The 133,236-nt window shown below is 38.9% G+C and overlaps 2 protein-coding genes and 1 long non-coding RNA gene across 4 annotated transcripts; 2 read left to right on the top strand and 1 right to left on the bottom strand.

Moving 5' to 3' along the window:
* The first annotated feature begins 13,056 nt into the window (after positions 1 to 13,056).
* LOC121510400 (LHFPL tetraspan subfamily member 2a protein-like) lies at positions 13,057 to 37,073 on the top strand. Its single transcript, XM_041788427.1, has 3 exons — positions 13,057 to 13,206; positions 31,983 to 32,709; positions 35,514 to 37,073. Exons 2-3 carry the CDS (start codon positions 32,298 to 32,300, stop codon positions 35,768 to 35,770), a joined length of 669 nt encoding a protein of 222 aa, XP_041644361.1. The 5' UTR covers positions 13,057 to 13,206; positions 31,983 to 32,297; the 3' UTR covers positions 35,771 to 37,073.
* A 3,025-nt stretch (positions 37,074 to 40,098) lies between these two features.
* LOC121510155 (secretory carrier-associated membrane protein 1-like) lies at positions 40,099 to 49,084 on the bottom strand. 2 transcript variants are annotated; one of them, XM_041788090.1, is made up of 10 exons: positions 48,921 to 49,084; positions 46,742 to 46,822; positions 46,401 to 46,511; positions 46,203 to 46,214; positions 45,805 to 45,916; positions 45,169 to 45,297; positions 43,958 to 44,117; positions 43,538 to 43,639; positions 43,343 to 43,460; positions 40,099 to 42,988 (listed from the first exon to the last, which is right to left on the bottom strand). In XM_041788090.1, exons 1-10 carry the CDS (start codon positions 48,975 to 48,977, stop codon positions 42,827 to 42,829), a joined length of 1,044 nt encoding a protein of 347 aa, XP_041644024.1. In that variant the 5' UTR covers positions 48,978 to 49,084; the 3' UTR covers positions 40,099 to 42,826. The 2 variants fall into 2 exon arrangements, with proteins under 2 accessions (XP_041644024.1, XP_041644026.1); XM_041788092.1 differs by lacking the exon at positions 46,203 to 46,214.
* On the top strand, positions 48,126 to 75,154 carry LOC121510156. The gene is made up of 4 exons (XR_005991918.1): positions 48,126 to 48,193; positions 49,080 to 49,222; positions 67,929 to 68,055; positions 75,063 to 75,154. It is a non-coding gene; the product is annotated as an uncharacterized LOC121510156 (long non-coding RNA).
* Positions 75,155 to 133,236: the final 58,082 nt, after the last annotated feature.

Below are 133,236 nucleotides of genomic sequence, written 5' to 3'. Positions count from 1 at the left end.
AGGGTGTTTCAGGTCTTAGATCACCGTACAACCTCACCTGGGTGACCCAGCATGGAACAGACCCCGGCTTGTGTCCTAGTAGCCATGTGCCATGACCAGCCTCTCCTTGAAGCTTTCTCTGTGGCTTTTTGGCCTCTCTCTTGTGCCCGATGTTACGTGTGGCCTTATTCTCTCTCCTTGGCCCCCAGGTGGCCTGCTACCTCTGCATGCAGCGCACCTGAGTTCACTCTGCAATCATAGTGAAGGTTGGGTATAGAGGAGCAGGGGGAGCATGGCAGGGACACACACTCTGGACATGGCAGCTTGGTGTGCTTGAGGTTTGCTTTCCTGTTTTAACCCTTTAAAGCCTGATACGTCTAATGATAGCTAGACAATTCTCAGTTTTGGAACTCAGATGTTATTCTAACTTCTACTGAAATACAAAAAAAAAAAAAAAAAGGAAAATTGCCATAAAATGTCACTTTTTTGTATCACATTTAATGTATTAGGCATTTTTTTGCAACTGATTATCCACTGGAGGGTGATTTTATTATTTATTTGATTGTATACAGACGGTTTTTAAGGAAATTATTGATCATGTTGAATTGATAAAGCTCTCACAAAATTGTGTATCAAATATGATACAATTGGCTGTAAAGGGTTAACCTGTAGTTTTTTTCATTACCCAAGCTTTTTTAAATTCTTTCATCAGCATGTTTAGATTGCTGGGTGTTGTTGTTTTAGTTTGGGCTGTAGTTTGCCAGTCCTGTTTTCAGTTTTTTTTCCCACTTTTAATAAGTTAGCTTTTTGGTTAGGCAGCCTTAGTAGGAGGTGGGGTGCTTTGACAGCCCATTGCAGGTTTGGCCACGCCTGTCTCCCTCTTTTGTTCATTTTGGCCGGCGCCCACAGCCACTTTTAGTTCTTTAAGTTTATTTGATTAATTGACCCCATTTTTCATTAATAAAGCTTGGAATTTTGTTAAACCTTAAAGTTTGTGTTGGTGTCCGTTTATATGTTACTGGTCTCTTTGTGTGTTTGAGCCTTTGTTGTTTAAAGCTAATCGAAGAGGCCGTAACAACTGATTAGGACTGGCCTACGAAGCCTCTACAACCCACCTGCTTGGGGTACAATGCGCCTTCCATTCTTGGGCTCTGCGCTCGATATTTTGCCCTCGCCTGCAACTGTGCTAATCTCTTCACCAGCCACCATTGTTTACTGGTGGCTTAACCTAACTGAAACTTGATATTATAAGTTACCTTAGTTCTAGCAGGATCTGTCTCTACAAGGCTGAGACAGACATTTTAGGGCATTATGGATTTTATAAAGACGAGACTATTTAACAACAAGTAAAAATACAGTGTAAGCTCAACACTAAGTTTACTGGATGCTCATGAGGCCCCTGGTAGTCAGCTGCTTACCTTTGCCTTATAGTTAAGTCTGTTGCTGTCTAACAATTAAAAAAAATGTTCAGCTTCGACCACTTAAAAATGTTATGTAGGGAACGTTTTTTGCTAAAATACCAAGTTAGCCAGCTTATGAATCATGCATGGGCATAGACCATGTAACTCTGATAACTTAGCATTTGCTGATGACTCACCGCTCTCTACATCCACCCTGTCTCCACACTTGGTCACTCTTGCCTCAGAAAACCCACAAAGCGAGGCCACACTGCCAAACAAGAGGCTTCAGATTTGCAGTCTGCTAGCAAATGAGTGATGCCATAGTGGCTAAGTCCACTTTTACATACAGTCTGTAGTTTTGGCTTCAGGTTAACTCTTTACTGTCTACATTTATGTAATACTTTAACATTTCAGCTTCCTTTAATTCTACCCATCAACCCCAAATCTGAACTAGTGTAACAATTCTCTGTAAGATGCTAAAACTATGAAGCACATTATGTGTAAAACATGCATGTTAGTGTAATTGTTGCTGCTGGAGTGTTGTGACACATTAAAGAAAGAAGATGCATGTTGAACTAACTCTTCTGTAGTTCTCTATAATAAAGCAGATTCCTGCCTTTTCATTACTCTCTGCTCTCTTAGAAGACCCCATAAAGGCCCTGAACTCCACAGAGGATTTACAGGAACCTATGTTAAACTTTTTTATCTCACATTTTGAGTGTATGGTTAAGTGAACAGCTACATCCTGCTAAACTTGTGTGTACATCAAAGAAAATCAGTGCAGAGAAGTGTATAATCTTATGTTGACCAGCTTGGTCCAATGAAATCCTTGACTTGTATATATCCCATGATGACTAATTATACACAGCATCCTTGATCCACAAAACATTGCTGTCTAATTGTGTCATTTTTTAAAATCACAAAATAAACAGCAGAATGCCTGAGGAATGAGTTTCTTCAAGCATCACACTGAGTTAGCCTGTGAATTGAGTCTCTATTGTTTGTTAGCAACCACAGAGGTGTTGTCCAAACACTGTTCATGAAGTCACATGCATCCCAGGGCCATGTTTATTTTGGCGAAACACAAAGTACCGAAACACTGAAGGATCAGGTTTGGTATAATTGCTCAACGTGAGTTAATGCTGCAGCTTATGAGTTCATTCCTCATGTCTGCAGGTTGATTAATGTTGAGATTAGTCCGTGAAGGTTCGGCCGATAAATTAAATATGCAGAGAGTCCAAGAATTTATGGTGAGCCACAGTATGCTTTCTTCAAAATCCCCTATGATTTTGAAATCACGTGTCTTTTAGTTGTTCTGCGAGATAAAACATTAGTTTTAATTTCATTATTAAATGATGGCTGTGCTCATGCTTGGCTCATCACAGCAGGTCAAGTGTGCTCTCTTTTAGTGACCTAACTCCTCTGTTATGTTCCTTTGTGCCATGTTTTTGTGGTCCAAAGCATTGTGTCACCTTTACGTCTTACCTTATTTCCATCATATGTGTGCAACCTCATTTCCAAGATCAGCCTGCTGGGAAATTCCTAAAATACAGGAAAAGAAAAGATGGTGTCTCCTTACTCAGACCACAATGCTGCCAACTTGGTGTTCATGTTTACCTCACTGGGCCGAGGCATTTTTACTCCTATTACCTGGAAGCTTTACTCAAGGACTGGCAGTACAAAAGTTTGTGAGAGAAACACAAGCTAAGGGAAGATATAGGCTAAAGGGACAATAATTTGCTTAGCCAGTTTGTCAATTCTCTATGTTAATATTAAAGATGAGGGGGATGTTTGGGGGATTTTTGTACACTCTGACAATTTTGGCTGGAAACCTATGCTGTATCTGGCAACACTGCCCATACCAAATCAGTGCAGTACAAATATGCGGACCTTTACACCCACTCTTGACGTACGCCACTCTTGTTAGCACTTTATCTGAAGGATTCTTGAAGGGATTCTCTTCAAACTTTGTGCAGATTTCCACTCCGAAAAGATTCTCTTCTGCGCTTATGCACAGATATCCACAGTCAGTCAAGGAATGTGTAAAGTTTTGGAGGTAAAAAGCAAAGGTTATCCATCCCTTGTTAACCCTCTGACCCAAATTTGTTATAGTTAACTAAAACTAACTAAATAACTAAAAATAAAATTCAAAAATCTATGAAGTTAACTGAAACTATATAAAAACTAAACTTTACCAAAAAAAAACAGAAACTAATTTAAACTCTATAGTGTGCTTACAAAACTAAATAAAATAAAATTAAAATGGAGACAAAATATCCTTAGTTTTAGTCTTTGACACAACCATACTGACTGGCACCGACACCAGAGTCTGGGGAATGTAAAATTGCCTGATCTGATTGGTTAAGACTTCACACAGTGGTAGTTTTATGTCTGGAGTTGTATTCAAACATCATCATTAAATAAATAAATGGTAAGTGAAGAATAGCCTGTTTGTATATGTTTTTAAAAATGTATGACGCTCACTCAGCCCTGATATCTATCCCTAAAAATGTCTGTTTGAAGGGGCATTGCACACTGACATCTATGGAGGATAATGCCACTACTATCCCCTAAGTCCTTGGTTCCCAACCTGGGGTCCGGGATCCCCTTAGGGGGGCACCAGAGATCTCGGGAGCTCTGTCTGCATGGTGGTTGTTAAATTAGATTTGCACATACAAACAGAAATCAAGGTATAACACTTAAAAATAATTCAAACACTGGTTGTTGGGCAGAAGAATTGTGTTTAGGGCTACTTTGTTTGGATCTACACAAGAAGTAATAAGAACTTACCTCAAATTTTGCCCCAAAGTATCACTTCTTTTTGTTGTGTTGGTCTGAGGGGTTTGGGTTTCCTTAGATACAAGTAGGGGGGCTCAAAAGAAAAAGCTTGGGAACCACTGCCCTAAGTACCTCATAAAACCCAGCTTCAAAAGTATCAAAATATCGATTTAAAGTCAAACTAACGCCTTGATAATATAGGTGGAGATTGATTTTCTATGTATACACATCAGGACCTGACTGATCTTGGTGTTCTGTGCATGCTACATAGACACAGGGCTGGGCTTGACCTGCAATATAACACCTTTAAGTGTTTAATCATAGCAGAAACTGCATTGCCATCTGCCTTCAGATATTACCTTAAACTAGGGGGATAACTTTGATCATATTAGTATGGAATGTAATTTGGGGCAAAGTTGTTTATGTTTTTGCTGATTGACTTACATCCAGGTTGGTTGGTAACTTGTTTTCAAGATAAATCAGAAGAAGGTCCAAAGTAACTAAACTTAAAACAAAAAGTAAGGAAATTTGTGTTCGGTACATTATTTCTTTGTTGTAACAATGCTTCTTGGCAATAAATTTTATACCATTGGAAAGCCTGTTTATTACCCTTTTCAATGGTGCCATGTTTGTAAGGAACATGCTTTTGTGGGATGAGCAGCAGAGCTGAGTATGTGGGTTGTGTCCATGAAAAATGTGCCAAATCTTCGCTGCCAATGCCAAACAGCTTATTTTGCTGTTGACTCTTGTTTGGTGTTTGGTGGATTGGATGACTGAAGTTTGAAGAAACAAGACATAATGGCAATTTAACAATTTATTCATTTAGCAAACAGGAGCCTCAGTAGTGTGTGGAAGAACCATACACAGCCACAACAGCCTAGCACCTCCTCCTCATGCTGGTAACCAGCCTGGTCACACACTGCTGTGGGATGGCATCCCATTCTTCAACCAGCATTTGCCACAAGTCAGCCAGTGTGGTTGTGTTGGTCACTCTGGCACGAACAGCACACCCAAGCTGATCCCATAAGTGTTCCATGGGGTTAAGGTCAGGACTGCTGGCAGGCCATTCCAACCTCTCCACTCCCAAATTCTGGAGGTTGTCTATGTTAAACCCCAGTCTGTGGGGGTGAGTGTTGTCATCTTAGAGGATAGAGTTCTTGCTGACAGGGTGAGAAAACAGTATTCTTGGGGTGTCGTCTTCTTGGGATGCCCACTTTGCCGCCTGTCTCTGACATTCCCCGTTATATGGAACTTGGCCTTCAGTTTGGAGATGGTACAAACAATGCCGCAACTTGGTTTTGCAGAACACCAGCTTGAAGTTGCCCAACCGACGGGCCCTATACAGATCAGTCAAATGTGGCATGCCGATTCTTGAAGCAGACATCTACTGACCACTGTAGCAGGGCCCATGCTCACAGGTGCTGCCAATTGGCAGCACATGGGGGTACCAGAAGCTCAAAACAAGAGTCAATAGCAACAGCAAAATAAGCTGTTTGGCATTGGCAGAGAAGATGTGGCACATTTTTTATGGCCGCAACCCACATACTCAGCTCTGCTGCTCATCCCACAAAAGCATGTTCCTTACAAATGTGGCACCATTTAAAAAGGGTAATAAACAGGCTTTACAACGGTACAAGATTTATTACCAAGAAGCATTGTTACAACAAAGAAATAATGCACCAAAAACGAATTGCCTTGATTTTTGTTTTAAGTTTAATTGAAAGGGGATTATGGATTGGACATGCTCCCATCAACAATTGATTCACCCTGTGAGTATGTATGCTTGGACAAGGCCCCAATGCCTGTAGTCCTGATAGATGTACAACTGCAGCCCAACTTAAACTTATAAAGCCGATGGATTGGCCAGATCCCCTGTCTGTTATTAGATGGATCCATTTTGCAAAGCCTCAAGCTGAAACACTTGTTCCTTGTCACAACATGACCTGACCAGTCAGGGTCATTGAGGAAAAAGAGGTGCGGTTTAGATGTACTGCAAGCCTCTAAACAATGGCTGCCAGTAAAGAGATTAGTTTAGATACAGCTATAGCACAATTTAATCAGATTTGCTCAACACTTATTAATTAAACAAAGGTTTAAAAAAAATTGTCAAAAATATGTTCTTGCCTTTCTTTCGACTGAATTTGGTAAGACCTGAATTCGTCAATATGCTTCACTGACAGTGAGGAACAATAACAGCTGCCAGCTGAGCTTGCATTATATACCTCAGAAAGATGTGTTGCGTTTTGTTGCTCTGATTGGCCTGTAGTGTTTGTGAAAGACAAAATCTTTGTCCAATGACACATTGGGATTTTTCTGAAGGTTCAGTACTCCCAAAGTACCATCTTTAGGCTGCTGCCCAGTTGAATGTGAAATATATCCCATGCCATTGATATGTAAAACAGCCACCCTGGTGTTTCAGTTAACTATGCATGTAGGTAAATGAACTGACTGTTATTGCACTGCCTTTGCAGTGCAGTAATGCATCCTGAAACAACACACTGGGACGCTAACATTATTTTGTTGCAGTTTCAATGTGTAAGAACAAAGACAGTGTGAAAGGGAAAACCTTGTAATGACACTTGCAGGTTTGCAATCTGTAAAGGGCTTATTAAAGCCCAATGAATGAAGCAAATAAGTAAAAATACAAAGATCCTTTTTAGGAACAAAAATAACAATTTTTAAACTTAAACACCACTCACAAAGGGTAGTTTTAAGGCTAACCACTCCACTTAGCCCAATTATACCAACCCTTGTTTTCACACACACATATCTAAGCTTATCTTGGCTATTGCACAATCGTGGCATCATTTCTGCACAGAGTGCAACTTCTTCCCCATAGCCACTAACCATTAAACCCAATCATCATCATCCCAGTGTCTCTTAGGCCGTTGTGTTTCCCATGGAGCTACCCTCCTGCCTTTGAGCCCAGAGCGCTGCCCCAACCACACTTATCTATTTACAGACTCTTGCTGCCTCCCACGGTGTTCTCACCAGGATGACACACACTGACTGGTCTGGTGTGGAAAGAGGAAGTCTTGGAGGCTGGGCTTGACCAAATGACATAGTGGAGAAGTGAGGCGCCGTGTGAGCGAAGAGACAAACTGTGGAGCATGAGGTCTGAGGCTGTGAAGAATGTCAGGAGGGCGGCGTGAAGGCCTGCACTTAGCAAACTCCCAATGCAGCATCCTAGAGAGGAAATGAGAGCAGCTGTTAACGGGTTGGGAAGAGGAGTTAATGTTTTTTAATGTGTGGTTTGTATAGAAAAATAACAGAAGCAGCATGCAGAAGGAATGCAGCAGTAAATACCAGTGTGGTGGAACTAGGAATATGTAGGTTGCATGGTAACAGACACTGCAAACAAAGATTGTTGTGAAAAAATGTAGGGGATTAGTGGTCATATGTAGACCACTGGTGCTGATTCTATATGGGAGCTTTGCTTAGCATCACTTATGATTGTCGCAACAAAATGTAAATATTAAAAAACTTCCTGAAACCCTTATTAATTCATGAATGTTAGTGAATTCTGTTATATTGTTCTTGCATGTAAATCACGTGTAGTTAATGAACTGGTCCATATGAAAACTTTGCCTAAGAAGGAGAGAGACATCCAAAAAGCTGCTTAGCTAATGATATTTTTGTAAATTTTGCTGAAAAGAGACAACATTTTGACAGTAAGGAAAGACTTTTACCTGGCAGAGAGAATCTGCTTTTGCTGGACAGTTTGCTTTCTCAGCGTAACAGCCTCTCGACTGCCTGCAGCACATTTATTGGGTTTGGATGTCAAAACTTCTGAATAAAGATACATGAAGCTGAACATTTGCAAGACGTCACAGGGCAAGGCTTGGGTACTTTCTATTCCCATAACAATTCTCAGTTAAAAAAACATGAACTTAATACTGAAGGGGAGCGTAATAGTGAACAAGTCAAAGAGTTGAGTCAAAAATGTAAACTGCAAAGCACTAAACTAAATAGTCTTTAAATGCAGCACGTAATATGATAATTGAAACAGAGTTACAAGAGGCTGTGAGCAAATAAAAAAAATCTTGTTAGGAATCAAAAGGACCACAACAATCAGCGTCATTTGAGGAGAATGAGGCAGTTGCTACAGATGGGGTTATGTCAACCTGTGAGCTATTAGCAATGGCTGCCTTCAATGTAGCAGTTAGCTTTGATGTAGCTATAACGGTAGTTTTATCAGAACTGTATACACCTGCTTAAAGTACAACTCAAACCCACCTGTAACAGTTGCAAACTCAGGGCGAAACTGGTCAGCAGAAGAGTGAAAACATCTTTTTCGTCATGCAAAAACTTTCCTTGTGGCTCTTGTTTAAGAGAGAAATGTGGTCCAGTTCTGATAAAACTGCCGCTGTGGCTACATCAAGTGGCTACAAGAGTGAAAACATCTTTATCATCATGAAAGCTTTCAGTATTGTGATAAAATGGCTACTGCCATGGTAGCGGTTAGCTTGGATGTACAGTGCTTCACAAATTTTTTAGACCACCTGTCATAAAAACGAGAAACATAAATATTTTAGAAATCTTTCAAAAACTTGTTTAAACTAAATGGCTATTCTTCCCTTTAAGCCTTGTTCTGTCAGTCGTCTGCTTATGGTCATTCTGGAGACTTTCTCAGACTCTGATCTAGAAGCATTCATCTCTGCCTGAAGATCAGCAGTGGTCTTCCTTCTGTCTCTAGTACTTAAAACCTTGAGGTGTCTGACATCTGCTTCAGTTAACTTTGGTTTCTTGCCTCTTCCTTGGTGCGTTTTGAGTACCAGTCTCAGCAACTGACTCCAAAGCATACTTGACCACACTGTGAGAACACTTTATGTCTTTCCCTATTTGTCTCAGAGACCATCCAGCATCATTAAGTGCTTTAATGCGGACTCTTTCATTTTCACTGAGCTCTTCACGTTTTACCATTTTGAACAGGAATGAGGAATTTCAAACTGAATTCACCTTTTTATACCCAAATTTGAGCCGGCTCACTGGGCTTCTCTGAGAAGTCAGAAATTAATCAAGCATAACATTCAACCACCAAAACTCATTTTTCTGTTCAGGAATACAAGTAAAGAACTATAATTTGACATATTAATCAAGAAATGATAATGCGCTCAACTATTTTTCATTTTTTTTGTAAATCAGTTAATTTGAAAATCCATGGATAACAATAATAATTCTATTTAAGCATTACAAATATCATTTGGGTTAAAGAGCTTCTACATATTGGTGTATTAACCATTGCAGAAACATAAAAAACGGTTTTGGTAATTACCAATGCTGTTAATATAGGGCAGCTGTGGCATAAACCTTACTTTGGGTGGTGGTCTAATAAATTTGTTAAGCACTGTAGCTGTACAAAAGTGGCAGTTTAACCAGACCTTGACCACAATTCTTTATTAAAACAAGAGCAAAGAGCCACATGGTTCAAATACTACAGTAGCACTAGCCTGTATACTGTCTCTCTGTTTAGCACTGGAGCTGTGGATGTCTGCTACCTCATTTTGTCTTTTCGTTCTGATTGGCCCATCATCATGAATGTGAAAGACAGATTGTCCAAACACTTTCTGGGAGGTTTTTGAAAAGTCCTGCTTTCCTCAAACACTTTGTAAGAATGTGAACTACAGTATATCCATGCAATAGATATATGAAACAGTCTGTCTGCTGGTCAGGTTACTCCACCCTACCCCTCCAACAAGAATCGGGACCCTACTGACCTTGCAAAGCAGATGGATACACCCCTTTCCTTGTCTTTCACTGGCGAATCCATCTTGCAAAGCTCCCATCTGAACCATTTGGGCCCGGTTAGAAAGTGACAGGACCAATCAGTGACGAGGGGCAGTACTTTCAGACGCGGCAGGGTCGTGACATAAACAAGCAGCAGCAAGAGGCCGGTGCAGTTATGGTGGAAGATTTTAGCGTGGGTGCTGCTAAAGCCCCAGTTTTATCAGAACTTGATGACATTTCTTCGTTAAAAGAAAAACAAAGAACAGCAGTGAGTTGTTTTCTTTTCAAAAACGTGCCGCTCCATAGTGGCCACGTCACATGTTTTGTTGCTCTGATTGTCCTGAGTTGGATCTGAGTTTTTTTCAAAGCCTCTGCCTTTTCCCAAACATTTCCTATTGAAGCTTTCCCAAATGGATGTGTGAAACAAATCCATCTGGTGTGTCATGTTAGGACCCTACACCTTGACCCATAAAACACAGGGGGCAACTAAGTTGTAGGGGCAAGGGATTAAGATTTAGCCTATGTATTGGTTGTTATTTAACAGACTAAAAGGAGTAACTAGATCTAAAAGTTTTTCTTTCTCTGCATCATAAAAGTCTGCCAGCTCAATAATACTGATGCACAATGTATCTCTGTTTGGCTATCAACAAAGCGATGGACTATTAAAGGCTGGGGAAACTGGATGCATTTGTTGTCTACATTTGAAGAAGCTTTAGAGATGGGACAGCTGTCAGCCTGGCACTGTTTTGTAATCTAAAGGATGCAAACTCTGAAAGGAAAAAGAGTTTAATTTAGTGTCAGCCTTTCAACATGTAGGGGTTTAATTAAACCAGATGATTTCTTTAAATCACCCCAGAAATATATGCACCAGTAATGAAATGGGCTACTGATACCAAAATCTGGACCATGTTGTAAAAATGTTTTTTTCTGCTCTCTAAATAGGCATTTTAACATGGGTTTCAATGGGACTTCTGGGGCTTTTGCAACCAGCCCCAAGTGGACAATTGAAGAACTTCAACACCAAAGGTTGCTGGTTGTTGTAATTATGATATGCAGCCCATTTATGCAGGAACATTTTTTTTCTGTGACACACTATAAATCATTGCAGTAACTGGAGGAAAACAAGGCCAACATGTTAACAGAACAAAAAAAAAAAAAGGTTTTCTTAGTTTGTAATTTCTGATATCTGCTCGACTCAAGTGACTTCAACTATGTTATTAAAGTCATACATATCTATAAGATCTCCCTCCAACTATGTACTGTATCACCATAACAATTTTTCATAGCTTACAAACCACACAATCCTTCTACAAATCCAGTTGGCTGCTGGTGTCATACGTTATTCCCTGCTGCAGTGTCTTGGACCTTTCTAAAGTTTCATATGGTCCCAGTGTGACAGTCTCCTCTGAGTTGTCAAAGTTCCACAGACCGCAGTGTAATAACTTTTAAGTGTGGTTTAAGTCTCTTGCTCAGCTCCCTGGTCTAGGAAGAGTGAAAACAGCAGGAGACTCAGGGGACAGGAAAGTCTAAGATCTGAACTCTTTTCTGGAGTTGTCATGAAGAAAACAACTATAGGACTACCAAACAAATACCAGAGCTGTCAAGTTCAAATTTAATAAAAGGCATAAAAAACATTTCAAGTCAGCACTTTATTCAGTTCCACATTAAGGTAGCTATATACAATAATACACTGGAATGATGTACAATTAGCCTAGTTTCAGTAATTAATGACAAATTGTCCACAAGCTCTACAAGTTACTCATAAACTTCATGTCTCCTGTTTTTTTGGTTCTGCACAAAAGCCAAAGAATAAAAGTGACACTTTGTGTGAATATTTCTTGACAGACTCCTGTTTGCTTTAAACCGAACAGGCTGGTTTTGCCTCCTTATCTCCTGGCTTTGCACTAAGCTAAGCTAAGCTGAGGGTAAGCTAAGCTATCTCCTTTAGCTTCAAAATACATGTTGATGTAGCCTTTTTGACTGAAAAGGCTGTTAATATTATGCTTAGTCATAAGAGTTTGGCTCGACACAGGCTACAGCTAGAATAAGTAGGACACAGCAAGCTAACTAACTCCTGCAGTAACCTCAGGGGACAGCATAGGGTCAGTTCAGTTTTTGCTCCAGAGCTAGCTCGCAGGAAGGATGATATGCCTCTTTTAAGACAACACCAGGCTCTGAAATAGTGGCTTGCATATACCACAGCTTATATCCAGTAAAAAGAAAAACTGGGCTGACTTCAGGCCATAGGCTACTCCAAATTAAAACATTTGACTTTGCTACAGACAACTGTTAGAGTTAGCAGCCTCTTCCTAGCTAACATTATCATTATCTTTAATGCCTCTTGTAGCCTCTTTGTGCGAATTTTAGCAAACTGCATGCATGATAGCAGGGTTATAAGGTAGGGTAGTGTTTATTTTATTGATTTACCTTGAAAATGGCTGCTAGAGTTGGTTACAAGCTCAGTTCTGGAGATAAATTCATCATGGGGCCTACAGTTGGTAAAGTATCTAGTGTAGCCTACAGCTAGCTGCCAATTTTAGCCCAAAGACACGCTGTTAAGTTCAATTCAAACACTGGCCTTATTCGAAGCAGGAAAAAATCAGTGTTTTACTGTATGTGAAGTTACACCAGCACTTTTTTTGGCTAATTTATCATTAGCATGCATGGTACAGAAGGCTATTGCTACATAGCCTCCCTATTGTAAGAAAAGATTTTGGCCCCTAAAGGACTCAAATCCTCTAGTTTACAGTTATTTCCTATAGGCTTAAACTGTAGCCTATAGTTCTTTAAACTATTCATAGCAGTTATTTTTGAGTTTTTGTGCCTTATGTGCAAGAAAATAAGTGGTTGCTACCTTTTAAATAAAAAATTAGGATGTTTAATTTACTGAGACACCATAAGATTTATTTGTAATATACACTGACTAATGGAAAGCTTAAAGGAAACTTGTGATAACTCATTTCAAAGGCGTTTATTTGAGAAGTTTATGGGAAGAGAAGTAGCTGAATCCAAGAACTCGTCATGTTTCTCATCATCCCTGTAACTTTTCTTCACTTTTCCTCTCTCTAACAAACACAGTGGGGGAAGGGTAAGAGGGGGAGGGAGGAGAGAAAAGAGGAGAAATCACGACGTCAGATGTTGGTGGGATGGCTTTAAAGAGTGAGGGAGAGAGTGGAAGAGTAACGTCCTGAAGAAAAGAGAGTTCAGTGAATGAGTTTTTAAGAGCAAAGCTGGGCTAACCCTGGATGAGAAGCAGCGTTTGAACAACAAAGGACAGCTTCTTCAAACTGCGCCTGCGACATCTCTACACTCTTGACTGCACGTAAGTAGGAGACGATGCAGACAACGCAGCTGTTTTAAGTACCAATTTTACACATTTTTGTGGCTCATACATATGATTACTGTAGCTGAAATCTTGAATGAAACAGACCTTGAATTGATTAATATGCAATAAGTCTTTAAGCTACCCTTCCTTAGTGTGTCTGCACAGCTCCATCATTAAGCTTATTTCGTTGAACTTTAAAGTGAATATGAGTGGTTAGCCTACTGCCAGCTGTCAGTGAAGAGTGACATTCCTCATCCATAGAGATTATATGAGGCAGGCACCTTAAAGGTCGGCTACCTGAATGTTTAACCTACATTTGTTTAAGATGGAAATTTGGAGAAGGAGCGGCATTTTTAGAGTGGAACTAGGATACTGTAGTATCAGATACTTCACCTGTGCTCAGGTACATCTGAACCAGAGTCCTTGTCAATGACCAGACAAATACAGGGAAAATTACTTAAGTTTTAGATTACTGTCAGAGCACTTTAAAATCATCATCTTTTTTTGCAGTGATTGCTGTAAAACAGGGGTGTCCAAACTATGGCCCTGGGGCCAAATGCAAGCCGTGGTACAATTTTGATTGGCCCGCAACAAATTCAAGAAATAAAATGAGACATGGCCCACATTTGAATATTGGCTTTCAAAATGATAATATCTTGTTTTCTAACTCCCTGGTGAGTTTCATCAGCAAATAACAGTACCAAAAAATTTCCAGTGGCAGCTAAGGGCAAACAGCGTCCCTGAAATCTGATTGATATCTCCAAAAACCTGAAAATGATTGTCTATCTTCCTTGTCAGACATTAAATCTATTTAGTGTTAGTTCAGGCAGGACACAGAGTCAAGCTCTGCCCAAGTCAGCTGATTTCACACAAGCCATCATCAACTGGCGGCGAGCTGGTTTGCTGTAATTACACTATTGGCCAATTGCTCTCTAATGCTGCCTTGTTTAGACTTCTCTTGCCTGGCCACACTCTGCTGCTCTCTTTGCAAGCTGCCCTTGCAACGCTCCTCCACCCCAGCTCCTCCTTTATTCTGCTTCTGACTTAATCAATGTCATATACCTCATCTTGTGGACATTAAAGTGGCCCAAACATCCTTATATATTTCTATATGTGGCCCTCAGTGGAAAAAAGTTTTGACACCCCTGCTGTAAACAAAGTACTACTACATATTTATCAGCTATCAACGCAACTTGAAAGTTACTCTGGGGTACAGATAAGAACAAAAAGTTTTACTAAGAACATAAAACATAAAGCTGTCTGACATGGGAATCTATTTAATTATGCAGAATTTAAAAGTTGACATTTATAACAAAACAATTGGCTTCATATAAATTTGCATATAAAATGCAGTAGTTTTAAATGACAGTATATAATGACTGTATATTTCAGCAATAACAGTCGATAAAAATGATAACATCTGGTAGCAGTTTCACAACACAGCCCCTCCACACCTCCACGTCAAATCTAGCCTAACCAAACCGCTTATTATTATTGTTTTATTTCTCTGTCGTTACACATGTCCACACAGTGGCTTTGTCTTCCCCTTCTCCCTCCACCACAGCCTCATGTCCTTGAAGTCTGGTTAGGAGGAGGTCCATCTGTGTGAGAGAGCCACCCATGGAGCTCTGTGCCTGATACGCAGTGGACAAAGAGGGGGAAGTAGCACTACATCATAAACTAAACAAAACCAGGGAAACGCTCAGTGTTTATTCAAGCTGAATTCAAGGACAAACTGTTGTGAAGTGATGAGTGGAAGAAATCCCTACTACTGTCTTTCAACAAAACTTTAAGTGCTACCAGTCACCAGTTAGTAGTGTTCAACAGGTTATAGGACTTGTTTTATAAAAGCACTCTAGACTCTAGAGAAATTGACTTAATATATATACTCTTAGGTTGACAACCTGAACTTAACGAGTGCAAACATGTTATGTGTCAGCAGATGGAGTGACATGAAGATGAGAGCAAAGTGAAACATGCTCAGATCAGTCATGGTCAATAAAAAATTTGTGTTGACAAAAAAACTCTTTAATGTCAAAGTGACAACAATCCACAAAGTAATTTCAACTAAACCAAAATATTAAAGGTTTAATAAGTGACTGCATAAATATCCATCCCATTTAAAGAAAATGACTTAATTCAACAGATGCCAGCCAGTTTGTACAAGTAGTTTCACAATTGTCTAGAACCTGTGTCTGGAAGATCCATTCACTGGTTAACCAGTATTTCTGGCTATCGTGACACCATAAAAGCAAAAGAACACTCCAAGCAACTCAGAGGAAAGGTTAGTGAAATGTATAAGTCAGGGTATAGATTCAAAGACATTTTCAAGGCACTAAACATTCCCAAAGTTCAGTTAAATTCATTGTCAAGAAATGAAAGGAATATGGCACATGTGTAAATCTGCATGCAACAACTTTTGCCGGGGTTCTTCACCAGTCAAAGCTTTATGGGAGAGTGGCAAAGAGAAAGGCACTGATGAAGAAAACTAATAAAATCTCAACAAGAGTTTGTCAGAAGGAATGTAGGACTCCATGGTTAAGTGAAAGAAAGTTCTTTGGTCAGATGAGACCAAAATGGTGATTTTTGGCCATCAGACAAGATGCTATGTTTGGCGGACACCAAACACTGCACATCACCACAAACACCCCCCACTGTGAAGCAGAGTGGTGGCAGCATCATGCTGTAGGGATGCTTCTTGGCAGCTTTTTAAATGTAGAGGGTAAAATGAATGTTGCAAAATGTAGGATAAACCTGGAGGATAATCTTATTTGGTTTGCAAGAGGTCTACCGCTTGGGAGAAGATTTATTTTCCAGCAAGACAGCAACCTGAGGCATACAGTGAAATATACACAGAAATGGTTTAAAGACAACAAGGTAAATGTTCTGCAAGAGAGTTTAGTTAAAATGAGGGATTACCCAATGGTAGGAAATACTGGTGTTGCTCAGGATATCTATTTGATTGGTTTGGTGTTGAAATAGGTGGTGATATTGTGGCTGGTAACTGAAAGGTGGGGGGTTCAGTCCTCAGCTCTTGCAGTACATTTTGATGAATACTTGGGCAAGACACTCAAAATAGTTCCTACTGATGCGTCACTACATATAGATTTGTATGAATGGGATTTTCAATACTAGGTCTTGATTATCAGGAAAAAGTTTCTGAAAGTTCTCATGTTGTATTTAAATCAATAGAAACCCGTAGCTCCCTTGAATGTAGAAATCTAAACCACTCTAAGAACATGTGTTGTACATCAAGTAATACTGTGAGGTCCTTAGAACCTCACAGTAGAGGAAGCAGTGTAGAGTTGTTTAGAAAAAGAAGGCAGGAAAAGTTTGTTTGTGCATCCATCATCTTTTTTAGAAACAAACGAGACAGCTGAAGTAGTGAGGAGGGAGCGGAGCAAAGCCGTATCATTCCTGTCTTTGTGCGAGTGAAATGTGAGGGTCACTGAGGGGCTTTGTGCGTCAGTAACTGAGGGGCCACCTCAGAGTCAGTGTGGGGAGTGAGGGGCCGGGTTGCTGCACAGATTGAATAGGTTAGGGGCCACAACGGCCTGTCTTGGAGAATGAGGGAGTGATTTCTGGGCCAACGGTGGCATGTCTTTGAGAGCTAAAGAGTGAGTGAAGGGGGCTGCTGTCGGCATGTCTTTGTGCTGCCTTTGTTGAGTTGAGTCACAGCAGATGAAGAGGGCCGAGCTCCTTTATTCAGGGATTTTTTGGCGCACACACAAACGCATACACACAAACGAGCTTGTCTGATACTTCTCTCTTGGGAAGTCATGCGTTTTGATGCAGTTACACCGCGGACGAGTGAGCACAGGCTGGCACCTTTCATGGTTTTTAGGTGTGCATTTGTTTTCATTGTGTAAGTGTCACTAAAGTATTGTTTCTGAACACTGTTGGAGGCTTCTAATTGTGGACTTTTTGTTTACCTTTCTGGGGCCTCTCATGCTCTTTAAGGTTGTCAAAATTTTTGAGACTTCCAACCTTTGGATACCATATTTTTATATAATACAATCTCAGTTACATTAATATTGATACAACTGAAAAGTACCAAACTTGAAAATACATTCATATCATTTATTTAAGCTAAAGCTGCCTAGAGACAGAGAGAGAGAGAGAGGAGAATACTGCCTATATTTAACAGAAACACTGGCAAGAAGCAGGTATCAGTATTGTTTGATTTAGTAATGAAGGGTAGATGCTTTCAGGTCTGTACTTCAAAATCAGTACGTAACAGAAGCAGTGGGGAAATGGCAGTCCAGGGGCCACATGTGGCCCCTCTCCTCACTTAGTGCCTGTAAGTCAATTTGAAATATATAAAGATTGTAGAAATTTAAAAATATGAAACAATCTGCCATGGTAGCATGACAAATATGAACATTTTCTATAATGATCTTTAATCACAAAAATATACGTTTACTTCTTTGCATGAAATTAGAGACATCATCCTTCTACTATAATTGGCTCTGTGTCTGTCTGTGTGTGTGTCTTGATTTGCACGCCAAAAAGTGCTCCAATTGTCCCCAAACTACTGCTCCTTTCACTTTAGTTTGGAAAATAACTGGACTTTGTTGAAACACGCCCACAAGGAAAAGCATTTGACACGCCTGGATGTGATGTAACTGCTCCATGATTAAAGTAAGATCTCTCTAAAACTTGTACATGCTCATATTGAACAGAATAATACAGGAGATGTGCCACACACTGGTGTTATAAATCATAGTTTAATTGGTGTTCTTTGTCTGTTGTAGTTGGCGGTGCTGTGTAAACATGTTTGAATATGTATCTATCTCAGTGCAGTCAAACAGTGTGATGCTTTGTTAAAACAGAGTGTGCACACTAAAACTTTGTAAATAAGTCAAAAGGCACAGCTCTAATGCTCCCCTTATTATGTTGTAGGCCTCTTACCACAAAAACGCACCGGTGTCACAGATTTACTGGTGGTAGTGAAGGCAGATGTTTTGGAGGTGTGGCTTCTGCTCGTGTTTACCATCCAAATAATGCTAAAAATGCAAGTACAACCCCCATTTTCTATTATAAACATTCATTGATGCGTCCAGGGAGAGTTACGTCATGAGATAAGTGTTTGAGGTGTCAAAAAATAAGTTTATAGACTTAAACATTTGGAAAGAAAATACATGTGACGGTGCCTGTTAAAAGGTGACATGCTGGGAAAACTTCTTGTTGGCTTCAGTTGTAACTTCAAATCTCTTTTACATGCATCAGTGATTGCAATTGTAAAAGAAACAAATTAGATGTGAATTTAACGTACTAAAATAACCAGTATGAGTATTGCTCAATGCATTAAAAAGTATTTTTAATTGGTTTTAACTCGGTTTAGCTCAGTGAATAAAGCATTGCTGTTTGGATTTTGGTGTAAAATATAACATTTTATTTAATAAGTCTTTATTAAAACTCATTGTTTTCTTAAATTTTGTTAAATTATGAAAAATAAGGCGATTCCCATGTAAGTTCCTCCAAAATATAAGCAGCAAAGCCTGCAACCATGCCATCTGTTGTTGCTGTATGTAGTTTGCACATCTACTATCTATATTACGGTAGTTGAGTTCTTAGCCTGTAGTGATTGTCGTGACAGCCTGCGAGTTGCTCTGCGCTCCACTTTTTGTCCTTACTGTGTTTCCACACAAACCAGCACTCAATAACACTGTAGTTTACCTCCTGTTTTCTTTAAATTCACAATTATGACCTAACAAGGAAGAAAAGTGGTTAAAAATGGACTCCAAACTCTGCCGGTCTAGTCTATGTTACATATTCCAGCAGGTTCTGAGCAATGAAGCGGCCATGTCTGTGTTAAAAGCAGAGAAAAAAACGTACTGAAAGCTTGTCTTGGTGGAAAAGTTGTTTTTCTTTTCTTCTCATGACTAACTTTGACAAGGCTTTGATTTACCAACTGGCTCCACTGATAGTAAACAACTCTACCAGCTGCCTGTCAAGCTCATGCTATGACTCCCCAGGATAGCGCCTGCCTACATCATGTGTTTAGTTGCTCTTATTGGCCCATAATAAATGTGACAGACAAAATCTTTGTCCAATCACTCTCTGAGATTTTGTTTAGAAGTGGCTGCCCTTCCTGTACACATATATGGGCTGTTGCCTATGTGAAACAGTAGCCCTCTGGTTGTTAGAAGTGAATTAAATGATGCTGTTGGTAACAAAGCTGCTCATATCAGACTGACAGGCTTTTCTTTACTTTTTTTTAACCCTGTAAGGGAGCTAAACTTTATAGCTTTTTAAAGCTAGAATGACTTTACAATGTTAAATCTGGGTCTGTAAAATAAATTTAATCCAACATTGGAGGCGTAAAAATTCATTCTAAGGCAGCCTCTCTCTCTCGCTGAAGTTACAAGCTGTGGTAAATGCCAATCCATGGGAAAGTTTTCTCAGTTTGCAGCTCCTTCATTCCCTGTTTATGGAGGGCAACAAAAGTGTTGGCTCACATGGTTACGGTTAGTGAGATGAGGTTCTTGAAGACAGAAGCTTGAGTTGTTTTGTAATATCTGTTAGGGCTGAGAAAACCTCATGTAAACCAAAGAGACTGAACTCTCCTTTGTGCTTGTTCTGTCTGACTCACTCTTTTACTATCTCTCCTCTATTGGAAGCATGAAGCGTGCTGTGAAAGCAGGTGAAAAAGTGCCTCCCTAAGGCTACAAGTTTAGGTGTGACAACCAAAGAGAGGCATTATGTACAACTCATTAGTTTTTGTGTATGTTTTCTCATACCTTTTCTTTCTGCAGGGCCTTCTTCTCGCCCAACCACTGATGGAGGACTTGGTTTGGGTTTCACACACTCCCAAATCTGCTTTTGAACTCTGCCTGAGGGCAAAAAGAGCTCAGTGCTGATCTGTAGCTGTTGTTGAGTTAATAAAAATGAAAAGTGAGGAAGATTTGTGAGTTAACGCTGCAAGGAATGGTGTCTGTTTCTACAGCTAATGTTATGGCTGCAGTCTACTCTTACACTACTCTCTACCATGTCACATGTAAAGCTTTAACACTGGAGCTTTTCCCTAATAATCATCAGGAAATTGATTGGGAAATGGATGACTGAAAGCATGATGTGTTCTTAGAATTTGGGCGTTTTCAGCTTCATTGCTTCACTCTCCCTCACTTCCCAAAGAGCTCCTCTGCTTGCATTCTTTTATGAATGAGGGATATGTTTGGTCCTGCCCAGCTCACACTGCTATCATACTAGTTTCATATCTCCTGGGGTTTCTTATTTCCTGATTCCTGGAAACACAGAGGGAAGTTAGAGCGTCATAAGCAGCTGTGATTGTCCACATCTTGTTTGGGTAGCTGTGTAGCCCTGGCGATGGTGCCTCTCTTGTGGTTTATGGTTTCAGGGCCTTCCTACTCGCTGGTCCAAATGCATGGCAACCCCAGAGCAGGGCAGGCTCGGCAGCTTAGGGAACAGTTAGCCTTGGTTTGAGGTTTCTGGTCCAGGATGTGTGACTTCAGAAAAAATGAACTAGTGCAGTCCTCCAAACCCAGATCAGCGTGTGGAATCATCTGATCTGGGTGGGTGATAAACCCTCTCAAATGCCCCTTCAAAACAGAGAAAAGCTTATACCTTTTAAAAGACCCTTTTTCACATAAAGTCTGGAAACATTCCAGATAATTTCCAGCTGTCAGGTCCTGACATTTTCCAGACTGGTCCTTTCACACATGTACCACACAGCAAGAGATTCTCTTGGCTGGAGGCCTTAACTACTGGAAATAGTTTGGATTTGACGAGGAACACATCCGATGTATCCAAAATACAAACAGTAGTAGAAAGCCTTATACTTAGAGGAGCAGTTAAGAGTTTAAGCAGCAGAACTCGACTCTGCATGAATAAGTTTTCATCATACCATAATTTTAAACTTCACTGTGACAATGAAACCCATTTCAGTGCTACGGCAACAAAAGTTAAAGTTCACAGAATCCAATATTAGATCATTTTTTGTTTTTAAATAAGAAAAATTGTAAGCTACCTGTCTACATTGCAAAAACCATCGAAAATGCTCTTTGCCCAATTTAGTGTCTTCTGCTCTCTGTCACTGTTACTATTTCTGAAAGAGACATAAACGTTACTCTTGAATTTATGATTGAAGAAGGAACTGAAAATATATCATTATTTCATGACGTGTGAATTTAAATGGACCACTTAAGACCACTCCATTTTTGCTGCAGCTTTTGTTAAAGAATGATTTGAGATTAAGGATGTGTGTAATATGCCAACGAAACGATCAAACATCTGATCCCTTAGTAGTTGGTGCCAGAAATACTAGTCAATTAAACTTATTCTAAATGCCTTTTATACATTCAGACCTACAATCTTTGTAAGAGCCAAAATTTATGGTATTTAGTGGTATTTCAAGTGTAGTTTTTTATATGGTCAACAGGTGTTGCTGCATGGCTGCAGCTTGGTTATTAATACTAAGGATTTGTATGTCCGTGTTAGGTGTGTGATCCTGGAAGGGCTAAGGGTTTTTGACATTAAGAGGTGTGTTTCACCTTTGAATGGAAGTTTAGGTTGTTGTTTGCTATTATGGACATTGTTTATGTCATTGCTTTGGAAGATTAATAGAAAAGAACTTGTTTTAAATGCTAAAAATAGCACCTCAAACAACTTAGTGAAAGGGCAATGAAAAGTATAAGTCAGGGAATGGTTCCAAAAATTGTTTCAAGGCCCTGAACATCCCTCAGAGTTCAGCTAAATCTATTGTCAAGGAATAAAAGGAATATGGCACGTGTATAAATCTGCTTCGATCAAACTGAGTGACCGTGCAAGTAGGAGACTAATGAGAGAGTCCACCAAGACACCTATGACTATTCTGAAGGAGTTTTAAGCTTCAGCAGCTGAAATGGGAGCGACTCTGCAAACAACAACTGTTGCACATCTTCTTCACCAATCAAAGAGAAAGCCACTGTTGAAAAATCTTGACTGGATTTTACAAAAAGGCATGTGAGAGACTCTGTGGTTAAGTGTAAGAAAGTTCTTTGGTTTGATGAGACCATAATGGTGCTTTTTGGCCATCAGACAAGACGCTATTTTCGGCGGACACCAAACAATGGACATCACCACAAACACATCATCCCCACTGTGAAGCAGAGTGGTGGCAGCATCGTGATGTGGGGATGTTTCTTGGCAGCCGTGAAAGGCTCACAGGGTGAAAATGAATGTAGGAAATATGGGAAAATCCTAGAGGACAATCTTATTCAGTCTGAAAGAGAGCTCTGGATCGGGAAAGGATTTATTTTCCAGCAAGGCGATGACCCAAAGCATACAGCAAAAGTTACACAGAAATGGTTCTAAGAGAACAAGGTGAAATTATCTTCTGATAAATTCGTTCTCTGACTCAGTCCACCTTGTTAATATCCAGAGAATTTTACGTGTGTGATGCATGGACGTTTAGAGAAATAGAATCTTCATCTTTCTAAGTATTTAAACTCCTGCCTTGAGTGGATTTGTTTCTAAAAGCAGCTCTTATCGTCAGTGTCTAACCTCCCTTTTGTCGATTGATCTGGGTCAACTGTGCTTTGGATCTCTAAGCCACCCACCCTCAGTCCTCATTCACTTTCACCCTCTACAACAGACTACAGTGGTCAGGACTCATTACCTCAGCACCTTGGCATGCAACCAAAGCCCTTTGCTGATATCTCAGAGCAATTACTCCAGATTTACTACCCGGCCGCCTCCTCTAGTTAACGGCCAAACTGACTGACCCACATATGCCTCATTTTTATTTTGCACTGTCTGAGGCAGTGAAAGGTCTTGGCTATAACTGATGTTCTGCTTCCTGAGTAGAAATTTTATTGAGCTTAGAGGCTGCGTGGCCAACATGTTTTCACAGCCAAACATGCCGTCCACATGGCTGGATGTCAGCCCATGAGTTCCACTTTCTTTAAACTCCATTAACCAAAGTTTGTCTCATCGCAGAGAGGAGACTGTTCATGTTGGCTGGCTGAATGAAGGGTTAGAAAACTGTGTGTAAGTTGGCTTCAGGCCCTCACTGCATGCATGTAATCCTGCGTGGCAGGCTTGGTTTCTATCAGGACAGGAGAGCAGTGTGGGAAGGAGCAGGTCCAGATCAGATGCAAGAATTGCTGCTTTCATCTTGTAGCATATCTAATGTAACATCGGTCAAACTCAGCGTCACGCTGCACTCATGAAAGAATCATAAGACCTGTCAGTGTTGGTGATGATGCATATCTATGACGGTCACTCCACAGGCACACAGAGAGCTGCAGTAACAAAGATCCGTCAGTTTGAAGATACATATCTACCAAAAGAACAGGGGAGGCAGAGACCTCTCACCTTGATCACTGGGTTATGAATAAGTCATAATTCTCAGTGTTTCATGTGCAGTGAAGTGTGAAATACTTCTCATCAACACAGAAAAGCTTGACCCTGCCACGGAAGTGCTGCTCAAGCACTTTCCCAGAAGTCTGCTGAAAAAGCAGCAAACAAGCGGAAAGTATTCATCAGTTTCAGGATGTAGTGACCTTTATGCACAGTAGCACTCACATGCACAAAGAATCATAGACTGTCCTTCAGGGGCTGCCCTTTAACTACTCATTTATCTTTTTGATTTAGTTGTTTTAACAGTGGAAGGGTCATTGTATGCTCATAATGGGTGTTTGAGTTCCTGGGACAAGAAATAATATAAATAAAATAATAAAACATTTGTAAATGCACTTAACAAACTCATATATAGAGTGGTGCCTGTTCAAGACAATGATGATATACTGAATACTGTATATCCTGAATAAACAGCTGATATTATTTGAATACAGTTTGGATGTTTTCACAAATGCAAAAACTCATGAAAATTGTCTCAAATTTTCAGGGTTGCATGCGTGAATGTTACTAGTCAGTGCACACCCATACTTTTTCCTGTCAGCCCCTTGAGGCAGTGCAATCTCTGCATGAAGTCAGGGTGAGCATACATGAGCATATGTAAGCATGCTGCAGGAAATGCTCAGGAAAATATGCTCAGTGAGGGGGTAGGTGTGATGATGTTGATCACTTTGTGCTAGTGATAAGGCAGCTTCATTTTTCCTCACCACTATATTTATTTCCACTCAGTTGTTAATACTGTGAATGCATTCAGCAACATATAGCATTGATAGAAAGGCAAGAACTGTGGTTATGTGTCTTAAACTATGTGCTGCCTCCTCACATCCCAGAATTCAGGGAAGGTTTCCCGAAAATTTTCAGGAGTGCATGTGTGAAAATAGCTTATAACATTGTAACAAGTTTTTTAACTGCAGCTAGGAGAATGTCAGTGCGAATAGCTTGAGTAAGTTAACTTTAGCTTGGGCTTGTAGCTGCTAACTAACTGTTTTGGTGATAAGCTTCTATTCCATTAAACAAGGGATTTATTTCCTAAGTGCATTGAAAACATTATTTAAAAAAATGTTCCCAACTTGATACACTATCACATTATGAAAATTCCCATTAAGGGCTAATACATTGAGCGTTGCATTGCAATAATTTAAACATTTATCAACTCTGTATTTTACTCTGTGAAACAAATGGTATCATTAATAGGTTACTTGACAGTGTCAAGTTAAGTGGAACACAGTTTTTTTTAGCATCCCTGCAGTCTCTGAGGCCATAGCTATCATTACAGTAATGGTTTCCTCTTCTTTATAGAGGTGGAAAAAGTACACGACTGTTGTACTGAAGTAAAAGTACAGTAACTCGGGTAAACAGCTACTTAAGTAAGTAAAAGTAAGTATAAGTACTGATCTGTAAAATCTACTCAAGTAAAAGATATTTCATTTAAAGTTTACTTTGATTTAGGGGTGACGATTTGGGAAAATAATGTAATTGTGATTTTTTTTTTCCCCAATATTGCAATTACGATTATTTCTTGAGTTCCTCATGTTATGTATTCTCCAATAAACACAAACACTAGATCATTCGATATTACAACAACATAATATTAGACTTAAATAGGATTTAACAATTTTTGAAAAAAATCTGTAATTGTGATTATTCTGACTCCTATTGCAAATTAAGTGTGAACTGTTTTATTAAAGGGAGTGATCATTTTTATATCCTTCTTATATTCATTAAGAAAAACATACAGAAATGAAACATAATATGTAATGCATAACCTCTCTGCTGCAAAAGAGTTTTAAACCAGTATCTTGACACAAATTTCAGGTTTAAGAAATATTGTACCATCTGTGATTTGGAAATTGCAGCAGGCCATATTGCGATTTAATCTAGTTTGGGATTAATTGCTGAGCCCTACTTTGAGTACTGAGAAGCTTCTGAGGAGTTATACAGTAAAATGTAATCTTTCCTTATTGGCAAGAACAACAAGAGAGTAGATCTCCAACCAGGTTGTTCAGGTAATGTTACACCTCTATAATAAACTAAAATACATGGTAAAATTGACAGTGTTGATTTAACAATTATAAAGTTAAATTTGATGCTTTAAAAGTGTCTATATTGGTCCACAGTAAATATTGTTAAACTACACTTTTTAAAGTGTTAACAATTTCCAATATGACAGAGATACAGTAAGTCTTTGAACTGTGGTAAAGTGTGTCTCCTCTGTCAAGAATGAAGCAGATGAATGAATGAAGCAGAGATTTAATCTCATAGCTCATAGCTATGCCCACTGATGAAGAATATATTTTATGTGTCCTTTAGGAACACCCAAAGTCACAGACGGTGATAACTCGATGGGTAACTTCAACCATGGTGCAGATGTGTCTCATACAAAAAAAACAATTCACCAGAAGCATGACAAAAAGAACTTCAGCAGGGATCACTGCAACAGGCAACATCTCAACACAACTCAACACATATAACACACGTCTAAACAGTCTCCCCAAGGGCATGATCGGGACCTCTGCCTTCACATCCCCCAGATTTGAAATGGATGAGATATCAAACACTTTTTTTGCTCTGTACAACAGCTGTTTTGGGATTATGTGGAATCAGTCTCTCGCTATATGCTACTGTGTTGCCAACAGAGGATAAAAAAAGAACAAGAGTATAGTACTCAAGTAAAAGTACAATTACTGTGGTCATTAGCTTAAGGCAGGCATACACTGTGTGATTATCAGCTGATTCAGATGGCAGTGTATGGGGGATGTAAGAACATAAATCTTGCTGTGGTTGTGTGTCATTAACCACAACTGTTATAGAGCCGCCTAGAAATCGCACAATATACACCAGACTTTAGGGACTGTTTTTCAACACTGACCTGTGTCACATACGTTAGGCACTCTAAAAAGATGATAATGATAACACCAAAGATACATCTAACTGTGGTGCACATGACAGACAACACTCAACACCTGGATACAGTACATTTTAGATTGACCGCATTTTCCCATGATACCTGAAAACTTGGTAGACTTAAACTCCACATGTTCAACTTTAAATTATAAGAACTATGACAAAACATCAGTCATCTTTTGCTTATTAAATGTTTTTACATTTAAAGTCTTTGCACAACAGTGATTTTATTATTTTAACACTAAAAACAATGATTAATAGTGTTTATTGTTTTTGCTAGAGTTAGTAACACTTTGTTTCATGCATGATAAAACTCTGCAAGCAAACCCATCCGTAATTTTAATGCCATCATCAGAAAAAGGAAAAGGACAATAGCACCTCTGCACACTTCCTCAAACTACTCTCCTCTTCACCCAACTAGAAAAAAGTCCCTTCCTGTTTTCATCATCCTCTCAGTGCCGTCTTTAGTGGGACTACAGACAGCCGTGATGAGGTATGAGTGAAGAGATTTCCAGTAAGAACTGGAGGAGATCACACAAGGTGCCTGCTGACTGCCTCAACAAGGTATGTTTAGACTCCCTCCCTGTGGTTTAAGAGGCAGAGCTGCTAATTTGAGGGTATTGTAGTCTTAAACTGACAGCAGTATGCCTGACCTGGGTGGACTGTAATCAGCTGCCAACAGAAGACTCCAAATCACCACAGGGGAACCAACACTGTAGCCTGGGCAGCTCAAACTCATGCAAACAAACATGTACACACAAACAATGCTTAACAGATCTGCAATTACACATGTATATTTGTCCAGGATGCATCCTCACTGCACTGTACAGTAATAAGTGCTATAAATGGAGCTAAAACACCGTTTGTGTGGTAAGTCAGGCTGGATGAGTGGTGTTGTGTGAAAGCATTTTAAATACTGCAGAATGGAAACTTTGATAACAAGGAGAGCAATGGTTTAAAAGGATGCCTCTGGAATAACAAGCAGCAACCTCCAATGTTGAAAAAGGAAGACAATGCAGAAGTGCAAAAACACTGCAGTTCCTCATGTGTCCACTTGAGGCTGGCTCCAAAAACAAAGAAATCCACATTACATGCTACTTAAAACAGTTTAATAAAGTAGGAATAATCATGTTTACAGCCTGGTTCAAAAACACTTTGGGTCTTAACTTTCTTAAATTGTAAAAAAATGTATGGAATTTTTTACAACTCATCCATTTGATACACAAGGAGTTCAGCATTATATTGTAAATTTGAGATTGTAGCCAAGTTTACTGATAGTTAGATTTTAAGTTTACTGAAGTTTACTGCCTCTCTTTCCTCAAGACTGTTTTGGCTTTACTGCTCATCCGTGTCACATGACTTTGGAGACCAATCCGACATGTCGATCCTGCCGTACCGTGCGACTTTGGGGAGCAATCACTAATGAGTAACCGATTTTAGCAACTCCACTGGCTTGGATATGAATTCATTTTACAGTCTGTGATGTGAACCCAGCTGTCTTTTTCACTCAATGTGATCCCTAAATTTCAAAATTGTAGGAAAACATAAAAAATACTGAGACCACATGCCAACACCATAAAATGTATGAAGACCAAGTTATAGAAACATAACAAGATAAGTGTTTCTATGAAAATCTTTGATGACTTGTATTTCTTACATTTTTGCTTGAAACTTGTGGCCTCCCTAAATGAATTTCTGAATGACCTGCATACAGCTTTTTTATTTGCCTGAAATGTGTACCTTTTGAAAGTTTGCGAGTTAAATATTTTATTCTTTCTTCAAAAGTATCGGTATCAGTATCGATAAAATTTCATCAAAAAGTATCTGTATCGAATTTAAAAACATTGGTATTGCCCATCTCTACCTCTTGCGTCCTCTCTCAATGGCGAAGTTGTTTTTACTGCTGCTACTCTGTAGTCAAACATTTATTCAGCCGTAGATCAGTCACAGTGCTGAAGTATTCTGCAACTGCTTATTCCCTTTTAAGGATAAATAGCTTTCATGTTTGCATAGTGCACACTAAAGCTTGCTGGTACATACCTGGCCAGTACCTTGAAATTTCTAAATGTACTATTTAGCTGAAACCAGAAAACTTCCCATGCTGAAAATCCATGTAGACTTTATGTCAAATCTCTAGTGATTAGGGACATTATTACCAGCATGGCAAACACTTTTGGGGACCAATTGATGAAGCCTCTAGTACTATGCCCTTGTTATAAAGTCAATGAGATATATTTCTGGATATCAGATGGATAGCATGTTTCTCTCCTCAGACACTTCAAATTATAACTATGTAAATCTCAGCCTCTTTGATTCATTTTGCCCCTGGAAGTTGAATCACAGACTCAAACCTGATGATACACTGGCACAAATTAAAATGACAGTTTAGATTAAGGACTGATAGGCTGACAGCGCACATCCGTGCTTCAAATCGGTTTCACAGACACTGATGCTTCCTGTTTGCTTCCTGTTTATATCTGTTACTTCCTTTTTGGGCTGATAATGAATAGTAACCTCTTTATTCTGTTTCTAAATTTTCTCTACGCTCAGTTGTAACTGTATTTCTCTCCCTCAGTTTATCTCCAGGCTGGGTAATTATATGTAGACAGTGTATTTTGGCTGAGGGTTTGTGTAATCTGTAATTAGGATGAAGTTGTAGTAAGAGAATACTAAAACTTTTAAGGAGATGTCTTAACTATATATCTGCTCAGACACAAGAGTAATCTGTACTAGGGAGTTTGAGAGATAAGCATCATCGTCAGACACAAGACAAAGCAAAGCTGTGCACAAACTAAAGCAGATTTTTTTCATGCTGATGAAAAACTTCTTAAGAACACAACCATGAAAACACGATTGAATCCTACTGAACTGAATCACACCCACATGTAAAGTTTTTCAAATCTCATACCTTCTCCTTAGATGTCGTCATGCTTGTGACTTTGTTATTGTGACCCAGTTCTCCCCACACTTAGAATCAGCCAGCCTTTTTAGATGCATGAGAAAATGCTCTTATTATGCAACTCAGCATATGGGGAGTGCTTTGAGCTGAATCATATCATATCAGATGATACACCACTTTAGTGTTCATTCTCTACGATGTGGTGAGATGATTTAGCGTCCCAAATGAAGGCTGGTGCAGAGGTTATGACCTAATAGCACATGTATTCCCCCCGGGACACCAGAGTGACTTACAGCTTTTAATAAATGTCTGTGGGCTGAACTTTTCATCACTAACAAAGTGACACATTCAGCAAGAATTAGAGCCTTAACATGAATAAACAGTCTCATCTTAGAATATCAACAAGACTTCCTTCCCTTTTATGTCTAAGTTATGAGGACTGAGCTTAAGCATGATTTATAGTTTGTCTCATGAGACTGGGAAAACTTAGAGTTGCCTCACCCAAATTACTCCAAGTGTAAGTGACATCATGTCGTGCACAGAAATGTTTTAAGATGCAATGTTTTGAGATTTTAAGTGACAAGTCTCCCTTTTCCTCTTTTTTTCTGAAGTTCATCTGCTGATGGCACTTACACATTTGAGGAATTAGATTCCAAAACATTATCAGGGCCTGACTTTCCAGGGAAATCTAATCCAGGTACTTGTCAATCTTGTCAGTGGTTTATTTGTAGTATATGTGTTGATACCTTTACAGTACATAATTTATAGGATGTCCTCAACGTAGGGGGTCAACATGTAGCTGTGTGAAACTGCTGTGATGTCAAACAAAACAGTGGAAGACATTGAAGCCATAGGTTTTCCTGGTTCTCAGACAAAGGACTATTAAAAGAAGAGAAGAGTTTTGAAAGGTATACTGCAGAACAAAACCAACATCCAGAGGGGTTTGATTCCTGTGTCAGACATCCCACTAATGACGCTCTCAGTGACGTCTCATTTTAGTATCGGCTCAGCTCACCTGGATCCTTGCTGGATGTGATACCAAAAAATATGTATTGTCCATATTCTTATACAGTCAAGGGTTCAGAGGGACATTTTTAAAAGTATAAAGGAGTGACTGTATAAAGTAAGAAAAATGTATTTCATGAGACAGATTTCTTAAAATCTAAGCTAAATGTCCAGCATTGAAACTTGTTTCAGTTTCTTGAGCTTAATAAATACCAACAAAACTTTCATCAGAAGCTCCACTTGTTAAATTTTGGCCTAAAGAAATTGTTGTAATAATGCTTCTTTGTAATAAATCTTATGCCATTGGAAAGCCTGTTTTTCTTCCACATTTGTAAGGGACATGCATTTGTGGGATGAGCAGCAGAGCTGAGTATGTGGGTTGTGCCCATAAAAAAATTATCAGATTTTCTCTTGCAATGCCAAACAGCTAATTCTGCCATTGTCTCTTGTTCATGTTCATGTGGTGCAACTTAACCTCAAGGCCATCTGCACCCCTGCCTGGTGCTTTCTTAATTTTAAGATGAGGACAAATCTGCAGTACAAAATGTTTTATTACCACATCCTCAATAAAAAAAAAAAAGATTCAAACCAAAGTCTAGATAATAAAAGACTACAAGCATAGCTGCTTACCACTAGAGATAAGTAAACTGGCATTTTTTATGTGACATGTTTAGGATGTGGGCATAGATTATAAAATGTTGGCCATGTTGTATTTAAACCCAATCCTGAATATTTTCCTGTATGTATCATGAAACTGGATCATGACATCAGAGGACTTCTAAGAAACTGCAGATCTCCCATGTGACCATGGCGATGTTTAGGCCAGTGCAGTTACTGTAACAACATCATAACATAGCAACAGGATCACAATGGCTCTGACTGGGACCTACACATGTTCACTCAAACATGCACTAAAACAGTGACTTTCACATGCACCAACTCTTGTGCACAGCCACAGAAGACATGGAGGATTACTCTGAAAAAGTCATCTGTTAAATGTTAGAAGTTATGTTCTGCTGATTTCTGTTGAATCAGGAGCAAGGAATTAGAATTTTTTAACACTGCAGCATCCAAATAACATAATGAAAAGCTAGAAAAAAGCCAATAACCCCTCAATCTAAAGCATCACTCTTATTTTGACTGTTGAAAGTGATGGTGCTTCAGCCAATTTCATGTGTGTGCTTGCTACAGCAGAAAGGAATCAGGCGTGTTTCTCTGTGCGTTGCTGTCAGATGTGGCATGCTATAACAGAGTGCTTCAGCAATGTGTGCTGACAGCTGCTGAGTGGTGAGACACATGAGGCTCCAGTCATTTTATAGATAAAATCAAACTCACAAAGGAGCAGTAATCACAAATCAAATGACGACAGTAACACTCAGATCTGTTGTTTCTAGCAGATGTGTGTGTGTCTGACTCATCCTGACTGCTCCATTAGACATCTGGATGTGCTGCTCATGGCATACACAGCTGGCTGATAGTGAACCTGAAGAACTGTTTTGTGGGAGGCTTAACTTCATGAGTCACAGTGGATGGGAAATCAGTCTTCTTAAACTCTGTCCCTCACCTACTCCCACTAAATGTAGATTCTGTGTGTCTGTTTCTGCAGGTTCACTGCTCAGACGACATCATGGCAGAGGGAAGCTGTTTCGGAGCATTGTAGCTGACTGCTTAGAATGACCAGAGTCTTGGAAAGAAAAGGGGGAAAACGAAGAAGAAAGGAGGGTTGACATCTGCTCAGAGAGGATAAGATCAGCAGCACATCTGGATCTAAACAGAAACTTCATGGACCTTTCTCTTTGTAAGGAAAGGAATTTAAACTCCTGAATATCTGTGCTCTGTCACTCTGAGGAGCTTCAAATTTCTTCAACATTGCTTTTATTGTTTGAATTAGCGTGTTGCTATCCCAGGAAGACAAAACGCCATGTGCCATGTCATTGTAACATGCCGTTCCATGCTCTGGACGCTCCTCAGCATCATAGTAGCCTTTGCTGAGCTCATTGCCTTCATGAGCCCCGATTGGCTACTGGGATACCCTCGCATAGACCCTAGTGCGAGTGGGGCAGGGGTGGACTCGGAGGAGTACCGGCCGTCTTTGGGTCTCTACAGCCGCTGCCTTCGCATAGGGAGCCGGGGAGTCGGGGTCAGCTGCGGGCCCTATGCTGGAACGTTTGGAGAAGTGGCCAGTGGCTTCTGGCAGGCGGCCATGTTGTTTCTGGCAGCTGGGACATTAGTGCTCGGGGTAGTGGCCTGTATCTCCATCTTCAGCCTGTGCTTCCAGAGCATCATGAAGAAGAGCTTGTTCAACATCTGTGGACTGCTGCAGGCCATCGCAGGTCAGACTTCTTTGTTTACATTTTTGTGTGTGTGGATAAGGAGGCACTTTTGAGTTATGTTGATTTTGGTGTCCTCTGTGGCCAAAGCAGGAGGGTTCTCTTTGCTGATCTCTTCCTGTGTATGTTAACATTGTTTACAGACAAAAAAAATCTGTCTTTATTTGTATTGCTAAAATGCGATAATTCTTTGTCATGGAAGGATATATTTAAAAAGTCTGTATTTGCAGTGAGCTGCCATGTATTACAGGTAACCCGTGGCAACAGTGAGGGGAATGTAAAATAGCTATAAAGAAATAATCTGTTTTCTCTCTGATGGCCTGAGTTGCTTATATAGCTCAAATAGAGGCATTGGTTTCAGTCTGCAAATGAAATAACTGACATTTGCAGGGATTTATTCCGTTTTTTGGGAAGATCAAAATTACTGTTACTTAAAATTACATTAACTTCCTACAAAAGTAATGCGAGAATCAAAAATAAAAGTCGTGGTCCTTGTTTGTTTTAGCCTTTGTACAGCTGCCAGTGGGTTCAAGTCAGCTAATAAAGCTCAAGTCACATCAAGAAAATGAAGTCTTTGCAATTTTTCTGCTCGCCATTAAACAGGAAGTTTTTACAAGACTCTTAAAACATGGGTGTCATAGCACAAAAGCTAGGAATGAAAAGAGGAGAGAGCTGATATCAGCTTTGGAAAATGCTGCAAAATCCAAAGCACTCTTCTTGAATGAAACCCTCAGAGGGGGTTCATCTGATCCAAATATAGTAATTTTACAATGCAGAGAGCTGACAAAAGTTCTTGCATACGAACAAAACTCACAGGACAAGGCTGTGCTGGCTTGTCAAAGTTTGATGTCCCTCCCTATTAAAGCAAGTTACTGTGTCTTAAACTTACGGGGTACAAACTTCCTGAAATTTAAACCTAATGAGAGGAGAATTTAAGTTAATGTAAAAAAAAACAAAACTGCCTGTGTAAACAACGTTTTCTGTATGTTATTTGTGATTTCCTTAAAGTGCTGGTTTGACACACTTTAATCCACTGTGCTGAGATTCGCTGTAAAACTTCTTCCTGTTTCATGGTGAACGAAAAATTACCATGACAACTTTTTTTGATGTGTCATGATCTTAAGCTGACTTGAACCCACTGGCAGTTGTTAAAAGGCTAATACAAACAACAATGACCCCAAACATTAAGAATGTTCATATTACATTAATGAGGAATAACAACTTTTAAGCCATGGATTCTACCTTTTAATGTAATGTAACAAATCCCTGCAAATGTAAAAGTTATGGCCTTTGTGGGATTTGTCATTACATGTGCTGTGGGCAACTGCTGTAACATTTGTGCATAGTCTCTTATGTTTGTTGGAGTTTAATGTTGAAACTACAGATTTTTATTATGTTTGTGGTTTATTACGTTTGCAGGTGTAACATTGTAACTGATATATTCAGCATAAAAACTGAATGCTTCTTCTGACTTAAGGTCTGCTGTCCTATTTTCTAGTGTTTTATTACACACTGAATGTTTGTTTCTAGCTCAATAAAGGCAGATTAAGTTTAGGGGAATGAAACCAATGCAAAACTCAGTTATTCCATTTCTTGCTTGTATCTCTAATAAAAAATCTGATTTTAGTTCTTAAGAAATTCAAAGCTGCCATCCCTCTAAATTAAGCAAAATAACTTGAATCCTTACCAGAAAAATGCAGATGGAGGTATGGAATGAGATAAAGCAGAACTTTTGTGTTGAATTTGCAAAAGTTTTCATAACGAAATGTTGAATTCTAATTATTATGAAATGCATGATTACTTATTCACAAAGTATTTCCAATGATTTCAACCAAATGGTGTTCCACTTATAAGCTTCTGCGAGGACCTGTTTGTGTGTTGCAATTTTGGTGTGGCTTTTGGCAAAGCAACCTCCCATTCATGAATTAGGTTTTTTTTTTGTTTTTTTGTTTGTTTTTTTTTTACAAACCCTTGCCCTTATTTTACTGGCCAAACTTACTACATATCCAGAATTTTTGCTGTTGAAAATAAAAACAAAAGTTGGTTCATCACTGTGCTTGATAACTTCATCCAACACCTAGCCCTCAGCAGCCATTTCAGGCATTAAAGGTAGTCATTAAAAATAATCAGTCTTTATGCTGATGATACTGTTTTTTAGTAGGTTGTAAAGAAAGATCAATACAAATTTTTGTCTATTTCATAGCCAGCTTAAAACCCCTCATACATACAAACATAAGTTTTAATTAGCAAGGAAAGAGGACATTGCTAAAACAGCTCCATTCCTCAAAATCTGTGCTCTTTTGATAAGCTAGGTAAAAGCAGGATATGTCATAGACAAATTCACAAAGTTATATGATGTTTCATTTGCAGCTGAAGCTTATGCTTGGATCTGTTAGAAATAATCTAAGAGGTTACATGTCTATGCAAGCATATTTCATGTTGTGGATTTCATAATCATGCCGTAGCCTTCAGGGATGTTCTGTAGTGAGTTAACAAGTTGAAACATCTAAGTTTATAAATTGGTAGAACTATTAGTGCTTTGAGTTTTAGGTTCATCCCAGTCATTATGTACACATCTTTCAACGAAGGGCTCCCAGAGGTATGTTCAGCTGGACATACCTGTGGACTAGGTAATCAGTCAAAGGGGCTCTTTCCTCCTGTCCTGTCATCTGCAGAGAAAGATGGTTTCTCCACCAGAGCTGAGTCACAAAGTTCCCACTCCACTGGAATCTGCTTTTCCTCTCAGCCCTGTTGTTTACCTGTTTGTGACTCAACCCTCTGTCTCATGGTGCCCTCTCATCCTCCAGGTCTGCTGTTGATGGTGGGCCTCATGCTGTACCCGGGTGGTTGGGGTTCAGAGAAGGTGAAGAGTTACTGCGGCTCCGAGGCCTTGCCCTTCAGACCGGCTATGTGTTCGCTTGGGTGGGCGTTCTACGCAGCGATAGGAGGACTGCTGGCGACCTTCCTGTGTTCTGTTCTGTCTGCTCAGGCTGAAATTGCCACCTCCAGCGACAAAGTCCAGGAAGAGATTGAGGAGGGGAAGAATCTAATCTGCTTGCTCTGAAACTTCTGGTCATTTTTGACTCATTGTTTGTGAAATGTATCTCATATAGACACCTGAACATCTCAGAAGAGGGGCAGTTCTTTGAGTAACTGGGCACTCTGCCTTGTCAAAATCAGCTGATTTTAAAAGATAATAGTTCTGACATTGTTAGGAAGTTCTTTTTTTAATGGATGTCGGTACAGCAGCTGGCTTTTTAAAGTTTCCTGTACACTTTTCTAGTGCTTTGACCAAGATACTGTTTTTGTAATGAATCTTGCCTTTAACAAACCACTGTATTATTATAGTAGGAGAAATGTTTAAAAAGGTAGTGCATATGTTAGTGTTACTGTGGGCAACTTGAACACTGCCAGTAAAACAGTGTGAAGGTTTGTAACATCATTATAATGTTCATTCAAACGGTTCACCTGCAAACCTCAACAAACCTCTGAATACAAACAGATGTGTGCACTTAAACAGCTGACAACAGCTTGCACATGTGTTGTGATGTGTGTGAAAGACATAGACTGTTGTGGTTTTGAAATGTCCATACGATCTGAATCTGCTGCACAGCAGGACAGTAAGACTCTACCTACCTGTTTAAATGTGCAATGCATGGAATTGTTCACTTTAAAGGGAGCTACTTCTGTTAAATGGATTATATGTGGGTTTATCACAGCTTATTAAGCAGCAGAGTACGTGCAGAAAAAGAGCAGAGACTGACCAGATGTCTCACTGTGGTGATCTTTCATGTCGGGGTGTTTGCTCACTGTGAGATAAAGCAGACAGAAACTTAACTTGAAAGGGTCTGGCTCTGTAAAGATGTACAAATCAGCTAATGTGGTTAGAATGAAACTCAAGTTGTTGTTGAAACTTCTCTAGACAAATAGGTAATCTTTTAACTTTTTAAAGCAATTTTATAGAATTCCTTTAGTTTATTTGGTACTTTTGGATGATCAGCTGATACTATATTTTGCACTTGGTCTTTCATTTCACATTGTGTCGTATTTTTTTTCCAATAATACTCCCTTACATTGCTGTAAATGTAACATAATGTGGATGCTTGTATTCTTTGTAGATGTGCAATAATTCTGTAAGAATGAGTGGGTTGAGAGGATGTAAAGCAGGATAATAGTGTGGATATTTTTCTTTAAAAACAAAGCGTTTATGGTCTTTTTATGCCTTATAACAATGTTTACTGTTTTTGTTATATTAACAAAAGAGTAATGGCATTGGTGGCACATTGGTTGATGCCGCATGTATGAGAGGATGGTATGTGTGAGGAGAAATACAGCCTGGAATTTTTACTCAATAAACTCAACTTTCTTTAGTAGATCTGTGATAAGTTTGTCAATTTTTTTTTTCAAAATGAACATGATATTCATGCCTGCTTCCTTTTGAACTGAAACTTTCTTAGGGTACACTGACACCTAGAGGCAAGAAGGAGAAAATACAGAATGCTGGCTTGAAACTGGCTTGATGCTCCCAAATGCAGGTCATATGACAGGATTGTGTATTCTTTTACTAACACTGGGAAGTTTAGCACCCCCAAAAACTTTTAGTTTCTATTTAGTTTTTATCGTGAAGATTTGCAAAATTATGTACATAATTTCAAAAAATCTAAAAAAATTTGAATATCATGAAGAAGTTCAATATTTTTTGTCACTCATTTCAGAAAGTGAAACCCATATATTATATAGACTTGTTACACATAGAGTGAAATATTTCACGTCTTTATTTCTTGAAATGTTGTTGATCATGGATTACAGATAATGAAAACCCAAAATTCAGGGTCTCAGAAAATTAGAATATTACATAAGATCAATAAAAAAAATGCTATTTTAAACAGAAATGTCAGGCTTCTGAAAAGTATGTTAATTTCTATTGGGCCTCCTTTTGCATGTATTACTGCATCGATGCGGCGTGGCATGGAGGCAATCAGCCTGTGGCACTGCTCAGGTGTAATGGAAGCCCAGGTTGCTTTGATAGCAGCCTTCAGGTCATCTGCATTGTTGGGTCTGGTGCCTTTCATCTTCCTCTTGACAATACCCCAAAGATTCTCTATGGGGTTCAGGTCAGGCCAGTTTGCTTGCCAGTCAAGCACAGTAACACCATGGTCATTGAACCTGCTATTGGTACCTTTGGCAGTGTGGGCAGGTGCCAGGTCCTGTTGGAAAATGAAATCAGCATCTCCATAAAGCTTGTCAGCAGAAGGAAGCATGAAGTGCTCTAAAATGTCCTGGTAGATGGCTGCGTTGACTGTGGACTTCAGAAAACACAGTGGACCAACACCAGCAGATTCCATGACAGCCCAAATCATCACTGACTGTGGAAACTTCACACTGGACTTCAAGCAACGTGAATTCTGGGACCTTGATTTCCAAATGACATGCAAAATTTACTTTCATCTGAAAAGAGGACTTTGGACCACTGAACAACAGTCCAGTTCTTTTTCTCCACAGCTCAGGTAAGATGCTTCTGACGTTGTCTCTGGTTCAGGAGTGGCTTGACACGAGGAATGCCACATTTGTAGCCCATGTCTAGGATTCGTCTGTGCATAGTGGCTCTTGATGTACTGACTCCAGCCTCGGTCCACTCCTTGTGAAGCTCCCCCACATTCTTAAAAGGATTTTGCTTGACAATCCTCTCAAGGCTGCGGTTCTCCCTTATGCTGGTGCACCTTTTCCTGCCACACTTTTTCCTTCCACTCATCTTTATATGAATATGCTTGGATACAGCACTCTGTGAACAACCAGCTTCTTTAGCAATGACCTTTTGTGGCTTACCCTCCTTGTGGAGGTTGTCAATGGCTGTCTTCTGGACATCTGTCTGCAGTCTTCCCCATTATTGTGTAGCCTACTGACCCAGACTGAGAGACAATTCAAAGGCTCACCTTTGCAGGTGTTTGGAGTTAATTAGCTGATTAGGGTGGGACACCATGACTTTCCAATATTGAACTTTTTCACAATATTCAAATTTTCTGAGACACTGAATTCTGGGTTTTCATTTCTGTAAGCCATAATCATCAACATTTCAAGAAATAAAGGCTTGAAATATTTCATTCTATGTGTAATGAGTCTATATAATATATGGGTTTCACTTTCAGAAAAGAGCAACAAAAAAATATTGAACTTTTTCATAATATTTAAATTTTTCGAGATGTACCTGTGTTTTTGGCCAATCATCTCTCTCTTTTTTTTATTTTTATTTTTTATTTTTTTACAAAACACTTAACACACACAGGTTGCCTTTTTGAATGGTGTGTCCAACATAGAGAAATATCTTAAATGCTAAATACTGCCATTTAAAAAAACACTCAATTAGCCATCAACTGAATTCAGAAAGCAAATATGAAAACACATGTAAATCAGTGTCTGAACACAGGATGCAGATTTCCTCTCTGGTTTGCACAACAATGGAGAAAGAGTTTGACAAGACCCTTTGCAAAAACACTTGAAATTTAGCTTAGGGTTGGATTGTTGCTGAGATGTTTCTACGCCTTAAGTGGAGTCCACTTGTGGTAAATTAAATTTATCGGACATGATTTGGACACACCTCTATAGAAGGCCTTACAGCTGATGATAAATAAACCAAGGCAACAACCAGGTTATGATGTCAAAGGAACTGCCTGCAGAGCTCAGAGACAGGATTGTTGCAAGGCAACAATTTGGGGAGGGCTATGAAAAAATCCACTGCACTAAAGGTTTCCAAGAGTACAGTGGCCTCCATTATTCTCAAACGGAAGAAGTTTGGCAAAACCAGGACGCTTCCAAGAACTGGTCGCCTGGTCAGAGCCCTGACCTTAACTCTATTGAACATCTCTGGGAATACCTAAAATGGCAGTCCACTACACTCCGAGTAAATGGTCTGGATACTTATGTCAACGCGATACTTCATTTTTTTAAATCATTTTGATTGATTGGAAATTAGCGCAGCCATGTGTAGTTAGAGGTGTAAGGATCTATTCATTTGGTATTGTGTGTAAATTTTTTTAAGTGAAAGGTTTATTTTTAGAAGGGTTTGTATGTTCCTGAATGTTTTTGGTGGAGATATAGGCTGTTTTGTGCATATAGTTGTGAAAAACAGGACCTTAGTTTTAATGAACTGTGTTGACCCAGTAGTGACAAACTTAGAGAACAACCAGTTATTATAAACTTAAGGTATTTCTACAACATACTCATGTGTTCTCAAGAATATTACAAAGCTGCTTTTAGGGATCTCAATTTGAAAAAGATGGCACCCACTGATGAACACTGCTGAACCCATGCAAAAATGCACAGTATTACACAATAAATCACAGATAAAAGTAGAAGAGTATTGGATTATAGAAACGGTTTCTCAACACCCACAGATATTTCTTTCAAATTTTATTTCATGTTAATACCATAAATATACAAAACTCAAACTATTTCACATGCAACAAAGGCCAGACAAGAGTGCATTACATTTTTCTTTTTACATGTGATTGATAATGGGGATCAAACTTTACAAAATATACAAGTGTCCCTTTTTTGAATGAGTTTCTTCTCTGATTCAATGAAATATCATGGTCACAGGTCAAAAACACACTTAAGTGTCAGCAAACTTCAGATACGTAGTTCTGTTCTGCAGAGCAGCTCGCCAAATACATCACGGAGTCACCAACTGTGGCATGGCTTCATTTAGCAACAGTTCAAACTATGGATGTATGAGAAACATGTGGGTGTTTGCAGCAAAGAAATGTTGTGTATTATCCTAAAGTAAAACGTGGCAAGGGAACACATCACAAACCAAGATTTTAAAATCTAGATGGAAATTTGGTAGATTTCTCACAGCTTTTCAGGACATAGAATAACACTTGAGGGATTTTTTTTAATCCTTTCATACTGATCATACACACATCCTCGTCCACACAAACACTCCTCCCGCAGGATCAAATTTTTTTAACACTTTTCAATCTAGCTGTTGCTATGATCATGTCATTACAAAACCACACAAACATAATACAGAATGTCAAATCAAACCCCAAAAATTGAAATGCAAACAAACTTAAATTACATCATAAATAAAAACATGTTTGTCTTTTGCACTAAGGTCAACATAAAACAAGAAATGTGCAATGAATTTCAAACAAAATACTTCCAAACAAAAAGAATACTGCCAAGATGTCAGCTTATCATTCCAGTATGAATCAATGACCTTTACATTTGTAACACTCTCCGGAGTATTTAGTCCTCTATAATGTTCATACATTTGTAATAAAGCAGTACCAGTTATCAGTCCTCTATCATGCACAGCTTCACTCACTCACCACCACAATGAGGTGCTAAAGCATGACACAAATGGAACCCACATCCATTATTCACTTCTGTGACAGTAGTCTGTACAACTTAGTGCTGAACAACACTGTTATTATGGTTTATAAATTAAAGTATATTAATATCACTGCATGTGCATGAAGTCAAATTCCTCTGTTATCTTAATGCTCATGTAGGCTTTGAAACTTCTGAATCCAGTAATGTGACACTGAAAGAGTAGTGATTTTCTGTTGTAAAAATGCAGACTCTTTAGTCTTTGTCGCGTCCATATGTATATACAGTATCAACGTTTTACTGTTGTATGTCTGCAGATTAATCTTAAGATAAATCATAGCTTAATCACTGTCCATATGTTCTTCTATGAGAAAAAGGCAGATAACTTCTCCCCCTTGTATGGTGCTGTACGTGTCTTTAAACATGAGAGCAGGAGGCCACAACTTACCCACTCTCATTCATAGCAGCGTTAGTTTAAGGAGAGAGCCACATAGTAGTCTGTTAGTGTCATACATACACAAAAGAAAAAATGCAATCATATCTTTACTTTGTCTTTCATTTTAGTGCACCAAGATGGCAATGCAAGTGACTGATCCTTTTTGTGGTGGTGACCTACTGGCCTGGGTGGTTTCAGTGTGTCTACTCAAATAAATCCAAAACTTTAATCAATCAATCAGACAGCCACTGGAACATGCAGTCACTTTACAGCTCACTTTTCACAGAAACCGAGGGATACAAGTAGGCAGACGTTACCCCAAAACCAGCCACCGTCTGTAGCCAGAGAAAAGGCTAACAGTGAACAGAATAACTTTGCCAAACAAATAGCTACCAGAAGTGTGCTAAACATGCATGTTCTTGTCATGCTGTCAAGTTTTAGTAAGCCACAAAGATGCCCACATTGCCGATCAAAGTAGCACACAAGTGTGAATAATTGTTCAACTGACAGTTGAGCTCTACTGGGGCTGTGAGCAGGTTCTTACATAAGAACATATTCCTATTTATATGAATCACCAGAATGATAATTTGTCTCAGAATAGAAGCACAGATATGGGACAAGGTATAATTTACCTTTCAGATCTCAGTTACCAAGCTCTGGATAACAAAAGAATCAGAGCTTTCTTAAAGTGAGGTTTGCATACACGCACAGGCCCAGCCACTCAAACACACACAGTACCTTCAGTATCGGACAAAGAAAACAGAACTAGTATGTGCAAAACATCATGATCCAATTATCACTCTTCATGACTGTAGTATAACCAGGCAGGAGGCTGTTTGGAGGTCATCACCATGACAAAAATAAGGTATGCTAGAAATGCGACCTCTGCCTGACCTAGGATCACCTCAAGGTGACAAAAGTAGAGGGAAAGCACAGAACTGAGCGACAAAGTTTGAGATGAAGTCTCACTCACTCAGAGCAGACCACCAGGTCAAACATACACTAAGTCACTTAGTGGATGTTTCAAAGGTTGTGAGCAGACAGTCATCTGACTGAAAAGCAGACGGGGAGAATGTAGGAGAGTTTTTTACTGAAACTTCATTTCACTGAAGAAACACAACTCTGGCCATTTAATTTGATTAATTTCTTTCTCATCAATGCTTCATAAAATAATTTGCACATTTTCAACAAGGTATGCAGGGCAACCTTATAATAACAACATTCATAAAAAAATTAAATGGATCTGATTGCTCCAGGGCCAGAGTTATGCACCTTCAACTTAGTGTGTTCATTAGCTTGTATATGTGACATAGCATGTGTGTATGTGTATGTGTGTTGTGTTTATACGCGTGTTTATGGCTGAGCCTTAAAGGCTCCACGAGCAGCGTTGGTTGCAGCATTAGCAGCAGCGTTGGCAGCTGCAGTCTGAACGGTCTTGTTAGACATGACCCCAGTGGCAAACTCCTGCTGAGCCTTCTCAAAACTAGCACCAGTGGTGCGGTACAGTGCGTGCACCTGGAGGGAGACGAAGAGAGAATGAGCTGGAATCAGGTCAGTTATACCAAAAAGTCTAAAACTCAGCAGCCAATGATTAAGTTATTCAGAAGTTTAATTCTGGCTGATCTTATTGAGTTCAGCTCTAGTTAAAAATAATGGCACACAGCATTCAGTTAATCTTACAGATTAAGTCATAGTACATATGTCTATTCACCCATACTCTTTTCTCTGCCTTACTACTCTCTTAACAACCATGGCCTGTCTCTCATAATAAGTTTGCTTCCTAATGCCGTCATTTGCTGCACCTCATGAGTAGTCTATTAAACATAGTAACCAATGCTGTCATGTTGAGGCACTTGGTCAATGTCTTACCTTCTTGAACATAATAAGTGAACCCACAGACAGTGCAGTGAACAGAGCTGCGATCAGTAACATGATGATACCCACTGGGATGCTGGTGTTTAGACCAGTTAGAGCAGCGATCCAGCCACTGGAAATAATATCATCACAATGTTAGTGAACTTACACTCATAGAGGTAAAGAATTACCAAAACACAAACTATTCACCATGTTCCCCAGCCAGTGATGCCGATACTTTGTAGAACATGAACTCCAAACTGGCAGATATAGACGAAGAAGAAGACAAAGAAGCGGAATGAGCTGTCACTTCTGCAGAAGAAAACAGAAGATGAAAACAGAGGATGTTAGTAAAAGAGCAATGTGGGGGAAATAAAACAGCAAAAAGAAATGTCATCAACTCTGCCCTAATCCTACAGTGAACTTTTATTCCTCCCTACTTTTCTTAGCCACTTTAACAGCAAAAAAATCATTTTAATAAAGAAGTACATGGTTAGAAAGAACAGGATGGATGAACTTCAATAATCTGAAGAAATGGTCACAATCGCTGTAATCATAGTTGAGATAGAGACATTCTGCTGCACTTTTACTGTTTCAAAAGTTAGTTTAATTGTCCTTGTATCTTCATACCTGAAAGCCCCGTAAAGTGGTCTGTACCAGCAGACAAAAGAACACGGAGTAAACAGCAGAAACCAGAGCATGGCCAGGCCGAAATCTACACCACGAGATGCATCCACACAGAACCAAGCAAGACAGCCGAACATATTCACAAAGAGTGTGCCTGTATGAACTGGTAGAGAAACAAAATGACAATAAAGGGACATTTTTGAGCAAGAAGACAATAATAGATGGATAATCTAGGGCAAAATAAATACAAACACTTTTGTTAAGATGAGCTATAATAAAACAGGCATGTGTATTGTATTGTAAAACAATCTTTGATAAGAACCACTAGGTGAATTAATATTAAAGATGATATTTTCCTTGGGCATTGGAGGCAAACACAACATACAAAATAGACTATTTCACATATCCATAGCAATGGATATATTTCACACCCATCTAGGAAACATCCCATACACAGTGTTGGGGAAAAGATGAGCCTTTAAAAAAAACTCAGGGTCTTTGTACAAACATTCTATCACATATATTATAGGCCAATCAGAGTGACAAAATATACGCTGTCATCGGTGTGCTCCATTGTGAAGGGTTGTAACTACTTAACATGAGTGCAATGACCAGCTGTTGTCATGTCAATACACAACTCTACACTATCAGCGGTGATATTAAGTCTTGTTGAAGCTGGTTAGGGGGAGACCAAAAACATCTTTTTAACCAATAAAACAGGGTACATAGAGCAAATCTGACATTAAATTTAAGACTTTTTAAGACCCTCCAAATATACCTAAGACCCCATTGCATCTTCAATTTCTAATCAGATACATTGGTGACAGTTATGTGCATGTTTTCTGTAGATTTTAAGATAAAAATGTGACAACATAGTCAAGAAAATTCAGATACTATTTGTTTTTGTAGTAGGCAAAATAAAGCTTTCTCTGAGATGCTCGGGTGCTTACAATAACAGGCTCTGAGCTACTATTCAATGAGCAAAAGCTTCAGTGCAAAGTTGCTTTTTATTTGCTGTCCTGTATCCTGGAAAATATTAAAAACAAACAAATTGGTCTAATCATTCTCTGACCATGAGTAAAAGTTCTAGCTTGAAGCTTTGCAAGATGGATCTGCCTGATGACAAATGTGGAATTTGGCCAATCAATCTACCTCACAAGGTTTATTGGAGAAAGTACTGCCAGTTAAAGTGCTGAATCAGATGATTCACTTACACATCCAAAGATTGTACATGATCTTGACGGTCTTTTGGAACTCTACGGGAATGTCCACTGCGATATCGTGGTAGAAACAGGGACCAACAGGGAACTTCTCTGGCAGAGGAGGCCAGTTATTCTTACGACCTGTGTGGAGAGAGGATGTGTTTTTGATAAGTGGAAGGGAATCATATAAGATATTTGTACTCAAAGTCAATACACAGTACTACGATGCATACTAAAAAATAGCTATATAGTTAAATCTAAAGGCATACTATCTCTTTATTTGATTAATTATGGGAAGAATGTATGTAAGGGAACTGAGAAATGTTTGTGACAATTTCTTGTCACTTAGAAATAGCTGAAATAGCTTTGAAACTGGCCAGAACATTTGTATATTATGGCAAAAAGAAAAAAACATTATAGCTGACCCTAGCATACCATTTTCAAACAGAGGATCTCTCAGTTATAGTGTTCTTTTTTCTCTAGCAAGAACTCACATTTCTTAAAGCTGGTGTTTGTAAATTGTGCATAGTAGTCCATTAATTTTCAGAGTTTCATCGACATGCATCCTTGATTGATAATGACCACGTAGATTCTGGGGTTAATGCTTTAAGAGTGCATATAACACGGCTTAATGATGGATCAACTAACCTCCCGCGGCTCCGTGGGACTGTAACTCTCTCTCCCGGCGATCAAGTTCTGCTGCTTTCTTCTCTAACTCCTCTTGCCTTCTCAACAGCTCAGCCTGGGCACGTGCTTGGTCCTAACATGGACAGGGCAAACCCTTTCAAATTCACAGTCCATCATTTGACAGGAATTATAGTAAGTAATAATGTGAGGGTATTTTTCCACTCAGGTGAACTTTGGTATGTTAGTTTGAGAAAAAAAAAAGAGGTTAGGATTGAAAAACCAATAAGCTACTACTGATCTAGCTTTGAAGGTAAACTGAAAAGGGGAAGGTCAAAGCTAGAAAAGGGTATTAAATGTAGTCAAACTTATCTAGACAGAGGCACAAAGATGTATGGAAAACATCAGATGATAGACAGTACCTCATTACGCCGCTGTGGGCCGGTAGAAAACAGAACACAAATGAGTTTATGAGGGACAAGAAGAAATATGAAACCAAAGCAAAGAAACAGAGTTGAAAGACAAGTGTGTCCCATGAACTTTGACAAGGTAAAAGAAAACTTCATGAGTGTTCAGTTAACATGTTTGTTTTTTTTTTTTTTTTAATTTGCATGCAGTACCTGAGTCTGTTGCTGTGAGTAAGCCGGCGGCTCTTCTGTGGGCTTCATGATGGCGGGTTGTGTGTTCTGGGCAGGGGTAGGAGCAGATTTGGGGGCATTTCCAGGTGCTGCCTGTAAACCAGCATAGACCAGCTGTGTTAATATTTATGCAATCAAAGAGGCAGACCCTGAATCACAACTTTAATTAGGCCACAGTCATAATTTGTCAGTGAAATCCTCTGTGACTGAGTGATGGAGGAAAAGATAAAAGAGGGAATTGGATGAAAATGAGGTCACTAACTCCAAAGCAGACAAACACATGCACCCACACACTCATCAATAGCTTTGCTAGAAAAGCTGACCGTTCTGGCGTCTGTGAAGGGGTTATACTCCTCCAGACCACCAGGAGGGGCAGACTGGGTCACCTGCGTCACCGAAGGATCCTATGGGACATAAAGGGTTTAAAGGGGTTATAACTACAGCCACAAAATCAATTTTATGATTTTGTTACATCTAAATGTGCCACACACCTACTAAGTCTATTACTCCTGTGTTATGAACAGTTATCAATGAGCTGATAACATGCTGGGTGCTAACACAGAACAGGAGCTACTTTAAGGGTGTAAAATTGTTAATTTGAAGTTAACTAAGCGGAAAACCTGATTGAGATTAAAAATCTCATGTATAAGAGTTAATGCTACTACTTTCTGATTTAAATGGCCCTTCTTAGTAATTAGTAGTCCTTCCAGTTCCCTCTACACCAGATACCTTCAGTAGTTTAAGTTGCCCTATGATTGAGTTAGTCAAATTTAACTATTGGATGATGTGGGCTTGTGGGCGGAATGAGCTGAAGCCACATTACTGTTTTCTAGTACAAATCTCTCTATAATGATACTTTTAATGACCTGTAGGTTACAGTGGCTAATGGATTTTGGCAAATACCTCACAATGAACAAAAACATAGGATGTAGCTGGCTGTTAACTTCCAATGAAGGCTGTGACATCGACTAACAACAGACTGTATTGAAATGAACTGCTTTGTGATTTTATGTCATTGTTGAGTTATGGGGGCAAGAGTTATTCCCCATCAAAACAGTGATGTCATGGGCTTATGTATTTGCTCAACTCAAATAAAACCAAGCCAGGAAAAAGGTGAACGGTCTAAATCCAAAATTCAGTCATACATAGATCTCAGTGTTTTCACGTTTGCGGTGACCTTATTCCAACGTATCTAGTGTGTTAAGACACAAAGTTTGCATTTCACTTTACAAGGACTAAAACAACACTTATTTCATAAGTCAGGTGTGAAGATAAAGAATGAATCCTTCAGAATTGCAAAGACACTCCTGCACACTGTCTAAACTACACAATACACTCACGGTATTTAGCAATTGAGACATCGACATGATGTTTATGCAATTTAGACATAAGCAGGAGTTTAAATGAGATTTTTTTAAATCATTATGATGAGAAATTACTCAGTATTTGGTGCCTGTACCTCTATTTTTTTACTACCTTGATATTGATCAGGTATCATTATACTTTGATTATAACTGATAACAAAGTGTAAGATTCTACTATCATGACAAGCCTGGTAATTACCGGTTAATGCTTGCATGACAGAACACACAGTTGAAGTGTATCGAAGCCCGTCAGGTATAATGAACAGCCATGTTTTCATTCCAACCCAGACTCCACCCAACGAATAACACCTACCAGGGGAGGGGGCTCAACATTTAAACGTGCACCTGGATAGGCGCTCAGTTCGAATGAACAGCAGCAAAGTGACGACAGACCTTTATCTATGGCAAAAGGTAGGCTGGTTTACGAGGGGAATAAAATCTACTATCCACAACTGTAACATAAAACTACATAACAACACTAAATTGAAAAAGAAAGAACCATATCACGTTTACTCTTAACTTATACACAACTGGATTTCAAAATGAACGGCTTCTTAAATTTCGTGCATCAACGGTTAATAGCAGTTAACGGCAGTTTTAGTATTAATTTTGTTAACAATATTGTTTTAAATTTATACCGAGCTGAGTGTCGGTCTAATAGCGCTGCTGAGCCAATATACACCCACAATAAGAGGTTTAACTCTTAATAGACTTGATTGTTGGCACACAATGCACCTAACTTCACCGATGCTAACCAACCGGTTGGCTCCTCACCAAGCTAGCAGGTGCCAATGTTTACTGTCAGTGGGCAGAGCTAGCCAGCTAACATCATGTGTCTTTGTTCAGAGTTGCAGTTACAGCAACTTTGAAATACAAACGTCCTCCACAGTAGCGCACCAGATGGCCCTTTCTAGCTTCTTTTACAACATAAGCAGCCATTTAATGTGCAAAGATGGAGCTCATTAACGTGAGCCACGATTAGCTCGCTCTGCTACCTAGCTGCATACCAAGAAAAAAAAACCCATGCTAGCTGACAGGCTGCTAGCTAAGACAGTTAGCAGGGATGCTAAAGTAAGACTGGCCTCAATGAGCTTTAAAGCGTACGCTACAGAGTGAGCTAGCTAGCTTAGTTAGCTACCTGAAAGGGATTGCTGAAGTCCGGGTCTGCAAACGGGTTGCTGTCAAAGTCGGACATTGTACAGCCTTTCTAAAACCAGTTTCCTGTGTGGAAGAGCTCCCCGATTCTCCTGGGAAGGTTCAGTCTCGTGATTTGACTGCTTCTCTCTGCTGCTCACAGGCTTCTCCGCCTCCTCCTGATGGAGACCCCTGGCTTAGCAAGTTAGCCTGTAGCACAAAAATGGCAGGAGAGGAGGATGCGTGATGAACGGCGTCGTCCAGCGTCACTGTTTCAGCACCGCGGAGAGCATGACGTCTGCCCAGGTACGAACCAACACAGCTGACTACTGTGATGAAGAGCATCTGCCCTACATCTCAGCTTTACAGCAACTGGGGGGCTGTATCATTTCTGATTTTAGTTTTAATATTAAAAACTTGAACATTTGTCTTCCGTAAATGTGCATTTCAATCACAGAAACAGCCATTTGTCACTCTGTTATCCCACTCTTCACTTTTACTTCAGATAGTCCAAGTTTTGGATAGTAGGATTACCTGTGGTTTAAAAAGGTCCTATTTAAAAACTAACTCAATATCCCGCTTAAGTTTTGAACCGACAACCCCTTCAAATGTTCATAAAGTGGCACACTTGACATCTCAAGAGTCACACAACTGTGCAAAAACCAACTGACCTGACCTGATTTTGGTGTACCTTTGGGTCTGTGACTCAGTTTTGGTCCCAGTCTTGATATCAGGATTTCCCCCCTAAAGTTACATTGAAATGTATTGAAATAGTGTTACACTTATTCAAGGACTGCAAATTAGCCATGGCTAGAAGTCCTGTACACACTGCATCGGTTGCACTGTAATTAAATGCAACAATGCCTATGTATTGTCCCTGAAAAACTGATAAATAAGTAAGTACCCATCTGAGTTAAGTGTTGAGCTGTTTGTACCATTCTTATTTTGTACATTTTCATTGACATATTTTGTAAAAAAACAAAACAAAACATACAAACCAAACAAAAAGAAGAAGCACATAACCCAACCAAAGTGCAGACAAGTTTGTAACTTGTAATTTACATTTGTAAATTTATTATTATTTTTTTTTACAAACAAAATACATTTTACTTTATTTAAGAGTTGTATATTTCCCTGAACAACCTGGCTAGAGGTCTATTCCATTTTTGTTATTGCCAGTAATGAAAAATCATGGTTTACTGTACAACTGCTCACTCAGAATATTTTTTCATTTACTTTAGTAGATTTGTAGAACAGTACCTTTATTGACTTTACTAAGTAAATGTAGTTTTACTTGAGTACAATAGTTGCTTACTTTTGCCACCTCCGTTTAGTTTAAAATTTTTCCTTTTGCATAAGCAAAACCATGCAAAAGTTTTCTGAAGCATGGTGGAGTTGGTGTCATCCAGACTTTTAGAAACAATTGTTTTATTATTGCCAATTAGCATAGTCTTCAGCAGCAGCAGCAGAGCTGTTTGAATGTGTGAGGAACTAAAGAGCCCTCTGTAGCCTTCTTAGTATTTTCACCCCGCTGTCATTATCACACCATTACAGAGGAGGATTAGGATTGTTTTTTTTTTTTTTTTTTTTGTGAATTTGACTTTAATTTTGAAGTGTGCAGCATCATTGTTTCTTTCACCTCTGCCCCTAATCCTTTCTCAGACATCATGAAGTATTTTCCATTGACTAATTTTGATTACTTGCCTCTTTGACTTTAATATACCCGGCATTATAATGTACAGTAGCTTAAATTTGTAGACTTCAAAACATACACATTCATACAATCGCTTTATAGCAGGAGGCCATCAACTACATTTGTACAAGGCCCAGATTTGATCTTGACAGGGCTTGTGGGGGCAGACCTCTAAATAAACTAAAAAAAACAAATATCTTGGTCTTATTAACATGTTATGGTATCAAAGTATGTGTTATCTTTGAAATTGCACAGCATTTTTAGGCATCAACAGGGAGACCTGTCTCTATAAGCTACAGGAACATCTCAAAAAATTACAATATCATGAAAAAGTTCAATATTTTTTGTCTCTTATTTCAGAAAGTGAAACCCATATATCATATAGACTCATTACACATAGAGTGAAATATTTCATGCCTGTAGGCCTATTTCTTGAAATGTTGATGATTAATGAAAACCCAAAATTCAGTTTCTCAGAAAATTAGAATATTACTTAAGATCAATAAAAAAGGAGGTTTTAAACAGAAATGTCAGGCTTATGAAAAGTATGTTCATTTCTATGCACTCAATACTTGGTTGGGCCTCCTTTTTTTTAAATTACTGCATCAATGCAGCATGGCATGGAGGTGATAAGCCTGTGGCTGCGTTGACTGTGGACTTCAGAAAACACAGTGGACCAACACCAGCAGATGCCATGGCAGCTCAAATCAACACTGTGGAAACTTCACACTGAACTTCAAGCAATGGGATTCTGTGGCTCTCCACTCTTCCACTCTTCCTCCAGACTCTGGGACCTGGATTTCCAAATGATGTGCAAAATTTACTTTTATCTGAAAAGAGGACTTTGGACCACTGAGCAACAGTCTAGTTCTTTTTCTCCACAGCCCAGGAAAGACGCTTCTGACGTTGTCTCTGGTTCAGGAGTGGCTTGACATGAGGAATGCCACATTTGTAGCCCATGTCTAGGATTCATCTGTGCATAGTGGCTCTTGATGCGCTGACTCCAGCCTCAGTCCACTCCTTGTGAAGCTCCCCCAAATTCTTGAATGGATTTTGCTTGACAATCCTCTCAAGGCTGCGGTTCTCCCTTATGCTGGTGCACCTTTTCCTACGACACTTTTTCCTTCCACTCATCTTTATATGAATATGCTTGGATACAGCACTCTGTGAACAACCAGCTTCTTTAGCAATGACCTTTTGTGGCTTACCCTCCTTGTGGAGGTTGTCAATGGCTGTCTTCTGGACATCTGTCTGCAGTCTTCCCCATTATTGTGTAGCCTACTGACCCAGACTGAGAGACAATTCAAAGGCTCACCTTTGCAGGTGTTTGGAGTTAATTAGCTGATTAGGGTGGGACACCATGACTTTCCAATATTGAACTTTTTCACAATATTCAAATTTTCTGAGACACTGAATTCTGGGTTTTCATTTCTGTAAGCCATAATCATCAACATTTCAAGAAATAAAGGCTTGAAATATTTCATTCTATGTGTAATGAGTCTATATGATATATATATATATATATATATATATATATATAGATAGATAGATAGATAGATAGATAGATAGATAGATAGATAGATAGATGTTCCTGTACACTGGCAATTGAGATATTTTAGCTACATATTTTTGTGGTCTGTCATGTGGCCCATCACTGGTTTTGACACTTAAATGGTGTGTCCTGATTGGTGAAAACATGCAGAAAACGTTTTTTTGTTTCTCAGGCAGGAAAAATTTCCCCCATTAAGGGCTTTAAGTGGAAAGTTGACAACACTTTTTCCCCTTAAAACCACATATTCTTTTCTTCTACATATTTTCTGTGATTATGTGATCAAAGCAGGTTAACTGCATGTATGAAAACTTATTGTTGATGAGGTAGGGCATTGCTACTATCAAACCTGAGTGCAGGAGTACAGGATGATATCAGCATTAACAACGACAACAACAAAAAAGAAATGGTTGGACATATACTTAAGTGGCTGTAAAAATACCTGGATGGCCCACCCAAGTATATGTGGAAAACACTCATCCGTTTTTTTGTACCCAAAGATCTCATCCAAATGAATTTTTCCATTTACTTGTTTGTTTCTCTGCAAGATGTTAAAACTTTGCATCATAATTCTTATTCATTACCTCCTCAAATATCTTGTTTCAAGAGATGATGATGATGATGGTGATGCTGATGATGAAGATAGCACAGTCGGTTGCTCTGTTTATCTTTTAGGGCTGCGAGGAAGTTGGTGAGAGGAGAACCCACACTGCTCATTTCACAGCACATGATCCTAGGTAGCGATTACAGACAATTTTCTGGAAACCATTTTATTTCATGTGCCCCATAAGAAATCTCAGAGCTCATACAGGCTCCTGTGGTATGTGGGCTTTCTCTGTTAGTTACCCAAAAAGACCACTTGGGGGAGCTATGATCCAATATGTCACCTCAACCAGTTTTGCAGAATCCTTTCTCATTTGCCGTCAATTTATTTTCATTCAAACAAAGGGTGACCATGTGAAGAACATCACATCAGTTGACAGCCTGTAAATGTGATTTAAACATTTAAGCACCATTTACTCAGATTAAGTTTCAATTGAAGAACAAATGCTATTAGGTGGAAATCTTAGAGTATGCGGTGAATGATGGAGGTTAAAATATTCCCGTTTATTTCCAATTCTTGAACCAAGGCTGCGCGCTACTCTGTTTTACTGTAGCCTAACATCTCATACTATCCTTAACCTTCACTAATGGGCTTTGTTAATAAGAAACTAAACACCTTTATAGCCTTCTAATGTGCTCCTCTTAATGGTATTTACTCAACCTATATGTTTTGTTTTGATAGACTGCACATAATCACAATCTGTAGATTCATTGCAATTCAACTGCTGTCCACAAACACACACATGCACAAACACACACACAAAATGAGCATCGGTTCCTTCCCTAATCTTGTATTAATGGACCCAATCACAGACTCTATGAATAATCAATGGGCAGTGGTCTGCATCCACAGTGCTGAGACCTTGAGTGAAACTGAATTTTCCTAATAAGACACTCACACATCCACATGCACACCTTGAGGCCCTAATAAGCACTAATGCTCTGTGGGTAGAGAATACGTCACATGGTTTGTTTGCTGCAGAATGTGAAAGATAAACACGCAGGGCCATGTGTGTATATGTACTGTATTTATACGTTTGTGTTTACGGAGGGAGAGAGCATTAAAACCTGTCCGTCCTTGTCGTCTCTCCTACCCTGCCGCTTTCTCTCTCTCTCTCTCTCTCTCTCTCTCTCTGGAAACAACCGCTTTAGCTAATAGCTGCTACATTAGTCTCTTAACCAGCTGGTCATCGCCATTTAGAAATGTTCATTAGGTCGCCGACCAGAGTGGATAGGTGTGATAGTTCACTCCCCGCTGTTGACTGTAGAGAGGCAGGAAAAGATAAAGTAAGACAGACGGACAGATGGAGAGGGAGAGAAGAGCAATTTCCCAGCCAACATGACGACCAAGTGTTAAAAGCCGCCGATGCAATTATCCTCACATTGCCCTGAATAAGAACCTTGTGCATAATTAGATCTCATTAAGGTCTATGAGTGTTATTTTAGGGCTCTGAAAAGGTTGGATAAGCAGGACTTGATATTATGGGTTATTAATGCAGCAACATCTGGTGCCATTCTGCTGATCATCTAATAGTCTTCTGAGTGGGCTGGGACACTCAGTATGAACAGATGTTATGAGCGTATAGTAAAATACAGTTCAGAAATATTATTCTTATGCTCTTTTATGGATGGGCAAACTGTTTATAACTCATATCTATTTATATGGTACCTTTCATACATAAAAGCATGCAGTGAAAGTGCTACACAGAGGATCGACAGATGTGAAATAAAATCAGACATTGACAGTGTGGCTGTGGATCATGGGTAGGGTCGGTCATGCAGTCAGACACCTGGGGTTTTAATCCTGCAGCCGTATTTTTATGTTCACTTTGGCAATACATTTAACCCCAAGTTGCTCAAACTACTGGTGTGTGAATGTGTATGAAAAGAAAGAGTTAATACTGATGGAGACTTTACATAGCAGCTGTCAGTGTGTGAAGGGTGTGACTTGTGGTATAAAAGCACTAAACAAGCAGGGCTTTCCACGAGCATCTGCAGTTGGTCAAACAGCCAACTAGTCACCAAAGTACAGCTGACAATTTTTGCCTACTATTGACTGAATAAATAGCTTGGCCAACATGCTGCTACTCACTTTAGACACACACTCTAACAGTTTAGATATTTTTTCAGGCTATATTTTCTGGGGAATTTTTATTCCTTTATTTTAGAGATTAGAGATTCACTTCTGTTTTTTATGTTGTTGCAATGCACTTAAATGAAATAAACATGTGTATACCAAAAACATTTGTAGTTGCAACAATTTCTGGGAGAAATGGTGTTTTTTCTGGAAAAATTCCAGGGAGTGCCAGTACTTTCATCCATGCCTGCATTTTAGTGAAATGACTGTTTCCAGTCATTTCAATGACATGTAGACCAGACTTGTGTGGGCCACCCAGGTATATTTGCAGGAATTCAAGAGTATTTATTGTCCATTATTTCTTCTATTTTAAATCCACATGTCTGTGCTCAAGAGGGATCCACTCGTGCATCCCTCCAGTCAAAATATGGATGATAGAATATCTCATGTTAAAAATTAAGCTACTGATACTGCCACTTTCACATTATTCTGCAGCTGCTTTCTGTCGATATTATCCTGTTTGCCTGCCCTCTATGATGATATTTGCTGTATTCTTCCTCATCAACACTAAGAGAATATGGAAAGCTTGCCTGCAGTAATCACAGAATATCAGGTAAAACACTTGAAATTGTGAATGATGTTTTTTGAGGTCTTTATACAAAGTCATGCTTATAAATACTGTCAAAAGAGCAGAAAAACGCTAATAAACCTACTAAATGAGGCTGGATGGGATTGACCCTTTGCCACCCCTCCCTTCCAGGTATAGTGTTACTCTTTTGACTTAGGTTCTCAAAGTCTTCAAGTGTTTTAAGCAGTAATTCTGCCATTAAATTGGTCTTGTGCATTAAACTATTTCTTGAAATGACCACTTGAAAAATATCAAATCTCTCAGCAAAGTGAGCTTCATGCATTAAGTAGCTTGTGTTTTTCTTTGTTCATAATCAGTTAAGAACTTATTTTTACCCTTTTACATCACTAAATTCCAACCACAAATTTTTGTTTGAATATTCAAAAAATTGCAGAGAATTGGGTGTTGGATGCTTGAAATCTCCTGGGGTAGGACCCTCACAGACATCTTCTTATTTATGCCCCATTGTGTTTGTGGAAACCCTGTTAAAGCTCAAGTCCGTTGACCATTTACAGCAGTGCTTCCCAACCTTTTTCCTGTGGACCACTCTTGAATGTATCTAAGAAAAGCTGAGCCCCAGACACAGAGACAAATAAATCTGAAGTAAATTTAACTTAATTTAATATGTGATAACAAGTTTCTAGCTTTACATTAATGCACCCAATTTTGAAGTCAGTTCTTTTTAGTTAAAAACACGACATTAGCTGGGGTTACATGAGCAATTTTTTCGTGATCTGAATAAAATTTAATCTGATTGGAGATTTAAACTTCTCTGTTCACATGGATGCTAAAAGATGCGATCCAATTCAGATGAGCATGCTCATGTATCATACAAATGATCTGAATGAAACTGCAGTGTCATCCCGGCCATCATTATACACCGACAGATCGCTCGTGTTTTCAGCTCCTCATGTGAAAATACTGGATTGTTCTAATCTCTCATGTCTGTGCTTTATAGTATCTGATCAACAATTCTGAGCTCCTTTTAACTTTTGAGTTAAAAAGTTGTCTCAGCAAGCGGAAAGATGTCGTGTCGCATTTGGCAGACAAGCGCAGTAAGACAACATCACCCCAAACAGGGAGAGACGATCAGGTCGAGGGATTTCACTGATCTGAACAACTATTGGCATATACCACCCCTCTCAATCGGAATGGAATTTCTTTCCAAACGAGCCGGATCATAGAATTTTATTCTGAATGAAGTGTTTATATGAAGCAGGCATTTATTCCAATTATAGGTGGTTCATTTAAAATTAACTGATGTGAATCTTGTCCTGAACAAGAATAATTTACATAACATACTCCTCCTAAGTTCATTCACATAACAAAACCTGATCTATCTTTACTTGTTCCGTTAGGTATTTCAAAACACAAAATACTGTGTTACCCATGAACTGTGTCATCCCCTGTGGTGCATTGTGGGTATTTCCAAATTAGCACTAAAGAGCTTTTCAAACCATCAGGAATAGCTGAACTGTTGACTGAGGACATGACAGGGATTGGGGATAAGGTTGGAGGATTTCAAATCGGGGATATGTTGACAGAATTTTCCCATAATGCCCTTGGGCAGAGTGTTTGTATCTGTTTAACTGTGTTCAGGTGAGTTTTGATGTAGCTTAATGTACAAAGATCACTTCTGAGATTCCTTTGTTCATGATTCTGATGGATTATAGTTTTTGATCAACACTTTTTGACACTGACTGGCTCATTTTTACAATTAGAAAAAAACATAAGGCTGAATCAACAAAGTGTTAAAAGTTAATTTAGGTGCATCTTTATTAAATTGCATTTCAAATGATTCTTCTTGTGTGCAGGCTCCAAAATTAGTTTGAAAAAAATATAGTTTTGTTTAATCTACACAGTAAAACTAAGTTGAATTTACAAGTTGGTATACCTTAAAATTACATTTATTTTGAAGAAAAAATAAGTAATTTAAACAAAGACCAGCTTTGTTCATGAACAAAACTAAATGAGTAGTTTAAACAAAGATTGATCTGGTTAGTTTACGTCTGAAAAAATATGCAAAAAAGTTGCAAAGTTTTTTTTTTTAAACTAGATCTTAACTAGATATTTCAGTGTAGGACCCATACACAACACAAATGATGCATCACTGTCAAAAACTGATAGCTACTTTCAGTGTTTTCATCAATAAAATCTCAACAGAATACACACTTGTTTCATCAAGAGATGACAGTATAAAATATCTAGTGAGTACTTTATTATGATCTTCTCATGTGCCCCAACCCTCAAGATCTTTGGTACCCATAGCCTGGTTGGGAACTAGGGATTTACAGCAATAGGTACGATTTTTAAAGACCATAATAAAGAGAAAGAATGGGGACAACATAGTCGTGTGATAAATCTAGTCCAATAAAGAAATATAAAAAAGAAAATTTGGACAGTACAACTCAATAAATGTGGGAGTCATTAAAAACATTGAAATCAGTTCTTGTTGGTTAAAACAAATTCTAGAGATAAACCTAATGTAAAAAGCAATAATAATGCTGACCAATGGTAAGAAATGACTCCAAATTAAAAGCTGGATTAAAAGAAATATCCTAAATTGACTTTGAAAAACACCCAGAGAGGTCATCTGCTCTTCTAAATGAATTTGTGGTTCTATAGCTTTATATATGGTGAGTGTATGCATGAGAGTTTGTTTCTGCTGTTGACCAGTCAGAGCACATTACAAACCGCAGAGGGAAACAGCGCTCTGTCGCCGGAAAAAAGCGATTGATTCTCCATTTCCATATTAATGAGCAGATTTGTTAAGAGCCTGCAGGAGAGGGGAGAAAATAACAGGGTCTTCATAGGGCACGACATTTATAAATAAAGCTGATGCAGAGAAAAATGGAAATTAAACCTTTTAGTTTAATAAATTTGAGGCGTCCGCAGCAAAGCGAGCGATTTGCATTTCCATTTGTGGCCAAATAATGAGAGTGCGGGTCCATGATGAGCCTGCGAGTGCTGCTTTTGGGTCTCAAACAGTCAGACAATCACTCCAGCGTGCAGCCCTCCACGTCAGTGTCATTAGCTCGGCCCTGTTAACTCTGCTACTTGGCTTTCTGAGATTATTTGGCCAACTAGAGACTCCTATTGTCACTCTGAAGAAGGAAAAGGATTCTCCTCAAAGTAAATTCACTTGTGTATTTTCCAACCTGGATGTGTCTGTTTTTTACCTTAAATATTCACCATCCTGTATGCATGCAGGTGTCACTTTAAAATGATCCTTTTGTTGCTCTGAAACAACTCTGTCAGAAAGAGTCTGTGTCTTTCTTCCCACCTCTCTCATAAACACCTACACTTGGACACACTCTGCACACAACTCACACACGCACACAAAGCATCACTGATTGAATTTATTGGGGAATGGATGTTGACTAGACCACTCCAAGTAGGCTAGATTGTTGTTGTTCCCAGATTGACAGACAGACCCAGAGCGGCTGATTGAAAGTGCCTTTTAGCTTGCTCTCACTGTATATTTGATTTGGCAAAATGGAAGGGGAGTCCAGTCTTTTCCCAGGATGCAAACACAAGCCCCGGTGTTTGTGTGGGAGTTGTGTGTGTGTGTGTGTATTTATGCGTGCCATGCGTACATTGCCGAGTGGATGCTTTAGCAAATTCTGCATAAAATGTACCCCCTTTCAGGTATTAATTGAATAATGCAAGCACTTCTCTTGTCAGCCATCAAGTGGGCCACTTTCTCAGTGGCCCGCGCTGCTTTCCTCGCCTGCGAATTGACGAGATTTATCTGTGTTGTTCCAGCCAATGGATGCCATTTGTTCCAAATGTTTGACATAAACATGCAAAGAGCAGAGGCGTGCACTCATAAAATAAGCTTCCAGACTGTTGTTTTACAGCCCAAAGGGACCGATGGGAGGTGGTGTTGGGGAGGAGGGGGGGCTTTCATCCTATCAAATCATGCGTAGCTCTTGCTGAGCCAACGGTGTGTTAAAGTTCCCTTTCAAGCAATGATGTGATGGAAAGGAACAAATGCTGCCATAAAGAAAAGAAGGAAAGAGAGGAGGGAAAGAGAAGGAGCATGGAGGAGAGAGATGTGCAGCGTTCTGCTCAATATGAACACTTATTTTCCATGCCTGTAATGGGACACATCTCATTGGGTGCCTCATGCCTTCTTCTAACTGTAAGATATTTAGCACTATACCTGCAGAAAATGCCCCATACTTGAGACAATATTGGCATATGATGACTCTACTGAATCTTCTGCATGCTTCTTTCAAGACTATCGTAAAATCATCACTTTAGCCTGGAAGTTTTGGAATCATAAAACTACACCAGTGTCATTAAGTTTAAATTTCTGGTGTCAAGAGAACTCTAGTCCTGGTCAGAGGAATGATAAAATCGTCATAATATCGGGATGGGCAGATATTACATCAAAAACCAACCATTGGTATTCGCAGATACAATGTTTTTTGCAGACATTTGCAGCCAATTGTTACATATCTGCAAAAATTCTTAACAAGTTTGTGCAGTGTAAAGCAGGATCGATGGACCTACCTGAGCTGAAACAGTTTTCTTTTTCATCCTCATTCCTTCAGCTATAGAATCTGCAAATTTGCTGTTTATAAATGAAAATCCATTTCAACAGTCGGACAGATACAGGAAAAACTTTTTTTTTTTCAATAAAAAAAGTTGTGTATATATTTGGTATCAATATTGGTTTCAGACAAACATAGTCTGGAAATACTGGCATATTGCATGCCATTAAAAATCCAATACCGTGCATACCTAGTTACTAGTTAAAATGTAACAGTATTGAAGCCTATTTTGATACCACAGCAGCAATAGTAGAGGCCCAGGGTGACCAATACTGGGATTTTTCATGTTTTCAGTTTTAAAAATATTTGGCAACTACACAATCTAAATGTCACAACAACATAAGAAACATTTCAGTGCATAATCAACATGTTCATTAGAGACAGAGTGTGTGAAATATACTTTCTGAAGAGAAAAAATTAAGTGAAAATCACAACCAAAGATATGAAAATAGTAATTTTTTTACTCTTGACTTTTTTGCTTCTTAAAGTAAAAAATTTGTCATTTTTACCCTTTCGAGTTTTGGCCTCATAAAACAATAAAAATACTTTGACATTAATTAGCTATAAATTAAAAATTTAAATGTTTAAAAGTAATTTATGCTTTATCAAAACTTTAAAAATACCTTTAATTGTAGTAGAGGAATTCTAAAGATGGGAGGGGATTATTCACTTTGATATTGATACTCCTTAACAATCCAAGTACTTATCAATTCCATTTTATAATTTGGTGGGACTTTAAAGTATTTTAGGTTTATTACTACAGGCCACTGTGTTATGAGTCACCAGGCCAAATTTCAGTCATGACAAACATTGCTAAAGTTTTAAAATGAAGCTTCAAAATCATGACAAATGCTCTAGGATGGTGTGGGTACGTCAGTTGAATGTGCTGAAACCACACCTACTCAGAAAAAAACAATCCTCTCAAATAAAATAAAAATGCTACTGATCAGAGTCCAGCTGCCAAGCTCTGTGCCAGAGCAGAGAGTCAGGCAGCTGGATATGCCGGTGTAGCTTGACGACTGTGGCTTGATCCCGTGTTGTTGTTAGCGTCTTTACATTAGCAAAGACATGCTTTGCCAAAAGGGACTTAAGACTCATTGTGCTTTGGTGCAAAGACAGTTAATCACTGCAGTATGTACTGATGATTTTGGTATTATCTGAACTTCTATTTGCCAGCGCTTTAAAAAGAAAATTGCCATTAAGCAGACCTGGGTTTGTCTCCTCACTCATCACTGCTAGCTGTGTCTGACTTGCCTCTCACCTCCTCACCCCCAGGCACCTAAACATTTGCGCTGAAGGACTATGGGGGAAGTTGTGGTCAAACTTAGTCATATGATTAACTTGTGTTACTATTTTTAAGCACGTTAAGGTTTCAAGATTAATCACGAGCATTAACACGTTAATATTAACAGCCCTAGTTAAAATTCGCCACATGACTGCTGTTATATCATCACACATTGCACAACCAGCCAATGTGTTTACAAAGCAGTGCAACCGAAGTTACGGTTAAAAACCAGTTATAGTAGCTAGTAGGGATGGATATGAGTATTTGAGCACAGTGCTACTCGCAACAATTATTACTCCAGTAATGTTTCATTTGCACACAGTGCACACGATATTTTCAGCAGCAATAATTTAACTGATTTTGTGTGGATCGTCTGACTGACTATAATCTGTAAAAAATATTTTCAAAAGTAAGAAAATCATTAACAGTACACAGTGGTGAACCCTCTCCACTTAGCCTCTGGCTTTTTTAGCACAGGGAGTCAAACTACAGCATCAAAAACTGCTTTTCAACAGCTACAGTCACTCTTAGGAGACATACAAGCAATTAGCATCAGTTAGCACATGCCATATGTGATACCAGGTGATACTGGTGAAGATAAGCTTAGAAATAACAAAATGTATAATCATTTATGAAAATGCTAGCATGTATGCGCTTCCTTCGTAGTTTGCTGTGTCATTTTGCCAAAGAACATAGTGCATGGTAGGAAATTCATCATACCCCTTGGTTTCAAGTGTGATCCTTAGAAATCTTAACCTTGCAAAGGAGATGGATACACCCATTTCCATGTTTCTCCCTGGCGAATCCATCTTGCAAAGCTCCCATCTGAACCGTTTGGGCATGGTTAGAAAGTGACAGGACCAATCAGCGACGAGGGGCAGTACTTTCGGGTGTGGCGGATTCGTGACGTAAGCAAGCGGCAACAAGAGGCTGGTGCCGTTATGGCGGAAGACATTAGCATGGATGCTGCTAAAGCGCCAGATTATCAGAACGACATTTCTTCGTTAACGGAAGAACAAAGAACAGCAGTGAGTTGTTTTCTTTTCAAAAATGACAAAAGTTGTGTACTGACATGCCAATAGCCACCGTGGTTTGCATTATACAGTTCTACATGGAGTTTATTCCTTGGTAGCTGCGCATGAGCACCTCAGTAGCAACGACGTCACATGTTTTGTTGCTCTGATTGGTCCGTAAAGTCTTGTCTTGTAATGGAAGAAAGGTTATAGATGAACATTTTCAGTCATATTTTAGTTGGTACTGGAAGTATAGGGAACATACTCCAAAGTGATGAAGGAATAACATATCACTGATGGTATTTAACTTCCTTCTGAGTAAGTCATTATACAAGAATTTTAATTTTAGTTTGATTCTAGTAAATAAAAAATACATTTTTTTGCCACGGTCCTAGAGTTCTAACATTGGTTAAATTCTTGTTTGTAATTAAAAAATTAAAAACTTCTGCACACATTTGATTTGCACAATAACAATGCCAACATTTGATAGATTCACATCGTATGAAAAATATCAGGATTGAAAATTCTGACAACTTTACCAGGATATTCCTCATAACTTTTGCAACTGATTTGGGGAGTTGATATGTAACTGCAATAAAATCCAACAATATTAGTACAAATATCTGGCAATCTGGGGAAAATGATTGTTTTAATTGCCAAAATCTGCAAACTTCTGCACACCATCTAGACTGCACAAAAACAATGGCAACATTTCCATACATTGAAATAAATGTAATTTTTTTTAACTTGTTGACAGTTAACTTCAAATTAGAGATAAATTAATTCCTCTTTTTAGCACCTATCGGAGAAATTGGTGCCATCTTTTTTTCAAAGATACGCTTATGGATCAAAATTAAAAATTTTGAAATAAAACCAGGGTTATAAATCTGCTAAAGCTCTGGTTGTACGTCGTCTATGTTGTGCATATGGATTAGTCAGGTGTATATGCAGTGGTTTGTGTGTGTGTGTTGTGCACATTCAGGTTCGATTTGCTGATTTAGCACCTCTCTAATTTTCCACAGGGTAATATTTGCTTCACCTGCTGCCATCTGTTTATATTATGCGGGTGAATATGTTTGTCTAAGGATATCAATAATCATAAACAAAGCCATGACTCTTTCACCTCTCCTTCTGCAAAGCTCTCCGGCTCTCCCTCACACACAACACTGCTCTCAGCTCGCTCTCTGATTGCACACAGTCGACATATTTCAGAGTGTAATTGGTGAAAAGCAAACATTATCAACCCCTAGTTTCAGTCAAAGTATACACACACATATGCAGTACATAACCACACACAGAGGCATGAATTTACACAGACTGTGCGGTGGCTCATGCCTTGACTGAGCGTGTGCTCTCCTATTACAGACAGTAATTACCGTCAGTCACCCTGTGTGTCCATAACAAGCCAGCATAATGCCCTAATCAGGCTTGGATTAATCTAACCCTCTCTCTAATCACTCTAAAAGTGATTTATATTGTTTTTCCTGTTCGGAACAAATGAAATCTGTAGCCTAAATTAATACTGGCTTTTCATCACTGGGAAGTTAAAAAGCCAGTAACCGTCACATTCTTGTCATTAAGGCTGAGTCTTAGGACACACACACACACAGACACACACGCTACCATGCTTGAGAATGCATTTAAGAAGTAAGGAGAAAATATGTAATATAATATTCCATTAACTTTGCAAACTAATAACATTAGTCTTCTGCTGAGAAAGGCTTTCACACCAGGCAAATGGGGTCATCAGAGGAACAAGTAAAATTTTATTGCTACTTTTTCATTTTACATATCCCGCTTTGATTTAATAATTACAATCTGAAAAAAAGGTGCTGATAAATTACTTTTACAATTCCAAGAACTTTCTGCGCTGTAAATGAAATGGGCTGCGAGTTTATTGGCCTGCCTTGCTGGCGTGTATGTCAGCAGCACAGGAATATTTCTGCTCTGTAATAGACACAAAATCATTTTTTTTAGCCATCTACCAATTATTGTGATGAAAAATGCTCTATATCATTCTCTACAAGTCATTTGTCAAATTGTATCAGGCACAATCTTGCAATTTCTTGGTCCCCAACTTTCATTTAAGATAGCATGCCTCCTATTTTTGGTCCATGCCTCCTACTTTGTTTCATTTCCATTGTTAAACAAATCAATTCCAACCCTGGCTCACTTCCCATTGTTTTTCATTATGAAGAACGGAGGCCGGACACGAATCATAACAGAACCCTGAAATTTCCTGCTCACTACTTGGTTTGTGCTCAGAATACAAACTGACTCACAAGACGCACATTTAACAAATGCAAATTGTGAGCCAATCTGGTGGAGCTATCTTGGCTCCCTGGTTCCATATTCATTTCCTCCGCCCCGCTGTTCACAAACTCCAGAAAACAATCCCAGGGTTAACCTCGGAGGGATCAGAAACGGAGGCCTGACGCTGTCCACTGTGTCGCTCTCTCTTCTCTTCCTTTATCTCTTCCCCTTCCACATGCTCTCTCACCTTTTGCTCCCCTCTGCTTCCTCCCCTAACCCCCCCTCTTTGGTCCCCTCTCCCCTGTTCTCTTCATGCTGTGTAATTCTCATCTTACACACTCTGTTGCTCCGGACTATGAATAATGCATGGTGTGTGAGAAATCCTCAATCTCATGCTTGGCTCCCAGCGAGCATTACGGAGCTTGCATCTCTATTACAGAGATGAATAGGAGAGAGAGAGAGAGAGAGAGAGAGGGAATATCACATATGATACACTCTAACTTCATTGTTTTAACGTTAGAGCTCCAATCTGGGATTTTTATTCCAGTGTATATGAATTATGTCTATGAAAACAAAAAGAGAGAAATATAACATCATCAAAGCTTTCATAATCCACCATGTCATCACTTGCGCGCCATTTTTCTCCTGTGTGGCAGCACAAATCTCAACAAGAGAAGTACTCGCTGTTTGCGAGAACATAATTCCTGTGCTTTTATGCTGTAGGCCCTTGAAAAACAATTTATGTTCAGTTAATACATTTTTATACAAATCTGCTTTGAATTCAATCAAATAATGCCATAAAAAGCAGTGCTATTACATTTTTTTATTCAATTCTGCAGGGTTTTCTTCGTAACCTTCTCTGTTATTTGATGTTTCAGGAAATGATACGATGGTAACTGGGGATGACACAAATCAAAACACTGGAGTCTGTGTGAGTGCCACTAGTGGAAATTTATTTTTAGATGAAATAGTATGAAGGTAAAAGGTTATTTAGGACAAAAAAAAATTAAACAATCAGACTGTCGTTCACAGCAAAAGGAAAAAAAAATGTGTGAGAATAGGTCAGTTATGTTCAATCTCATCACACTAGGAACTGAGGTTGTTGAAAATTTACTACTTTTCCGTACAGTGTGTTTCTAAACACTCAGTCTCTGTTATTGAAATGCACAACAGCATCGAAAAGTGATGAATCTTTAAAAAAACTGCATCTATTTCCAAAGACAGGAACTTAAGAGAGGAATGAATCCATTTAAACAATGTAGACAGACTTCTAAACCCTGACTACATTGCAAAAAATTTGGTAGGAGCATGCAGTCTAGACCAGGAGTTCCCAAACTTTTCAGCCCACCACCCCCAAAATAACAATGCCAGAGACCTGGGACCCCCGCTGCTGTACACATTCAAGAATAGTCATGTGCAGACAAACATTTTAAAGATTTTTTTTAACTTTACTTTGATATCAGCATAAATCTCACCAAATCAACATGTTCTTCTTTAAAATGTAACTAATTTTATGCATACATTTCTACAAAACAATGGGGAAATGTACAATTTAAATCCATTTGAAATATCCTTTTTTTTTTTTTTTTCTTTTGGTAGGCATCTCACGACCCCCTCTTTTTGGATCCACTGGTCTAGACAGTGGCTGTGTTCAAAACCACCTTTGTATAATATGAGATATGCAGTATGCACTGTATACTGTTCAACAGTAGTAGGTAGTAGTGCTGAACGATTTTGGAAAATAATCCACCCCCCCCCCACCTATAAATGAATTGTGAATTTATGTCTGCCTCATCTGAAATTAGACAAACATACAGAAACAAGGAGGAAAGCAAATTATTTGAGGAAAAAATAGTGCTGCCACGACCTACGTCGACTAGCTAACCAATAGGAATGCAGCAAGGAATGACATAACGATAAACATGGCAATAAAGCACTAGAGTGGAGACAATGCGCGCTGCATGTGACGCCACATGCAATGCTTCATTATTTACCATGGCACTGGGGGCATTGATGGATGACACACAATGAGAAGGTTAAGGTCTTGTGTATTGGCGTATGTTGTAGCATGCGATTCAGCGGCGTTTAGAGGGAGTTGTCATGGTACAGTCTGCTCACATCAAACTTGATGTCGTATTCATTTTGCACAGTGTAGCATGTCAGAAACTTGTGAGATTGCTAAAAATGCACAGTCTGTTGGAGGCATTAGGTTGAAGAAATATTACACCATCTGGGATTTGAAAATAACTGTGGGATATATTGGGATATATTTGATATAAATTATGATTAAATGCCCAGCTCTAGTGTGTAGTACAACTGCTGGATGGTGGTTATTTTTGCAGTATGCTAAACCTGGCTAAGCTGGATTTCAGTCTTGGACAATGCAAGTAAACAATAGCTCAGTAAAATGCTAATGCCACTCCAGTGTAACAACCACTCAAAAACACAACAAAACAAGTCTCACAAGTGAGTCATTTTGATTTTGGGCTGTGTATTTAACAGCCAATAGATTTTTATTTTAAATGAGAAATCCAAAAATCAAGAAACAAACTACTTCCCACCAAAAGCAAAACATGGAAAAAATATCCTTAACCCTTTCAGGCAGTTTGATGATTAATAAAAAAAATGAACAAATGCTAAATAAATAAAGCAACCTTTCATTGTTTATTCTCCATTCATTTTTCAATATCCAACAAGATATGATAAATGAAAAATGGCTCCTTTTTCATCTTATTGTTTTTATGTATGGATTTTTTTAAAGGAAAAATACAAAAAAAAAAACAAAACAAAAACCAAAAAACCTGGTGCTGTTTCATTTAATTTTTTTTTCTCACAACACCTCCACACCATTTCAAAGAAAAGGGGAAAAAAGTCTATTACCTCACAGCCCCAGTGATCTTTTTTTTTTTTGATTTTCCTGTTTTTTGATCCAAACATGTGAATGATATGAAAAACAAACATTTTTCATTTAATTGTTTTCTTTTTGCAACATGAAAGATTGGGAGACAGAGACATTGAAAAATAATTAATTTTTCATGTATTCATCCACATCTAATAGCAAATCCCTGAAAGGTCCAAGGACAGCTTTTTTTCATGTTTATCTTTTCGATTTTAAACTGTAATTAGGAGACACCTTGTTTCTTAATATTGGATTTTCATTTCAAAATAAAAGCCTGTTGGCCTTAAACAGCACTGACTGATTTTCATGATTTTCATAATTTTTGTGATTTTTAACCTTTACCTGGGAGATGAGATATGTGTAATAACTTAAAGAAGATAAATTCATTTATTTGTGTCACTACACTGTACATGTAGTTGAGTAATGCTAATAATTTTTATGCTTCTGCCTTAGATGAATGCTGCTGCTGTCCCCCTTTTTGACCTCTGACTGGTTGGTGTTTCATTTGTGGGAAACAGAACGTGAGGAAGACTAGTTTGGTGAATACTGCAAATGTTCTCCGAATAAGAAAGACACCCAGGTATTTTTGACTCGCCATGTATCTCACATTTGTTTGCATGCTGCATACATCATACTTCATTCGGGCCAAATCAAACTGTACTGCTAGTATAGGAAACAATTTTACATCATGAAAGTCAGGAAATAACCTTATATTGGTAACTTAAGGACTACTTGTTACTTTAGCACCGAACTAGGTGACTTATCATGTCATTTTTACTAGTATCATGTGGAAGTTTAAAATTCTGGTATCACGATAACAAAAAAATGTAGTTAAACTAGATGTTTCCTCAAATTGTAAGTTTGTCGAAGTCGCTGAGCTGTGCTGCCTGTGATTTAAACTTTATTTTTGACTAGCTGAAGTCTCTTATGGATTTCCTCCTGCAGCCTCATCAGAAAACACTGAAAAGATTCAGGTTTCCTCTAACACCGTCTCTACCTATGAGAGACTGTTATGTATGTATTATGTGTGTGTTACTGTACTGTGTGAGCCATTCTGCGACACAGCGCCATGTTTTATGGAGTGTGTACCGCGCGATAAAAGCACTGAAGAGTTAAAGTGCTTTTTCTGCCACGCTCAAAGCCATGTGTCAGCACTAGACCACTAAATCCACACAATTCCCCCCGAACAGTTCCCCTTCCTCTGATAGTCTATCATGGCTCTGTTTCAGGTGGCTGGCCACTGTGGCTGACAGGGCCGAGTCCTTGAGGAGATCATGTGTCTGTGGAAAGTACAGAACAAGCACTGAGATTTCAAACCCCCGTTGATGCCTCGTTTTCTGTCAGTGTTTCAATCCCAACATCTTTATGATACAGTAACAGCGCTGCAGGATATTACATTGTTAGCATGCTATGAGGAATTAGATGCATGAACAAGGGACAAAGGTTGATATATATTAGATTTAATTTTTAGTCTTATACTGGTGTTTCATTAACAAAAAAAAGTTTTGTTCTGTGTTAAGCTATATAAATAGATAAAAATAAAATTGTTTTCTCATCAACCTAGAAAGAGCCGAGATTTCATTTATTAACTGCAAAAATTAGTTTTGTGCTAACATATACATTTAAACATTTAATAGAGCTTTTGTTACGTTGACAGATTGAAGACAGTATATGCTATCTTAAATATGGTTAAGATTAATTTATACAGTTTGAGAAATAGTTGAGTTTTCTCAGTGAATTACAGACGGTAAATCTACCTTTCTTTGTTTACATTAAAGGAGATCATCAGTTGGAAAAGGTTTGCAACCAGGGATATAGTTTTTCAAAACAATACTGTCTGCTATTTTAATGATCAGTTGTATTGACAAGTACTGAGAATGCAAAGTAATAAAAGGTATTGGTCATATTTTAAACCCAAAGCTGAAACAAACAAGAAGAAGTAAGACTTGTAAATTTGGTCTTCTATTGCAGTCATTCCCAAAGTCTGGGTCGGGACCCATGTTTGGTCACGGGAGATTTTTTTGGGGTTGCAGACTGAGTTTTTGGAATTTCTTTGCTACAATATTAATGTGACATTTATGTCACAGTAGACATTATAGCCACATGGATGCTCCACCCTGTAACACTCACCCTCTTCACCATTATAAAATACTGTAATGTTCCAGACAAGACAGCCGCTGAAGGCCCAGAGGTAAAGTGGCCTCTTCCAGACTTTTGAAACAGAAAGTGCCAGGTCGGGACCAGCCTGAATCTAGAATTAACTTTATCCAAGTTAGCTCTAGCCGTCACCTCAGCCAACCAGCCGAGAACAACTCTCAGTGTCGACTTGTAGGTTGTTTCCACCAAACAGTCTGTATTTTTTGCATTTCCATAAATCAAAAGTTGGAAAAGGCCCCAAAAACCCCACCCCATATGGTCACACTTTTTTGGTACCCTTCTGTAGGGGTACCAATCTTACCTATCCGTCCAAAACAGGTGGAGCTACTCACACGATGGGGGTTTTTCACTTCATCACTGTCAGCATGCCACACGACTGCTCAGCCATTCAGCAAAACAAAACACGGAAAGCTGCTCTGTGAGGAGTTGACAGAGACGGGAGAAAAACAGACTTATATCTGCTTAATTTAGGGATATTTGGACTCGAAAGAGATTCACACTGAAGACACACATCAGCCTGGTTTATTCTTGATTGATGTGAAACTGAATTAATATTAAAGTTTTGTGAATACGAAGCTTTAGATAAGTTGACTCTGTATTATAGCTAAATCCTCATCTGCCTCTTACTTTAGGTTACATGTGAAAAGATCGCTCTATGGTTGTTGAACCTGTTTGTACAGCTTTGGGCTGCAACCTATTTTAAACAAGATCAGCGACCAAGGATTTCTAACTTAATCTAGTTTGATTTTTAACACCAGTTAACCCTTGTGTTTAATTTTAATGTGACAAATTCTCATGGTACAGCTCGCAACTTTTATATTATGTTGTATAAACTGCTATAGACTAGATATATTTACATATTAACGTACCGTTAAGACTCATAACATTTCTGTACATGTATTCCATCAGCTGAGGATCTGTACTGACCGTGGTTGAGTTAAGATGTACTTATTCAAAATGCACAGCAGTTTTCAGCTGAAATAAAGCTGTTTCCTGCTTATTAACTACTGATTTCTGTCACTCAGCTGTGGCGTTGCTACAGGGGTTGTTTATTTTTCCCTTTGTGGTTATATTGCCTTTTGCGAAATGTGTATTTTCTGCACAAAAACATAACACTACTACAAAATTGCACACTAGTGAGTGGTGCTTATGGCATATTTGTTTGATTAAGACAATATATAAGTTAGCCTACAGTTTTTGGTGATAAAAACCAAGTAATTTTCTGTGTTATTCTATTTTTGTTGATGTGGTTTCAAAACAGGATATTTTTTATAGAATTTAATCGAAAGGTAAAATTCTTCCACCATGTCAGCCTCACAGGGACTAAAATACCAACATTGATGTTATTCATTCTGAGCTCAGCAGTCTTTAAATTTCTGTTTTTACCTTCTGCCTTACCCAGTATCCGTTCAGCACAAACTTCATCCTCATTTTAAATATCCAGCACAGACAGAGGCTATAATAGATAAAAACCTCCTCATTATCCACGCTGCAGAAACTGTACAGATATATTCCTCCCAGTTCAAAAGACGTGGCTTATTCTTTCAGTCTTCTTCACGCCCGTTTTGGATGACGCCCAGATGAATCACACTAACGACCTGGGCCCTGTGCTGCAGCACTGCTCTGAAATTAATATCTAAGGAATGGAGATATAGGGCAAATAGATGAGAATAGGAACCCAATATTCACTCCTGGGTACTACGTGCTCAGGCACAGGAGCACACACACATACATGCACTCTCATATACTGCACACAGAGGCTGACAGGCAGGCTATTATCCCCCAGCCCGGGCTGCCGTAATTGGCTATCGCTTTTTACAAATGTGGCTCCGTCTGACTCGCATATCAGCTCCCGTCTCATCAACCGTGTAGGGGTCACTATGTCCGCGTTTGTGTGTGTGTGTGTGTGTGTGTGTCTGTGAATGTGTCTATATGTGCGTGACTATACGTAGGGGTCACCAGTGTGCCCATCCCTCTCATGTCTCCATCTCACATGTTCATTTGTGTCCATGCTAAACGAGCCGGCGGATGCTAAGTGTGTCACCGGCTGGCTCCTCTTTAGCAGAGCCCGAGTATTTAGCCATTAGTCTGCTAATAGCATCAAGATGATTCCAACAGCGGCTAGCTGATGATGAAATATTAGCTTAGCGCAGGCCATCATTAGTTAGTCTGGGCTTGCCTTGGTGGTCAGGTCCCTCTTATTTCTCACACACAGATATCAAACACTCTTATTAACTGAATGTGCACTGTAATTTCTTTATTTGGTCCATTAGGGGGAAAAAGGTCATTTTCACATTAAATCCACTAAGTCACTGGTAAATATCCTGATGAACAGTTTTTGGCATGTTTGCCTCCATTTGATTGTTGGTGATGATGAGTGTTTGGTTTGACATGCAGCATAGTCGGGCTTTATACTTACACAAACTTAAAATAATTTAAAAAATTCTTACAATTGTGTTGGATGTTGCATCCAACATGTGTGTTTTATCCTTTGATTGATTTCAGGAATCAATCATGGTCAATATAATTTGTCTTTTTTGACCCCCCAAAAAAATCTTTAATGTGGAAGTGAAAACAGATTTCTACAAAGTAATGTCATTGAAACAAAAATACTGTATGTAAGGTAAAATAAGAGATTGCATAAATATTCACCCACTTTAAAGTGACTGACCTAATTCAACAGAGATCCAGCCAATTGTTTCTAGTAGTGTCACAATACATTAAATGGGGATCGCCAGAGTGCAGTGAATGTGTCTTAAGTGATTGTAGTATAAAGACACCTGTGTCTGGAAGGTCCAGTCACTGGTTAATCAGTATTCCTGGCTACCATTACACCCTGAAGACAAAAGAACATCCCAAGCAAATTTAGAGAAAGGGTTATTGAAATATATGTCAGGGGATGGATATGAACAAATTCCAAAGCAATGAACATCCTTGAGAGTTCAGTTAAATCCATCATCAAGAAATGGAAGGAATATGGCACGTGTGTGAATCTGCCAAGATCAGGTTATCCTCACAAACTGAGTGACCGTGCAAGCAGGAGACTAGTGAGAGAGGCCGCCAAGACACCTATGGCTACTCTGAAGGAGATACAAGCTTCAGCAGCTCAGATGGGAGAGAGAGTTCTTCACCAGTCAAAGCCTTATGGGAGAGTGGCAAAAAGAAAACCACTGTTGAAGACAACTCAGATTAAATCTCCACAAGAGTTCACCAAAAGGCATGTGAGAGACCCCATGGTCATGCTGAAGAAAGTTCTTTGGTCTGATGAGACCAAAATGGTGCTTTTTGGCCATCAGAGAAGACACTTATTTGGCAGTCTGCACATCACCAGAAACACACAATCTCTACTGTGAAGCACGGCGGTGCCAGCATCATGCTGTGGGGATGCTTCTTGACAGCTGGCCCTGGAAGGCTTGTAAAGGTAGAGGGTAAAATGAATGCAGCAAAATATGGGAAATCCTCAATCCAATAGAGAATTTGTGACTGGACTTGAAAAGGGTTGTTCACACTCTATCCCTGTGTAACCTGACAGAGCTTAAGCAGTTTTGCAAAGAAGAATGGAGTAAAATGCCAGAATCCAGATGTGCAAGCCTGATCGAGACCAATCCACACAGACTTAGTGCTGTGATTGCAGCCAAAGGTGCATCTACTAAACCCTGGCTTGAAGGGGGTGAATATTAATGCAGTCACATATTTTATCTTAAATACGTTAATTTAACAAGGGCTTTTAACAAGTGCCAGCTGTTGGGCAAATGGCAGACTAGTAACCCTTATAAAGCTGGCTTTGTTTTTTTTTTTTTATTTTGTTAACAAAATGGTTTGACTAACAAGTTGTAACTTACTATTCTTGGACTTGAAAATGTTTCTTGGTAATATAAACGTAAAACTAATACCCCCATTATATATTTGTGTTTGGCTGTTAAGTTTGGTATTAAACTGAGTCTTCTTTAAGTGTTTAAAGTGGTTAACACAATTCTCCCCTGAGATTTATTTTGTATTAAATCATTATATTTTCAATGACCATGTGAAAAGTAAAAGATCAGATTTTGCAACGTTTTGGCAAGCTTTTGCACCCCCCTGTCTGGCTACCCTTTCCCAAACGGCTACTCATGTCTTTGGAAAATCCTGAACAGGAGCTTAAAAAGTAGAACCAATGAAAAGTTTGATTTACTTATTGATCTGCCTTCTTTCACTCCAGCTCCAGTATCTTCACAGTCCACTGTGGGGCCACCACCCACACTTTCAGAGCCACTACAAAGAGGAAACTAATATTAAAAAAATAAGTAAATTTCTCCCTATCACAGTTTGACATGGATAACTTAAAGGGGTTAAAACAGCTTGCAAACTGTCTCACATGCACACTGTGGGATGTTTGGTGATGTATGAAAGGTGAGATTTTCATAAGGAAACAACAATATTCTATTATTATACATCTCTTAAAAGCAAAGCTACATGGTGCAGATGTAGACAATAAAAATAGTGACATTCAGACCTCCACCTCATTTGTTTTAGTGCACTTCAGGTTTTTAGTTTTACTTTGAAAGAGTCCCTGAAGTCATCTTGTAATTACTTCCCTCTAGGTGGGGCTCCAAAGCTGAAATTACATCATCCATAATGGGGTTGATTTAAACTTATATTCAAGAAGGCACCTGCTTGCCTATCATACTCTTGCTCCTTGTTAATCCTTAACCAATGAATTAACCCTCATTACCCGTGTTGAAATACAGATGTACGCTCTCTCTCTCTCTCTTGCTCTGACTCTTCTCCCCTCTGTCCTTTTCTTTCCCCTCATCTCGCTCTCTGTGATGGGAGACGTCTGGAGTCAGCGATTCTGCGCTGCTTTGCCCCTCATAGTTCCTCCTGCATTCAGATTATTCTGACCTCAGATCAGCCCTATCAGCTGACCAACTAAAACACTTTAAACCCCGACCTATCTGAGCGCCACCTGCTTCCCCCTACCAGCTAAAGATTGCCTCATACCTCTTTGTCTATCCGTCTCTGTCTCGCTTTGAGCGGAGGGAACAGTGCGAAGAAAACAGAAACTGTGAACAAATGCTTCAATTTCAAATGACAAAGTACAGACAGAGAGCTGAGCACTGGTGTGAGATGAGCTTTATCCTCAGGTGTCATTTAAACCCTGGCCTCCTCTGCTTGGTAAATAACATGCCTTAGCTCCCACTTAGCACACAAGAGCTCTCAGATAAGATTGGACAACAGAAGGGTGTGTGATTGGGTTGTGGGTTTAAACCAATGAGATACTGGTGTTATTCAGGCAGTTTTAGGAAGCACATAAATCAGTTCAGCTCCAAAAATGTAAAGGTGTGGATTTGATTTCTTGAGCTATTTTTACACAAGCAGGCTGCTTAAAAAAATCTTTAATTATACGTTACATAATATTACTTATACTAATGTTTCCTTCTGCATTTACAGATCAGCTCACCCCAACATGCAGCAGAAAATTTACCAGGAGACTGGCAGAATTTTTTTAGGTAGTCATTTTAATAAAAAAATCATGCTGAAAATTTTCTGGAGTTTTGTGCATGTGTGACAGCACCCTTAGTGTCAAAATCCATGAAAAAATCTAAACCCCTTTAGATTATTTGCACTCGTATTTGATTGACACTTAGATATCAGCTATCCTTCATTAATGCTAAACACTGTAAAAACTATGTAGAAAAAAAAGTTCCTGATTGAAAAATTGATTTTTATTTCCTACACAGATCATTACAGCACCTTCTCTGTGTCTTTTTTCTGTTCATCCCTTCCCCAGTGCATTCAGATGAACGTCCGGTCTTATTGTGTGTGACCTCCGTCTCTCTGGCTGTTTGCTGTCTCAGATAACATTTTGACATTCCAGTCTCCTCCTCACAGATGCCGTGATACCTTGGACCGAGGGTGGATGGGGGGCCCAATGATAAGGCTTCACTCACAATTAGCAGGCAGGGAGCAGGGAGGCGAGAGGGGGAAATTGAACTGTCAGAGAAGAGAAGAGAAGAGAGGAGGAGGAGTGGAGGAGAGAGAGAAGGGAGGGAGGGGTGTGTGACCCCCATCCTGCAAAATGGAGCCCGTCATAATTTGTTCATTTGGTGCCCATCAGGCTCTACCTTCCCTCTCTAACACCGCTCTGCTGACCTTCCTCTCTCTCTCTCTCTCTCTCTCTCTCACCCTTTACCCTCTCCATATCTCATCCCCTATTTCACCTTTCTCTTTACCTTCACTCACCAGCATCCCCTCTATTTTTAAAGCCTTGTTTGGACCACATATGATATGATATGATATGATTATGCTCTTTCTGAGCTATGTTGTTATTAGCAACATAATTCTTATAGAATGAATCAATCAGTGATTATAGTACAAAATTACCCAGAGGCCTTAGGAGCCAGGAGTCAGAGGGGAAGGAGCTAACAGGACAAAGGCCGGGGTCTGATGGGTCACATTAATATGAAGTAAGCAGAGAGGCTTTTAGCTTCTCTGTATTTAAATGTCTCATGCTGATGGACCTTAATGAGATAATACAGCTGAGAGCAATTAGAACACGGTGCACTCACACAAGACTACAACACACATCATGAATGTACAGTCATGTTATCACAAACAAACTGTACAGCTGAGAGGAGAGAACATCCCTCTTCAAGAGGAAGTCATACATACATTTACATGCACACAATTTAAGTTCTTGAGACCAGGGGATTTAATTTAAAACAAAGCAAAAGAATAGATGCAGTGCTTAGCCTATAGCTACCTCTGCAGCTTACTTCTTTTAAAATAAGGACTCTTTAAAAAAAATGCTCTTTTAGGTGGATGTACTAAACAGAAACCATCATTTAAGTTTCATCAATGAATTTCACAAAATGAAGGAGAAAAGCGGTCAAAAGTGCCCTTCCTGGTTTGACCCTTTCATAGTTTTAAATTTGTAGTTTTTCTCAATTGTAGCTGTATTTACTGTAATAATGATTTTTTTTTCCAGGCAATTCTTAGCAATGCTGTATAAAAAATGTCTGCCTACCTCAAGTCTCCACTTTGAAAACGCCTGAACTTTTCTTTATTCAAACGGGTGCAAATCTTAATTTTATTTTCTGCTGTTATCAACTTTGAACCTAAAGTAGTTTAGGCTTCATGCTTTGGCCAAGTTCAGTTTTTCAGCTCCCAGCAGTCATCTACAGGCCTCTGTTTAACAATATAAATTCAGACAAAAGTCTGATCAGCTCTGGAGGTGGGCAGAGCTGATCAGTGCATCTAGGGGCTGTGTTACCCTGTGTTATGCAGATGAGCTTCGGTGACTGAACTTGCAGCTGATGAAAAAAAAATCATTAAAAAATCCCTTAAGGGGTGCTTTTTTTAATGAATACACAGTGTGACACTAGTGTCATCATTAACAGTCTATTATTGCCTATGCAAAAGTAACCAAAGTTTTCTAGTTTACTTTTGATTATCCAGATTTCAACACGAGAAGGGTATTAAATTCTAAATATACAGGTGAATCTCAAATAATTAGTGTAAAACCAGAGTCAACACTGTCAGCCATCTACCAGGAGATTTTAGAGCTCTTCTTGCCTCCATCTGCTAAGAAGCTTCATGGAGATAGTGATTTACTTTTCTAGCAGGACTTGGCTCCTCTTCACAGTGAAGTCAAAACTACCAGAAACTGGTTTGCTGACCATGGTGTCACTGTGCTTGATTGACAAGCCAACTTGACTGACTTGAACCCCATTAAGAGTCTCTGGGGAAATGTCTAGGAAGATGACGAGCTGAAGGCTGCTATCAGAGCAACCTGGGCTTCATAAAACCCCAGCAGTGCCACAGACTGATTGGCTTCATGCCATCTTCTATAGATGCAGCAATTTGTGCCAAAGGAGCCTTTTCTTGCAAGGTTATGAAAGCTGGCCTGTGCTCCTTCAGTGGAATCTATGAAGTCTGTTTTAAAAAGCTAAGTCAACTTAAATGAGTGGACTTTATGTCCTGTCAAGCTTGAGTTTTTGCAAGTAGGACAATTAAATTTTGATCCATCCTAACTGGTAAAGTAAGGCATAAATCTACCAAAATGTAAAGATGATACAAAGCTGCTGCTCTGACTCACAAGAAACTATTACTGTACACCAGCTTGTGAGCTAGAGCTGTCAAATGTAACGGGAAAAAAAGCGATATTTTCACTAAAAATTGACACTTTTTCATTTTGTTTGTGTCCCTTGCTGCTGTAAGATGTCAAAAACACCGATTTATGTAACAGCCAATGTCAGGCATGGTGGAGTAGGTATGTGAAAAAATAGCTTGCAAGTTACTTCTGGCTGGCTGGGCTCAGCCTTAGAGATAGGGTGAGGAGCTTGGACATCCGGAAGGATCTCGGAGTAGAGCCGCTGCTCCTTTGCGTCGAAAGGAGCCAGTTGAGGTAGTTCAGGCATCTGATCAGGATCGCCTCCCTGTGGAGGTCTTCCGGGCACATCCAACTGGAAGGAGATCCCGGGTAGACCCAGAACTTGCTTGAGGGATTATATATCTCATCTGGCCTGGGAACGCCTTGGAATCCCCCAGGAGAAATTGGAAAATGTTGCTAGGGAGATGTATGGGTTGATTTGCTTAGCCTGCTGCCACTGTGACCCGACCCCGGATAAGTGGATGAAAATGGAAGGATGAATGGATGATCAAGAAAACAAAAACATGTGAAGGACTTGGCATTATTTGCTGCCTTTGATCTGGCCACTCTCAAAAAGACAATTCAGATCTGTCTCCCATGTTTGCTCCACCCTTGTTGGCAGAGGATAGCAGAGGTCCCACAACTTCTTGATTTTGATCAGGCATGTAGGAGGAAGGTACAGTGACGAATGCTGTGCTGTTCTTGAAGTTAAACTGTTTTCAACTGAGCACACTGAAAGAGCATTGACAAAGAAAAAAAACAGCTAATGCCAGGGATGTTTTTGCACTCAGGATGCTGTTGTGATGCTTTTGCATTAAAACAGACAGTGCAGCTATTGACACAGCCCCTTAGAGTGCACTGACTCTACTAACAGTCCTCTTACTGTGTTATACCACTTACTTTCTTTACCTGCAGGTCTCAGCGTTGTCTACAGCCTGAACAGAGCCCTCTGTTGATAAGACCGTATAGATTTTCATCTTTTTAAATCCCTCAGTCTCTCACTCTTCACAAAGCCGACTGTGTGAATTGCTATATGTCAGCAATACTGTGTATGTGTGTGTTTAGGGTGTGTGTGTGACAGAGAGGATACAGGTGTTGTTAGCAAGCTCTGAAGGTGACTGCTGGTCTCATCCATCAAACAGGCTTTCCTCAGGCTGATCCCTAATGGATCCCCTCAATCAGAGCCGCTCACTGTCAGTCGCAGTGCAACAAAATGAGAAATCAGGCAACTGGTCGCACAGCCAAGGTTGGGAGTCATATAAAGGGGACAAAGTGATAAAGACCAGCTCGTGTCCAGCCTGTTGATTAGTATTGAGTGATCCAGGCCTTCCAGCCGCTCATGACGGAAACAGGACATCAATCTGGACAAAGGTACTTCTTCAACAGTTATAATTCAGCAGCATGTTTCCTGTATCCAAACCTGCAAGCTGGCCTCATTATGACATATCAGTATAATTTGATAACAGGGTGAGAACTGCATGTGCCAGAGGTTTTGATTTCATTCTGTGTAATCTCCAGACGTAATGCAAACAGTAAATGAAATGCTGAATGGGCTCAGCCTCCTCTGTACTCTTAAAAACACATCCAATGTAGTTAGCAAGTGTTAACACACTTCACTTTACAGTAGGCCATTAAAACCTATGAAGGGAGGACAGATTCAAACAGAGCCTCCTCTTTATTCGTCCGTGTCCGGGCTTCCTTACATGTTAAAGGCTGTTTCTGTCCTCCCGTTGGTGATTTGATTTGAGAGGCTAATATACTGAAAGCCTCTTCCTCCTGTTTGTCTCCAGCTCCTTATTCTCTCAGCTTTAAAAGCCCAAAGCCTTCATTATTGAAAAGACCTCTATTTGGTTTGAGGGTCTAACAAAATGCGGTGTGACGTTCTCCTCGGGGAACACAGAATGAAGAAGATTTGAGTGGCAGCAGAAACCTAAAACAGATTCATTAAACTGAGTCTGTGTTTGGCTTCTAAGTAGACGGGGACGGATGGAAGGTGAATCATTGAGGTATGGAAGAACAGTGAAGTAATCACTCTAAAAGCTCTCTGTTTCCACGCTGCTGTGTAACCATGATTTCCTGCCTCTGTCGTCTTTTATCCTCAGCAAACTGTAGTGTGTTTTGAAATAAGGACCCATTTTTAACATCCTACAAATGCACATTCTAAATGACTGGCCAGAGCACTTAGAGTAAGGATTTTAAACACGAAGGTGTCCCAGAAACTTGCGTGACTTCAGAGGGAAAAACGATTATGGAGGATGATCAACATCACATGCTGGTCTTCGTTCATCAGGGAACAGTTGTGGGTGTGTTCACTGCCATGTTTATGAGCTGTAAAAGTGCACGACATCTGGCTGGTGACACTCGCTGGTCTGTTTGCCCTTGTTGGCTGTTTTAAGTATTCTGTAGGAGGCAACTTGATCGGAAATTGTATAGAGCAAACATGTCTGACATTTACAAATCTAAAGCAGGGAGGTTCTGACTTGACTTGGAGAATCAAATAATCATATTGACTAGGGATGTGCATGGTATGCCAGCTAAACAGATACATTTAGATATCAAATTAGTTTGCAAGCTAAACTAAGTAATTACGTTTCATTTTTTATAAACATGGGCCTGAAATCCTGGTCAAATGCTCTTTCAAAATGGTTATGAAGCCTCCCTCCACTTGTAGCTGCTGTAGGCTCAGTTAATGGCCACTGTCTTCCTGTCGGAGCTTTCCCCAGCACTTCACTGAACATAAACATTAAAAGCTTAGCATTTAGCAGGTCAAAAGAACAGTGAGGTAGGAACGTTTTTTGAACTAGTAAATGGAAATAAAGTGGTATGTAGACTGTTGAGGGTTATACTGATGAAACCATATTAAGACTGATATTTATCTGCTAACAGGAACAAATGCTGGTGGAGCTAGCTGCTAAGTTTAGCCGCATTTGACTCAGCTCACATTATTTATCCATTGACCCAAAGACCCTGTGATTTGACTTTTTTAAGTAATTTTTTCCTCTTTAGACTAAAGACAATTTAAATGGACATTTAGCCAAATAGGGAGATAGGTGCCTGGGAACCAGTGTTAATTTTGTCATTTAAAACGATGACTAAAGATGTTCATCGACAGCCTTTTTTTCCATGACAAAGACTAGCCAAAGATGGATCTGTGGTGACTAAAACTGACAAAAAGTAAGTTTAGTTTACTCTTCCTACTCCTTTTTGCTCTTGTAAACTGAGATGCTTATGAATTTGCAGATGGAAGTTACTGTTTTGTTTTCATTTTTTGATGTTCACTTATTTGTATTTTTAACAGTTTTAAAGTTGTCATTTACATGATTGAAATAAAGATATCAATCAAAGATGACTAAAACTAGAACAAAATGTAATTTAGTCTTCATCGAACATTAAAAATCCATTATATTTCTCCAAGGTTGGTAAATCTGACAAAAATAATGCATCTGTACAACTTTTGCCTCTCAGCTGTAGAAAGCAGGGACCCCAGGATTGGCAGAGTATGTTGAAACACAACCATGACTTAGTACCACATTTATGCAAGAAAATAAATGCTTGGACTAAAAGTAAAGACTAAAATGTGAGAACTTTTTATGGACTAAAACTAAACTAAAATATGTTTGAATTTTTGTCGACTAAAACTAGACCAAAACTAAAAAGGGTAGAAATGACTAAAATATGACTTAAACTAAGACATAATCAAAAGACTAAGACTGAGACTAAAATTAAAAATAGTTGTCAAAATTTGCACTGCTGGCAACATTCTTTGTAATGACTCCAAGCACTTGAGGACTATTTCATCAAATAACTGGTGCTGACAAGTCTTGAATCTGGAAGGGAAAAGGGAAACTGGGCCCAAGATGCTAAGACTCAATCAGGAGAATTAAAATCATCGTATTTATGCCTTGCACTTTGAAATTATTTGGACAAATTATCAGTGGTGACAAGTCTTGAACAGACTTGAATTGGAGCAGGGAATAGGGCAAATCAGGCACACAATCAAGCCTAAAATTTTGTAATGTTTTGCCAGCGTGAAACATTTCTGTCCAGGTCAGGGCAGGACATTTAACCCCTGTGAAATGTCAAAATTTTAATCTCTGTGCCACTTTACTTAGGCCTTGTCCAGACAGAGAGAAAAACGATATCTGTTTCCGTTTTGAAAAAGTTTTCCACCAATTGTTTCAAGAAATGTGCGCATAATCTGGAAACCATTCAAAAAAGCCATAATGTAAGTGGCGCTGTTACACTGCCACAAAAATGCACCAGAATCAGAGAAGACTGTGAAGCAAGCACACCCCAAATTTTTCTCTTACCCCAAACTTTCTCCTTGCTGTCCTTCTGATTGCACTCATTGGATCTAATAACATGTGGCGTATGCTGTTCTCCATGACCATTGCTCACGGTGGTATTAGAGGAGCAGAACACATGAACACAATCCTGTAATTAGCCATTGTTGTTGTTGTATGCTGGGTTGCACATGCAGGGTAGGGTGCTGTGATGTAATCGTTTCAGGAAAGATGTGCTTGGTTGTACACATGGAGACGAAATGGTTGCTATGTACAGATTTGTTCAATTCGGAGCTGGTTTCAAAAAGTAGCATTTTTCGTGGCTGCACAAACGCCAGTGGATGAAATGCCGATATGATAAAATGCTTTTGCCGATACTCCTGAACTCGTCTCTGTTTGGACGGCCCCTTAGATTTAAGAGATCCTGTTAAACAATGGTCCTCAACCTTTTTTTCCTGGGAGCCCCCCACTTTATCTATGAAAAGCCAAGCCACACACAAATTAAATAGTATTAGATTGCTGTCAAAAATCCACATCAATCATAACTGTCTCATGGCCAAAACCCCTAAGAAAATGGGTCTACATATGTCTGTCATACCAAAAGATGTATGTATTAGTAGAAAAAGTAGTTGTATTAGAGGTAGTTACGTAAAATAGATGTAAAATAATGGCATATATGGTGTTTAACATATGCCACTGTCACTATCTTTTTATTGTACTTATAAGAGAAAATTATGATATTTATGAATTATGAAACAGGTGTTTTTAGCCAGTTAGCTTGTTTTTATTTTTCTTTCTTTCTTTTTCCTTCTTTTAGGCAGACATTCACCCTATTGTCAAATGTGCTCATATTAATACTGGTGCTTGTATTGATTTGGAGGCCTGCACACAGTAATACATACAGCTTTCTGTTGGTGGGCTCACCCATCATCATGAGTCAACGTCTGACTGGGAACACCAGGGGTGGTGTGAGCACCCATCAGAAATTAATCAGAGATATAATGCTGCCTTCGTTTCCTGTTATCAATAGTTGGTACAGTTTACCCAGTAAGGAAAACTTTGGATTGTTTCACTGGAGTGTGACTGCAACTTTAAAGGAAATGCAACACGAGAGCAGAGTGGAAAAAAAGATTTGATAGAAAGCGTTTTTAGTCAAGACCACAAACATAGACCATGACCAGGAGTGTACGTATAGCAAAGACAATCATTCACAATGACTCCAGACTAATGCAATACATTCAACAACAATGACAAAATGTGTGAACTTTAGGTTCTCTTCAAACTGATCTGAGAGATTCTCTTTCCATTGGAGCCCTCAGAGGAAATAAAGTACCTTTTTTGGTCTTATCGGGACCTGGTATGCTTATCATGTCTTAACAGATTTTATTCTTTAAATCGGTCCTCCAAACAAAGGCATACAAAACCTCCCAATATGTTAAAAAAAGGATACATTCATGTTGTGGTAAATCAGACAATGAATGGGCAGGTTATATCAGTCTTAGAATCCTGAGTCCTGGTGTGTGCCTGAGACAAAATAGAAGACACCTGATCATGCAGGAGACCAACCTTGAATGAAAATAGTCTTTATTTCTACAACCAAATTAAACATTTTGTCATCCAAAACCTTTATAGTTGTCACTCTACAGCTCAGATCCTGCTCTAATTTCTAGTTTCTCCACCAGCGCTAACGTGGACCAGAATTACGAAGAGGACAGCTGTCTCCACATCTGGTCCAAGTCTTCCCACTCGCCCCGTCCATCTCTGTTTCACCCTCCACGTTCCTTTCTCTCTGAGGCTAATGAAGGCTCCTTGGTTACAGTCCATGATTATCATACAGATAGGATCATATCCCATTGATTTTATGCAGATGATCACCTTTCTGTGTACACAGGCCTGATGGTGGTAGTAATTTACAGAAGAAAATCAATTACCCTCCTCGTCTGCAGGAGTAATTGTTTATTATTTTCCTATTAGACAAACTGTGTTGATCAATGTTATGGAAAGATTGCCCATGAATACTATCAACATAAATAGATTTGCCTTCGACATTAGCACTAGTTTTCCTTTAATGACCTGTACAATGTCAAACCAATGGCATAGGCTGAGATTTAAGCAGTAACGGTATGTGAGACACTGTTTTACTTGTGCACATGTGTCTGGTATGGGATGTTTAATATAAATGTAGTGCTGTATCTCATGTTGAAGCATTTGAAAAAAATGCGAAAGAAAGTCTTTAAAGTATTTTTTCATCATTCACTTTTTAGGCCTTGAATTCAAGTTCTCAGTAATAGTTTCACGTCATGAAACCATCACATTCAAGTTACGATAAGCCTAAAACAACACTGTTGTTGTTTCACAAATGTGCTGTTGATGTGAATAGTCAGTGGTTCCCTCGGCTCCATCCGTAGCCTCTCTGCCTGTTTCAGCGTCGATTGATCTCGACACAAACTAATCACTATTACTCACTGAAGTAATTGGCCCGGCCCCGATCAGAGAGAAGCAACTGATCGACCAGTGGAGGATCGATAATCTGATCAGAAGAGGTGGGAGAAGAAAGTAGAGGAAGGTGGAGGGATGTTTTGTAATGTGGCAGATCAATCTGGCTGAACAGTGTGCTCTCTGGGTGTGTTCCAGTCCACCTATCACTCTCACCGTGCTGCTGACCAGTTTAACTTTGCTGCTTAAGCTTTTCTCTAGAGTACCTTCCCAGTCGACCCACACACATCTGGATTCAACAAGGGTTCTCACATGCCTTCTCTAGTCTTTATCAGTCCCATGAGAGGCAGACAATGAAGGCCTCAAAACACCTTTGCAAAATAAAATGGAGTAACTCATAAAAACATCACATCACTGATAAAGGAAATGGGACTAAAAGCTACATTTTGGACAGTTCCATCAATATTTGTGCTTTATATGGTTTAAATGGTTTTAACAGTCCTGATTTGGAAATCAATTTTATTTACTCAGATCATGTAATCTGGTTCACTTTTATCTTAATTGTTCAATGAAAAACTGGATAGGATGAACTGGATCCATATTTAAAGGGAACTTTGCACTTCATATTTTGTCCACAGGGGGTGCCAAGTCCACTCATAAAAGATATGTATTACAGCGTTTAACACATTTTTAATGGTTGATAGTAAGGCTTTATGGCGCAATTTTTCACAACAATCCCAATGTGTTCCTAATCTACTTTATCACTGAAGCAAAACAGCTTTAAATTTATGTTAAAAAAAAACTTACATAGTAAAAATGTTCTGTAACAATTTCCCATAAACACTTCCTGATGCAGTAACACACACTGACATATTGCACATCCACTTGGCACATCCTTCATTACTTATCATTCAGAACTTTGATATAGAAATGAATATTAATGGTAGCTTAGCCTGGTTTGAGGGACATGAATCCTCTCAAAAAGTTAAGCTGAAACTGTGAGTTAAGGATGTGAGTCAGATCTGACACAATTTGCTGTGCGTGTCTTAAGAACAGAAAAAAATACATCATCTTATTTCCAGTATTAGCCTTCCAGCAATAAAAGTCATACGATAAAGAAGCAAATGTCCCCTTTTTTCTCCTTAAATCATGCACTCTAAAAAGAAAATTGTGTACCCACTTCTAAAATGACTTCAGGTTGTAACAGCAGCGGATTTAAGTTTATTAAGCTCAAGTTATTAAGTCGTGTGTGAAGTCGACTTGAGCTGCAGCACATTAACTTGAATGAACTTAGATAAGTTAAATGAATGCTTGATTTCACACTTTAAGACTGAACAGTAAAAGGTAGTTAAAACTAGTTATGATAACTGAAAAAAATCCAAAACGGCTATTTCAGAGTTAATAGAACACATTTTAAGTTTTAAGAAACGAGCACTTAATCTCTTTACAATTTTTTTTTCATTGAAATTGCACCACGAGTGAAGTCCAACCTGTGGGGAGCAACCTAACCATTATAAGGAAGTCAACTCTGTGGAAACGCACTATGTGCTACAAAATCATCTCTCAGTCTTTCACTGTAAGACTGAACAGTTAAATGTTGCTAAAACTAATCGAGTTGTGTTAACTTAAAAATCCTCCCCCAAAAAGCCATTTCAGCTCTATTTCTCTGCGTTAATGGAACACATTTATAACATTTTTTTTAGTTTTAAATTAACACTACTCAATCAGTGTATCTATCTTTTTATTATTGTACTCAAATTATTTGACCATCATCCCTTAATCTGCAGTCTTCCAAGAATGCCTTTGGGCATTGGACACTGCACCACTGCACTGTCACTTAAGTTGGCCTATGTTGAGTGGCATAAATGTCCATGATAAAAGTGTGTGGTAGAAGTAAGGAAAAACTGGCAGTGTGTGAAAAACATGTTGTTTTAAGCTGGATTCAAACACAATTTTAAGTGTAAGAAAGTTTCCACAGTGTAGTTTAACAAAGATAAGTTAACCCAACATAAATGTATGAGTAAAATTGAGTTGCTATAACTTAAATGGCTAAGTACCTGCTACCAAACGAATTCTGTTGTTTCTGTCCCGGGTTTTTTTTTTCTTAAATTTTTAATGTGATCAGTTCCCTCAATATTTAGAATTTCATTAACTCGTCTGGGATTACTAAAAAAAATGTATTTCTACTACTTGAAAACTTAGATGTAATCAGTTCAAAAAAGCACTGAAAGTAATTTTTGAGTGTGGGTGAAACCCTTTTGGGATAGTACATTTAATCTCACTTTTTAAAATGGCCTGTAAAATGAGTAACACCAGGATTTTGCCCCTTAATCATCTCAAATTTTATCTCATATCCTTTCAAATTTCTTCAAACTAATAAAACATTAACCTCCATAACATTACAGACTTTGCTAATGAGTGGCTTTAATCCCTTTTCCCTCTAAACTAGCATTAACTGTCCTCAATATTGTCAAATTAAAACTATTTCTTTGGTAAGTACATTTGAAAACAACAAAAAATGACTAAAGCACTTTAGAAACGTACATTATCAGATAAAAACAACACAACAAAAACACTAAGACCTATTAGAACAGGAAACTAAAAACTAGACAGCATAGAGAATAAATCATATATGCTATTTCACTTAATGGCGTGGTAGGCTAACCTTGCAAAGCAAACGGTATGCCCGTTTCTGTGTTTCTCACTGGCGAATCCATCTTGCAAAGCTCCCATCTGAACCGTTTGGGCCCGGTTAGAAAGTGACAGGACCAATCAGCGACGAGGGGCAGTACTTTCAGATGCAGGGGAGTCATGACTTAAGCAAGCAGCATCAAGAGGCCTGTGCAGTAATGGCGGAAGAGATTGGTGTAGATGCTGCTAAAGCATCTGTTTATCAGAACCTGATGACACTTTTTGTTAAAAGAAAAACACCTGACTACAGCTGGAAAATTGTCAATTAAAATGAACAAAGTTTTGGGCACATGTGACCCTTACATACCACCTGGGACATTTGCTGTTACAAAATGGGATGATGTCTGGCCCATTAACTTTCAAAAAGAGTCTATAGTATACTGATGACAGTCAGAACTGAGAATCCGAGGCACTCTGATGTAATAAAAATCCTTAATTAAGCAGGGATCCTGTTTAATAAAGTTTTTTTTTTATTATAACAGAGTGCCTGGGATTCTCAGTTCTGACTGCCATCAGTATACTATAGACTCTTTTTGAAAGTGAACGGGCAAGACGTCGTCCCTTTTGTAAACATGATCCTTGTCCTCTTATTTTTAAGAGCACCTGATCCAAGCTACAAAGTTTTTGATACTTTTGACCCCATGTGGCACTCACCCACCTTTTTTTCTATGAACTCAGGGCAGTAATACTTTGCTCAAGTTGACCCAATATTTTCAGAGGAAAGCCATTCTTTTGGTTCCTAAAAACAGCAGTGTCTGATAGCTTTAATTTGTCTGTTTTCCTCTCTCTGATGGGATTCTGTGGAAACACCACCCTAGCTTGTCTCCTTGTCTGTTAGTTCGTCCATTTGAATGACAAGACAGTATTATCTTTTTCAAGTAAAAAGTAACTGTTTAGGTTTCATCGGAAACTTCTTTGCTTCTCTTGCCTGCCAGGTGGATGGTTTTTAGTGTTTTATATTAAGTGTAAGCTTTGAATAGGAAAGGAAAAGGTGTTTTTAAAGGGCAACTGTTGAGCTAATCCGAAGTCAAATAATTAATTGGAGCGGGTTTAAGGCTTGTTTTTTAAATCGGGGAGTGTTGGCAGATAGCCAGACTTGCAGAGGCAGAAAGATCCAGAGCTTTAGAGCAACAACTGAGAGGACTCTGTCTCATCCCTAAACTTCAGCTTTGACCTTGGGGCAGCCAGAAGCAACTGGTTTGATCTGAGTCGAAGTTTGTCCATTTAACAATGAATATGTTAATATCAAAATCAATCCTGACAGGCACAGGAAGCCAACGAATGACAGCTAAAACATAGAAGATGTTTTCACATTGTTTTTTACTATTTTACAGACAGGCTGCAGCGTTCTGCACAAGCTGCAGGAGAGACAAATAGGCTGTTCTAACACCAACATGATGATCAAGACTTGCATTGATAAAAGCATGAATGATCTTTTGTAATCGTTAGCAAGGTTTACTGGATGTTGATTGTGACTGAATGGTCAAAAGGATCCAAGCACTCAAAGAAGCCTAAAACATGTAAAAATGCACTTAAGTAAGGACATAGTTTGTCTCCGAATCTCTTTCCCTGCCTATGAGCTGAAAGCACTGATGACTGACCCTCCACTCCCTCAGATTACACAAAACACCTCTGAATGTTTTGCCTTAGCCTTTGCCTTCTCCTGCTTGGCTTATTTCATGGAAAAGAGCAGGTGGTCCTAATATTTCATGCGTTCAGAGTGTTTGCAGCCCTTAGCCCCCCGCCCCTGCCCTCATCTATTCCTCATCCCACTAGAGCCCATTTCTCTTTCATCCACGCTGCTTCTCGTCGTCGGCCTGCTCTTAGGAGGTTCCTGCTCGGCCAGACAGAACGCTGAGCACAGTTTCAGAGTGCCGGCCCTCATCTCGGCATGTCCCCCGACGCAGCTCCTCCTGTCTCCTCTACTCCCTCCTTTTTTTCCCCTCTTTCCTCCCCTTCTCCCCTTCCTTTCCCTCTCTCTCTGTGGTTGTTGATTGGGTGTCTGAGTGCTTGTGGCAGCTGTGTGTTGTGTGTAATAGAGCAGAGAGGCTAGTCTGAATACAGCGATGGGAGAATTTGTTTATGTGAGGGATGCATAGATGGAGACAGGTCTCCAGACGCTGCGGGCTCCCTCTCGCTGTCATCCCGCATTCAGGCCCTGACAGGAGATCTGAGATGGCCAAATATGCCAGACGCTCGGCCCAAATCCCCAAGCAGCACCCCGCAATCCAACCCATGTGTGTTTGTGTTTATTCAGATTTGACAGGGTGATTCTGGGAGTGTGTGCAGGATAGCAGCATGCTTGATCAGATTCCCCCTGTTGAAGCTCAGTCCAGGGTCCATTACCACTGAGCGATAGAGGGGAAAAACTCCTCCAGCTATTCTCTTTTTTATCCCATCCCAGTGATCTCTCTCTTCTTCTCTGATATGTTAAGTCTGTTCAGTGGGGCAAGAATGCATCGCTTCAATAAAATGTGTGTATGTCCGGCTCAAACAGCTCATTTAGCATTTTCATTCCCCTCTCCTTGGTGCAATGGTCGCCGCATTTGTGTCTGATATTTGCAGCGGTTTGTCCGAGTTAGCCTTGTCACTTCACCCTCACATCTTCTGGGACTTTTTGCTTTGTCTTTTTGTCACTGTAAGATGGGCGATGTTTTATTTAAATCAAGTGTTTCAATTGAATATCTTCTTCTTCTTTTATCATACAGATCTTGCTTGGCTCCTCCACAACCACACACTCTTTACTTAGGTAGTCCAAATTTCAATACCTAGACAATTTTCAACTCCTGTGGATTTAAACACTAAATTCTACACTATTTTAATAAACTACAGTTTTAAAAAAAGCTGAAGCTTTAACTAAGGCTGAATCCCAATTCTCCCCTTAACCCTCAATCTTAACTCTCAGTCTCAAAAGGCGCATTCCCGCCAAGTGCGAGGGCTGTCCCAATTCTCCAGAGAGTTGAGTTCAGGGGCAAGTTTGAGGGTGTTATCTCCCTCAATTTTGAGATGTTCCCGGTGCTCCCTTGGTGTTGAGGGTTATCACTCAAAGAAAGATGGCGGCAAATGCAGGGAAGAAATCAAGCTACAAATGTAAGTATTTCTTTGTTAAGATCTGGCAATTACAAAAACCACTCTAATATCTTGGTTTAATGTTATTTTATGGATTATTTGCTTTTTTGTAGCATAACATTTACTTTTATTTTTACGATTATAAGCCGGTAACCATGCTGTCTCGTTCTTCTTCTTCTTCCTCTGAATCGACAGACTACGCAGTTTTAGCACTTTACTGCCCTCTACAGTCTGAAATGGTAACTGGTATTTAGGGGTGTCCCATTTCTAAGTCAGGAGATGGCCCTTACCCTTGGTTCTGAGGGGCGAGTTAAGACTGAGGGTTGACCTTGAGGGTAAGATTGAGGGTTAAGTGGAGAATTGTGATTCAGCCTAAGTGTCTGAGACACATGCTTAGCAGATAAATCCAACCTAACCTATTGTAAAATTTGCAGTTTGAGGCAAAACGGTAGCATAGTGTAAAGAATTTTTTTTTTTTTTTCTGTGGCTCTTTTATTCATTGAAAAAAACAGAACACTATCTGTCCTAACAGAGATCTTTCTGTTTCGGTTATTTGCAAGAGCTTGTCAGAGCAAGAGCGTACATCTTTTCTCCTATGTGGCTGTGAGTGTAAATTCTTGCCTTTATCTATGATGTTAAGTAAAATAAATCATGTCTTAAGTTAAAATTATGGTGAGGTGATGCTGAATGTAAGCCTGTTAAAGTCCCTGTAAATTAAAATCTAATTTTGTGTCTTACCACAGCAGATATGTTGGAATAAGGTTGCTGTGTTTTGATTTGGCCTGTTAGAAAGTTGTTCACCTCTTTCCTGGCTTGATTGGATGGGGAATTACCCACCCTCCTAACACTACAATGATCTAAAATCACAGAGCACTGCCCTCTGCCTTCGTTGAAAGTAAATAGCCAGTTATATGCTGTGTTTGTGTTCATTGTGAGGTAAATTTACCAAATCTATCCGTCATAGTGGCCTACTGGTCATTAAAAGTATAATAACTGAGAGATTTGTACCAGAAAACAGTAAATTTATTCCCCAACTTCTGTCTCTGCTCTGGCACAGAGCCAGAAAGCTGTGTTCTTATCAGAGGCTTTTTTTTTTTTTTTTTTTAAATTTGGGAGGATCGTATTTTTCGTGAGTGGGTGTGGCTTCAGCTCATCCAATTGACACGCCCACACAGAGCAGATTTTACTGCCTCATTTTTCACTATTTTACAGCTTAATTTTATAAACTTAGAGATGTTGTTCATGACTAAAATTTGGCCTATTGGCTCATAACACAGTGCCCTGTCATACAACAAACCTAAAACACAGATTTTTTTTTTAAACTGGAGCCAAAGTATAGGTATATATTTATAAGCCTGATCTACAGCTATGGCACTTTGTTGTGCATAGCAATATTCAACTGTTAGATAAATGCAGATGTCACCATTTCCCCCAACTCTTCTTTCTTTTTTTTTTTTCTTACCACATTAAGTAATCACTCTACTGGGACTTTAATAGTGATTACCATTATGTGATAGCAGTAAGCTAACCTACTCAGATGCACATGTACATCTGCTAGAAATTCAACTTTTATTTCAATTATTGCAAATTACTTTAAAATAGAAAAATCCATTTGTATCAAAACATTAACACAATTATCTAGCTTTTCTAGTATCATATTAAAGTTCAGCGCTGGACTGGTACTCTTTAAACTTTGATTTTTTGTTATATAATCATGTTATTATACAGATGTCATAAAATGTGTATGTATCTCTATCAATAGCCTTTTTTGCCAATTATTGCATGCATTCATGGGTTTAGAAAACTATTAAAAATTGCAATACTAATGAGATGTAAGGTAGAAGAAAAAGATTAAGTAACATAAAATGTAAATATAAGAAGAATAGCTATCTATTACTAACATTCAAAATTAACATATATTAAACAGTGAATTCTTCACTGTTAACATTTGTATTTTACTTAATTTTTTTAAAGATAACTTTTGATGTACAAGAATGTTGTATATGCAGTAGCTATGATAATAATTTACAGCTCTATCTATTAAAGGGGGACAGAGGGATGGTGTGTTTACAGTAATGACATACTTGACCAGCTGTGTGGGGCCAGCTCAAGAAAAAAAGCCAGGGTCAAATTTTCATTCCAGTCAGCATGATTACATTTTGAAATTGCAGTATCATGACAGCCCTACTCTTTCCCTCAAATGGAAACTAACTTTAATAATACTGTTGTAGAAGAGACACTAGGGTACAATTAAAGAAGAGTGAACCTGGCTCGTGGGCTGTGCAGCTGCAGAGTCCTCTCCTCCATTGATGCAGCCTGTGTAAAAGCGCAAAGCCAACATTCTGCGAGCGACCACAGTCGGCATGTTGTGGCCTTTTAACCGCCTTCGGCAATCACATTTGATGCTCCTTAATTACCCAACACTTTCCCCCTCCTTTTCTTACTCACCGGCAGCCTTCTTCCCCCCTCAGCTGCAGAGACGGTGCGTCTGCTTACCGCTCTGCCTTTGCCTAAGTGTTCGCCTGCATGTAAATTAATCTTGATTCACTTCCCCCCCCATCCTGCCCCTGCTGAGTGCTACAAATTACCCTATAGCAACGAAACAGCACCGGTGAAAAAAGCCAAATTGCTGCACTTGATAGGCTGTTGCTCCTCGTGCTTTATGCCATTACATTAGGGCCACATAATGAACGCTCTCTTGTGAAAAGTAGTGTGTTGTGGCTTTTTAATTCATCCTGAATGGGGAATGTTTGTGTCTGTGTGTACGTGTTTCTCTAGAAGGAGCTTTAATGAAGGAGGGAGGCCTTGCTGAGTAACCACACAGCAGCGGACATTCACTCACAGTGAACCCCCCCTCCCCAAAACGTCAGCATCCATCATTCCATTTACAGAAGCTTGACAAAATTAGCCGCCTTTTGTTGCTCTAGTCCCTCTAATTGGCCAAGGAAGGAAAAAAACAGGCTTTTGACACAACACATTCACTTAGCGCAGCACTTGTCTCTGTGTGGATGTTTATGCCAGAGAGGTTTAAGGTTTTTAATTCAGCAGAACAAGAATTGGCTTTGGCTTGAGTGCTTCGTTTTCTCTCCTGACCGCTCTTCACAAATGTCCCTGTCGTCTTTTATTGCTTTTAAACCACAGTTTTATGTTCTTTTTCTGCTGATGGAGGTTTACTCAGAGCTTACATGCTGGTCTGTTGAGAAAACGTCCTTTAAAAGTCTCTTTGCTCTGACCAAAAGTTTATTCTTTTATTTCATCTGCTGAGTTTGATATCAGCGTATTAGTCAAATACTTGACTGCATGTAAAATAACCTTGACTATTGACAAAGGAAGGACACTCACAGTGGGTATGCTCTGCTATGTGAGTGTGTGTTTGTGTGTGTAAATCAATGACAGTGAATGGGAGGAACCCCTCTACAAACCCTCATCTTTCATCTTGAATAACCGATATCATAAACAGACGCTGCTCATCAATCTCACCTGTGTTCTCGATACAAAGATGGGGGGCAGGCCTATTTCCCTCTCTTTCTGCAGACCTGATGACATTTACTAAATTGCCCTATACGTGTGTGTGTGTGTGTGTATATAGTGTATTTGTGAGTGTGTGTTTCTGCGTGCATGAGCCAAATGTTTGTGCTTGGCAACATTTGTGCAAACTTGACGCCGTCTGTTTGTATTCCAGTAATACTGTGGATCAATTTGAGTTTGAGTGGACTGTTTGGAGGCCTTGGCATTTTATTTATTTTTTATTTGTTTATTTTTTTTGCAGGTATCTGTGCTTGGAAGCATGCAGTTCCATCACCGCCCACAGAGGGGCAGTGCAGCAGTTTGCAGCCAGCGTGGATGTGGACAGAAAATGGAATAAAAGTGGGGATAAATCAGGAAAAGCAGCACACATGAAGAAGAGGTAAAGATTGAATTATGTTTAATGATGTCATTTGGAGAGGAGTGCGCTATATTATAACAAATGATAAAAGTGTGTTTTAATGAGGACTCATAAAGACTCTGCAGACAGTCTTATTCAATAGGCCTCAGAATTGGCCTGCAAGGCTTGAAAAAGAACAAAGTGACTTTGGGACAATTATTGCACGCCTGTTTATTATCACTCACCAATTCCACGCCAAATTGAGTGTGCTGTAAAAGTGTGTGTCTGTGTGTGTGTGTGTCCCAAGGTCATAGTAAACATTGTACATCACTACCTTCAGGCAACAGTGATAATCCTTGGATAAATAATAGATGGAGTATATAAATCTATTAGCCCAAACAAGGCTGATAAAGACATTTATCCCTCTGAGAGGGGGATTACCACCGAAGGACCCTCCCTGTTTTATGAGTGTGATAGTGCATGATTGCTCATGTTTGTCCCTCTCTTTAAAGGAGGCAGCAGAGATAAAACACAAAGGATTAAAAAATAAATTCCACATTTTCAAGAAGAGGAACATTCCTTCCAACTGTCCATATAAAAGCATATTAAGATCCTATAAGGAGGTGAGTTTGTGTTAATTTTGGTGACCCCTGTGGACAAAGAGGTTGTGTCATTTCTGTGAGTGTAAATAGTTTTTTCAACAAATATCTCATCCTGTTTTCTTTTTCCATTCAACTGTAACCAGTGGCAGGGGTGCAGTTTCTCACACTTTGACTGAGATGTACATCATCATAAGCCTGATACTAACATATCATGGAAACACTGTTAACAGACTAACATTTAGATCTGCAGTTGTAGTAATGTAATGTTAACTTTTATCTTGTTATGCTAATTTATCTTCAAGCATCTTTACAGTCTGCAGTGCTACAGTTGTGTCAGTGGCAGTGGCCTGTTGGCTACCAACTAACTATAAATGTATCTAAATAAGTGGATGGAAGGTGATGCTACAGTACTTACAGTTTTCTATTTACTTGAATTTTAGTTTCTACACTATGTTCCACCAAAATAAAAAAAATATTTTTTTATGTTATTTGAAATCATTTTCTCATCTTTATTGTATGAGACAGGGAGGCCTTAGCTCTGATAGCTGATTTATATCAGCTAGTAGCGTTGCTCAATTATGGCAAAAATTATGATTATTTTAAATGATGCTCAGATCATGGTTATAAAACACAATTATTAAGACACTACGCTCTGCATAAAAAAGCATTTAGCAAATTCTAACGCACATAGAAACAAACACTAAAATCATAAGAGAAAAAATAGACATTTACAAAACTGATTTTATACAATAACAATTCAACTATAAAAAACGATTACTGCAAAAATCAAACAACAAACACTAACATTTATCACATGGCTAACCTTTGGACAAAACAAGCACCACACAGCATTTGGCACAGTTATTGTCCAATCATGATAGTCTTGCTTTCATGATCATGGGAAACCAAAATTGTGATTGAATTGCTCAGCACTATTAGCTATTCCTGCATATGCACAGCATGTCCTAACTACATGTCCCAACTGCATGCGACATGTCCTAGGGCCAGTAACAAATTACACAGATGCCTATTGTAATATCCTAAAATCCCACACTGTAAACAGCAGCATCAATTTTACTCAGAAACATTGAGTTGAATTAACTCAGTTTTTTGTAAACTGTTCTAAATACTGTACCTCTTGGCCATAATAGCTATAGGGCTCAATTTACTTTAGTTTACTTGGTTTCAAAAAATTAAGTAAATTGGTGGTTAAAATGGAGTTGTCTTTACTTAAAAATCCCCAAAAAACTATTCAAACGTAATTTTTAGGAGCTGATAGAACTCATTTTAGTTTAAAGTAAACAGTTCTCAAAAAAATTAAGTGTTTCTGTTATAACTCAAACTATTTGAGTTATGACAAATCTGCAAAGTTTTCCCAGAATGCCTTTGGGCACTAAACCTCTATGCACTACGAGTGAAGTTGCTGTCTCAATTACAGGGCTACTGCCTGTGGGGCGCAATGTCACTGTTGTGAAGTCAACGAATATTTGATGGCACACTGACATTAATGTAATATCAACAATTGATCCAGTGGGTCCATAACAGCCATTGTTGCAAATGATTACACAAGTTAGTCCACCTTAGATGAGATGATAATTTAATAAAAACTTTTTTTAGTGAGTACAATTTGATATTTTAAGGTAATCAGTAATCTATGATATTTTGAGTTCTTTGAACTTACTGGTGTCTATATTGCACTAAAAATATTAAGTATTGCACACGCAAAGTAGATGATTTAGCCTAAGTCCTGCAAACTCAAATTAACATTTGAATCTCAGTTTTGGCCACTTGAAATGATTAATTTTAGTCGTAGTCGTAATTTTAAGTAGTGAATACTTAAATAGTTAATTTAGAACAGGAACTGCGCACTAAAAATTAACAAGTTTTAATAACTCACAAAAGTCAAGTGTAGTTCACATGATATTTTTGAGACAACAAGTTTCATATTTTTTTTATGTACGCTCAAATCACGTTTTACAGTGTACAATTGAGGCACCATAACAGAGTGAAATGCAGCACAGTGTTTCCCCCATCACCCCATCACCCTTTTCCTGTCTCTCAGGTACAGATTAGTAAGAAACAGGGACAGAGAGAGATTGGAAGGGACCAGGATGGCCAGGCAGGTAGATTTTTTTGAAACTTTCCTCTCTCAACAGAGCTCATTAGCCTGTTTTACAAAATGTATATGGCTATGCTTTAATACTCTTTGTCTTTGAAATGTATTATGCTCTAATTAAATCAGCACAGAGGCAAAACTTTGCCACTTACAGCCATAAAAGACCTCTCAGTACAAAGTGCCACACTTTTGTTTCTTTGCATTCATAATAAATGCAGTGGATGTCTATTTTTAACAGAAATTTACAGGGCAGAGGATTAAATATGTGGACAGGGAACATTAAGAACATCAATAATCTTTAAAGATGTAAAAAAAAGGAAGTTATTCCAGCAGCTTTGAAGCTAAACACTTGGACTGATACCAACCTTCTGTCATTGACTGTAGTAGTTAGTAATAAACGGTTTGGTGAACCTCAGCACCTATGGGTGTGTGCATGTTTGTATCTCACTTCAGGCAAACCACTTATTGATATCAGTTGGTGTTGATCTTTGGTATGGATAAAAGAATAAGAATTAAGTGCAACGATAATTTTTTAGCATGTGCTTTTATTAAATTAACAAAACTACTGTGGGCGGTTGTGTAAAATTTTTTCACAGCACTAATCTTAACAGTGACATTACACACTAATGTTCACAAAAGCAGAAGAAAGTGTGATCTTGTTTTTAAAGTCTGACTTAAAAGCAACATTTCAGTCCTCAGACTTTAGGCTGTTCCTCTCTAAAAACGAAAGAAGTTCTTCACAACTTCCAAAGTAAGAGTGTTACAACGATCAGGCAGAAACAATCAAATATCATTATGTTCTAATTAATCTGCACACAATTAATTAAATACCAATTCCATATGAAAATCAGGGAGAGATGAAAGGCATCAATACTGCAGTGAGCGTTAATTAGGATGTGAGTGACAGTGTGCTGAAACAGAGACTTTCTGTCCAGGACGACTCGGCCTTTGTATGCAGAGTGGATCTTCTTAAGTGTGTAAAGATAAACTCCCCTCTGTCTGTTAATGGTAATTACATTTTCTCCCTGTGGGGCTGCTGGTATGGCCAGGTTGTGGGTGGGTGGGTGGGGGGCTTGATCTGTGCTAATTGTTGTACATGAGAGCCTGTTTTGGCTCCTATGGGGGCCCCTGTGTGAGGTGTGACACTGAATGGAGCCATATGACTACAGGTCACACCCAGAGTGCCGTTGCTAGGATACAGCATCTGAAGCATCATGGAGGGGTGGTACCAGGGTACTCCATCTTCAGCAACACCACCCTGCTTCTGCTTCCTCCCCCCTCCCCTCCTCTTCCACCCTCCTGGGGTTTGTTTGAATGGGCCGGGCTGACAGGGGCTGAATGGTTTCAGGGGTGACAGGGGGGTGGTGTCCTATTTGTCCCTAAATGCTTCTCTATAGACCCCTGATAATAGACTGGCTGCCCCGCTCCCCTTCCCCACGCTGCTCTGCCGAAACCCTCCACACGCCTCCGCCGCCACCTTCACCCACTCTGTCTCTGTCTCCCTGTCTCATTGTCTCCCTCCTCACCTCCTCTGTCTCGCTTTCCTCCCTATCATGTCTCCTTCTCTTCCTATCTCTTTCTCTGTCTCTCTCTTTTTTCTTTTCACCTCCTCCTCAGGTAAAGCCTCTGATGTATAAGCATTCTTCTGCTTGCTTGTTATATCGTCCACGTGTTTCCTTCAAGTACCAGAGGTCACTGCTTATTACTCACCTCTCCAGCTCCTCTGCATTGTCAGGCAGCTCTGGCTTTGTTAGTATTAATAAGTGCTACATTTGATGTTTTTCTTTCATGCTTTTGTTTGGAGACATAGCTTTGATGGCTGCAGGCCTGTTAGTCCGCCTGTATGATAAATAAGAGGAAAAACAGAATAGAGGTCTTTTTTTAATGATCAAATACAAAAATGATAAAGCCATGAAGCTTTAAAAAGAATAAAAACATCTTTCCCTGCTCTGTATTCAACCCACACTCAAAGAGACGGCTGAGAAAGGTCACCAACCTGCATCTGGATCGCCATCTGCTTAGTGAATTCACTGCAAAAAAACTGTTTACTAACTTGAATGTTCATGTGTTATTTTGTGTATTCTGTGTCTGTGTAAGCATGCATGGCCCTGTGTGTGTATGTTAGGGGTCAGGAGTGAAGATGTTACCCTCTGGTCATTCATCACACGTGTGACACGCTCTCCCCGGCGCACCGGTACGCAGAGGCAATGTTTTATAAAAGAATAACACGTCAGCGGGCACCCAGCGGCCATCCATTACCACCCTGTGCAACCTGCAAAGATCTCCCATACAACCTCAGATCTCATGTACTCACTGTGCAGAACACTGTAAGGCTGCATGAACAACAGCAGCCATTGTGGTGCAGTTATAGCTTTATTTTGAAGGGGTTTTCAATTTTTTAGGTTGTTTTGCAGTTGTTTCCCTGCTGAGGTGAATCGGGAAGAGGGTGTAGAAGTCGGGTTAATGTGAGACAGAGGAGGCCCATGAGCCCTAGTCAGAGTTATGGGAGCTGAACAGTGCTGGAAGGAAAATGTCTCCATCCTCTCAGTATTGCCACACACACCGACACACACATTTAAGGCTGCCTCACTTTTGCCCATTCATCACTCTTCTACTTGACAGCAGATACTACTGCAGCTACTGTTGTTACTCTCACATTCATACACAAGCTTCAAGTTTGTCAATGCTAAACACTGTAGAAAGTCACACCATGTTTGCAAAACATTGCATTGCATAGCATTTCTTAATACTCAAACCCAGGGCCATCAATAAGGGGGGATAAAAGGGAGAGTCGTCTGGAGCCCAGCCCATGGAGGTCAGGAAATCATGGTCCAATGTAAATTTAAGCTGTGATTATGATATATTTTTCTTTTTTTACTTGAATATGACCACTTTTATCAAAGCAACATTTTTTATTATTTATGCTATGGTATAGCCTTCAAAATTCAAACTCCATTTTCTTAAAACAGAACTAAACGTGGCAAAAATGAATTTAGAGTGGTAAATTTTGGCAGAAAAGGTGGTAAAAAAGGATTAAAAAGTGACAAAAATGGGTTATAAGAGGCAAAAATAGGCGGAATGTGGCAAATTGGGTTCAGACTGGAATAGGATTAGAAGGAAGTAAAAGTAGGTTAAGAGGCAGAATGGGTAAACAGAGGCCAAAAATGGCAGAGTTACACAAATTGGTTGAAAATAGCAAAGAAAAAGCGGGGGAAAGAGGTTAATAGTGGCAACAATTGGTTAACAGAGGCAATATTTGGCAAAAAATGGCTAATAGAGGCACAATTGGCAGAAAAAGTGTGCAAAATTGATGAAAAGTGGCACCAAGATAAGCATCAGTGCTACTGATCCAACACACATGCACAATAAATCCCATCTGGTGATCTGTGATCTTGGTTTATCAGGGGCCCAGTGAAATCTGTGGGCAGGCCTGGTTAAATGCACAGTAAATTCCAGCACTTGGACAGTTGAAAAAACATGAATGAGATGCAGCATGAAAAGGCAGGTTTCAGTCACAGTTCCTACTGCATTATGTAGAAGTCTTTTACATAACACCTAACAGTATTTTAACAATTAACTATTATGTTTATGTGGGAGTGAGTGCAAAGATACATAAGTCACACGCCAATTTTAAATCTAATGTCTCTCAAAAGATGACATGGATTTTGACTGTTGATGTAGACTTGGTTTTTGTGCATGAATACCAGTCAGTAGATTCTGGAGTGTTTTCAGGCATCAGTCTTGTTCATTTAGCACATTCATTGAAGTGTCCTTTCTCTCTTTTGTTTCCTTTCTCTCTTCAGTTTGTGCCTGTGGGCCCATCAGTATTTTGGATGCGACAGCGTGTGCTATGTAAGACAGAACAAGTTGAGGACGCTGTGAGTTATAGAGCTCTTAGAGCAGTTTACGAGGACTATTATCTCTCAGTTAGTCTCAGTTTTATGTGCATTTTCTCTGGGCTGGTCTGGAACCATCAATTTAATGCTTTCATAAAGCGAGGTTAGATAGCACTGAATCAAACAGAGCGCTCGCTGACACTCTCCTCTGCTTTAGAGCTAAAGTCACAAAGAGGAGACGGAAGGAGAAGACGATGAGAGGCGGTGAAAGATGGACAGACAGTTTTATGACATCTTTTTAAAGCCAATTTAGAGCAAAAGTTTGGTTTCCGGCTGCAATAACAATGGGGAATGTAGTCGGCACTGTAAAACTCAAACAAATAGTGTCTGTTGCACATTTTATTGTCTGATGAGAGTGTGGGTTCATGTATCAAACAGACTTATGCATTTTGTAAGGCAGACATTTTCATGCTGCTTACTGCTGGTTTTATAGCGAGCCGTTCTTTTCATGATGTTGCTCTATCACCTGCTGTTTCCTGTCTGCAGTTTAAGCATGTATATTCTGCTCACTCTAGTATAGAAAACATATAGCATAGAAGTCACAGTGCAAACATGGGACAGCCCACCAAGGGCTTATATTGGCTGTAAAGATTAGCCCTTATCAACTGTAAATATTGGACTGTATTAGTTGTAAATATTAATCTGTATCATATGTTAATATCCACCTATTGACATTAAATATCAGTTCATATTAGAGGTAAATAACTGCCTTTATTAACAGTGAAAATCAGCCTGTATCACCTGTGAATAATGGCCTATATTGGCTCATATCAGCTTATATGACTGTAAATATCAGCCTTTATCAATTGTAAATATTTGGCTATATTGTTAAACATACACCTCTACTGTCTGTAAATATTGGCCTATATCAGTTGTTAATATTGGCCCGTACCAGCTGTTAATATCTGTCAATATAAGCCGAATATATTGGTCTATATTAACTATAAATATTGTCCTAAATTGGCCAGTACAGGCCGTCAGTAACAGCTTATATTGTGTTGTAAACGTTGGCCTACATGGGTTGTAAAAACCAGCCTGTCTTGAATATGTCTTCTTTTTAAAGTGATAAATATCTCCTTATATAGCTGTTAATATCAGCCTATGTTGACGATAAATAAGGTCTATATCAGCCTATATTGCATTATATTAATGCTATATACTGGCCTATATCAGTTGTTAATATTGGCCTGTATCATCTTTTAATATCCACCTTTATCAGCCTATGTTGATGGTAAATATTGGCCTATATTTGCTAAAATCAGCAGTTTATATTGCCCTATATTAACTAAAATAAACTGAAAATATATATATATATATATATATGATTGTAGGGGTGCGCAGTATATGCGGTAGACGGTATAAATGATATAAATTTGGCCTACGGTAGAGATTTGGACTCTACTGACCAATCTCGAGAACACTTGTTCATGATGTCATCATATCTGCCTCAGTGTGAGTTAGCAGGCAAAAACCCGTGTTTTTCCTCTCAAAGTCTGACGGCTGTAACGCAACGAAGTCAGTGTGCTGTCTCTGTCATCCTGTCTGGGGCGAAGTGCTGCTTTGGCTGGTCTCAGAGCCCAGTGCTGCAGCTCTTCCTCTTACAACAGCATAAACAACCGTTTAAATGTCTATTTTAACTTTTGACTTTATTTTCTAAGTCCACAGTGAGTCAAAGATCCAGGCTGCAATGTTAAGTGAGGCCTTCACTAGGAAACGTGCTCAAGTCATTTGTAGCTTAACACACCTCATCAGGTTAGAGATAAAATGTGAAACTTAGAGAGCAGTTAGACAGAAGTAAACCTAGAGAGACAAAAAAATAAAACATGTTTTCTGTGTTCCTATACTTGGAGATAAACTGAGTATGCCATCAAAGACTTGTTTTAAGGGAAGAAAGGGGTTAATAACACTTGAATTTGGATTAAAAAGCATTATCTTTTTTTAATCTTGTAATACCGTGATATAATACAGTATTGTCAAAGGCAAGAAAAATACCGTGATATGATTTTTGGGCCATATCACCCAGGCCTTTATGATTGTAAATATCAGTGTGTATCTGCTGTTAAGTGTTTGCTAACTGCTTTTAAACGACCAACGAAGAAGAGGAAGTAGTGAAGAAGCAAAACACAAGAAGAAAAAAAATGGTGCCCCTTCCTTGCTCCCGCTGCAAAAGAGGCAGATCAGCAAGATCTGCTGCACTAATCCCCCCTTCCTCATCTCTGCGATGTTTTTTAAAAGCCTCTGGATGTGAGGGCAGAGAGAAATCAGGGGCTTTTTTTCTTTTTTATCGATGAACTGAACCTGTACTGAACCATGGCCCCAAAACTGAGGTACACCCCTAGCATCAGCTAAAATGAATGTATGAAAAATCAGCATATCGGATGTGGGAAAAAATCCAGTATTGTGCATCCCTCTGTAAAATACGACAGATCTAAACGTACATGAGGGGAAATCTGTTTTGGACTTATTTTAAAGCTTTTACTGGGTATTTTATGTAATGGAGGTTTGGTTGTAGCACTATCATAGCAGACTGAGGCTGTTTTAAAGCGGCCCAATGTGAAATCTGTCAATGGGGCCAGAGATCCGTGCGTCGGCCCTGAACAGCAGAGATCGATACTGTTGGAGCAGAGTGTCGTGCTTACAGAGAAAACACAGTGTTTCAAGCAGGCATTCAATAAGACTCTGATTCCATTTCACCTCATTTATGACTTGTGTGCGTTTGTGTTTGTGTGTGTAATCCATCTGCTCCAGTGTGACACACTCATTTTGGATGCTGGTGGAGACACAGCAGGTGAGGAGGAAAAATGGATGAGAGAGCGAAAAAAGAGCCGAAAGAAAGCCAAAGAAACGCTGAAGTGACCCAGGCAGAGTTTAAGTTTGGTTTGTTTGTGCGACTCGTTGCACTCTCCGATGAGGAAGAGAAGATTTATCATCTCTCAGCAGTGTCACACCCTGACAGGATGGCAGAGTGAGAATCCCCCTGACACACAAACACAGATGCACCTTGGTGTGTTGAATGTGTGTGTGCTGTGACAGGCAGGCAGGAGCAGGCTGCAGCTTTTTGTGTCTGGCTGTGACGAGCATGTCATTAGCAGAGAGGAGGAGAGACAGAGGGTCCCATCAGTATTTAAATAGTCTAACATCTCGGCCTCCTGCTCGCCTTTCTCTCCTTTCTCTCTAGCTCGCTCTTCTCTGTCCTTTTATCCCTCTTTTCCACCTTTGTGTTATAGGACTGGGCTATATAGAGCACAAATCATCCCTCAATATTTAAAAAATACACCTTATATATTTCTATTTTTAGGAGAAATATAACAGAATTATAAAATTTAGTATAATTCTTGTAAAAATCAAATAATTTTGAAAACTGTTTGAAACCATGGCAACAGAAATAGAAGGCCTAGCTGCCCATTATTGGGATTTTTCTATTTTAAATTAGCAAAAATTGCAGAAAAAGTCTTACTTAGTGTCTAATTGTACAAAAACAATGGCAACACTTGTATATTGAAGTTGTCAAAAAAGGTTCATACGTCTCATAAATACCACATTTCAGTGGAATCAAAAAGTTCTGGGGCTGTCAGTATTGGTTACAGTGTGCTTAAGTTCCCTCATTTAGGCATTAAATCTTAGCACATTAATAGGATATTTCGGTATTTTTGAAGTTGAGTTGTATAAGGTTGTTGACAATACTTGTGGCTTTAAACTCCAGTGATTGTGTTGAGATTGTGTGCAAGTGTTGACCCTTAAAACAGGATGTGTAAGCTACACAGTGTAGAAGATGGGTACACTATCTCTGCATAATTTAGCAAGTTTTAGGAAAAAAATGGGCCATAAAAACAATGTCAGCTCAATAAACTATGTACCAAAACTTTTTAAAGTGTTTTATTTTCCACCCATAAAGTGTCTGTGTAGCTTGTCTAGTTATCAGTCATTAGAAGAATAAAGCGGCAGGCACAAACTTACTTGGATGACACATTTCAATTCAGCTTTTTGTAGTTGGTGTCAGTTTTTCCAGTTTATCTTCAGGAAATTGAAGGTTGGTAAAACTCCAGCATTCAGTGGGACAGGGAACTCTGGATGGGGAGTGATGCAGGCTGCAAGGGTCTGTTAGCTGCTATCCTCAATCAGAAATGTCCTGGAGAAGTGTTGTCCTCATGATGTCCCATTCATGATGACAGCAGCTCTCTGTATACACATGGGCTCACAGTTTAGACACCTACACCATCAGATAACTCGAGATCTTTACTGCTAACCAGCCTCCACCAAGGCAATTTAGTCCAGCCCATTTTTTGAGTTTTGTTCAAAATTATGTCAATTTCAGCTTTTTCTTCTGCTTTTTTGTGTTGTTCCACTGCACATAAATAAAACAATCATGTGTATACCAAAAACATTTGTAATTGCAACAATTTCTGGAAAAATTCCAGGGGTGCCAATACCTTCGCCCATGACTGTATTTTCCAAATCAACATAAACTATCGTGATATTACCTAAATTGTTCAAACCTATATGTTGTTTGAAAAATATTGGCATGTCTTTGATACTTGGTAAAATCCTTTGCCATATTCTATGCATTCTTGCTCCTCTTTTGCCTCTCATGTTTTATCACTTTTTAATCTCTGTCTTGGACTGTGAAATGTATTCCCGTGTTTATTCTTATTCATCTTGAAGCTAAAATTAGTTACAGAGAATAACCTGCTGTGTAACAATCAGGTGTAGAGTATCAGATTCTCTTTACTTTGGCTGCACCCAGGGAGATTTTGCCTCCAGTGAAATTCATCTAAGCATTGGACCAGAGGCTTAATATGAGTTTAAAATGATCAGAAATGAAATATACTTTACCTTTGTTCAGATTTATTTGATTTAAAAATTTTCTGAGGTACTAAATATTAAATACAAGAGCAGATATCTGCTTATTTATTAGAGCTTGGATTACTTAGGTCATTATCTCATGATTACAACGGAAGACACACTGAAACTCCTTTTTTTTTTTTTTCAACAAATTGAAGAGTGCACAAAATCATAGGGGATGGGGCACAGATTTAGCTGTACTGGTAGAACAGCAACCCTGCATACAAGGGTGGTAGTCCTCATCGCACTGGTGGTGGGTTTGACTCCAGATCTTGACCCTGTTGATGCACGTCACCCCTGAGCATCTCTGTTCCTATATCTCGAAAAAAAGCCAAAAATTATCTTAAAAAAGGGATTTTTGTTGTAAGAATGGAGACTTCCAGCAATCATAACCCATACAACCTTTACAACTTTGACATGACTAATCTAACTTTTATAGTTAAGAAGATTTGTCATAAAATATACATTAAGCAGCTGTAGGTGCAGCAGTCAAACGCCACTGACAGCGGTCCATCTCAGGCAGCATCAGGGACTCACTTTGTGTAAAAAGTCCTCAAATCTACAGGAGAAAAGAGGAAAAAAACAGAGGCTAGGTCAGGCTTAATTGTGATCCTGATTTGAATGAGAAAGCAGCTTAATAAAAGGGCCATCGGAGGCAGAGAGGTAAAAGGTTTTACCTTTAACAAGCGCTGCGCTAAAACAACTCTGAGCCTGAAGAGGTGCGCTCTGAAAGGCATGTATAAAGCTCTTTGTAAGTGTCTGCTTATGAGTGTGTGTATGTGTTAGCGTTTGTACACACACATACAGAGTGGGGTGATTTATTCTAAGCACAGGGCAGGTAAATTGAAGCAGGCCTTTCAGGTTGGTTTTCAGCTCCAGGTCTAATGAGAGCAGCGTTTCCCGTCTCTCCAAACAATGCGCTCCTGTCTCTTAAGAGCCCTTCCACCCGCCTGCAGCCCAGCCACTCTACATTAGATCTGTGGCCTGCAGCAGCCACTACACTGAAAGGCCTCAGGCTCCGAAATGGCTGTTTGATTCTCTCCCTGCTTTGCTTCTAAATGAATGATTTATTGGCTGTCAATGAGGAGGCCAAGCGTAATGGACAAAAGCAGCTCTGCAAAGCCCCCAGTCAAGAGGATGTTGTTGTGGATGTTCTCTTTGAGGATCTCCCTGCCTCTGTCTCAAACTGTAATGAAGAGTAAACAACCAGGCCAGGGCCAGACCTCAGCTAGCCGGGCTGTATTAGGACTCGCACGACTTCAAGTTGAATGTTGACATCCTGCCCCTTAACCCTCTGATTGAAACATTTTTTAAAATCTAGTCCATGATTTTCAGAAATTGTTGAGCAAATAATAGAGTCACAACGCAGAGGTAGTAAAGATTTTCATGGTGACAATTATGTACTAAATTTCACAATAAAAGCTCCCGTGAGGAACTTTTTGGTTGTGTCTATTTTGACACTCTGAGGACAAAACAAGACAATTTATCTCTTTGCTGATTTTGTGCTGTACATGTGCAATTTTCTTTCTTTCTTTCTTTCTTTCTTTCTTTTTCTTCTTTTTTTTTTTTTTACAAGAAATTGAATCCATCTCTCTTTTTTTAAGGTAAAGTGCATCTCGCCATGAAGTTTTGGTAATAGTTTATAAAAAGCTTGTTTCTGCACTGTATCATTAGTTATTAGTCGGGATGCACGATTTGATCAGCATGATATCAGTGTCAGCAGATAGGAAAAATTCTGCTGATATTTACAGACGATATGTGAGCCCTTCATATTGTCAGTGTGAATTAATCAGCCTTAACCTCCAAGGACCCTGCATGAACATAAGAGGAAATTACATTTTGACTTTGCTATAACATGTTAATGATTTCTGCAATTAGAATTTATGAGATAGTTGTCCAGAATGTCCATCAAAGTTTAAGGAATTTGCTTAAAATGTTAGGAGAATTTGCTGTTTCGATATTTTAGGGAATTATGTTTGGAAGTGTTCAAGTATGTTCATGGAAAACCAATGGGTTTTTTTATACTTGAGAGATTTATTGGAAGTTTTTACGAATTTATTTTGAATTTTTCTGGCCTTTCATGGAATTTGTTTGAGTGTATGGGTGTCTCCACCGTTTTCATGGAATTTTGGGGAATATATCTGTAAATTTGAGGAATTTTTTAGGGGAATTGTTCTGAAATTTGTGAACTTTGCTTACAAGTTTTCTTGAATTTACATGGAATTTTGGGGTGATTTCAATTGAAATGTTTAGGCTTTATGATAGAGTTTCACAGAAACATTTGGGTTCTTTTTCCAGACATTTTGGAATATTCAAAACTACATTTTTAAGAATTTTGACAGAAATTTTAGTTATTTTTTTCTCAAATTTGAGGGAATTTGTGTGAATTTTTGTGCAGGACAATTTCCAAGAAATTCTTGTTCAAAGACAATGCTGATGCTTTTTACTCATCAGGCCCTACTTATCCCACATAAGTGGGACAAACAGAAACTGAATTCCAAACAAAAGCTCAGGTCTCAGGAGGTTAAATATTGGCAAAATCTTTAACTGTACCATCAGATATAGGTTATTGTCTAGGGTACCCCACACCTAAGGGGGCCCACTATAAGCCCTGAACATTTGGACTGAAGCCCCAAAAATATAACAAGTACTGGTCTGTCTGCTTCCCCGCTCTTCTCTAAGCTTTGATTGACTCAGCCTCTCTTTTTTTGAGACACTTTGTGTTCTTTATAATGGAACAAGTTGTGAATAAGTCAGTATAAGCTAAAATGAGTTTGGAAATAATGGCATATTTTAAAAATCCCATATTGTGCATCTCTTATACATGGGTGCAGTTCACACATTGGCAAGTATTTTTCTCCTGTTTTTACGTCTAATCTTGTCCGTTCCCAAAAACATCTTTGTCAACTTTAAAACATAAAAATTCAGTTAAGTGCTGTAAAGACCATGCACCATCAGCAGTAGTACGCCCTTCACTCTGCAGGCAAAGCAGCTCACTCAGTCGTCAACAGTATCCTCAACATGGGAAAAATTTTCTTGCCATTCCTCTTCAATGACCATTTCGTTTTCAAGTTGTCCCAACAGCCTAGAAGGTGTCTAACCCATCAGCAGGGTTTGTTTCTTCAGAGGGTTGTATGACGCACCAGTGACCTCCACAGTCCATTCAGGCATCTCTGTTTATCAACATGGGTAAGCATGCCAAAAGTCCAATAAGCAACATCAACACCAGCAGAGGTTTGGTTTCTGCCATTGCCATGGAAACAAAAGTGATAACGCTGCATACCAGTGACATCAAACAGAGGAGAAAGTGGTGCACAGTGAGATGTTACAAGCCAAATACTGTTTCCCATTCATGATTAACTCTGTAAATTTTCATAAAAATCTTCTCCCTGGAAGGAAGTTTCCAAAAGATGTATTTTAAAGGGATACCTTAACATTTTGGCAAATTTGCCCATTGCCATAATTCCTATAGTCTTAGTAAAAGGTTTGTTTCCTTTAGTTGTCAGTGCAAGCTGTTTCTAGATCTGGGGGGACTGTTAAACCAGCTGCACCGCTAACGCTATGTTAGCAGACGGAATTTTTGCTTTCCCTCATTAAACTCATCAAATACACAATCCAACAACTCCAAAACGCTCTCGTGGACAAGTTGTGACCTGCACATTCACCACGCTGTGTAATAATCATGGAACATTACGAGATGGAGATGTTTTAAAGTTAAATGCAAAGCCAGAACTACACTCCTGACATGGCTGCTGCCCTGTGTCACTCCACCCAGTAATTCACTCAAGAAATAGTTCCAAGTATTTGCTTCATGCGTCGTAATGTTACATAATTATACGTTATTATTTCATAGTGTGGTGAATGTGCAGGTCACAACTTGTCCACAAGAGCGTTTTGGAGTTGTTGGATTGTGTATTTGATGAGTTTGATGAGGAAAAGCAAAAAATACCATCTGCTTCTATAGCGTTAGCTGTGCAGCTGGTATATTGGTCCCCCCAGATCTAGAAACAGCTTGCACCGACAACTAACGGAAACAAACCTATTACTAAGACTATAGAAATTATGGCAATAGGTGAATTTGCCAAAATGTTGACGTATCCCTTTGAGGTGTCGTTTATATGTAGTGAAGACTAATATGCACATTTTTTAACTGTTAAATTCAGTTCAATGTGAGTTAAACATTGTGAATTTTGCTGTGTATTTTATGTTATTATAGAGATGTTACTTTACCTGAACAACCTGGTTGCAGATCTATTCTCTTGTTATTGTCAATAAGGAAAAATCATAATTTACTGCATAATTAGTTGTCCAAGTAAATTTTGAATTAAATACTGCCAGAGTAACTGTACTTTTACTTGAGTATAATAGTCGTGTACTTTTTCCACCTCTGATTTTAAATGTCCTAAAATACAGGAAAAAACTTAATTTTCAACAATACCTGCCTACATGTGGACTAGACCTCTGTTAGACACCTCCCCTGCAGAGTGGTGACAGATGTCAAAATAACTGTACAGAAATAGCCAATCATCTCTGATGGTCTTATTTGCATATTTTAGATCATAAACAGTCTCATCATAGCCAGTTTAAAACAGAGCTTATATCCTTTACTCCAAAATCTCCCTTGGTAAATGAATCCTGAGCCTCAGATGCAGCATGCTGTAAGCTATCAGACTCATGATTCCTCTTTCTTACACACACAGTTTCAATCAATTAGCACCGCTGTGTAACCTACCCCACACACACTGTGAGCGGAGAGGACACAGGCGGCAGTGCAGACATGTTATTTAAAATCTCCACTGCTTTTGTCCCTGTAAAAGGGAACATTAACACCCGCTCGTCCTTTGGCCTCTGCTTGTCATCCAAACAGCTAATTTCTCTAGATCCCCTCTAATCCCCCAGGAGAGCCAGCAGGGCCCGAGGCCAGCAGGGACCAGGGCCTCAGAGGCCCCGCAGCCAGAATAGAGAGTCGATGGGTGCTTTTAGAGATTGACGTTCTAAAACGTGCCTTTGTTTGCATCGTGCTCCCAGGCGTCCCGCCTTTCAGCGGCTCTAATGATAAGTGACAGGCCATTAATTGAAGCTCTTTAGGAAGCCATCATCAGACACACGTCTGATCCTTCTCCACGGAGAGTACTGGGACAGGATGCTCCATGCTAGATGGGAAAATTGTTGGGTCAGGTCTCTTAATCTGTTTGAGTTTAGTGGTTGTTGGAAATTGTGTTTTGATGAATGAGGATATAATTGGATGGAGAATGTTTGTGATTCTCTTTAAACAGAAAAGCATTTAATGTCATGCAGGAGATGTCTGTATGGGGACGGTATTGACTTGAATTTTGGAGGATCTGCCATCCTACAAAATCAATTTTTCTCACATGATGTGCTTTTGTAATGATTTTTTTTTTTTAAAAAAGAGTTAACACAAAGCAAACATTGTTAGTAAAATAAAATCATATCTACTGCAAGAAACACCTGATAGATTGTTTTGAATAATGTATGTTGCATATTTTATACACTCTAGGTCCAGCCGTTTAACTACTTAGGAGAATTTTTCCCTGCTGTTTGATCAAAAACTGAGTATTTCTTCATCAAACACGAGAAATACATTAATTCCTGGAAGTGAAATTACAAAAATAAGAATATTAGGCTATTTTTGAGTTGGTCAACATTTCTGAAAGTGTTGTAAAAGCACCCACACCCAACATTATCAATCAACACCATGCCTCTATATTTGCCATGACTAATTTTCATCATAGAACCAAATACTAAACAAATACACAATAAAAAACTAACAGACACAGATAACTCACAAAAGAACAACAAAATTAAACCAACACATGCACAAAGCAGAAAGACAGACATGGCAACGATCATGTGATCAGTGATTTAAACCTATGTATAACCCAGTCTTAAGGAGTATGTAATTAAAAGACAATGACATTTTCAATATACACATATCTGGACAAAGATTATTATTGTTATCATTATGTATCCTTGCAAAGCTGATGCATTGGCCAGACTCCATGTCTGTCATCAGCCAAATCCATCTTGCAAAGCTCTCAGCTGCAACATTTGTGCTGAACCAGACGCTGTTCAGACCAGTCAGCATCATTTGAGGAGAACAAGGCGGTAACTACGGGTGGGTTTAGTTGTACTTTGAGCCGACATTAACTTCCCTGTTACCTGTGGTTAACTCGGTGGAGTATAGCAGTTTTATCAGAACTGGGAGGCGCCAAAGATCTCAAGGGGGGGTGCTAGGCTTTGTCTGCTTTGAGGCTGCCAAAAATAGATTTGCAAATATTGACTAAAACCATGATAAAACAGTTATTAAGTAGTTTATGCAAAGGTCTTTAGATAAAACAAGCATTCATAGGCCTCTTTTTAGGGTTTTATCACTGAAACAATTCAAATCTTTGTTGCTTTTTGGCATCGGTTTGTCACTTTTTCTTCACTCTTGGGTCCTGGGGGGGCTCTGCTTTTTTTTAGGTGCATGCAGGGGGGGCTTCAAGGAAAAATGGTTGGGAAACACTGTCTTAACCAAAGTGAGCTGAAAGAGACAATAAAGCATGAGATTAATTGCAATTACAAAAACTAATGCACTAATTATGTACCTTTATCATGTCATGATTAATGCATTAATGCTGAAAGCCCTATTTGTATTTCATGAGATATGGCTATTAAATAATGAGACTGTGATTCCAATAATAAAACCACGTGGTTCACAGTCATACTGATTGTTATATAGTAAAGGTTAGATATTTTGCACAAGTGCTGTAAGTTTCCAATAATAATATAATAATATATAATAATAATATCTTACCTAAAAGCCGAGTAATGCATTATTTTGAAATTTTGAGTGAAATTGAACAAAAAAACAGCCGAGTCTTTTCATAGATTAGCAGAGGTGTATGGGGAACACTGCATGTCACATGCATGTATGTTTGAATGGCAAAAAAGATTTAGTGAAGGCTGAGAGGAAATGATTAAATGATTAACGGCTCAGTATAAGAATGATGGCAGAAACGGTCTCCATTGATGAAGAGACAGTTGAAAATTTGAACATGACAAAAGTGAGTCCCAAAGTTGTCCCAAAACTTCTGACTCCTGATCAAAAGGAAGGCCCTGTACTCAAAGCATATGGCAAAGAATGTCACTCCAGAATATCATCCTGCAGAAATTACAACTGCAAAGTGAAGGAATTAAACTTTCTAATGACTGGGCTCCAGGTACTCTAACATTTTTCAGTAAGTCCATGTACATTGCTACAAACACTATCAAGATATATACCTGACCCTACTTCTTTACACACCTAAAAACACAGGGAGCACTGGCTCCTTTAAATGATCCTCTTGGTGACTAACATGCCAAACACAAGCCTGCTTTACAGTATGTGGTCGTGTAAGAGGATTTTCAAAGCTACCAGACGAGGCAATCAATGCATCCGGTTTAACCTTTACGTTACCAACTAAAGATTTTCTGACAAAAGGGGAGAATCTTTGGACACAACCAAAAAGCATGACCTAGTATATCTTTGACTATATTACCTCTGTCAGAAAGATCAGAAACATGAGCATAAATTTTGTCCATATTTTCTGTAGAATAGTGTTTTCTATGCATAACTTTAAACTGAAGCAGTTTCATTTCTGCATTCATATAGCCTTTGTCAATTCTTCCCTTCCCTCTCTGTCTGAAGAAACTCCAGATCAAGATCAGCCTTCCAGGCATGTTTGATAGGATCAGAAGAAACAGAACTAATTTTAGAAAACCGTAAACCAAATTAACAACATGCTTCTTAAGAGACACCTTTGTGTCTCCCATTTGGCCGTGTCTCAGTGTACAAGGTCAAAACTGTCACTGGCCTCAAATGGTTAAAATAATCTCAACCCCAGAGCTGAAACCTGCATTGAATTTATCCCACATCCCCAAGTCCAGTCATCCAGCTCCAGTTCATTCCCCTCCAGCAAATTTACCATCTGTGCATCTCTCCATCTTCTGCCTGAAACAGGGAAGGAAACAGTTGTCGCTGTTTGGGTTTTAGGGGCTAAATGATGTCGCTAATCACCAGCTTTTAGTGGGGCTGATTTATGGAAGGGACATGAATTGTTATAGGCCGACTTATATGTGTGTGTGTTTGGGTAGGTGTCAGAGGCAGCCTGTGGGATAGGCTAAATAGTCCTATTATTTATCGTCTCAGAGCGGCCTCTCTGAACGGAAGAGCGGCTCTCCAAATTGAAATATAGCTGAGTTTACCCTTCTGATTACCGCAGTAGTTTACTCCCAGAGCCCAAGGAGATCATTAAACAACGGCCGCCACCAGCAACTCAGCACCCCATTATGGCCCAGGATAAATGCTCCTACTGAGACATCGCTAACCCTGCTGACGGACAATAAGTGTGCCTCGCAGGCATCAACCCCCCCCTCAGTCCACCCCCTATTCTAAAACTACATCAGTTGTTTCCACTGCCTGGGCTGGCATCAAAACAGATTTTGTGTTTTGACTGATATGGATTTCTATGGAAAAGATTCATTGTTTTTCAGATAAATAAAGGTCCTCACAGTCCCCGCCCATGACTGGGAGTATTTTTAAGACAAACTGACTACTTCTGTTGTGACAGAAAATTTAATAGATTAAGAAAATCTTACAAGATGGTTACATTTAATTAAATTAAAAACAAACAAGGAAAAACATGAATATCATCGTTATTGATATTATATGATGAAACACCAAGATGAGATACTTAGACAAGCTGTGAGGAAATTTTCCTAATTGTGTCTATTTGGATGACAGAGAGTTAGTCGATGTTTGTCTTGTGCACATGTCATTTTGCCAAGATAAAAATCTCACTTTGCCTCTTTAACTGGCTGATGTATAAATCCCTCTGTTACTTGAAGAAAAACATAAAGTCCTTTTTGGTCAAGACGCTGTGTTGTTTTATCTGTATAAGATCCAGTGGTGGCTTTGACAGACATTAAAATTAAGTCTTAAGATACAATAAGTCTTCTAACAAATGCCTTGTTTTGATCTGAGTATGCAAAAGAGGCAGGAGTTTACAATTTGACTATTTAAATGTAATCTCTTCATGTTTGAAGTTCAAACTATTCATGAAAAAAATATCTTTAATTTATTAAAGTACACCTGCTCTCATATTTGCAGCTTTAAGGAAAATAAATATAAAAATGCTTCATGGCTTGAACCAAAAAATGTAATAATATCATGACATGACACAAATGTTGACTGCTGTAGCTGTTGTGTTTTATAGCTTAATGATGTTTTATATCTGATGTTTAAAATGTGATCAGTCAAGGGACTGCGGGTGTAAATCTGCTTTCAACTAGCTCCAGTACAATGAATCAAATGGCAACATTGATATTTAATGTTGTACACTGGGCATTAGTATGTGCTTACACAGCACACTTTGAATTTGTATAACACCAATTCATAAAAAATGTCCTGCCATTAATTTAGCACAAACACTGCACCAAGCAATATTTGGCAGCTCATAGTGGCAAGGAAAATAGGCATAAACCACAAAAGAACCAAACTCTTGTTTAACAGCTTTGTGCCTGGATTATGATGAGGTTGAGATGGAGTAAATACAAACAGGCAGACAACAAAACTGATCAAAACAGATTAATGACACTCTTGATGGTAAAAATATGTGTGATGTAAGTATGATATCTGACTGTAATGCATATACCTGCACCTTTGTACATCTCCTCAATTGCACATTTTGTGTATTCTTTGTATATTTCATATTACATTTTTTTTATCATGTATTTATTCTCTTCTATTAAGTTCCTCGACATTCAGACAATGTTTACATGAGGATGATTTCATCTTGAAATAGAAACCGTTTACAATGTTTTCATTTACATGACTAAGGCATTTTGGCTTTCTGAAAATGGAAACTTTTAAAAGCAGGTTTCAGAGTGTAACTTCTAAAATGCTACCATTTTTGTTGTGATTTAAGCTGTTCCTTCTGAAAATGGGGAAATGTGCGTTACTATTTCAGCCAATAGCCATGCATAAGAGGGTGGACTGCAACAACATTGATGGACTTGTGAGTTCTGTTTGTGCTGCTCAGTCCCGGCTACTCAAAATGTATTTGAGTGTCACTTTGAGTAGCAACTCTGTCCACACGAACCTTTATGTGTTAACTGTTTTTGTATATTGACACCTCACTGTTTAGTGGAGGGAAGCAGTGTCGTTCCATTTATAGAGCTTAACAGTTCTATGACATTTTCAGCAGTTCTTGTTCTAGAGGTAAAATTCACCATTCAAATCCCTCACATAACCTTGCAAAGCAGGTGGATACGCTCATATCCTTGTTTTTCACTGGCAAATCCATCAAGCAAAGCTCCCATCTGAACCATTTGGGCTCGGTTAGAAAGTGACAGGATCAATCAGCGACGAGGGGCAGTACTTTCAGGCGCAGCAGGGTTGTGACGTAAACAAGCAGCAGCAAGAGGCCGGTGCAATTATGGTGGAAGAGAATAGCGTGGATGCTGCTAAAGCGCCAGTTTTATCAGAACTTGACGACATTTCTTCATTAAAAGATAGAAAGAACAGCAGTGAGTTGTTTGTTTTCTTTTCAAAAATGACAAAAGTTGAGTACTTACATGTCTATAGTTGCCATGGTTCACGTTATTCCCCAGTAGCTGCGCATGCGCAGCTTGGTAGCAGCTACGTATGTTTTGTTGCTCTGATTGGCCCGTAGAGATGTGACAGACAGAACGTTCATACAATCACACCCCGAGTTTTTTTCAAAGCCTCTGCCCACACATTTCCTATTGAAGCTTTCCCAGATGGATGTGTGAAACATCCATCTGGCGTGTCAGGTTATCCCTCACAGACATTTCACAAAATCCTTATTACAACTCTTTGACTGCATGAACCAGGCTAACCAGCTATTTGAATATTCGTTACTATAAAACATTTGATTTGGCAGAAAACAGTAATTAAAAACAGAGAAAAAGGCAAAGGTACAGGACTGTTTATATATTTCAAAACAAAGATGAAGGAACTACATATCCCACAATCAGTTTTTATTAATTTTATTCCTTTTTAAGGATAGTTTTTCAGCCTTTCATATCATGTATATTTTCCTCTTTTTTTCACCTATTTTCATTGTAGTGTTTAAATTAATGTTGTAACGCATTGTGGTGTGAGTATTTATCGCTGCATACTATAGCGGCATGTGTTGTCATCATTAACAGTCTTTAGCACAGGAGACATTTCCATGGTTATTGCAGACCCTACCAATCAGAAATGTCGCTGGGACACTCTAGGATAATAGGTACTGTAGTGTTTTTTTGCAGAGAGCATGAATAAACTGTTTTTCTTGAGATTGATATCTTATGGATTTTGTTGTCTTCTACAGGAGCTAATATCATTATTCACACTAGCAGCTCAAGGTAAATCTAACTTGGATATTAGTGACAATACAGCTAATAACATACTATTAAGGTACTGTAAAGAGCACTGTTTTGCCAGTGCTACTAGTCTGTGATGATTAACTGCAGCTACTAAATTATTAAGCTTACTAGTAAATAGAATAATGTGACATTAAACATAACTTTGCCCCAAATAAAGCTTTTTTTCACTATTTATGAGATAAATAATACATATAGGTTAACAATATCTATTGTGTAAATTCTGACTTGATTGATCTGACTGCCTGAAGTTTCTAATCCAGCTATCTCTGCTGCTGGCTCATGCTGTCAGCCAGAAGAATCACCATGGGTTCTATCATGGTTGTATGCCACCTAAGATGGCAGCAGTCACAAATCAGTTGTAGGATTCATATACCTTTGAAGCCTCAACTGTTTTTGTTCTGGCACACTTCCTTTGGAAATCTAAATAAAATTCCTCTGAACCTTACACTCTACTGCAGAACCCCTAAGTACACACATCTATACATTTTCTTATTCTCTTTCCAAGCGAGTCTATTTCTCAAGATCTTACAGACTGAAATTTACTCGGGGCTATAGTCATTATCTTAAGATGACAAGACACATTATTGAAATCTTAAAAAGATAACTGACATTTACCCTGTGTCACAGAAAAACAAAGTAATACCTGTCTAGGTTGTTTAAACACTGTCTACACTGAGCTTTACTGCTGAGGCTGCTTGTCCAAGGTTTTTATACGTCACATTTCAAAGCTATTATCACTATCATTATTTTGTATATTTAAGGCCGTTGGAAAGACATATGAGCATCTAAAGAGTATCCGAGCCCCTGATGGCTGCTGTATTGATGTGAGAAATTGTAGGTTATTTCAGTGGAACCACGTCTCGTTCTATCCCAGCCATCACCATCAGCCAGCATTTCCACAATGACCTTTGCAGGCGTGATGCTGCTCCGGGTTGCAGGCTGAGTCCTTCACACACTGCTGCTCTGATTACTGCAACATCTGTAACATAAACAGCAGAGCAGGACATCAGCACAGCAGACCTAACAGCCATGACAATGAAGTGACAGTGTCAGCTCAAGACAAGATGACAATGATGTTTCTGTCTCACTGTGTTGATTATGCAGCAGACGCAGTGTCTCATGGAGCTAGATTCTGTTCTGGATAAATCGGAGATGATGCTGTGGCGTGCATCCTGGCAGCTTTTTATGTCACAATATTAAACCCTGACCTATGATTACTTCTGTGATTAATGCCAACTGCACAAATAGACTTCTGATAGCACTCACCGTACAGACTGGCTTTGTGCTGCAACATGTCACCCCCAGAGATGTCTGAGGCTTTATTAGAAATTAGTATGTATGTGGGTACACAATTCAGGCAGGAGCGGCTGCAGAATCATCAGCACTAATAATCAGCCTTATTCGATAATAGCAGCATAAGAGAAAAATAGGCGTGCATACTGCTGAAACTGGAGCTAATATGATGAGCTGGCTCTAGAGAGACATTTTATCGAACAGCTGAATGGAAGAGTGAAGCTTTTTAAAATTAGAAAAGCGCTCTTTAAGGTGCTGTAAAGACACTGCTCATGAAGTTTATAGCTATCAGGAGCTTGTGAAAGTTTCTTGGAAGGATTTATAATGTTTTTGTTTAACATGCACAGTAAAGACAAAAGGGGCTGCTTTGTGCTGCTGAGCGGCGCCACATCTCTCCCATGTAGCAGGCTGTTTTTGTGGCTGTTGTTGCTGTCTGTCCTAACACATTTACCTTAAGCCATCAGCACTCATTAAATGCCTGCTGGTGCAGGGAAACAAAAGGCTGCCTGGCGAGCCAATATGCGCCTCTGACACGTCAGCCAATCCCCAGACGGGCCACAGAGCCTGGCTGCGCCGTGGAATTCTCAAACATATTTTTCTAATTTATGGATGGATAATAAATCAACATTAAGGCTTGGACAACGAGTTATACATCAGAGGGAGATGGCTGCAAACTGGGCCACAATGCAGCAGAGGGGAGCAGGCGCACATCTGCACTAAAGTCACACTCTGTGTGTGTAAATATGTATGCGTCTGCTCTCCTAAACTCAGTTTAATTTCCACCTCTAAGTTGGTCTGGGATGCAAACATTTTTAATGTGACTGCTTGGAGGTGGTGAGTGTGGATATTATGAATAGGAAATAAGACCATTAGGATTTACTACTGGAGGGATGGTGCTTTAAATGCTTCATAAAATTTAACACTTTGAAATATGTGCACGTTTGCATTTTAATGCCCATGATTTGGCCTTTCACTGAGGCGGCAGGTCACTGGTTCTATACTGGGCTGCTGTACTGTGGACTTATGTGGACTGGTCAGCGCTTAGGAGGACTTAACAGGGTGCTGTCTTACTGACTGATGTTGCACTCCCTTCATTTTTCTGACAGCCAAGAAGACACATTTCACCAAGCTTTAATAAGCCAACACTGACTGAGCTGATGATCAGTTAAGAGGTTCAAGTCAAATAAAGTTGTTTTTCTTTTTCTAAATAAAGAGCCATGTTTACATAAAGCAATTCAAAGTGCTTAAAGAGTCAGAAACATAGGAGTTACAACATTTAGAAGAGGTTGAAGTTATTTTGGGCAGTAATCAAGTTTAATTTCCAGTTATGATCTTGGCTTTTTGTAATCATAAAAACAAGATAATCGAGGTGAAGCGAGTTCTGTACTGCATGTTGTGTTGTGCCTTTTTCCAGTAGTTCACAGGGTTTTTTCATGTGTGGTGAAGGTTTCAGTCTTGGTATATTTTGGCTATGACCACTTCAAAGAATATTTCTTTTATTTTTTTTTTATCAATGTTTATATCTATATATGATTTAGTATATTTAAACTTTCCTAAAGTTGATTGCATGTCTTACTTGTTTGAAAGTATGCTCAATTTGTTTAGAAAGTGTAATTTTGATAATTGCATGTGATGCATATGTTTTCAAATCAGTGAGTTATCATGTTTAGTAATCATGATATTTATACCAGTCAGAATAATTATGATAATGACTTTTTGCCAGATTTCAGCAGCACTAGCTTTATTTGTACTCTAAAAGTCACTGAGGGGGCATCCCTCAATTATAATGGTGTCGAATCAATTACAAAAGAAATGTGAAAGAATACAAAGTAGTTATAAACAGAAGAGAATTTGATAATGAGTAATCAACTTTAACACATACTGAGCAAGCTCAAAAGGTCTGAATAATTAAGATAAATTAAAATGTAGTTTGAAAATAAAGCAAAAATTAACTAAAATGTACAAAATTAAATTGGTAAAAATGAAAGTGAAAGGGTGCACTGACATAAAACAATTAGAAATAAAGGTTTGTAGGTTTAAAATCAGGTTTCTCAAAAAGGTCAAAGTTCAGAAATCCTAAGCAGCTGCTGTGACTTGTTGCACAAGTCAGGAGCAGAATAAGAAAAGGCTGTCTTCCCAAGTTCTGATGTGACTTTTGGTCAGATGTAACAGCAGCTGGTGAGAGGAGGGTGTATGATAATGCTGACAGAATTGAAGAAGATCTGTGAGATAAGAAGGTGATATTTCTGGAGGTAGATCTGTTTTTAAGAATGTGAGGAGATCACTTATTAGGTGTCGCATAAAACTACACATTAGGGGTTTAGAAATACTCATCAGTAAAAACATGAAAGGTGAAAGTAGTTTCTCTTCAATGTGTTAAGGTAGTGTTTGACACTGCTCATTGCTCGTCTGTAACTTTGTCATTTGACTGTGATGCTGCCTGTTTTGGTCAGGACACTCTTGGGAAAAAAATCTAATTTTTTTTTTATGATTAGAGTCAACAGAAAGCTTTTGGCACACTTGAAAATCAAGCTGGAATTTTAATGTTGAATGCATTATTTGGAATAAAGGTTTATTTAGTTTGATCTTGTGTGACGTAGTTGTTTCTGGCATTTTTAAACATGTTTGATTTATTTGTGTCATTTAGTTCTCTGTATCAGACACATATTTTAAATTTGAAAATTATCTTTAATAACAAAAGATGCAACATAAGGCAAAGACAAATGTAGTTTAATATTTCCTGAAGAGATTTTTTTTTTCTTAACTCCATCCTATCACAGGTACAGCAAGAAAGTAGAACAAAAGGTGAATGGTTGCACAGGAATCACAGGCACACTCATGGATGTATAGTGTATGGACGCTCTATGGTAAAAGATGTTGATTGGCATTTTTCTTTAAGATTTTTTCATTTCTATTTTACAGAAACAAATATAATCAAACATCACCAGAACGATGATACATGGACACAAACAAACAAACATAATGTACTGTATATACGTATCTACTTGAGATGTACACATGATAGAGTATATATAATTTAAAATACAATAACAAAGTGTCTTCTGCCTTATTTCAGGCCAAAAACCTCCTCATTAAGTCAACATCAGAAGAAATGGGACAAAAATGACTTTGAGGATAAGGTGGACTTTTACATCAGTTTATCATCATTTACATTTGGAGGAATATATATACAGGTAAATATATGGATATAGATATAATTCTAATGCTCAATACTTGAGCTTCAGTTTCAAGGTCAGGGCACAGAGAGGGGACAGTTTACGGAGTGAGCCACATCCATCCTTGGTTAGCTACCAGACTTTCTGGAGATTGTCTAACTATCGATGACTGGCACATTTTTGGTTTATGATTTTTTTTCCAATTTCAGTTTTCTCATTTGTTTTCGATTTATTTATTTGCTAATTTGTTGCTCTACTTCCTTACCCCCTTTGGAAGGAGATGACAGCCTGAGAGCCCCCAGCTCCAGTAGATTCCCCCAAAGACCGGTAGGAGCCGCAACTTAATCACCCCAGCCGCCAACCAAATCCAACTGACCCGGCCTGGCCCCTACACCCCTCGCTGTATGTAGAATATTAACATTGCTCCATAATCACTGTAGAATATTCTCAGTAATGGTGGGTAGAAGGTCAAAATGTATGTAAGGGACTTTTTTTAGCACACAAGTGCATGTATTAACACCTGCATACACCACATACAAAGAAAGATACGTTTTGGTGCCCAAGGACCTGTACCAATGTACCAATATTAATGGTTCAATGCTGCATATTCATTTTACAAGTTCAACCGTGATGTAAAATGACATATTTTGATCATCTTTAAAACTTAAAGTTTATCATTTTGACATTTCATCTTAATAAGACAGGACAGTTTGAGAGACACAGGAAATGTGGGGAGAGACAGTGGAGGAGGACATTCAACCAATCAGCATCAGGATTGGAACCTGTGACCACTACAAAGAAGACTGGTAGACCATACATGGTACACATGCTCTACCAAATGAACTAAAGCAGTACCCCAAGGACTGAAAACTCAAGGAAAATTGTCACGTTCATTTCACCTAATAACAAATAAGCCCTTTAAAGATCTATGATCTTAAATAAATCAAAAACCCCCAGCAACACTTGTGGTGTTATTGAACCAGCTGTCTGAGCTACAAGTGTTTCTGGAGCTTTCTGATTTCTTCAACACTTCTTTTATCCTCCAAACACCTTTAGCACTGACAATGTGCCAGAAAACCCTTCTACCCTTCTATACAGCTGATTCCTCCTTTACGGTCTTATTCTTTGTGTTATGGTTGTTTAAGACTCATAAATTGGATTATTTAAGCAGAAATTTAAAAGCTGAAGAAATAAAAGCTATTAAACTTTCAGAATATCCTTATTAGTAATATCTTGTAAGCTAAGATTTTCCTCTGCAGCATGGTACTGAAAATTTCAGCACCATGGACAGCTCAAGTAGTGACAACAGCCACGTAAAGATGGGGCTATAATCCTAATTAAATGCAATGATTTGACTTCCATTTTTCATATTTTCTCCTTTGTTTCATGACATTATCGCCACACTGCTGCTGATGCTTTCTCTGTATGCTTTTCTTCTCACTGTGAAGCATTTGATGCATGCAGCTAAGCTAGAGCTCCACTCTAAAATTATTAGGCCTAATCATTCATTAACCTCCATTAGACTGATAGGAGGGTAAACCTAACGCCTGATTACATTCTCGGTGTGTGCGGGTGCCACTTTGTGTGTCTGTGTGGGAGTTAGAGATGCACCCTATACACGTTTCTCCACACACTGCACATGTCTTTATTGTATTGATACACAGCTGAACAGTGTCCATGGATGTTTGTGTGTGCATGGTGGAGGTTTGTCATTCATTAGAGTAGAGCACAATCAGAGCTAAACTAGCCATGGCGGCCTGACTCATTATAAGCTGAAGGTTTATTTAAAACCTCACACTGCCTCATTCCCAATCCACTCACCGCCATATGCATACAGTAATTACACAAGTGAGGAGGAGGAGAAGGTTAGTGAGCTGCTGTGCGTGTGTGTAGGTGTGAGTAAAAGAGAGAGAGAGAGAGAGTGAGCATACAGGCCGGTGTGTATGATTATTTTTCATTCCGTGTTTCGCCTGAGTTCTGCCCCTATAACTGAGGATCTAATCAATCTGCCGGCTATTAAGTTTGTTAATTGATAATGCATACTAATTAAGCCTGGCTCCGTTACCACAGCGACGACGGGAAGGTGATTGTAGGCTGGAGTCCAAATGGACTTTTAAAGCAGGGAGCATGAGATAGAGGCCATCACGCTCATGCATGTACATGCACATGCTCACAGCGACCAAAGACACACACATTCACCAGGGAATCAGCATTTTAATTCAGAGTTATCCTGCTGACCTCATCAGACTTTTCCCTCATAGTATTCATACAATCCATAAACACTAATGAGGAAATAGCCACATCTATCCACCAAACAAAAATAGTTCATTATAACCATAAATTATGAACATTTATGATCAAGTTTAAGTGAAAAATGCTTTCTAACATATTTCCATATATTTCTTGCATGATCAAGTATTTATTTGTATTATTATCTACAAGTACTACTTTTTCTTTGAAGACATACTGTATGACATCTGTGTTTTACTAACCTTGCAAAGCAGATGGATACGCCCATTTCCGTCTTTCTCACTGGTGAATCTATCTTGTAAAACTCCCGTCTGAACCGATTGGGCCCGGTTAGAAAGAGACAGGACCAATCAACGTAGAGGGGCAGTACTTTCAGGCGTGGCAGAATCGTGAGGAAAGCAAGCAGCAACAAGAGGCCGGTGCAGTTATGGCGGAAGAGATTATAGCGTGGATGCTGCTAAAGCACCAGTTTTATCAGAATTTGATGACATTTCTTCGATAAAAGACGAACAAAGAACAGCAGTGAGTTGTTTTCTTTTGAAAAACAACAAAGTCATGAACTGATATGTCTATAGTCGCCATGGTTCGCGTTATGTAGCTCTTTTTGGAGCTTACTCCTCGGTAGGGGCCACATCACGTGTTTTGTTGCTGTGATTGGCCCATAAAGATGTGACAAAACGTTCATCTAATCACCCTCCGAGCTTTTTTTTTTAAAGGCTCTGCTCTTTCCCAAATGCTGTGTATGAGTGGTTTACCAGATGGATGTGTGAAACACATCCATCTGCCCTGCCAGGTTAGTGTTTTACTATATCGTTTCTATTCTAAGAAGAGCCCCTTACTTAAATAAAGTACTTGCTATGAATTACTCTTTTTCTTTTATTTTAACCATAAATGCACATCAAACATTTTGTTTATAGTTTATAGTAAATTGATGGATGTTCAGCACTCTCTTTGATTAAGCCATGTCAGCATCTCCCTGTATCCACAGTGAAGTAAAATACATCCACCACTGCTCCTTAAAGTCTCATTTCACTTTAAAAATCTCACAGACAGCTCAGCAGACAAGGCAAAAGTCACCTGAACCTTGTTTTAACAAACATTTACCTTTTTACTGTCCCCCTCTTTCCTTTAAGACCCATACCAAGCTCCTTTTTTCTGTGGTAAAGTTCATGTTAAATCTTTAACTATAATAGCAAGCCTGTGTCCAAACAGAAAGTTTGGTCTAAGGCTGTAATAAAAAAATCCAAAATAATACAACAAGAGTACTGAATACAAAATAGTGGATTTGTAAATTGTGATAAAATTGATGTGATTAATCGTGATATACTACAGAATTTCTGAGATCAATTGCGATTAAGAATTTTAGTCTTTTCTCAGTTTTATTAAAACCTTTTTGTTCATTTATTCCCCTTTATTGGTGAAAAAAATCTGCAAGAGGAAAAAGTGGCAAAAGACATAGGAGTGCAAAAAATAAATGTTATAATCGAGGATGCAAAATATTTTAAGTAAACAAGTAAACAAGCAAGTAAATTATGAAGTAAATATGTAGTCAAATTAATAAGTCAACAAATTAGTGAAAAATATTAAGTTACTAAATAAGTAGGTCAAAATGGGTAAATAACTAATATAGATAGGGTTGTCAAATAATTAAATTGTTTTCAATTTGAAATTCTTTGACTTTGCTTTTAGAACATTTTTTTTTTTTTTGTTGTTTGTTTTTTTACAGTTAGGATTTTTATACTGTCCTAAGATAATTGCAATCACTTCCTACTTTGGTACAGACCTCTTATTTTGAAAGAAAATAAGGACCTTTGGGTAGATCAAAGATTATGGCATGAACCTAACCACTGAAAAAATGACTTGTAATGGATTGAAAAGGAAATAAGGGAACAGAAAAAAGATAACTGTTTGAAAACACAAACTGCAATTGACTTTTGACTCGTCCACTGAGCTGTGGTTAACTTATTTTATATCACTGTGGCTGCAGGGAGACGCTTGAAACCAAAGTTAGTATTAAAATAAAAAACAATTAAATGATGTAGAAAAAAATAGTTTTTATAGTTTTAGTATCATCATGCTTTATTGACAAGAATGTTTATCAATATTGTCAAAGAATAGTAAATAATCATAAGTACTCTTCAATTACTGGCTATAATAAACAGTTTTGATAACATCAAGTCTTGGGGAGGAGAACATGCCAAAATATACAAAAAATCATTTTTTGTTGGAAATTTCTCAGTTAAATCTTTAATCTCTGAACTAGAATTAGAATTCAAAACTACTGCTCATTTTCATCAAAGATAAAACCTTAAATTAAGTATAAAACTATTCTCTGGATTCTAGATCTCTGGATGTATAAAAATAAATTGAAATCTTGCAAAAAAAATCAACTGTTCTTGTGCAAAAGGGTTAATGCCATGCATCAAATCCCTGTTTGAATGATGCTGCCTGTCGTTTGGGTTATTTTTTGAGAAATGAAGCCACATTACTGACTGCTCTAGCCTGTTTTTGTGACTGTCTGCTATGTTTAGTTCCTTGACTTCTCTGCTATTACACACTTCACTGACTGGCTTTCACCAGACTGTGTTTTCCAAGGAACGAGGAAATAAGGCATTGATAAGGGAGTCTGTATGACTAAATGTAAAGGATGTTGATGGATTGAACCATTTGGAACCGGTTCTTAATTGGAACTGGTTCTTGATTCCCATCCCTAATGTTGGGATGGGTGGGTCCTGAGGTAACAATAATTGAACACCCTGCTTTTAAAAATTTAATGCGTTGGGGCGCTGGTGTATCCCAGTTGGTAGAGCAGCCACTCCATGCATAGAGGCTAGAGTGCTTGTTGCACCATTTCCTCTCTATCTGTGCAATAATAAAGGTGAAATAATCTTCAACAAAAACAATAGGAAGCTGTGTTGTAGATTGACCAACAGCGTGCAGAGAAGAACAACTTAGACCATCCATTGCTATAAACTGGTAAATGTTATTCACACAATACTTCATTACTGCTGATAATCCAGTAGTGTTCAAGGGCAGCATCTCAATCATACTCTAATGACAATGTTATTGCTTAGAAGATGTATTTACAACCCATCAAGCCAGAAATATTTTTTCTTTTCTGCTTCTCTCTGACCTATGAAGCATTTTTGAACGATTACCCGACTCATAGTTAATATTTTTACACCCTTTGTAATGAAGCACAGCTGTAATTAAATAAGGCTAACCATATTAACTCTACCGATTCTAACCACATCTGGACCAATAGTTAGATCACAATATTGGAAAAATTGAAAACAACATGAGCAAACACTGAATGAGGCCACCAACCAAAAAAAACTTTCTATTATTCTGCAGTCTAGTGGAACAAAGTTGATCTTAATTGAAAAACAGCAATTTATGTTACAATCTCATAACTTGCACAGCACTGATTAGAGGCAGCATGTGTGTTTTATCATGAGTGTGCGCGTGCTTCGCCTCTGTTTGTCTAGCTCACTGCCTCTCCATTTGTTTGCTCCTTTGTGCATTAGATATATGGACACACTTGCCGACACGTGCACGTGCACACATGCACACAAACCATTCATCACCTGCCTGAGACCCTGAATTATTATCTGTGTGAGTCAAGGTCAAGGAGATGCAGCAGGTAAATTGAAGTCTGAGAGGTCAGCGCCGTTTGATCGCTCTGTTTCTGCCTTTGGAGGGGGGAAAAAAGACTGATGTTTTATTCTTATGACAGTGAGGATAGAGACGTCTCGGCGACATCGCTGCCCCTGACCTGTGTCACTTCCTGCTGTGTGACAGGAAGTAGTCCTCTTGGCTCACCTCAGTGTACATGTCAGAGCTACTCTGAAACATCTCTCCTAGTGTGTCTGCTGTTTGAATATGCAGCAGAGACAGTAGAGGTATCCATGGCTCATCTGTTTGTAGATTTGCTCGGATGTTAGTGTGCAGAGGAGGATATTACCCTCATTACCTGGTGATGAAGAGCTCAGTAGATGGTCATATCACTGATTTATCCTGCCTGTGCCGTCCATGTGAGTGATGGCGTTGTAAACACAAGCCAATCCCTCATCAAACTATTCAGTCTTTGACAGCTGGGGATTTATAGTGACGCAAACATTTTCAGGAGTATTAAATCGCCTCGGTGAAACACTTTTAATTGAGTCATCCTTATGTTTTGACTCTTTAAGATTTTGTTTTGGGATGCAGATTTCTATCAGAGCCTAGATTGCTCGTGAAAACAGCTCATCCTTCAACCTCTTCTTTTAATCTTGTATCTGCTTCCCTTTGAATGTGCATGTCTATTTCCTAAACTGCATGTGCATGAGTGTTTGTTTCTCTGCATGTGCATGTGCGTCTGCATGCTCGTGCATGTGTGTATAGGTTGGAGAGAGGGGGGGACTAGAAGGGAGGGGGGTGTTCGGAGCAGCCAGCTGGGTTGGAGGGGTAATAAAGAAGGAGAATCAATAGGCCATGCAGTAGAGCCAAGGTGCTGCCATTTATCACACCGCCTCCCTGACTTCCATCATTCATCATGCCCAATGAGGCAGCAAATAGGAAAATGACTATTTGTATCAAACACATCTGCACTCATCCACTGAGGTATTTTATTCCCATTAACTCAAAGAGTAGAATACGCCGGTTTCAGCTGCTGCTGCTGCTGCTGTTGTTGCTGCTGTGTTTTTGTGTGTGCGTGATTCTATTTGTTCAGGCTTGTAGTTGTAGATTCATTGGGAACACATTCATGGCTGCTGTTGTTTTTACCCTGGAAAAAAATGTGTGCTGCGAGCCTTCCAATCCCTGTGTTGATGTGTTTAGTCTCTACTCCCTCCTCCTCTCCCTCTCCCTTGACCTCTTCTCTTCTTTATTCCCTCTTGTTTCCAAATCTTCCTCTTTCCGAGCACCTTAGAGTGATGGTGCGAGTAATATCTCGTGGCTGTAAGGAGCTATTACATTAAGCTTGCCTTTCATTTTCACCTATAAATTAGCCCCGACACCGCTCTGCCCAGGGGTTGAGGTGTATCTCTGTCTGTGTGTGTAGCCTGTGGAGGGGTGGACTGTGGTCATTATGCTCTAATATCCCATGAAATGGTGAAATTATTATGCAGCCTATTTTACGAGCTGCCTGTGAATATTAAAGAAGGATATTTTGTGTGATCTGCCTCTCATAAATCAATGTGATTGTGTTTGTTTTTGGTTGCTTTCTTCCCTCTTAATAAAAACCACAGCTGCAATAATTCAGGCTCTCTACTGACGGGGGTGATTCAAATTTTACTTTCAAAACACAAAATATTCAGCAATTGTTTGTGAACTGGCTTATTTTCACCTTTAAAGAAACTGCAGCCCTGTTTTAAGATAGTTTTTCATATTATCCTGAAATGAAGATGAATGTAGGATGAATGCAAACAAAGCTGCAACAAATACTTCATTGATTAGCGCATTAATGAGGAAGTATTTTGGAAATCAGCCAATCATTTCAGCCATTAAAGAAGCCATATGCCCAACAATCTATTCTAGCTTCCTAAATATAAAACTTCATGCTTTTTTCTTGCCCGGGGCCTGTAAAGACTTAACTAACTCAACCCTCCTGCGCCAGCCTGTATCATGACCGTTAGGAATTTTAAGGGCTTAATACACTCATTAAAAGTGTGAAATATGAAGTAAACTTGTTTATCTTATAGACTGTTAGAAAAAGGAAAATCTCAAGATTTTGACACAGTCCGACTCACAGATTGACAGCAACAGAGAGTACCCCTGTAGTGTGAGGACAGACAGGACACACAGGAAAAATCCAAACTAACAGCATGTGCTGCCTGCCTTCTCTGCTATTTAGTAGTCTGAAAATCAGAACAAATCCCTGTAATCCTGGTATTCAGATGGAGGTGAGGGCCCATCAAACAAAACTAGCAGCTTTACTTGGTACAAAAACACACTAACTAAAAAAAAATTAATGTTAAAAGATACTATAAAAACACTGCTTATTTCTAATGTGACATAATGTCTGTTTTAGCTTTCTTTTTGTCATGTCTGACAGGGGCGGTGTATGTAAAGAAGTTCACCCTTTCTGTGTCCTGCAGCTTGTTTTGGCTGAGTAATGTTGGCCACTTTTTGAGAGGTTTTAAAAACATGATCAAAAAGGAAAAAAATCCAAAATAGAATTTTTTTTTTCTTTGAGTAAATATCAATTTTCTTATTGAAATAAACATCTAAACTTAGTCTTCATATTGCTCTAATGCCGTTTGGTTACCAGATTTCCATTTAGAGTCTCCAGATAGACATCCACCTTGAAATCTGCTGGATACTTCTATACAAAAACCTTGCTAAACAGTCATTTTTGATTCATGTTGCACCAAATTTGAACCTGAATTGGCGGGTGGGGGGCATGTCTGTTCAGCCGTTGTTAAAATTTGATGTGCACATATTTGCTTTGAATCATGATTTCAAACATAATGAACGACAGTGTACAAGGGCCAACGTAAAAGATATTTTAAAGGAATTAAAGACAAAGTTGAACGTTTTTGAGCAACAAAGTAAACATTTTTTTTGGGGGGGGGGGGGGTAGGAAAAAAGCTTGGGAACCACTGCATTAGAAGATTGCAAAAAGAAATAATAAATGAAATATTAGGATGTAAGGTCAAAAGAAATGCAGAAAATTCCATTTTCATAGTTTCTATAGTGAATACATTATTTGTTCTACTGTTTTTTTACAGCCCCAGATATTCTTACATCAATGCTGTGTGAAGAATAAATTAAAGTAGTTACAAGTAGCTCTTTCTTGGTAAATTAGAATTTTTAAAAGGGGAACGATAGATGTGGAGGACCCCCATGCCTGTGTTTGGGCCCCTTGGGCCCCAAAATTGCTATGTCCGCCACTGAGGATGCACAATATTATGATTATACTATTTTGGTATCAGCAGATATGAGCTTAAAAGATTGATTATGCATTGAATAAGTTTGTGGAGTTTTGGGCAGGACCAACAGATTTACATCAGCTGAAGTCTTTGTCTTTATGGACCCCATTCTTAAACTTTAAAATGTGTTTGAAGGAAGTTTTACACCTGAACTACATTTTTATATCAGTGCTGATATCAGTAATGCTAATCTGTAAATATTTTCATATCGGATATGCCATAGTTTAAGGTAATACAAATCTTATACTTTTTGGGTGTTTTTTACGTGGATAGACAAGATATTTTAACATGCATCCTTTGCTCTGACCAATTCGAATGTTTTTTCCACATTTTTTAAACGATATAAAAATTAAATAAATAAATATGGATTTAGATAGAATTCACAGATAAATCATAATTTAAAAGAAAAGTTCCAAAACACAGTCTTGGCTCAGAAGGAAGGAGTCACCCACTCACTATTCAATGCCAGTATATCTCAGTTACAGTGTAAGATATTAACTCATTAAACACTCAAATATCATCTGCATAAAACAAAGTAAGTTTAAAAAATGTAGAGGTATTTATTTTCAAGCTCAGTGGTTCCTGTTAAAATGAAGACATTTAAAAAGTGGCCCACACAAAGCCTACTGAAGCACACATAGACACATAAGCACACTTGGCGTGGCATGATAAGACTGTACTAATCTTCATTGCTCCGTCTTTGAAGGAGAGTGTAATGTACCAAGGTCACTTAACACATCTATCTGTGAGACATTCATCAGTGCTCTCAGCGTCTCTCTTTTACTGCTGTCTGATCTACGGCTCTCTGCGGGCTCCAGCCCTCACATGAGGAGGACACATACTCCACACGTACACCAGCAGCAGCACTATTACCAGCTCATGTAATGTACTGAATTCAAGAAACACATCAGAGGTGAACTATTTAACTCTACTTTGGCCTCTTGAACTCATTTTGTAAATTAACTTTGGAAACAGAAATATTTCTAATGTCCATGTATTTCCCCTTTTTTAGATCTTATTATGTTATTATATTTAATAGTGGATATGCTAGAGGTGGACTGTGTAAGAGGCAAGTAGGGTTAACATCATTACCTACTCCCAGCCTCATAATCATTACTGATTGGACAAATTCCTAAAATTACCTTCTTTATTACCAATTACATAGAACACTTAGCTTTCTCAATATCAATCAGCACACTGTGATAATGCATAATTAAGTCTCACAGAGCAATCTGGATGAATTATCTAATATAAACCTAATGACAAAATCAAAGACTTCTTAATAAAAGCCATACAGGCATATTGTTTGTTAACTGATGGAGAGTGAGAGAGATAACCAGGCTCCTGAAGCTTTAATAAACCAGTGAAGAAGATTCCATAACACTGATTTCCTCACACATGTATATTTTAAAACGTACCATAATATTGTGTTCATGTGGGTTACATAGAGAAAAAATACAAATAAAGATTTCTATTTTTTTGAATGCATTTTTACAACATTTCCTCCTATATGTCTTAGATCTAACATTCATCCTTAGTGCGTCTCGAACGCACGTGGAGACGTGACCGTGCAACCCCACACGCCCCCCACCCACCACCTTGTTTCCTCTGGGAGCTGAGGCAGAGTCACCAAGCGCAAGGGGGTGGCTTTCAGATTCATAAAATTCATAGAATTCTTCACAAATGGATGAACACAATTTCCTCCCAATTTCCTCATTATGCAAATATGCAAAATATCAAATCTGGACCAATTAGGGGCAGCCACAGCTTCAAATTTACCGCTTTAAGCCGTAATTGCAGAAACCCTCAAATAATTACGCAGCTAATTGGGAATATTTGTGACAGATACAACAAATTCTCCTCACAAATTACATTTCATTGGCGGGAGCACCGCGCCCCACTGAAACCCTGGCGAGGTCTAATTTCTCTTACATAATGAAAGGAACTGAAAACTTGTTATCACATTTGAGCACTACGCAGCTTTTGTAATGTGGAATGATCAAATAAATTAAGCAGAAATTCATACATATCTCTCTAATCTCTTTCAAAGGCACTTTATTTGTGTAGGAAATAACTCCGGGTCGTTCCAATATGAGCTATAATAAGCTGTTAGAGCGCGAGGGAGAGCCCCGCACAGACAGAGTGCACACAGGACGCTGGTATTTCCAGATGCATGATGGGAAAATCAAACAGTCACCTTCAAAACTTCTGTGGCTTCTTTCCTCCTCATCCTCCTTTTCCTCCTCCTCCTCCTCACAGGTGACCCTCTCCAAGGTCATCAGGCCATCCGTGGACGATACCCACACACACCCGTACACACTTCCGCTCTCAGGCTCACGCGCGTCAATATACACACGCGCGTACACGGTCCATAAACGCCTCGCGCTGGAATGGAGCTGCTTTGTGTAAACAGGCAGTGCGCCGGCGGAGCGTAACTGCGCCTATTTGTCAGAAAGGCTCATAAATACGAGCGCTCCTGATATCTCCATTTCTGCTCCTCATCGGACACTTTTACAAATGGGAAGAAGGGGTGCGGATCGGGAATACCGAATGTTTGTTTCCCAATTTATGCAGTTAGAAAAAGAAAGAAAACGGGATACAACTTTCAAT

Source organism: Cheilinus undulatus, linkage group 5, assembly GCF_018320785.1.
Source record: "Cheilinus undulatus linkage group 5, ASM1832078v1, whole genome shotgun sequence".
NCBI lineage: Eukaryota > Metazoa > Chordata > Actinopteri > Labriformes > Labridae > Cheilinus > Cheilinus undulatus.
Note: the sequence above shows the minus strand (reverse complement) of the source record. Positions and strands in the feature narration are given on the sequence as shown.

Bases quoted from the DNA above. Each gene is read 5' to 3' on its own strand.
- LOC121510400 (XM_041788427.1), top strand. From the start codon at position 32,298: ATGTGCCATGTCATTGTAACATGCCGTTCCATGCTCTGGACGCTCCTC. The intron at 32,710-35,513 runs GTCAGACTTCTT...CTCATCCTCCAG, and splicing joins ACTGCTGCAGGCCATCGCAG to GTCTGCTGTTGATGGTGGGC.
- LOC121510155 (XM_041788090.1), bottom strand. From the start codon at position 48,977: ATGTCCGACTTTGACAGCAACCCGTTTGCAGACCCGGACTTCAGCAAT. The intron at 46,823-48,920 runs GTAGCTAACTAA...TATGTCCCATAG, and splicing joins ACTTCAGCAATCCCTTTCAG to GATCCTTCGGTGACGCAGGT. The intron at 43,640-43,957 runs GTATGAAGATAC...TTTCTTCTGCAG, and splicing joins CCACTTTACGGGGCTTTCAG to AAGTGACAGCTCATTCCGCT.